Below are 143692 nucleotides of genomic sequence, written 5' to 3' on the forward strand. Positions count from 1 at the left end.
AGGAGTAAGAGGAAGGTATGCTTATAAACCATTTCAAAAAAATATTGTATGATGACTTCCTCATGGTATGACAGCTAAGAAGCTCTTCGGAAAGCCGGTTGCCAAGAAAGTACAATCTGGTATCTCCGCAGGGTGTCATCACTGTTAACATTAGAGACTAGTAAAATGATATAGGTGCTCAGAATCCGTACAGCATCAAAAGGTGTGAGAAGGGTGGCTGTACTCGGGCTTGAGACTTAAGAACTCTTGGACCAAATCTGGAGTTTGAATCGGAACTCAGCTCTCCCAAAGAAAAGGGCATTTGCCAGACACCAAGATGGCGGGAGCGACCACCAGGGAACTGTCGCGATAGGAGAGTCCGCGAGGCTCAAGTGACGAGAACTTGAGCCTGAGAGCGTTAGCCGCGATCGGAGGGCGGGGGCAGGAGCTCTGGTTGGGCGAGCCGGCGAGGCGGCAAAGGCAAACCGGCTGCCGAGACAGCTCGAGGAGCGCTGAGGACTTCGAGCTGGGACAGCGGTCATGGACCACATCACGGTGACGAAGGTAAGGAGAAGGGTTAGGCGAGGCCGGGAGCCCATAGTTACTTGTCGGTACTTAGCCCCGAGCGCGGGCACACCCCGTCAAGTCTCCTCAGGATGCTCTTTGACATCCCGTTCCCCGTCCGGTCCCGGACCCGCGTTCCCCCTTCTTACTTCACACCCCCTTTGAATATGTAATAATATTTAGTTAATATTTAGAAACTGAGTTCTTCCCTCAAGTTCCCCCCTCAGAACCCTTCTGCGGGCGGTGGCAGCGTGGAGCTCAGGTGGTGTGCGCCAACCGTTCCCTCACGCGCCGCGACCCTCGCTAGCGACACGCCCCAGCCATTACCTCGCACACCCCCTTTTACACCCAGTCGCCGTGCTCGCAACCTCCTTTCTCGAATATCCTACACGGCATCGCCTCCGGAGAGTTACTTCTTTTACCCCGAGTTTCCCGAGCCCTCTCTGGACTCCCTGAGCCCCTAAACCTGCCTGGAGGCTTGTCCGGACCGCCACCACGGCCCCCCGCCCCAGCTCCCCGGAGCGTGTGGGTGCGTTTGGGGGGCGCGGGGGGCGACAGCGTCTCTTCAGCCCCACTCGAGCGGTGGGATGATGAGTTCTACCAGAACTGCTCAGCCGGGAGCAACAACCCAAAAAGTAGCATTCACTGCCAGGCTGGTGGGCGCCCATTGGCGGCCGACTCCCTGTTAGAGCCACTTCGACGCCTTTTTTCTCCTTTCCGAACCCTACTCTTGCCCTCCCCAACCTCGGCCACTTCCCAAATCCACCTCCTCCTAGGAGTTTTCTCTGTACCATCCGAGGCTGAGGATCAGAGAAGAGCTCGCAAGTGGGCTCTGCTTAAGTTTTGTTTTCTGTCGATCTTAGGAAAACGTTACCGAGGCTGTAACTGAAGTCCGCGTCAAAGTCAGTATGTGGTCATTGAAAGGGCACGGGTTTTGAAGCCACGAATGCTGCTCCCCCCAACTACTAGCTGATGACTTTGGACAAATTATCCATATTTTGCCATGTATAATGCCCACCCACGTTTCTGGCCCAAACTTTCAGGAAAAATGTTTTCCGTTTTAATAATTAATTAATTGATTCATTAATATTTAGAAACTAAACAGATGATCGTATTCCAGGGAATTGTTTTGCATTCAGATATCATTATTGCTTTCTGGAATTACACTTTTAACACATAAATATAAATAAAAATTAAAAACATGTATATAGATGCAGAATTAGTACTACCCATGTACAATGCACATCCTTATTTTTTCCTCAACAATTTGGGCAAAAAAGTGGGAATTATACAGGGAAAACTATGGTATTTAACCTATTTAAATCATTTCTCCGTTACCAAATGTGAAGTTTGCTTTGCTCACTTCAGATACTGGTTGGGAAGACTAGAGAAAATGGTGTCTATGTAAGCTTTTTTTTTTTTTTACCTAGAAAAGTGTTCTTTCCACTTGTTGACTCAAGATCAAGATGCTGTCTGATGGGCAAAACAGACACGCCAACTTTCAGACCTCCTCTTTCCTGACTTCTCCTTCTTTAAGCCCATTCTCCGATGAAGATAACCACATCCCCTGTTACTTCTATCCTTAACTTTTTCTTGGTTCTTTCCTTTTCAGGTCATGTCATCTGTACCCATTTCCCTGGCATGGTATAGGAAGGTGGCACCATCAAAGAAAGGGGCTTCTCCATCCTCTCCTCTCCACCCACCTAACCCTGGGCCACACTGCCCACTTCAAAATTAGCTGGTTTGAAATGCTCCCTTTGTTTTTCTTCCAACCTGGAGAAGAGGGGGAGGCAAAACTTTCTTCGTGCTTGAATGTTATAATATTAAAATATTTAAAATATTAAAATCTCCCTGATGGAGGATTAAAGCTATAAACTGGGCTAGCTGTATTATATGAGAAAAGATACCATTATTCTCCCCATGTAAAAATAATAATAGCAGCTAACATATTGAGTATTCAACTATGTGGTAGCAATTAACACAATTCAACTGTGTTAATTGCTTTACATGAAATAGGTATTGATCCTTAAAGCAACCTATAAGGGAGGTACTATTATAACTCCCATGTTACACATGAGGAAGCTGAGATCCATGGAGGTGAAATGACTTGCCTAATAAAGATAAAAGTGCTCAGTTTCAGACTGGTGGGGAGACAGAGTTAGTGTTCAAGAAAATTTTAATATGCATCATGACCAGACTTCACATTTACTGCGTGGATGGTATTATAAATCTTGGAATGCAAATTAAAACTCCAAATGAAAACTTAGTTCTTTAAATAAAATTGATATTATTTTTGGTGCCTGGAAGGGTTTTGAGTGCCCACAGGTGGTATGCTTCCACAGCTCTATTTTTTCTTTTATTATTATTATAAGTTGCTGGGAAGGATTAGGCTTGCAGTAATAGCTAGGGATGAAAATGGCCTCTCTTTTGTTAAATTACTATTTCCACAAAAGGGAGAGACTTCAGTTTTCTCCATCTGAGATCAAAGAGATAACCATGAGCTTGTCAGTTATTAGCTCTGCCTGTCAAATACAAAAGTGACTTTTATTTTTGGTTTTTGCTTGTATTTACTTCTATTCTTGCGAAGACTTTTAATAAAACTGTATTGAAGTGTAACATATATATAGAAAAGTTTATAGATTATAAGTTTATACTCTGTGAATGAATGTTCACAAACTGCACATACCCATGTAACCAACACCCAGATCAAGAAATAGAACCTTACCAGGAGTCTTCTCATTCCTCTTCTAGTCAATACCTCTCTCAAGGGTAACCACTATCCTCACTTCTAGCAGGATAGATTAGTTTGCCCTTTTTTGTACTTAGTATAAATGGATTCATATATACTTTTTTGTGTCTGGCTTATTTTGCTTGACATTATGTTTGAAAGCTTCATCCATATTATTCCTGAGAGTTATAGATAATTCTCATTGCTATATAGCATTCCATTTTGTTAACATGCCACCTGTGGTTTATAGTGATTTATCCAGTCTTCTATTGATGGGGAATTTCTAGTTCTGGCTGTTATAAATAGAATGTTTTCTTGATGGGTATACATATACATTTTTTGTTGGAATATACACAGGTATAAAATTTCTGGATCATAAGATATGCATATATTCAGATAGAGTAGATACTACCAATTTTTCACTCTCATCCCCTATGTGTGAAAGAGGAGCTGTCTTTTTAAGTTATAACCTTGGGATTTAACAACAATATTTGTATCACATCAGAGCTACCCAAAAGTTCAGTGACTGTCCTGTCTGAACCAGAATTTGTTCTTTGTACTTCCCCCCACCCTGTCACTCCTGTGTGTCAGTTAGCACCTACAATTCTTCTAGGTGTCAGTTGGCACTGAGAATTAATTACCTTTCTGTTCCAGAATGGAACTTTATTAATTAGGATTTTCAGTTAACATTGAGTTTCAGCTGGCTTAGAAATGTACTAGAGTGATTAAGAGTGTATGCTTGGAGCCAGACTGTCTGCATTCAAACCTCAACTCTTCTATTTCACTAAATTTGCGATCTTGGCAAATATGTACCTTCTCTATGCCTGAGTTTCTTCATCTGTAAAAAGGTGGTGGTAATAATAGTACCAATTGCACAGGGTTGTTATAAGGATTCAATGAGTTAATATTTGTAAAAGTACTTAGACCACTGCCTGGTACATCATAGGTGCTTAATTTAGCTATAAATTACTATCATAATTATTAGTTATTAGTTACAAAACCCCACAAAGGGAGTTGTTAGGGTATATAGCTGTCTTATAGCAACTGCCCTCTAGGATCTCTCAATCAAGTAAAGTGATAAGAGCAAGCATAAGATCCAAGAATGAAAGTGAGAACTTTCATGAGAAGGACAAATGAAATACTGTTGGAGTTTAAAGGCAAAAAAAGGTCCAGTTCTAGATGAAGTGTAAACAGTATGAAATGAAGAAAGCTTTGTGGAAGGAGTGGCATTTAAGCTCAGTCTGAATAATAAATAAGATTTTACTCTTCAGAGATTGGGGAGGTGAGAGGGATTCCCTGCCAAGAAAAGTGCAAGAGCGTAAGCTCAGGGGCAAGTAACTCATTGGAGCAAGGCAGTGAGAGAGATGTCTCAAGGAAGTTGGAGAGATACATTTTGTAGATTGTAGAAGACCTTGTTTGAATTTGGTTCTATAGGTAGCAGAGCTGCTAAAGCTTTGTAAGTCTACAAATGTAGAATATAAAAGTTAGAACGTTTTAAAAGATTATCTAAATGCAGATTGGAAATGCAGTTTCTTTTGGCATGATGGAAATGTTCTAAAATTATATTGTGGTGATGGTCGTACAACTCTGTAAATTTACTTTAAAAATCATTGGACTGGGCGCTCAAAACAAGTGCATTTTATGGTCTTGTGAGTTCAGTAAATCTGCAAATGAATGAATGAATGAATGAATGCATGAATAAGTAAATAAGATCATTTGGTCATAGCCCAAACCTCTCATTTCACGGATGTGAAAGCTGAGGCCCAGCGGGCTCAAGTTTCTTGCTAAGTCAAATGTTTAGCAAGTGGCAGAGCCAGCATTGTCTTTTTGTTGTTTAGTATGCATGATTGGTTCAGACTGATAAATGTGTGGAATTAGCATTGAAACAAGAGCCAAGATAGTTGAAAGGGCCAGGTGGGTATAGAATGCTATTCTGGATAATAGTAGTAATAAGTAATAATACTTTATAGTACTTTACAAAGTGCTTTTCAATCCACCCTACCTGCTCTCAAGATTACTATTTATGTGAAGCTTTCCTAAAAGCAGGCAATTTTTGGCTTGACTTCTAGGAAACTAAGAAACAAATTTAGTGTTCAATCATACTAACTACATTAGCCCTTGTACTTAGTATAATTGCTTCCTCTACCTTTTCATGGCTTTGATTTTCTGTTTTTATAACCTAATTATAAATCTGTCTTTTATTATAAACCACCTCAAATTAATTTAGGGAAGAGGCAGGCTCAGAATACATCAAGATAAAACTGGGTAAAGTGTTTTTTATTGTCAAGAAAATGTGATTTCCAGAGTTGAGGATAGTAGTCCCCTTACAGTTCTCAAAGTCCAAATTCACTTGGCTCTCCTTTGATTCTTTCAGTCAAGAAAACAGTGTAATATAGTGTGGGGAAAATATGAACAGACAGAGCTGGGTTTGAATTCCAGATGTATTATTTCTTAGCTCTGAGTTCTTGGCCAGATCACACAAATGCTCTGAATATCATTTTCCTCATTCGTGAAATGGGGATAATATTTACCTCTTGGGACTATGACGAAGATTAAGATAAGGTATGATGAGGGCCTGGCACATACTAAGTGCTCCATAATTGTGTGTTGCTTTCTGTTTTCATCTGGTCCAAATAGTGGTAGAGGCTGTAGTATACACTAGTCCTGGCAGGTCTCAAAGATCTGCCTGTCTCAAAAAGGGAGATTTTCCTGAGTATCCAGAGTGGCTCTTGGTACTACAGTGCAAAGACAGAGGTTACCCAGGAAGCCCTGATGGCAGTGGTCTGGCATTTTGGCCACTATTTTATAAGCTTTGGAATCGTATTTCTCACCACCAAAACCTCTTTGGACCTCACTTTGTATTTTGCTGTTATTTCTAGAAACCACTGGGATTTGTTTTAGGGTTGTGTGTTTTTAGATATTGTTTTGTGGTTTTGTGGTATAATACTTAAATACGTTAGAAGGATTTTTAAGAGTTAATAAATTAATTTTAATAATTATAAGTATAGACATAGAATTTTTAAAGGTCTTGTAACACTTCCAAATATTTTTTTGATCACTGCTAGGTGTTGTCTAGATCTCTTGGCTGTAAGAGTTAGAGAAGGAAAGGTAAACAAATGTAGGAACATATATAACCAAACAAATAGAATTAAATACCTTTGCTCTGGCTAGCATTGTTCAGAAAATGTCTATTTTGGAAGATCAATTTTTTTAGCATTTGGTAAGGTTTATTATAAATAAAAACTTTTTGCCCTGGCTGGCATAGCTCAGTGGATTGAGCGTGGACTGCGAACCAAAGTATCGCAGGTTCGGTTCCCAGTAAGGGCACATGCCTGGGTTGCAGGCCACGGCCCCCAGCAACTGCACATTGATGTTTCCCTCTCTCTATCTTTCTCCCTCCCTTCCCTCTCTAAAAATAAATAAATGAAATCTTTTAAAAAAAAGAAAAAGAAGACAATAAAAAATAAAAATAAATAAAAACTTTTCTTGATGGATTACTATATTTCACCCTATGTCTTTTATGTGTTAAATATTTAGTTTGGTTACTCCTAATTTTTTTAAAAGATTTTATTTCTTTATTTTTAGAGAGGGAAGGGAGGGAGAAAGAGAGAGAGAGAAACATCGATGTGCAGTTGCTGGGGGCCGTGGCCTGCAACTCAGGCTTGTTCCTTGACTGGGAATCGAACATGTGATGCTTTGGTTTGCAGCCCGCACTCAATCCAGTGAACTACGCCAACCAGGGCTACTCCTAAATTTTTTTTTTACTGTTGTTCAATTACAGAAAGATTTTTTGATGAGCTCTAAAGACATTTTCTTTATTTGAGAAATCTATTCTGGACAGGAAATCAGGAGACCTGGGTTCTAGTCCCAGCTCTGATACTGACATGCTGTGTGACCTTAGGTTTCATTTTTCTCACAAGTAAAACAATATCTACCCTTTATTGAGCAATTACACTGTGCCAGGCACTATTCTAAATGCTTTATGTCAGCATTACATATCTATATATACTCAGGTAACACAACAATGCCATTATTATCTTCATTTTAAATATGTAGAAATCAAGACCCAGAAAGCTTGAGCAGGTTGCTGAGAGCCAGAATATGAAGCAGACAGCCTGTGACGCAAAAGCCTGCACTGTACTGCTTCAATAAAGTGAGCAGGTTGGATTATACTATCATTTCCTAAACTTTGTTCCTGATGATTACTAGTCCCGCAAGATACGTTGTTTGAAAAAAATAAAAAGGATTTCAAGGTAAAATATGTTGATACCATAAACACTGTGGAGATCTGTAGTGAATTTTCACCATTAAAATCTCTGAGAAACCCTGTAATAAAGAATCCTGCTTATATTTGTTTAACCCAGTGTTTCCCTAACCGGACCACACTGTGTGTGTGTGTGTGTGTGTGTGTGTGTGTGTGTGTGTGTGTGTGTTTGCACCAGTTAACATCCTGTGGAACTAGGGTTCATAGAACCTAGTTTTAAATTTGCTTTGATTGGAGGAGTGCTGAAAAATAGAGCATGAGAAGGCATAAATTCAAGGCAAGTCTAGGTTGCATTTTTAACACTTGCTTCAAATGACTTTGTACATACACAGAAGACTTCATTTACCCTCTACCTTTTCCTTTCCTCCCTCCTGCCCCCTCACATATTTTCTTGGTTATTACTTTAAAGAAGAGACCTAAATCAGAGACGCTTGTTGTGAAAATAGGTGAAAGCCTTTTTAATATGTGCAGGGCAGCTGTTGTTTTCATGATGAACTCTCTCTGCTGTCCGAGGTGAGGCCACATGGGATAGCGGTTATGTTAGACATGTGTACTGCTGATGGATTTCATTACACTGTTGTTTTTCCTGGAGCCAGATGTCTCATTTGTATTTGTTTTTGTAGTGTATCCAAGTTATTACCAATAACTGTGGAAAATCAGGATAGTAAATGGATTCTGAGAGCTCTGAAGTGTACCTGATCTCTTCTTTTCCTTTCTTCTCTTCCTGGAAGGGAAATGAAAAAAACAAAACAAAACAGCCCAGTTATCCCTGGAGCAGTAATTTTCAACCAGTGTGCCGTGGCGCAGTGGTGCACTGCAAGAAGTTTTTTGGTTTTGTTTTTTAATTATTTGATTGTTGTTCAATTACAGTTGTCTGAGTTTACCCCCCACCAAGAGTCTTTAAAACATCCGATACCAGACTATTAGGTCAGGGGCACTGACCTCTTTTCCCTTAAATTGTCAAATACAAAATGACAACAGCCTAACACAACAATAGCTGCCCAGTGTGAATGAATCAAAATTATACCTATTTTTATCAGAATGGCAAAAAATATGTTTTTAATGTGCTGCAGAATTTTAGTTATTAGTTTATGTGTGCCATGAGATGAAAAAGGTTGAAAATCACTGTCCTAGAGCAAAGATTTTGTAAACGTCAGTGCTCTGTCTATAGCCAGAGAGTGCAAAACTAACAAAGCAGTTGGGTATCCTGCCTGGGAATTAGAGTCTGTATAGTATCTAGCAGGAGTCAATCTCCCCTCTCTCCCTCCCTTCTTTCCTTCCTTTCTTCCACTCCTCTTCCTTCTCCTCTTCTTTTCCTCCTTTCTTCCCTCCTTTTCTCCATCATCTCTTTCCTTTTTTCCTCATGTTCTTTCTCTTCCCTCCTTCCCTTTTCTCCACCCCCACCATCTCCTTCCCTCTTTTTCTCCCTTTCTCTCCTACCTCCCCTTTCCTTTCCTCCCTTTATGCCTCTTATGTCTCTACCCTTATCTCTCCCTCTTTTTCTTTCTCTCACACCACCCCTGCTCTACACACATACACACACATACATATTCTATGGGACCCAGGTTTCTGTGAGATAAAAGCAGGTCTCCTACAAGGTCTCACCTGTAAATGGACACATATTCCCTGCAGTGTGGAGCCCTAAGGAAGTACATAGCAACAGTTTCAGTATCAACAGTCCCCACTCCAAGACTTCCTCCAGTACTACCCTCCAACACGAACACAACACTCTTCATACATGGACATTGCAGCCTTTTGTTAGGCAGTGCCCTGGGCCTTAGTAGAGCTCCTTCCAAGTGGCCAGTGTTTATCATTGAGCATCTCCTGCCATTCAAGGCTGCCTGTCCTGGGACAGTGTCTCTTAGGAGAGAGCTAAGGATGTGTTATAGTTTAAATTTCTACTCCTCAACCTCTTGCCCATTCTTTTCCTGAATTGTGACTTTTCCTAACCATGAGACAGTAAGCCTCTATTGCAACTGGCACTGATTTCTCCTATTAACTTAATCACAGTTCCTCTGGCAGTAGCAAGCGTACTTTCCTTTAATTGTCGATTGGCTAATGAGATCACGTGCTTTTACCAAACTATTCTTATCAAGTTTATATAATCTTCTGCATTCAGATTAGCAAAGGCCTACCTGCAACTGCCCCATCAGGAAAGGAAATTGTATGCACTCGTGTTTCTCTTGCAGCATTACTTGTAGCTTTTCCCACATACATTTCTATGCCCCACCCCCACTCCTACTCTTCTACTTATTCTGTGGCTAAACATTATTGAGGATTCTTTTTCTCTCCTCCTCTTTCTTAATCCATTTGGGATGCTATAACAAAATACCACAGACTGGGTGGCTGATAAACAACAAATGTATTTCTTATAGTTCTAGAGGCTGGAAGTCCAAGATTAGGGTGGTTAGCATGGCTGGGTTCTGGTAAAGTCCCTTTCAAGGTTGCAAACTGTCAGCTACTCACTGTCCTCACATTGTGGAGACAAGGAATCTCTCTGGAGCCTCTTTTTTAAGGGTACTAATTCTACTAATCCTGTTTAGGTTATAATCTCCTCCCAAAGGTCCTACCTCCAAATACAGTAATATTAGGCATTAGGATTTTAACATATGACTTTTGAGGGGACACAAACATTCAGAGCATAGCAACTTTCTTCTCCATTTGGGGTTTGACCTTAAAATGTCTCCTGGGTTTTAGTAGTTTTTTTTTTCCTTTATCTTACATTGGACCTCCTGAGTCTCGCTTTTCGTTTATTCACTCTACTCCTGCTCTGGCCTTATCCTTCCACTTTACCTCCGTCCCTTCTGCAATTGCATACTTCTTGCTCCCTTCCTCCTTTTTCTCCAGCCACTGTGTAGCCTTCTGTATCTGTCCTTCTAGCAAGGGTTACTCTATGCTGGAAGTACATGCCTTCCTAGCCTGTACAGGAATATGCTAGTTTTGGGGGGGAGGGGATTGGAAATGAGTGTTTTTTATTGCAGTTAAAAATAACATTAGATTTACCCTCTTATTCATTTTTAAGTGTACTGTTCAGTAGTGTTAAATATATTCACATTATTGTGCAACATATCTCTAGAACATTTTCATCTTACAACACTGAAACTCTCTACTTACTAAACACTAATTTCCTCTTCCAGCACCCCTCCCCTTAGCAACCATCTTTCTACTTTCTGTTTATATAATTTTGACCACTTTAGATACTTCATATGAGTGGAATGATAAAGTATTTGTCCTCTTGTGACTGACTTATTTCACTTAGCATAATATCCATGTGGCAGGATGTCCTTTTTAAAGGCTGAAAAGTATTCCATTGTGTATAAATACCACATTTTTTTTATCCATTCATATGTGCAGGGACATTTGGGTTGCTTCCACCTTTTGGCTATTGTGAATAATGATGCAGTGAACAAGGGTGTGTGAACATCTTTTTTAAGATCCTGCTTTAAATTATTTAGATATATATTCATAAGTGGAATGCTTGGTATATTTGGTAATTCTTTAAAAAAATTTCCACCTTTGCTTTAGTTTCACTTACTTTTATTGCCTGTGCTTTTTGTGTCATTCACTTTTAAGAAATAATTACCAGATCCACTGTCTTGACTCTCTTCTCCTGACATTTATTGCAGGAATTATATAACTTTTGGAATTACTTTTAGGCCTTTAGTCCATTTTGAGTTAATTTTTGTACATTATATCAGGTAAGGGTCCAACTCCAGTACGGGTTTTTACAACCTTGTTAGGTTTATTCCTAGGCATTTTATTCCTTTTGTAGCAATTGTGAATGGGATTGTTTTCTTAATTTCCCTTTCTGTTGGTTTGTTATTGGCATATAAAAATGCAACTGATTTCTGGATATTAATTTTTTATCCTGCTACTTTGCTGAATTCATTTATCAGTTCTAATAGTTTCTTGGTGGAATCTTTGAGATTTTCTGTGTACAGTATCATGTCATCTGCAAATGAAGACAAGTTTACTCTTCCTTTTGAATATGGATGCTTTTGTTTCTTCTTGTCTGATTGCTATGGGTATGACTTCCAGTACTATGCTGAATAAGAGAGGTGAAAGCAGACATCCCTGTCTTGTTCCCAATATTAAGGGGAATGCTTGTAGTTTCTGCCTGTTGAGTATGACACTGGCAGTAGGTTTGTTATATTTGGTCTTTATTATGTTTAAGTTTGTTCCCTCTAATCCCACTTTGCTGAGAGTTTTTATCATAAATCGGTGCTGGATTTTATCAAATGCTTTTTATGCATCTGTTGATATGATCATGTGGTTATAATCCTTCATTTTGTTTATGTGGTGAATCACATTTATTGATTTGTAAATGTTGTACCAACCTTGTATTCCCAGAATAAATCCCACTTGATAATGGCGTATGATCTTTTTGATGCATTGCTGTATTTGGTTTGCTAATATTTTGTTGAGGATTTTAGTGTCTTACGTTCATCGGGGTATTGGCCTATGATTTTCTTTCCTTGTAGTGTCTTTATCTGGTTTTGGAATTAGGATTATGGTGGCCTCATAAAATGAGTTTGGGAGCCTTCCCTCCTGTTGAATTTTATGAAATAGTTTGAGAAGGGGAGGTGTTCAATGTTCTCAGAATGTTTGGTAAAATTCCCCTGGGAAGCCATCTGGTCCAGGGCTTTTGTTTGTTGGGAGTTTTTTGATTACTGCTTCAATTTAACTAGGTGTGATCTGTCTGTTCAGATTCTCTGATTCTTCCCAATTAAATTTTGGAAGATTGCATATTTCTAGGAATTTATCCATTTCATCCAGTTTGTCTGCATATAATTGTTTGTAATATTTTTTATAACCCATTGTATTTCTTTGGTGTCCATTGTTATTTCTCCTCTTTCATTTCTGATTGTATTTATTTGAGTCTTTTCTCTTTTTTTCTTGATGAGTCTGGTTAAATGTTTGTCAATCTTGTTTATCTTCTCAGAGAACTAGCTCTTGGAATCATTGATCTTTTGTATCTTTTTTTAGACTCTATTTTTTTTATTTCTGCTCTGATCTTTATTATTTCCTTCCTTCTACTCAATTTGGGCTTTGTTCTCTTTCAAGTTCCTTTAAGTGTGAAGTTAGATTGTTTTTTTGATCTTTTTCTTATTTTTTGAGATAGGCCTGTAATGTTATGAATTTCCTTCTGAGATTGCTTTTCCCGTGTCCCACAAATTTTGGATTGTTGTGTCCTCATTTTAATTTGTTTTAAGGTATCTTTTGATTTCTTCCTTGATCTCCTTGTTGACCCATTCATTGTTTAATAACATGTTATTTAGCTTCCATGTCTTTTGTATGTTTTTCTGTGTTCTTCTTGTGATTGATTTCTAGTTTCATAGCATTGTGGTCTGAGAAGATGCTTGATATGATTTCAGTCTTCCTAAATTTATTGAGACTTGTTTTGTGCCATAACATGTGGTTTCTCCTAGAAAATGTTCCATGTGCACTTGAAAAGTATGTATATTCTGCCCTGGCTGGCGTAGCTCAGTGGATTGAGCAAGGGCTGAGAACCAAAGCCTTGCAGGTTCAATTCCCAGTCAGGGCACATGCCTGGGTTGCAGGCCATGGCCCCAAGCAACCGCACATTGATGTTTCTCTCTCCCTCTCCCCCTTCCCTCTCTAAAAATAAATAAATAAAATCTTAAAAAAAGAGAAAAGTATGTATATTCTGCTGCTTGGGGATGAAATGTTATCTGAAGATATCAATTAAATCCATTTGATCTAGTGTGTCGTTTAAGGCCGCTGTCTCCTTATTGATTTTTTGTCTGGAAGATCTATCCAATAAAGTAAAGGGGTGTTAAAATCCCCGGCTGTGACTATGTTTCTGTCGATTTCTCTCTTTATGTCCGTCAAGATTTGCTTCACATATTTAGGTGCCCCTATGTTGGGTGTATAAATGTTGACTAGGGTTATATCCTCTTGTTGGATTGTTCCCTTTATCATTAGATAGTACCCTTCTTTGTCTCTTACTGTAGCATTGGTTTTAAAGTCTATTCTGTCAGATATAAGTACTGCTACCCCAGCTTTTTCCCCCTTTCCATTTGCATGAAATATCATTTTCCATCTCCTTGCTTTTAGTCTGTGTGTATCTTTGATCTGAAATGGGTCTCTTGGTGGCAGCATATATATGGGTCTTTTTTTCTTATCCATTCAGCTACCCCTATGTCTTTTGGTTGGAGCATTTAAGCCATTTATATTTAAGGTGATTATTGATAGATGTGTATGTAGTGCCATTTTATTGTTAGACTATTTTCTTCCTCAGTTTTCTTCAAGATTATAGGGGAAGGGAGGGAGAAAGAGAGGGAGAGAAACATCAATATGTGGTTGTCTCTCGTGTGCCCCCTAGTGTGAAATTTGCACACATGCATGCAGTAGCGGGAAGACAGGGTGAAGAGACATAGAAAGATGGCCATCCGCAAGTGAAAGAGAGAGCCTGGGACAGATTCTTCCCTCACACCCCCAGAAGGAACCAACCCTGATGACACCTTGATTTAGTACTTTATTCTCCAGAACTGTAAGGCAATACATTGCTGTTGTTTAAGCTACCTAGTTTGTGATACTTTGTTACAGCAGCCCTAGCAAACTAATAGACTAATTTTTTATTGATGATTTTGCCTCTGTCTTCATGAGAGATATTGGTCTGTACTTTCCCCCTTTTTATTATTATTATGTTATGAATATTTATCACAGTGCCTATTCTCTTAATAATTTTTAAAGCATACAATACAGTACTGATAATTATGGGTACAATGTCGTGCAGCAGAAATCTTTTCTGGTTTCTCTAGTAAGGTAATCCTGGCCTTACAGAATGAGTTAGGAAGTATTCCCTCTGCTTCTGTTTTCTAGAGGAGATAGTAGAGAATTGGGATAGTTTCTTTTTTAAGTGTTCAGTAGAATTCACCAGTGAACCCATCTGGACCTGGTACTATCTTTTTTGGAATATTATTAATTATTGATTCAATTTCTTTAATAAATATAAGCCTATTCAGATTATCTATTTGTCCTGTGTGAGTTTTTATAGAGGTATTGGTCCATTTTATCTAGGTTATCAAATTTGTAGTTGTACAATTATTTATAATATTTATTATCATTTTAATGTCTGATAGTGATGGCTTCTCTTTCATTTCTGATATTAGTAATTTGTGTTTTCTTTCTCTCTTTTTCTGTGTTGTTCATTGACCTGGCTAGATATATAACAATTTTTACTGATTTTCACCGAACTAACTAGCTTTTGGTTTCATTAATTTTTCTCTGTTGTTTTCCTATTTTTTTATTTGATTGATTTATGCCCTAACTTTTATTATTTCTTTTCTTCTTCTTAATTTGAATTTAATTTGCTCTTCTTTTCTAGTTTCCTAAGGTATAAGCTTAGATTATTGATTTTTAGACATTTCTTATGCATTCAATGTTGTAAATTTCCCTCTAAGCATTGTTTTCACAAAAAATTTTATCTTCACTTATTTCACAATATTTTTAAATTTTCTTTTTTTTAAAGATTTTATTCACTTATTTTTAGAGAGAGAGGAATGGAGAAGGGGAAAGAAACATTGTGTGGCTGCCTCTTGTGCACTCCCCACCAGGGATCCAGCTTGCAACCCAGGCATGTGCCCTGACTTGGAATCGAACCAGTGAGCCTTTGGTTCACAGGCTGGTGCTCAATAAACTGAGCCACATCAGCCAGGGCTAAAATTTCTTTTGAAAGCTTTTTTTTTTTTTTGACCCATGTGTTACTAAAAAGTATGTTGTTTCGTTTCCATGTGTTTTGAGATTTCCCAGCTATCTTTCTGTAGTTGATTTCTAGTTTGTCTATTGTATTCTGAAAGCATACTTTGTATGATTTCTATTCTTTTAAATATGTTAAGATGTATTATATGGCACAAAATATGGTGTGTCTTGGTGAGTGTTCCGTATGAGAACTTGAGAAAAATGTATTCAGGCTGTTATAGGATGAAGTATTCCATAGACATCAATTAGATGCAGTTGATTGATGGTATTGTTCAGTTCAACTATGTCCTTAACGATTTCTTGCCTGCTGGATCTGTCAATAGAGGGGTGTTGAAGTCTCCAGCTATAGCAGGGGATTCATTTATTTCTCTTTGCACTTCTATCCATTTTTACCTCATTAAAGCTTGTTGTATCATCTTAGAGAATTTTATGTGATACTTCTCTTTCTCCCTGATAATCTTACTTAATACAGCTACAACTTTTCGTGTTAGCATGGCATATCTGTCTCCATCCCTTTACTGTTTTTTAGAAGATTTTATTTATTTATTTTCAGAGAGAGGGGAAGGGAGGGAGAAAGAGAGGGAGAGAAACATCGATGTGTGAGAGAAACATTGACCGGTTGCCTCTCTCACACCCCCAACTGAGGACCTAGCTCACAACACAGGTATGTGCCCTGACTGGAAATTGATCTGGCAACCTTTCAGTTTGCAGGCTGGTGCTTAATCCACTGAGCCAGAGCACCCAGGGCTCCATCCCTTTACTTTTAATGCATATGTGTCTTGAAGTTTAAAGTAATTTTTTTACTTTATTTTTATATTTACACTGTTACAGATGTCCCCTTATCCCCTGCTTTGCCCACCTCCCCCACCCTTCTCCTTCTCCCCCTCCCAGCCATCACCACACTGTTATCTGTGTCTATGGGTTGGTTATGCATATCTGTTCTTTGGCTAATCCCTTCACCTTCTTTTATCCAGTCTGCCTTTCCCCCCATCCCTCTGGAACAGCAGTCAATCTGTTCCATGTATCTGAGCCTGTTTCTGTTTTGTTTTTCAGTTTTTGTTTATTAGATTCCATAAATAAGTGAGATCATATGGTATTTCTCCTTCACAGACTGGTTTATTTCACTTAGCATACTAATCTCCAGGTGCATCCATGCTGTTGCAAAGGGTAAGATTTTCTTTTTTATATAGCTGCATAGTATTCTATTGTGTAAATGTACTACAGCTTTTTTATCCATGCATCTACTGATAGACACTTAGGTTGCTTCCAAATCTTGCCTATTGTAAATAACACTGCTATGAACATGGGGGTGTGTAGGTTCTTTTGAGTTGGTGTTTCAGGGTTCTTAGGATATATTCCCAGAGGTGGGATATCTGGATCAAAAGTAAAATCCATTTTTTAATTTTGGGGGCATCTGCATACTGTTTTCCATAGACACTTCACTAATCTGCATTCCCACCAACAGTGTACTAGGGTTCCCTTTTCTCCACAACCCCACCAGCACTTGTTGTTTGTTGATTTGGTTATGATGGCCATTCTGACCAGTGTAAAGTGGTATCTCATTGTGGGTTTAATTTGCATCTCTCTGATGGCTGGTGATGCTGAGCAAATTTTCATATGTCTGTGGACCATCTGTATGTCCTCTTTGGAGAAATGTCTATTCAGATCCTTTGCACATATTTTAATTGGATTATTTGTCTTCCTAGTGTTGTTATTTAAGTTCTTTATAAATTTTGGATATTAACCCTTTATCAGATGCATCATTGGCAAATATATTCTCCCATACAGTGGGAGAATATATTTGCCCATTTTCATTTCGTTGATGGTTTCTTTTGCTGTGCAGTAGCTTTTTAATTTGATACAGTCCCATTTGTTTGTTTTTCCCTTTGTTTCCCCTGCCCTAGGAAATATATTGGCAAAAAATATTGCTTTAAGAGATGTCTGAGATTTTACTGCTTCTGCTTTCTTCTAGGATTTTTATGGTTTCACAGCTTACATTTAAGTCTTTTATCTATTTTGAATTCATTCTTGTATATGGTGTAATCAGAACAGCCTACTACTGGCATGGGAACAGGAATATAGATCAGTGGAACAGAACAGAGAGCCCAGAAATAAACCCACACCTCTACGGTAAATATTTGACAGAGGATGCAAGCGCATGCAGTGGAGTAAAAACAATCTCTTCAATAAATGCTGTGGGGGGCATTAAACAGGTACATGCAAAAAATGAAACTAGACCACAGTTTACACCACATACAGGAATACAGTGGGTTCTTATAGACAATGTCAGGTTGGGTCCTTTTTTTGACACACACTGACAATCTTTTTTCTTTGGTGTATTTAGACCATTGACATTTAAAGTGATTTTTTAAAAATTTTTATTTATTTATCTTTAGAAAGGGAGGGAGAAAGAGAGGGAGAGAAACATCAATGTGTGGTTGCCTCTTACATGCCCCACACTGGGGACCTGGCCCATAACCCAGGCATGTGCCCTGAATGGGAATCCAACCTGCAACCCTTTGGTTTGCAGGCCAGTACTCAATCCACTGAGCTACACCAGCCAGGGCATACGTCTCTTAATTTTAAATGTATCTCTTCTAGACTAAATATTGCTGAGTCTTTTGTTTCAGTCCAGTCTATAAGTCTGTCTTTTAATTGATAAGTTAATTCATGTACATTTGTTGTAATTACTCTTACATTGGGACTTATTTCTGGCATTTCATTTTATATTTTTCATTTATGGCACTCTTTTTTGTTTGTTTTTTCCTTTCCCACTTTCCATTGGATAGATCAAGCTTTCTCCTGCTTTATATAAAGTTATATATTATATTTTCTTGCCCTTTAACTTAAGATCTAAACTGATGTTATTTGTCCCTATTGATAAACACACACAGTAACTGCAACTTCTCTCCAATGAGATAAGTATCTCAACAGGCTCTGTGTCTTATCTTCCACCCACACCTACCCCATCATGGTAACATCATATAGAAGGTTAATCCTTCCTAGAAGCCATGTTTCCTCCTTTCTTTTATAGTTTCTCCAGGGCTGATTTTGGAAAAAGAAACATAGATCATATTAGTTTGACACCTTGGCAGGAACTAGAAGGCCTCAAAGAAGTTCTGTGGCAAATTAACAGCATTTGTCTGACTTTGAATTATCTCACTTTAAGCCATCAACTCAACACATGTAATTAATCAGTTTCTTCCCCCCCCACCCCCATAACAGGTAGAAAATGTGACATTATTGGATCATTTTGCGGGTAAGACACTATCTAATGGGATTCTTTACCTTACTGCAACTCACCTGATCTATGTGGAGGCTTCTGATGCAGCACAGCAAGAAACATGGGTAAGTTCATAAGAAGTTTCAAAGGGTCTTGAAGGGTTGGGTATATATGCTTTCTAATACAGTAGTTTCTTAAAATTTCAAGCAATAAATTGCTGTAAAACTTTTTCCTCAAAGGACCTATTCTAGGGGTCTTTTAATAGTTTGAATTATATGACTTTTCACCCCTCAAGTTATTAACTATAGTCATCTTAGTCATTTTCAACCGCTTGGGAGTTTTTCTCAATACTTTTAGGTAGAGAAGCCTCTGCTCCTTTTCTGAGTCTTGTCAATAAGCATCCCTATGAACTGCTACCCATAAAATGTGGTGCAATAACTAGCAGTATCTATTTCACCTGGAAGCTTATAACAATGCAGAATCTCAGGCCTAAGATTTTGAAATTTCTAGAAAGCTCTCAGGTGATGCTGGTGGCCCATGGTTTATACCTTGGGTATCAATGGTTTAGACCATCTCTCTGACCTAAGACAGGGTGTGTGTCATGTGTATGTTTCCTGTTACACTTTTCAACAATGTTTTCTAATTAGTTTAGTACCCCTAACATTGCTTTATGCCTTCCCCATCCTAAAGTAGCATCATTTAATCATAACTTACTCATTAGCCAGATTGATGCATAGAAGTCTTTATAAGAAGTACAGTATGCTTCAGGTGTATAGCATGGCATAGTGATTAAGACTACAGGCTGTAGAGGCAGTCTGTTCAGGGTGCAATCCCAAAATTAACATTTACTACCTTTATAATCTTGGGCAAATTTATTTAAGTTTTCTGTGTTTCACTTCCCTCATCTGTAAGATAAGGATACTGATAATAACCTTGTTATGAGAATAAAATTTTAATGTTTTAATGGCTTGAAACAGTGTCTAGCTCATGATAAATACTATTGAATAAGTATAAGTTAAACCGAATATGCTTATGAAATAAGTACAGTTGATGTTTGAACAGTGTTAGGGGGTAGCAACTCCTATGCAATTGAAAATATTCGTACAACTTTTGACTCCCCCAAAACTTAACTACAGTCATCCCTTCATATTAGAGGATGATTGGCTCCAGAATCCTCTACACATACCAAAATCTGTCAATGCATGCCACTTTATATAAAGGGCTTAAGCATACAGTTTGCTGTCTACACTCATGGATTTCCAACAATGGATTGAAAATATTGTTGTGGTTGAATCTGTGGATGCAAAACCTGTGGAAACACAGGGCCAACTGTTTGTTGAAAAAAATCCACACATAAAGGGACCCTACCCAGTTCAAATCCATTGTTCAAGACTCAACTGTATTTTAATACCTCCTTTTTTAAAACAACATGAGCTTTCCCCATTTGATATTGTACGTGCTCCCTTTGGTGTGATGAAAAGAATGCCAAAAGAGGAATCAGGAGACCTGGTTGTAGGTAGACTCAGCTATGCACTAACTGGCTATATGGCCTCAGGTAAGTGGCTCTTGCTCTCTGGGCTTCCATTTTCTCATCCCTAAAATGAGGTGGTTAGATTATATAATTATCAGGGGTTCTTCCATTTCTAACAGTTCAGGAGACATTTCTTTTTTTTTTTTAAGATTTATTTATTTCCAGAGAGGGAAGGGAGAGAGAAAGAGAGAGAGAGAGAGAGAGAGAGAGAAACATCAATGTGCGGTTGCTGGGGGCCATGGCCTGCAACCCAGGCATGTGCCCTGACTGGGAATCGAACCTGTGATGCTTTGGTTCGCCTGTGCTCAATCCACTCAGTGCTCAATCCACTGAGCTATGCCAGCCAGGGCTTGAGACATTCCTTAGTACTGTGCCATGAGCCTTTCCCCTTTCTACCTGCATTTATAGACAGCATTCATTTCCCTAATTATGTTCCTATTGGGTATTATTTGAAACCCAGGGGACTAGATCTGGATGGCAAAACTTATATTAATCATTTCTATATATCAAAGGAGGCTTATTTACCCAATTAGTATTATTACTGAAGTTCTTCTCAGCCTTCATCAGCTTCACTTTCCTCCTCTTCCCAATTCACCACTTTTTTGCCTGTTACCTGAGCTTGACGATCAATATTTTACTACTCAAACACACATTCATGTGTTGATCAACAGGGCTTTGATTTTCCTGAAATTTGATGTATTAATCCCTATTACATTATCAGTAGTTTTTTTGACCCCTCTACAACTGCCATGGCAGGAACTGAGTTTGACAAAGCAATTAAGACAGAAATTAAAATGGAAAATCCCTGCTAGGAATATATGAGTGGTCCCCATACCTACCCCATTCATAGAGGGTGGGTGCAATTGAAAGAGATCCAGGGAGAGATAGCTTTTCCAAATAAATTAGGGCTGGGGCATAGCATGTGCAGAATGAAGGAAAAGAAAAGACAGTGATGATCAGAAGGCCATTCCAGGCACAGGGCAGGGAATCCAAAGAATGAAAAGATTACATTCAAGTTCTAGTTGCAGGAAACATTACAGACACAGATAGGAGGAGAACATTAAAGGTTAAAATGTAAAACTATGATTCCACAGTTTTTTGAATCTATAAAGAAAAAAAATTGTATTATCTGGACACAATTCCTTTTTACCAGTTTACTTTTCACACATTTCCTTTTGCTGGCATCAGCATGGACAAGAATGATGCAACTAAAGATTTAATCATCCTTTAAAAAATCAGATTCCTTAACCTGTACTCCCATAGGACACAACTTTATTAACTACAGTATAGTGCTTATGTATAGTTCCTTTAGTAATTAGTCTTACAGTCTCTACTCATTTCCTAAGTTACATAGGTCAGCTTTTCCCCATTTAATTTTTGCTTTACTGTCACTAGAGTGTAAAATATGAGAGAGAAATTTTCTCCCCAATACTTCTAGTTAAATCCTAATTCCAGGACTAGAGTTTTTAGAATTCTTAGAGAAAGAACCCTGGACTTGGAGTTAGATTGCCATGATTCAAGTCCTGTTTGTGCACTTCTTGGTTGTGTGACCTCTGATGAGGAATTCACTTCGCAGATCTTTGGTTTCTTCATTCCTGAAATGAGATCATTATACCTCAAAGGGTTATTATGGGGATTAAATAGTTAGTGGTCATGGATAACCTCATGAGAAATAAAGCACAATACTAGCTATTAATTTTAATTAGTAATTTAGTAGAACAAAAGAAAGTCCTGTTTTTCTCTGTGACAATTATTCTACCATGATTGTAAATTTTACCATAGCATGCCAGAAGCCATCTGTACTGAGCCAATTTACAATTGCCCCAAACCTGGTAACTTTATATTCCAAAGGAGGGAGAAGTTTTATAACACTGCAATTTCCTGCTCATTACTTTAGCACTATTTACTTCTATTTGAGAGAAACCCAGTTGTGCCTTACAAAGGATGGTTGATGGCTATATATGTGATCACAACTCTGGTTATTCTGTTACCGTTACTGAGAGTCAAGGCCACTGATAATAATAGAACTTATGCATGACTGTGAATTTATTTTGGTTCTTTTCTGTTTTGCAGATTGCAGTGCATCACATTGCCACTGTGGAGAAGTTACCTTTAACTAGCGAAGGCTGTCCCCTGATTGTGCGCTGCAAGAACTTCCTGGTGGCCCACTTTATTTTAGACTCTGACACAATTTGCCAGGAGGTTTATATTTCACTGCTCAAGCTTTCTCAGACAGGTAGTTATGATAGTATTTTTTACCCAAAATCATTTTAGATTTTTCCCCCCAAAACTGCATACTGGAAAGATTATGGGCTATGAAGTTAAACAGGGCAGAGTTTGCATCTGGGTTCTGCTCCATGGTGTTTGGACAAGTTATATAGCCTCTGATTACAGCTTCCTTGTCTGTAAAAGCAGTAATAGTATAAGCTCCCCTCAGGGGTTGTTTTGAGGTTTAAATGCATTTGTGCATTTTACTCTGTACTTGCTATATAGAGTAGATATGTAATAGATGTTATCCCCTTCTCTTTTCCTCCCACTTTTTAAGTGTGATATTTACTTGTGGGCTTCAGTCACCTCAGCCTCCTCAGACACTGTCACCTTAGGCTTTGCCACCCCCACCTGGATCACCTGGTATCCACCATCTGTCCCATGGGCACACCATCTGGGCTATCTAAAAAGAGAGATTTTCACATGGTTCCTTGTAGGTGGGCTCCATGACAAAGTCAGCCCTCCCATAAATCACCAGTTCCAGTTCCATTTATGATGCTCTAACTTCCTATAGGTCTGAACATTTTTGTTTATGAATCTCCTCTGACTCTTAGAGCCACTTATGAGGGAAGGGCTCTCTTGAGGTAGACAAATCAGCTGGGCAACCCTATGAAGAAAGGTGGTTCCCATTTTAAAGGCGGTAAGTCTTGGCCTGGGAGAAGTTAGCAGGCCCAGCTGTAGGGTCTTGATATGCAAAATAACGACAGAGTAGGTGGATGCTACACTCACCTCCTCCCAGGACCAAACTGAAATTACAACTAAAGTATAGAACAATCATCCTGAATAACCACCTGAGGGCTAGGTGAAGAGAACCAGGGATTTACAGAAGAAGCCACATTGAAACTAGTCCAAACAGGTTGCTGAGGGACAGTCACAGGAAACACCAGAGTACCTCACAAGAGACCCAGAAACAACACACCAAGTGGCCAGCTTCAGACAACATCAGAGCAGGGTTTAATAAGCTTCGTAGGCAGCATATTCAAAGGGAGACCTTGGCAGGCACCAAACCCTGCTCAGGCAAACTCCGCTTAATGTGGTCAGCAACAGCACAGCAGCTTGCATGCCATGGTCTGGGTTGAGTCTTGCAGTCAGCCAGCCTGTGGGTTGATCCCACGCACAAATGGGCCAATAGCAATCAATACTCATTTACAACAGGAGGGCCCACATTACCTACACAAGGGGTGTTCCTGGAGCACCCAGCTCAAGCAGTTAGGAGACTGTACCACTGGACCCCACAGGACCCCTAGTACATAATACATGAGGCCACCCCAGGGAGACTGGGAGTCATAGCAGATGTACATAAGACATAGAAACAAACACAAACAAGGAGCCAACATGGAGAGAAAAATAAACAGCTCAAAATGAAAGAATAGGAGAAATATCCAGAAAAAGAGCTAAATGAAATAAAGGCTACCAATTTATCAGATATTGAATTCAAAGTAATGGTTATAAGAATGAACAACAGCATGAAAAAGGACATGGAAACCATAAAAGGGCCAGTCAGAAATGAAGAATACAATATCTAAAACAAAGAATGCACTGCAAGGAATAAACAGTAGGTTGAATGAAGCAGAGAGTTGAACTAGTGATTTGGAAGACAAGGTAGAAAAACACCGAATCAGAAAAAAGAAAAAAAGAATTAAAAAAATTAGGATAGTTTAAGGGACTTATGGGACAGAATCAACCATAACAATGTCCACATTATAGGGGTACCTGAAAGAGAACAAGGGATCAAGAAACTATTTGGAGAAATAATGACCAAAAACTTTTCCTAACCTGGTGAAGAAAAAGAGAGTCCCAAACAAGATGAAACCAAAGAGGCCCAAACCAAGACACATCATAATGAAAATGGAAAGGTTAAAGATAAAAACAGAATCCTAAATGCAGCAAATGAAAGACAGTTACCTACAGTGGAGCTCCCGTAAGACCGTCAGCTGATTTCTCAACAAAACATTTCAGGCCAGAAGGGACTGGCATGAAATATTCAAAGTGATGAAAAGCAAGGACTGACAATGAAGACTACTTTTTCTATCAAGGCTGTCATTTAAAATTGAAGGAGAAATAAAGAGCTTTCCAAATAAGAAAAAGCTAAGGGGGGTTGTTACCATGAAACCAATATTACAAGAAATGTTAAGGGGCCTACCTGAAGAAGAAGAAATAGGAGGAGGAGAGGAACATAGTTAAAATAATAAAATGGCAGTAAATATGTACCTATCAATAATCTTCCAAAACTGAACCAGGAAGAATTAAAAAATGGAATTGGCTGAATATAACTAATGAAATTGAAACAGTAATAAAAAAAGAAAAACTCTCAGCAAACAAACCTCCTGGACTGGATGGCTTCACAGGGAAATTTTGCAACACCAGCCAGGGCTGAAACCTACGTAATTTTCTTAACCAGTGTCATCCCAGTAAATTCAATAAATAGGAAAAGAATTTTTAAAAAGTTTTAACTTGTAAGCCCTGGCTGGTGTAGCTCAGTGGATTGAGTGCGGGCTGCGAACCAAAGTGTTGCAGGTTTGATTCCCAGTCAGGCCACATACCTGAGTTGCAGGCCACGGCCCCCAGCAACTGCACATTGATGTTTCTCTCTCTCTCTTTCTCTCTCCCTTCCCTCTCTAAAAATAAATAAATAAAATCTTTAAACAAAAGTTTTAACTTGTGAATGTTTTTCATTAGTTCAGGAAGGAATTCTGCTTTGGAGTAAAATCTGTTTCCTGTTGTCTCATAAGCTTTCTGTTTGGGCCACTATTCCCGCCCCGATCTTCAGTTCCAGCTAGAAGACTAGGGCTTTTTATTAGAGTCCTTAATAATGTAGTTATCTCTGTTTCCTCTAGTTTACCCTCTCATCCTGCAGCCCCACCTCTAGGCTGATCCATCAGCTTCATCTGATTTTAATCTGTGGGATTTTTATGCTCTTAATTTTCTCTCCAATTTTCTCTCACCCTTTACCCAGAATAATTTATGAGAATTTGCTGGTATTTTTTTTTTTGACAGAGGTTACCTGTCAGCTGGCCCAACACTTTATAAGGCCTTGGCAGATTCCATCCATATCTGGAAAAATTGTTGCCACATAAATTAGGCTGATGAGTTATTGGTTGCATGTTGCATCTTGTGAAGAGAGAAGTGGGGTTGACTGGAAGAGAAGAAATGACCATTTATCAGCCAGAAGTAGGAATTGGCTTGATAAACAGATTGGAAAACAGTGTTTTTTGTTTTGCAACATGTTACAACAAATAGTACTCTTAGGATATTGGAGCTCAGTTAAAAAAAAAAAAAAAAACTTTTGTAAGGACCACTTCCCCAACATGTGAATCCCTGAAGCTTCACCTCAGTGTATTATCCAGCAATTCACAGCAAGCCAGACAGAATGTTCCTGCTTTGTGTTGGTATCATAAAAATTCAAATTCATTTTTAAAAGAAAACTCAAAAACAGTTTTCTAGTTCTTATTCCTTACATCAAGGCAACCTTGTATACAAGCCATTGTCCTTTTCTGGGGCTGTTTGACAAACATTTCCTTTGGAAGAAAGGAAGTCTATCCTTTGTAAACATTATTTGGTGTAAAATTTCAATCATTATTTCTTGTTTTTGTGTTTATCTCCATTATCCAGCATTATTTGAAGATCTGTATGCTTTTTTTTATAATCCCAAATCTACAAAAGAGATGAGGGAAAATGGATGGAAGCTGATTGACCCAATATCAGATTTTGGGCGTATGGGAATACCCAACAGGTACTGGACCATAACAGATGCCAACAGAAACTATGAGGTAATTTTGTCATTGTTGTTTTCTTTTAGGTCCATTTAATTAAAACAGAAGAATGTTAGCAAACAAGGTTTTGAAAAAAGAAAAAATCATAATCTCTCCTTTTCATTCAACATGTAGTCATACAACAAACATTTCTTAAGTATCTATTGCACTCAAGACACTAAGTAAGCGTTCTCATAGTCTAAAGCAGAGAGTGCTGTGAGAGCATAGATGAAGGATATGGAGTTCAGACTGGGAAGCCAGAAACAGTCTGATGATTTGGGGAAAAGCACAGAGGAGGAAATCTGTCTTAATTTATACAGGGAGAGAAGGAAAGCAGTCAGGAAGTGAAGTGAGATCATGAAGGGCTTCATAGCCAAATTAAGGAATTTGAGCATTATCATCCTGCAGGCAGTTAGGAGTCAGTAGAGTATTTTAAGCTGGAAGGTAATGTGAATATATTTGTATTTTAGAAAGATAACTTTAGTAGTAACGTGGAGAGTTGGTTTGTTAAGAATGCGGAAGAATGATAGGACAACATGAACGAGGGCAATGAGTATGGATGGAAAGGAGGAGATGGTTTGAAGAGATACTCAACTGGTACAATCAAAAGAACCTGGTGACAGAGTAATGTGGCTGGAAGGAGAGAGAATTTTAGTATGCATCCCAGGTTTCCTGGTTTCTGGCTTAGGTGACCAGGTAGGTGATGGATATGTTAACAAAGATAAGGAGCATGAGAAGAGGGCAGTGTCTTCAGTTTTAGACTGAGTTCCAAGTGATTCAAAAGATGTCAAGTATATATTTAAGTCTGGATCTTAAGAGAGAGGCCTGGGAATGTGTTGGTGGTTCGCAGGACCAACCCTCAAGTTGAGCAATTCATTAGGAGGACTCACGGCACTCAGCATATAGTCATAGTTGTGGTTGTGATTTATTAAAGTGAAAAGATATAAGACAAAGTTAGCAAAAGGAAAAGGGGCAAAATCCAGAGAAAACCAGGCACAAGCTTCAGAGTTCTCTCCCAGTGGAGTCACATAGGACACGCTTAATTCCTCTAGTACAAACTGTGACAACATGTGGAAAATGTTGTCTATAGGGAAGCTTATTGGATAATCAGTGCCCAGCTGGTCACATAGGCACTCTCTGCCTAGTATATACCAAAGTTTCAGATGCCCAGAAGGAAAAAAAAAGTGCTTGGCACAAACCACATTGTACAAACAGTTTAGGCACAATTAGTCACTGTTATCAGTCAAGGGATGGTGGGAACCCTTCCAAAATTCAAGTTCCTGCGCACCAGCTGAGGGCCAGACTTGCAAGCAGGCCTTTCTAAGGATAGCAGTCCTTGACTGCTTGCTGTGAAAACCTTTCTGCACAGGGAGTAATTGGTGTTTAAGTGGTATCTCTGAATTGTTGGATCTTTACTTACAGTTTTTTACTGTCATTGAAAGAAAAATTGTAATGGCTTTCTGATAACCATTTTGAATATCTGCTAGCAGGGCCATTTGTGAGGTGGCTTGTTAAGGTCATACTTGACAGGAATGCGTAGAGGTAGGGTGAATTCTTTTTGGTTCCAACATGTGTCTAAGTCTCCCAGATGAACTCTGAAATGTCTGTGTTGGCACCTTGGATGCATGTGGCTCTCTGAGTTGAAAGGGAAGCTCCATTTATTTCTCTTTATATGACTCGCTCCTCCAAAATTTAAGTCCAGGTAAGAGGATGGTTATAGAACTTTTTCTCTGTCAGAGTTCTGCATTGTGAGGACATTGACTTTAATTAGTTACATAGAACATTGAATCTGATCTACCTCAAACTGTCCGCATGTTTATATTTTTATTTGATCCATTGTCAAATGTTTATGGGTGTTCTTTACTTAGAGTAGCGATTAGAGCTAACTTGGCAATGTCAAGTCTGTGCTATTATAATATTTTATCACTGTCTCTTTAGAAAGATATATTTGGTAACCACTAAAAGCTGGTGAACTTGAGAATATTTATCAGTCTTTTTGTAGAGCAAATGTCACACCTAAAACATCAACACTTCCACCCCCAGACTAGTCTGTTAAAGGCCCTCAAGATGTTTATACTAGGAGCCCAGTGTGCATTTTAAGAAAGAGTAAATCATGTTCTCTTCTTTTATACCTGTCTGCTTTATATTTGAGTATATTTGTTTTAATATACTTACTTACAATATACATTGTTTGCTTTGATAAACAAGTGTACAAATTCCAGGATAGGGTTATATGTGTGTTTCTACCCGTAATGTGCATTTCTACCTATATTGTTGGTATGTTTTGTTCTCATGTGACTTAATACCTTCCTTTCTAGAAAATAATGGCATACTTGGCAAAGCTATTACACCAAGGATATTTATATTCCTATTTCTAAGGAATGGATGATTCTGGATGATAAATAGCAGACAGCTAGTGTTTGAGTAATTGCTATTCCAACCTGCTGATAGCAAGTGAAAAATGTAAAAAATAAATATCTTGAGTTAAAAAAATTTGAGTTTTCTTTTAGATATGCAGTACTTACCCTCCTGAAATAGTGGTTCCTAAGTCTGTAACCTTGGGAACGTTGGTTGGAAGTTCGAAGTTCAGAAGTAAAGAACGGTTACCTGTGCTCTGCTACCTCTACAAAGAGAATAATGTGAGTTGAGCAAACTTCTCTCATGAGAACTAAACTTGGCTCTAGAAGACCTGGGTTTCAGTCCCACCACTGCCACTTCATGGCTGTGTGACCTCAAGCAGGTTACTTCCCTGAACTTTTAGTACTCTGAGGGTTTTTAAGTGGCTCACAAGAGGGAAAAATATATGTGTACTTTGTAAATTGTAAAGTGTTGTGCAAATGTTAAGTGGCATTTTTAGTGTGCTCACTTGTTTCTTTCCTCCTCTGTGGTCTCCAGCTTGAGGGGAAGTTGTTGAATGAAAGGATGTTTGAGGACTCTGGCCTTTTACTGGAACACAGATGTCCTTGATTCTTTCTCACTACTTTTAATATGATTTAAGGTAGTGGGAAAAAGCACTTAACTCCTTCATTTGAGTCCCCTTCCATAGGAAGGGATAATAGTTCTTGCCTCTTGTGGTCGTTCTGAGATCTAGAGTTAGAGAAATAGTCATTTTCTCAAGTAGGTAAACTATTCAGGTACTAAAAGAGTATAGTGAAATGAGTGGGTGTTTTTGTGTCAAACTATCAAAGTGAGTAGCCCCTTAAAAACCACACTACAGTGCAGTGCAGTCCATTAACTACTCATTACCAAGCATACTTGCTAAATCGCTGTTTTTATATTGACATGGCTTTAAGCAAACTAGCCCCTCTGATTTGACATTAATGCGTGAACCCTGCTCTCTTAAGACTAAATCCCTGCCCTATCTTGAAATCTGCTGCCACTTCAAGCCTCTGGTTTATATGAGTGATATGACTGGGACTCTAAAAGAGCAGGGCAGTTGCAGAAAAATACTAACCTAATACATATTGAGAATACAATTTTATTGAGGAAGCACTCAAGATGTGGTTTTCCTATAGTCTGGATTTGCTAAGACTAGGTTGAGAATCCTCACCGTGTAGAAGGGGAAAAAAGACTACAGTCGTCCCTTGCTATATCATGGTTCACTTATTGTGGCTTCACTGTATCGCGGTTTTTAAAACCCTCACTGGTGAGTAACCATATAGAATATTATATGTTGTTAAAATTATGTAGGTTTTAGAGTATAGAAAGTGTTTAAGAGTATATGAAGTGTTTATAAGAGTGTGGGAAAGGTTAATAAGAGAGTGGGAAGGGTTTATAGGAGTGTGGGAAGAGTTTATAAAGCCTTAAAATCGATATAAATAATAAAATAAATAGAATGCTGCTACTTTGCTGATTTTCACCTATCGCAGGGGTCTCTGGAATGTAACTCCTGCGATAGGTGAGGGATCGCTATTCTGAGCATCAGTTTGTGGTAACACAGCTCACATGCCTGGGGAAGGCAGGAGACTGAGCCCAATGTCAATGGAACAGCTGGGCTTCAAAGCTACATCTTTCTTTGCTTCACTGTCCTGAGTTGGTTCATCTTCTTTCTCTGCTCACCAAACCTGGGATCAAGGAGGCTTTTTGACCACCTGTGCATATGATCCCTCAAATGACACATTTTTTCCTTACAGGCTTCCATTTGCCGCTGTAGCCAGCCTCTGTGTGGGTTTTACACTCGCTGCGAAGATGACGAGCGCTTGCTAGAGGCTATTGGACAAACAAACCCAGGGAGCCAGTTTATGTATATTATAGACACAAGACCGAGGGTATTTATCAGTGACCTCTTTGATATTCTTACTTCACTCATTTTGTAATCCCCATCCCTACATGTTGAGCTTTGCGGTGTTATTGGGAAAGTTATATTTGTGTATGTGGGCTTATTGTGTCATACATTGTGTAAAATCATTTTCGCAAGCCATTGGGAGCCCATTTTTGTCGCCTGTCACTCACGGTCAAGCAAGACAGAGAGATCCTTGATGCTTTCAAGGGTACTTTGAACAACCTGGCCTTACCACCTCCTGAATTTGTGACATCTGAATTGAACGCCCAGAGGCTCTTTGATATTCCCTCCTCTTTATCACTAGATCTATTCATCAATTAGAATTTTCAGTATTTTCCTTCTGTGGTATAAATTTACCATCAGATAAAGCACCTCAACTTAACAATGGCAACCTTAATACCAACATATCTTTTTGTAAGTAATGTACTAAACCACAGTGGGTGAATGATATTTTGACATCTCCTTAAGGAATCGGGTTCATGAATGTCACTACTATATGATTAACAGAAATTCTTTAGTTTATGTGGTGGTAATTATTTTAGCACCCAGCACTATTCACTGATTAAGCATTTCCCAACTCAATGAAGTGAGGTTTAAATCTTGGTCCCAGAAAAAAAAAAGAAAAGAGCAAGAACATAAGGTTGCCATGGATTTTGGCAATGGACATGGCCCTAGTGAAATTGTTTGATCATTCCAAGGGCCAGATACTGTGTGGTCTGTTACAATGTGTTTTTCCAGGCTCTGTCCCTTTCGAATGTGAGTGTGACAGAAAGGAGGGTCCTCAGATCAACCTAAGTATCAGCCCAAACTCTTCTTAATTAATTCTTTGACCTTCCTCGTTTTGTCTAGCTCTGTAAGGGATTGTCGAAGAATTAATTGTGTCCCATGAGGCAAGTAAAGGACAGATTCCCTTTTCTTAAAGGATGTCCTTTATAGAGACAGCTCCAGAAAGAAATGTGTTTGTAATTTGATGTGCGGAGTGTGGCTGACTAGGAGGTTTCATTGTTCACTAGTGATTGCTAAGTCATTGATTCAGATATAAGCCTAAGCCAGGTGGTTGTGGCATCACAATTAAGCAACTGGCTGTGCATGAAATCAGATTGTGGCCTTAGACAGCTACCTGCCCCATTTTGGGGATCACTCACTGGCCATTCTCCAGAGCTACTACCTAGGGCTGACTGGGCTCAAGAGAAGAAATCTTTTCCCTTTCTGCTCAGGCACTATCTTTGAATTTCTCCTGAGTTTGCTGTCTTGCTTCAATCATAACTGCATCTGCCATTCCAGATTGGAAAAAGTTTAATCAAATCTGTATCTGTCAAGATTAAATCATCTTAAAACGGTAAAGGGAAACATACCATGCTTTTGAAAAACTGAAGGATTGGTGCTTTTTGTCCAAACCCAAGACCAAAAAGCCCCTTTAACAGGTCTCCTGGTCCTCTCAGAAGGCTTAGAAATATATAGCAGCCTTCCCCTTCAGGATGGCTAGATCTATTCTTTTAGTAGAAACTGTACTGTAGTTGTAAAATACTACATTTTAGGAGTCAGACAAACCTGGGGTCAGATCTTCCCTTCAGCCCGTATCCATATAATTCTGGTTGAAGTTGGTTCAGCTCTCTGAGATTGTTTTCTTATGGGAATAATAAAAATACCTATCTTGAAGGGTTGTAGATTAAATGAAATAATATAGGTAAAGGACCTAGTACAGGGTCTGGTACATGCTAGGAGCTCAATAAATAATATATTTCTTACCTACTTGAACATCAGCCTGCTAATATGGAGCTGGTACTCAAATCTGCCAGACATATTCCCAAAGATTGTATAGTAATACCATGTAGCTAGCTATCTGCAGTAGCTGGCCTTTTAGTGCTGCCCTGACCTGGAGAGGGGCTGCTTTAATTCTTGCTTTGTTTGCTTAAACATTCATCAGTCATAGCAAACTTCCTTGCTATGAGGTGGCTGTTGCTTGTACCTCCACAGGTGTACCTTTGACATTTGTCATTAATATCATGGAATCTCAGTGGCATTGTCTGTGTGATAAGTAATCAAAATTACCATTACATTTCTCCCTCTAAAAGTATCTGGCATTCTAAACAGAGTATGTTGACACAAAGACTATTCCCTGAATGTGTTAACATGAAAGGTTTCTGCTTCCAAGGGTTTAATGGCATTCTTTTCTATTAATACAAAAACGATACCCTGTCCACATATATGCTCCTCCTGTCTTTTAAAATGCATAATACTGGGAGATGAGAAAACAGGCCCAGACAACAAAACCATTTGATTAGTAAGATGGTTATCATCATAGAAGTTATTTTGGCCTTTTTTCCTAGTTATTGTATTAATATCTCCTGACTACATCTCATTTACTCTCTATCCTGCCCAATATTCTTCTTATGACCTAGAAATATTCCAATTACCACAAGCTAAACATAGCATTAAAAACAGGTCTGGGTATCTCCATTTCATTTTATCAGTGAGTGAAAGTCATTTAGCTTATGCATGTTTTAGATACTTTTTTAGAATAGCTATTTAAAATTATTTGTCCCTGAAGTTCTTAGACTTCTTTCTAGAACTTCTCAGTTGAAAAGATTTCTGAACTCTCACATGTTTCCCAGAGTAAAGCCATTTCAGCTGAGAAAACATTTGTTTGTGATAAAGCTCAAAATTATTTCAGTTCTTCAGACCAGCTATCCTCATAGTTGCCATATCCTTGAGTCTCTTAAGCAGAGTTTTAGTAATAAAACAAAAACACTAAATCTTCCTCTATACTACTCTGTTACTTAAGATAACCTTACATAAAAACCAGTGAAATTCTCTGCATTCCAGAATGTGCCCTGACTTAACTTCTTTTTCAATGGATAAGATTTAAAACTGTATAGAATAAGGCATTGAGATTGGTGAATCCTGTTATTTTATCACCTGCCCAATCTGCTCTATTATTCCTCAAATATTGCAGTTGAATGCCTTGGCCAACCGAATAGCTGGGAAGGGGTATGAAAACGAAGACTACTATGCCAACACTCGCTTCAGGTTCATGGGCATTGAGAACATCCATGTGATGCGGAGCAGCCTGCAGAAACTCGTGGAAGGTTAGAAGGATTTCACCTTGGATAGGCCAGAGCCCCTAGCTTTGCATACATATACATATATATGTACACACACACATACACACAACATGCTTGGTTTGGGGTAGACCATAAAAACAACTAAGTGAGCAGGATCAATAGGTGATAGGGTTTTTAAACTACAGTATGAACCCAGCTTGCATAGTACTGAATTATAGCAGTCTTGGTCTGGCAGAGGAACTAAGATGTTCAGTTTCACAACCCAGTTAAGTCCATTTGGGTTTAGTTGCTGTGGAAATCATGTCTCCCTATAGAATTACAGAGGCAGGTGTTTAGGGGTGGACATGTCAACATAAGTATAAATGAATTTGGAATTCATTGCATCATCCTCAAGGTAAGAAATCACCTACCTCATTTAATCTACTGTAAGGAGTCAGTAGGATTTTATCACTGTGCTGATAAAGGGGGTAAATTTAGACTTAAGAGGAATGAAGCTGATGTCAGACAATATGGGTCATCTGTCATCACTGCAAAATAATTGGGATCAGAGTAGGGGCAAAGTGAGATTGGGGCTTGACAGGACCCTTGATTCTCAAACATTTCTCTCAAAGCCACTACCCAGGATTCCATGATGCGGTATGACAACTCAGGAAGAGACGGTGAAAACCTGCCTTCTTTAGTGAACTCCCTGTTCCTCCCCTCTTTTCTTCAATTTTGTTCTCAGGTTATAGGCCAAGACCTCTCCCTTACATGGTCCTTATTTAATCCTGTTTCTGCAGTCTGCATCCTTTTTAGAGTATTAATTAGTGTTCCTCTTCCTTGGATCTCTTCTTCCTTTCTTTTTTGTCCCAGAATATTCTACAGCTGTAGAGGAGAACAGGACTTTTTACAGATTTTTGAGGCAAAAGATTGCCCTCTGCTGGATAACCAGTGCAAAGTACATGAAAATTAACTTTTTTTCCCCTAACCCTTTGAGACTGCACAGGAATGCAGGGAATAGGTGAGGATGTGGGAATACAGCCAGATATTAAGGGCCTGAAGAGTTAGGATGAGTGGGTAGAATTAGGATTAAATGTGTTTTTTAAAGAATTCTTAAAAAGACTTTATGTATTTTTAAAGAGAGAGGGGAAAGAAGGGAGAAAGAGAAAAACATTGATGTGTGAGAGAAACATTAATCAGTTGCCTCTCACATACCCCCAACTGGGAACCTGACCCACAACCCAGGCATGCACCCTGAATGGGAATCAAACTAGCAACCTTTCCATTCACAGGCTGGCACTCAGTCCACTGAGCCACACTAGCCAGGGCAAATGTGTTTTCTAATCAGAGGACATGTGAGTGTTTTCCTGTGGTTACTGACTCATTCTTCTGGCTCGTAAGAGATTTCTGTGGGCTTGGGGTGGGTTCTACAGCTCAAGAAAGAAGAGACCAGCGGTGGAAGATATGGTAGGCTCTAAGCCCTAATCCTGTCCCCTGACTCACTGTGTGGTTTCTAATTATTTAACCTTTCTGTGCCTCAGCTTTCATGTTTACAAAATTACGATCCACTTTTTCCTCTTTCTTGGCGAATAAACTGAGGTTATTGTGAATTTCAATATCTGCTTTCCTTTTTACCTTAGTTTGTGAATCGAAAACTCCAACAGTGACTGAATTTCTTAGCGGCCTGGACAGCTCAGGGTGGTTGACACACATTAAAGCTATTATGGATGTTGGAACTTTCATTGCAAAGGTAATAATTAGGGCTTTTAAGAACTTGCACTGACTTTAATTATGGGATCTCTTGAGGTAACAGTGTATCATGGTGGAAAAAATATTGAAAAAATATCTTAGTTTCTAGATTCCCCTTGGCTACTAATTCACTGTGTGCCCTTGGCAAATCTTATCCCCTTTCTGGGTGTCCGTTTCTTCATCTGTGGAACAAAGTGGCTGGGTTAGAATCTAATGAGATAAGGTTTGTGGGGTCCAGAGAACTATTTGGGAATAGTATTGACCCTCTCCTTCTGGAAAAATATACATATAGCTATGCATACAGAAAATGGGCCTTAATTTCAGAGGCTTCACTGACCCCTGACCTCAGGTTAAAAACTCCTAGATGATGTCTATTGGTCCTTGCAGCTCAGATATTCTTTGTTGTATTTTGGTGTTGATTTTAAGATATCAAGTATAAGTAAGAGTGAGTGTACAATAAATGTAGAGCTTGTATATCTATGGTATTCAGACCTTTGAGTATAAAGCAGACCTTTTATGACTTCTTTCTTTAGGTCTGCCTCCGAATGGAGTCCATACAGGCTTCATCACTCATTCATGCTGACATTTATTTTCTGACCCCTAGAACCTTAGCCTCTGTATCACTGGTTAAGTGATGTAAAAAAAAAGAAGAAGAGGAAGAAGAAGAAGAAGAAAATGGGAGTGTACATTTTCTCATTTTGTCTATATGTGTTCCTACATGAGAACTCTCCCTCTTGGCCGCACCTCCCCCCTCCCACGTGTTATTTGTAGAAGTAAAAGGAGAGAATGACTTTTCACCACTCTGCTGTCATTTTCTCAGTTGAAACTAATGAGATATATAGCCTCTGGCTTAAAATGTTTGAAGAGTATATGTCATTAATTGCCTTAACTATCTAGCCCTAATGCTGTTTTGCTTCCTAATCCTGTTGTCTACACTTTTTATTATAATATGCTACTAATGTTTACTATGTGACCCATTTCATTATTTGAAGCCCACAGTTAGAAGAACTGTTCTAACTGTTCTTCATACTGTTCCTTTTTCACATGCCCTATACCCATACATCTGTATTCCCTTTCTGAAGCTGACTTGATTAGGCCGAACAGAGTGAGGGTAGAAAAGAGGGATCAGTTTGGTAGACAGTACAACCTTATGAATATTGGTTGAATGTTTTTTATTCTTTTTTATTGTTGTTCAAGCACAGTTGTCTCCATTTTCTCGCCACCTCTTTGCCCCGCCCCACCCACCCTCACCTCCCACCCTCAATCCTTACCCCCTTTGGCTTTGTCCATGGGTCCTTTATACATGTTCCTTGATTACCTTGAGTGGGTGGAAAAGATAGGCTTGGGATTGCACGGTTATATTGTGCTCCCCATCTCCAGCACCACGTATACCTTATCACAAGTTTGAAAACTCAGTCAGCCTTGAATTCTCTCCCTTCCCGTGCATCTTGCAATTGCCTACTTCTATCACTGCTACCTCACAAGTGTTTCTCAAATCTATTCATTCTTCCCGGCCTCGAATGCTATTTTCCTAGTTAAGACACTGCTCATCCCTTGCTTACAGTAATAACTACACAACTTACTTACTTTTTTATTATTCGTCACATTTTTAATCTTTCTTTTAAAAAATATTTTATTTATTTCTTTTTAGAGAGAGGGGGAGGGAGGAAGAAAGACAGGGAGAGAAACATCGATGTGTGGTTGCCTCACACATGCCCCCCTACTGGGGACCTGGCCAGCAACCCAGGCATGCGCCGTGACTGGGAATCAAACCAGTGACTCTTTGGTTTGCAGGCCGGCACTCCACTGAGCCACACCAGCCTGGGCTGATCTTTGTTGTATTTTCGCCTCTTTGCTGCATTTGGCACTGTTAATCCCTTTCTCTTTGAACTATTTTTGTAGTTCTGGTTTTAATCCAACTACTCTTTCATGGTTTTCTTTCTACCTTTCAGGCTGCTTTTTCACAGGCTGACTCTCGTAATATCCCCCTTCCTCTACTTTCCCTTTAAAAGTCACTGCTTTTCCAGGTCTTTCCTTTTTTTACTTTGGTCTCTGCCTGGACAGCACCAGGCATGCCCACTGTTGCCACTACCATCTCTATTTACATAGTGAGTGGGCAGATCTGCACTCTGGACTTTAGAGTTTCCAGCCCCCTCTTGGACTTTAGACACATATATCCAATTATCCACTGGGCTCACCATTGGATGTCCCTTAACTACTTCAGACTTACCATAGCCCAAACTGAAATCTTCTTTTTTTGCTTTTTAAAATATATTTTATTAACTATGCTATTACAGCTGTCCCATTTTCCCTCCTTTATTCCCCTCTGCCCTGTACACCGACTCCCACCCACATTCCCAGTCCCCTTAGTTCATGTCCATGGGTCATACATATAAGTTCTTCGGCTTCTACATTTCCTATACTATTCTTAACCTCCCCCTGTCTATTTTGTACCTACCATTTATGCTTCTTATTCCCTGTACCTTTTCTCCCATTACCCCCCTCCTCACTAATAACCTTCCATGTGATCTCCATTTCTGTGACCCTATTCCTGTTCTAGTTGTTTGCTTAGTTTGTTTCTGCTTTTAGGTTTGGTTGTCTGTAGTTGTGAATTTGTTGTCATCTTACTGTTCATATTTTTTACCTTCTTTTCCTTAGATAAGTCCCTTTAACATTCCATATAATAAGGGCTTGGTGATGAGGAACTCCTTTAAGTTAACCTTATCTGGGAACCACTTTATCTGCCTTCCCATTCTAAATGATAGTTTTGCTGGAGAGAGTAATCTTGGATGTAGGTCCTTGCCTTTCATGACTTGGAATACTTCTTTCCAGCCCCTTCTTGCCTGTAAGATTTCTTTGGAGGAATCAGTTGATAGTCTGATGATTTATCCCACAGTATGGGTATTCTTTTTTTAAGATTTACATATTTATTTTTAGAGAGGGAAGGGAGGGAGAAAGAGAGAGAGAGAGAAACATCAATGTGCGGTTCCTGGGGGCCATGGCCTGCAACCCAGGCATGTGCCCTGGCTGGGAATTGAACCTGCAATACTTTGGTTCACAGCCCGCACTCAATCCACTGAGCTACGCCAGCCAGGGCCTCTTGCTGCTTTTAAGATTCTCTCCTTATCTTTAATCTTGGGTAATGTACTTATGATGTGCCTTGGCGTGTGCTTCCTTGGGTCCAGCTTCTTTGGGATTCTCTGAGCTTGCTGGACTTCCTGGAAGTCTGTTTCCTTTGCTAGATTGGGAAAGTTGTCTTTCATTATGTTTTCAAATAAGTTTTTAATTTCTTGCTCTTCCTTTTCTCCTTCTGGCACTTCTATGATTTGGATGTTGGGATGTTCATAGTTGTCCTGGAGGTTCCTAAGCCTCTCCTTATCTTTTTGAATTCTTGTTTCTTCATTCTGTTCCGGTTGAATGTTTCTTTCTTCCTCCTGGTCCAAACCATTGATTTGAATCCCAGTTTCCTTCCCATCAGTGTTGGTTCCCTGTACATTTTCCTTTATTTCACTTTTCACAGCCTTCACTTTTTCCTCTGTTTTGCAACCTTACTCAACCATTTCTGTGAGCATCCTGATTACCAGTGTTTTGAACTGTGCATCTGATAGGTTGGCTATCTCTTCATTGCTTAGTTGTATTTTTTCTGGAGCTTTGATCTGTTCTTTCATTTAGGCCTTTTTTTTTTTGGTCTCAGTGTGCCTGTTATATAGTAAGGGGTGGAGCCTTAGGTATTTGCCAGGGCAGGGCAACCCACATTGTTGTGTTGTGGTGCTGTATGTTGGGGAGGGGTCTGGGAGGGAACAGTGCTGCCTGCTGTGCTCTCTGCAGGCTTTCAGTCACTTCTTCTACCACCCACAAGCAAATTGGGCCTTTCTGGTGCTGTTTCCCAGGTGGGTGGGTTTGTGTATGTTCTAGGACCCTGTGGGTCTCTCTAATGAACTCTCCTGTGAGGCTGGGAGTTTCTTCCACTGCTGCCCAACACCCATAGGTTTTTTTCAGTCAGACGTTTTGAGGCTTTATTTCCCTGCTCTGGAACCTTGGGATGTGTGGTCTGTCTCACACCCTGGTTGTCCCTCCCGGTTCATCCTCATGCAAATGTGGGACTGCCCACTCTGCCAGTCGCCACCTTGCCTGGTCCTCCAGCCACCACTCTGCTGCCTGCCTCCACCTCTCCTACTGGTCTGGATGAAGGTTTCTTCTTTAACTCCTTCGTTGTTGGACTTTATACAGTTCAATTTTCTGGCAGTTCTGGTTGTTTTTTGTTTTCAAGTTTGTTGTTATCCTTCTTTTGGTTGTGCAAGGAGGCACAGGGTATCTACCTATGCCACCATCTTGGCCAAAAGCCCCCAAACTGATACCTTCTTATTTACTCTCCACACCAAGTAAAACTCGTCTCTTCTTCTGTGTTCACTGTTTATACATTTCAGAATCCTCCTTGACTCTTCTCCTTTGTCCCATATCCATTTTCATTCTTATCATCCATCTTCTCATTTTCAGCACCAATACTACTACCTTAGTTCAGGCCTTCTTTGCCTTTCACAATTTTAGTGGCTCTGTAACTGGTCTTCCTAAATCCAAACTCATGTCCACCCAATCTGTTCTCCTCATTGCCACCACAGTGAGCACCTCTTATCATGGTACTCCTCTGCTTTTAACACTTCAGTGGCTCTCTCTTGTCACCAGATGAAATGCACATTTGTCAGGCTAGCCCTTGCCCTTCCGGGCAGGCCTTTCTCTCATTCCTTCATTCCAAGCCTAGCTACAATCAAAGTATTTAAGAGTTCCTCACCTCATGTCATACCTCCTTGCCTTTCTACATGCTGTCATGTTTTGCCCCCTGCCTAGAATGTCCTTTTCTCACCAATCTGACAAATGCCTACTCATCTGACAAGCCCATTTAAACTGCCTCCCGTTCTTTGGTTATTTTGTGCCTTTGTTGTACCAGTATGGACTTTTATTTTAGTTATCATTGGTTTGTACTCATTCATGTGTTTGTCTCCTTTGTATCCCCATTACACACCGTAATGTTTCTTGAATACTCACTCAGTAATTATTGGCAAGGTGGGTAGATGAATGAATGAATTAATACATTAATTTCCTTCTCTTTTCTCCCTTGAGGAAATCCTACTCTTTCTTCAAGGCTCAAGCTTCCCGGGCTCCTACAAAAGGATATAGTTACTACACATTACTAGATAGCAGTAGTATTTTTCACTGTATTGTAATTATTTATGAAATATTTACCTTCAGTCTCCCTAGCTTGTGAGCTCCTTGAAAGTAGAACTGAGTCTCTTCTTTGTATCTCTAATATCTAGCACATGACTGGCACAGAAAGATACATAATTAACTATTTGAATGAAAAAGTGAATGCTGAATATCCATCATTGTCAAAATTGCCCAAGCTGGGTCACTACCCAGATCTTTACATCATTCTGATTGTACAGAAACTGACCTAAGACAGGTAAACCTCTCCATGTTAAGTTGGAAGAATTTGTTAGTGAGACTAAATGTCTGAAGATTCCAGAGGAAATTATTGTCAGATCTAGGACTGGAATGCAGAACTGTTCTGTATTTTGGGGGCATGGATTCTTCCTCTCGCCCACTCCTCTCTCTGATAGTTGATTCTTCAGAAGTTTTGTAAATTTAGAACTCCCTTATTTTTTTAATGCTGAATCATGTATTGGTTTTCATTTTCCTTTCCTGTTAGGTAAGTTCTCCTTTTTTTTTTTTTGCACTCCATTTTTTCATTCTCCATAAAGTATACCAATATTATGGTAAGAAATTAATGTAGTCTAGTAAGGGCAGGTTTTCTGTACTGTAGAGATGGCAATACTATTTATTCACCAAGCATACTATGTAAAAGTTGTTGATGCTGCTCTTTGCCTCTTATCTTCACAGGCTGTAAAGGTAGAAAAAGCCAGTGTCTTAGTCCACTGTTCTGATGGGTGGGACCGGACAGCACAAGTCTGCTCTTTGGCCAGCATCCTCCTAGATCCATTTTATAGGACATTCAATGGTCTCATGGTAAGAGAGCAAACAATTGTATTTTATTTTGCATGAATGAAAGACTGGATAAATCAAAAAGAACTTTCAACCAATTTGTTTTCTACAAGGAGTTCCAAATCTATAAAAAGACTTCTGTTTTTCAATTTAGCTTCTTTCTACTAAATTAGGCATTCATAGTCTATACAATTTGTATTGCACACTGAGCATAGTTTTTTACCTATCAGAAGGTAAGTTGAATGTAATAGACTGCTGTAAGGAGTAGGAGAGACTCAAAAGTGTGCAAAACTGAAGTGGATGACTATTCAATAGGCTATCAGATGGTTTCATCTTCAACATGTCAGCTGTTTGGGTATCACACTTATGATTGTTCTCTGGCAGTGAATCCAAAGTTTCTTAGTTGGCCTAGAAACAGAACTCACAAAGGAGTTTATCCTCATTTTTTAGAAATGCTTTTTAAAAAATCAAACAGGTGCAAATAGGGTTGTACCAAGATTTGTGCTTGGTACAAACCCAGGTACTAACTTTGAAGTCCTGTTTTTTCATAGGTTGAATTTAAGATTATGTTGATCAGGATTGCATTTAGTTATGTCTCAGTGGCTTGCCACACATAAAGGCCAAAAGAAGTATGACACTGGGTACATATCCAGAATAATTTCTCCTGAGAGCTTTTTAAATTTGAAGGAAGCCTGTATAGGTCCTTAAAGGATTCCCTACAAGTTACTTACTTAGTAATCATTTGGGAAATTAACTTTTTTATTATCAGTTCAACCCAAACTTGTACAAAGTCCATTTCAGCAAAGTGTTTGGATATTTTTATATATATGGTTAATTCATTTTATCATTTTTCCTAATGCAAACTTTTTTTTTTGTATAACAATGAAGATTCTGATTGAGAAGGAATGGATATCCATGGGCCACAAGTTCTCCCAAAGGTAAAAAGATCCTCATTTTAAAGGAGGAGGTTTCCCCTGGCTGGCGTAGCTCAGTGGATTGAGTGTGGGCTGTGAACCAAAGCATCGTGGGTTCGATTCCCAGCTAGGGCACATGCCTGTGTTGCAGGCCACGGCCCCCAGCAACCGCACATTGACGTCTCTCTCTCTCTCTCTCTCTCTTTCTCCCTCCCTTCCCTGTCTAAAAATAAATAAATAAATCTTTAAAAAAATTAAGGAGGAGGCTAAGGAGATGTTATTAGGGTAAGGTTTATCAAAACCCAATATGTTCTTGTATGAAGGAGCAGTAAGTTACACATGGCGGAAATCTCTTTTCATCAAGAAGTATTTCAGGCACTATGCTAGGGGACTAGGGCTACAAAGGTGACTAGAATATTATCTTTTCCTTAAAAGGGTGCAAATAATTTTATCAAATTTTTAAATATGTTAGGGAAGAACAAGGCATCACAGACCACAGAGGAAAAAAGTGCTTAACTCTGCCTGAAGAAGCCGGGATAGGCATCCAGGAATAGGCAGCATTTGAAGATGAATTTTGGGGGATGAATAAGAGTTTGCTAGACAGAACAGTGAGCTAAGGAGGGCATCCAGACAGAGGGAATATTGTGTAAGACAATGCACCTTTTAACATTTATAGAACAAAGAAAGGTGCAGATTTCCATTCTCTAGTAAGAAGTGGTGTAAGGGCTTACATATGTCTAGTGTCACTAGAAGGGAGATAGCCTCACTGAAAATTTACCTATGTTATCAGAACAATCAACAAATATTTACCAAATACCTAACAATGTGCTGTAAACTGTATTAGACACTGAGCTGGTTTCAAATGCACATAAAATGTTTTACCCTCAAGGGAATTAAAATTCAGGTCGCATTCTCCTCCGTTGGTGTGTATCCATATAATTTTATTTGTTACCAGGGGAAGTATTTTCAGGAACACCTATAAAGGACAAATGGACAAAACCAAGGGGGGTGGAAGCAGGGGAGGAAGGTGGGGATGGCTGGGGTTGGGGGAGAGTAGTGGGGGATAAATGCAGACAACTATACTTGAACAACAATAAAATAATTTTTAAAAATAATTTTTAAAATAATTTCATTTGATTACCATTCCTAGTCATTTAAACCCACCCATTCACTCTTCCTTCATCAGCAAACATTGGGGCAGGAAATATGCCAGGTTTTGAGGAGACTATGTTGAATCAAATATGGTGTTTGTCTCTTCTTTTACACAAAAGAAAATCGTTGATGACATTATAGTTTGATAAACGCTATGACAAAACATAAAAATAAATGAATATAAGAACCTAACCCATTCTGGGGCAAAGAAGTCTTTCTAAAATTGGTGGCATTTTAGAACATTCAAGAATATAAGGTTGAGGATTTGAAAGAGACAGTGGGTGTTTTGTAGAATAAGATTCCTAAAGAAACAAGAGGGAGTGAACACTTCCCTTCACATGAAAAGGTTAGTGAGCCCTGGCCAGTGTGGCTCTGTTGGTTGGGCATCATCTCACAACCAAAAGATTGTGGGTTCGATTCTTGGTCAGGGCACATGCCGAGTTTGCAGGTTTGGTCCCTGGTCAGGGCATGTAGAGAAAGGCATTCAGTCGATGTTTCTCTCTGACATTGATGTTTCTCTCCCTTTCTTTCTCCTTCCTTTCCCTTCTCTCTTGAAAATCAATAAGCATGTCCTCTGGTGAGGATAAAAAAAAAGATTAGTTAAAGCTATAACTAAGAACACCTATGGAGATTGGATAGAAGGACAGTCAGTGAAGGAACTAATTGTGTGAGTGTCAGAGACAAAAGTTAGATATTTTTTCTTGATGGCCTTGATTTTTTTCAGTGACACTGTAGACACCAATGTGAAATAGGTTAGGTGTTTGATAGGATAGCTTAAAATTTCCAAGAGCTGTAAGGTTGATGGGAAAACAGTGTTTTAAGAACATACATAAAGATTATTGGGGAGCAATTACATTGTAGCTGAGTATGGACACTTTATTTTAAATGGAATCAGTTTGCACGGTTTTATAATGTTCTCAAGCAGCATTCATCAGTCAGGGTTTGGAAGCAGAGAACATAGCTTTTTAGGTTCATCTATAGTTTGATTTTGAATGAGAATAATGTCAAGAAAGACCAGGAAGTTGAAGAAAATGGGGAGAGAATAGTTGATGGAGCAGAATGTAGAGCATAGGCTGGATAAGGAAGACAGGGAAGCCAGCAGGAATCTGGCAAGTTGAGAGGTCCAGAGATGAGGACTGGAGGAGGTAATATGAGTAACCTTTGGAAATATACTATATTTCCATATAGTATACATATATATACCATATTGGAAATATGGCGGTCAGAGTAGGATATTGAGATTAAAATTGCAAAGTGGACTGCGAACCTCTAGGTAACTTCAAGAACCAGCCTATGGCCACGGATATGGAGGGTTGATAGTGGGGTAGAGGAAGACTTTGGTGAAGATAATTGGATTTGAGTTAGTTAAGGAACCTGCTAAGTCAGTGTAGGTCATCTGCATGGACCCCAAAGATAAGACTTAAGACAGGAGTCAGGTTCTTCAGAAAACATGGGGGAGTGACCCAGAGATTGGTATAAGACAATAGTAAGGAAGGGGGAGGTGGTGTAAACTCAATAGCATGACCCATAATGGAAATGTTTTTTAGAGAGTGAAAACAATAGTAGAAAGCAATGGTAGAAGCAAGGAGAAAGTTGATCCCACTTCTGCCCTGTTTCAGGATTATGCTTTCTGAAAGGGGAATGATGAGCATTGTCCATTTGATTTGGGCCTCAGGAAGAGATGGTGTCCTTGGTGAGACATATTTAAGTTAAATAAGAAGGTGGAACATACAGTGTAAAATATGAGGATGCCATGTTTGTTTTCAGTGGATAGTAGAGTTGGTAAAGAGGGCATCACGGGAGAGGAAGCATTAAACAGTTCTAGGGTGGGGTTTGTTCATTCATATAACTGTTTATTAAATATCTATTTCATGCCAAGAACTGTACTAGAAACAACATAGTTATGGTCCTTGTTCACATGGAGCTAAATGTGGCTGTTTAAAATCAAATTAATTAAAATTAAATACTACAATAAAAATTTCAGTTCCTGCCATGGCTGGCATAGCTCAGTGGATTGAGCGCTGGCCTGTGAACCAAAGAGCCACTGGTTCAATTCCCAGTCAGGGCACATGCCTGGGTTGCAGACCAGATCCCCAAGTAGGGAGTGCACAAGAGGCAGCCACACATGGATGTTTCTCTCCCTTTCTTTCTCCCTCCCTTCCCCTCTCTCTAAAAATAAATAAATAAAATCTTTTTTTTTAAATTCTGTTCCTCAATCACACCAGCCACATTTCAATTGTTTAATGAGTTAGTGACTACCATCTTGGACAACACAGATATGGGACATTTCTATCATTGCAGAGAAGTTCATTTTTAAAGATGGTGTAAGAGGAAATTGAATAGATGACCAAAGGGCTTACAGTCGATGACAGTGAAGGAATGCCAGTAGTTAAGAGGTCTGTTGGGTTTAACAAGCTTTGAGATTCCACATGACATTTGGCCTGAGATGTTTCTTTCCCAATGGCAACAGAGACAAAAGGTGCCCTCGTTGTAGCCTATTCCAATAGTGTAATACCTGATGTTAACCACTGTCTTTTTTACCTTTATTTGCATCTCTCAGGTGTGGCCATCTGCATGGGGACTCTAAAGAAGTCTCCCCTGTTTTCACCCAGTTCCTAGACTGTATCTGGCAATTAATGGAACAATTTCCTTGTGCCTTTGAGTTTAATGAAATCTTTCTGCTAGAGATCCATGACCATGTTTTTTCCTGCCAGTTTGGGAACTTCCTTGGAAACTGCCAGAAGGATCGGGAAGATATGAGGTAAATTCAGTTTGTGAGAAAACACTGAATAGGGAGCTGGGGTGAGTACAAAAGGAATATGCCCACACCCTACATTTGAGACAGAAGTTCAGGAAAGGGGAGATAGCATGATAAAAAGAACTTTTGAAGCATAAAGCACTCAGTGTTTGCATGGGGATTCCTCAGAACCTCAGATTCCTCCTCTGTTAGAGATAATACCTACCTTTCAGAGAAATCACTTGTGTCAGAGATCATGTAATGGCAGCCCATTAGCCAATTCTAGCTCAATAGGTGTGTTTTGTTTAGTGTGTGGAGTATTTGTTAAACTGTGAATTAGTTGCCAACATTTAAATATCAGGATATTTCACATAAAAATCCAGTTAGTTTAGGATTTTGTCCTAACTAGAAAAGCCATTGTGCCAAGATATTCTTCTGCAACCAGACCTTTCTTAAACCCTCTCCCAAGATGCCTTTAGACACATTAGTTCTGTTTAGGCATTAAAACTCAAGATCTATTCCATATTCTTTTTTCCACCCTCTTAAAATGAAGATAATATATCCTAGACCCATTCCCCACACAAATGTGAATCTCCATGTAAAAGTATAGAAGTTGAACATTTTAACACATATTAAAATAGTGGTTACTTAAAACAGACAGAAGTATTATTCATTCATAAAAGGAAAAGCAAGGGCTCTAGAATCAGAGAGACCTGGGTTCATATTTTGTCTCTGTTAGCCTCTGCTATGTTAACTTTAACAAATTAATTTTTGGTCTCACTTTCTCATTACTAATTTGGAGATAAATATCACAAAAAATTAATGAGGGATTTTACATACAGTCCAAAACAGTATTTGACACATGGTAAATAATAAATATTAGCTACCTTACCTCTGCAAGATTTTTTTCTGTTTTTACCCAACAACAAATGAGAAAGAAAGATATACAGGGCCTTTGGCCTCCCTGGAATGGTCTGTAAAACTTACAAGACTACACTTTTAGGTCCTACCACCCCTACCACTCCTCTTTGTTCTTTTCCTTGAGATGATGTGTGCAAATGACCTTTGCATGCATGGTCATGCAGCAGCTCTCATGGGGAACCAGTGGATCCCATGCTTTCTCAGGTGTTAACTAAGGGGCTTCCTTGCTTGAAAAGCAAGGTCCCATGATCTCAACTAAGGTATAAGAGTTAGTCTTACAGTATAAATATCACAGTCTTTAGGTGCTCGCATAGGATAACTTACAACTATTTGCTAATATAAATTACCAACTGTCTTTCACCATTTTATACCTTCAGAGAGGAAGAGAAGCTGGCTTGAAATGAAATAAAATATAGAACCAGAAATTCACCCTCTAAGCTATCTGTTAACTTACCAGAATTTTAAAAATTATTCCAAGTTTTTTAAAACTGGAAAGGTGACCAGTTCATAGAGTCCTGGATTTAGAAGAGACCTGAGAGGTCACATTATGTGACTGAGAAGACAGGCCCAGAGAAAGCCAGGGTCATTCCTAAGATCGCATAGCTACTCCACAGCAGAGACTCTCCAATATAGAACTCTAACTTCTTGCTCATTTAAAAACGGGTAAATTGAAGTCCAGAAAGTTTATTATTCAATCAATGCTCATTAGCCCCTTACTACCATTTTCCTTCTGTCATATCTTATCCCTCTCCCTTGAGTTGGGCTACTTATTAGGAACACTTGGCTGATTATCTTGTTCGACAGGACTATTGAGCCTACCGACTTGCTGTTTTTAATTGTGGGGCTTTTTTTTTTACAGAGTCTATGAGAAAACACATTGTGTGTGGCCTTTCTTGGCTCAGAAGAAACCAGACTTCAAGAACCCTCTCTACAAAGGCTTAAATATGTATGAGATGCTCGATCCTAGCACTTTGCCCTGCAACATTCAGTAAGTTCCTGAGCTGTCCCCTCCTTTTTAACAGAGGACCTCAGAGTCTCAGCTTCTTTGACTCTCCTCGTGTAGCTGCCATCATCTTCACAAGTCTGGGTGTGGAGTAGACACTCTCGCCACAACACCCATTCCTTCCTGCCCTAAAACAAAGTTACCCTCCTTTTGGTTTTCAGGGTTTTACTCGTGTAGGGAAATAAATAAGAAATAATAGTTCATTTGTAGTAATACAACCAGTCAGGATGTTGATTCAATCCTTAGGCTTTCCTTGTATCTTCCTCTTCTTTCCCACCCTTTCCCTCAACATAGAGAAGGAAAAACAGAAATAGAAAGGGTTGGTATTGTTTCCAATACTTACCCAAAAGAGTATAAATACAGGCTGTTGTGTTCACTGACCACAACTGAATGGAGTATAAGAAAGAGCTGAATATGTTTATTACCTCTAATAGCTTATTTTCTGTATTCCTTAGAATTTTGTATATATAAGATTTTGTCATTCCTGAATAAATATTGTTTTACTTAGTCCTTTCCAATATGGATGCTTTTAATTGCCAAATTGTCTTTATTAGATCTTCTTGGAGTGTTTTGTTTTTTTAAGATTCCTACTATGGTTTCTTTGATCAATTGGTTATTTAAGAGTGTGTTACTTAATTTCCACATATTTGTGAGTTCTCCTACTTTCCTTTCGTAATTGTAATTTATTTCTAATTTTATTCTACTGTTGTCAGAGAACATACTTTGCATGATTTCAATCATTTTAAATTTATTAACTCTTGTTTTAAGACCTAACATAAGTTATATCCTGGAGAATATAAATAAAACCTATTTTTTAAATGATGTGTATTATTTGAGAAGAATGTGTATTCTTTTGTTGTTAGGTATACTGTTTTATTATGTATGTTAGTTCAAATTGATATATAATGTTGTTCAAGTCCTCTATTTTCTTACTGATCTTCCACCTCTTTTTTCTGTTCATTATGGAAAGTGGAATATTGAAGTCTCCAGCTATTACTATAAAACTGTATATTTTTCCCTTCAGTTCCATCAACTGTCTATTTCTCCCTTTGATTCCATCAATTTTTGTTTCATATATATTTTGGGATTTATTGTTAGGTGCATATGTGTTTGTAATTATATATTCTTGATGCATTGACTCTTTTATTAATATATAATATCTTTATTTTTCTCTTGTAACAATTTGACTTAAAGTCTACTTTATCTTCATTAACATAGCCACACCAGCTCTCTTTTCATTACTGTTGCATGGACTATCTTTTCCTGTTCATTAACCTTTTTCACTTTGAATCGAAAGTGAGTTTCTTGAAGGTAGCATGGAGTTAGATCATGCTTTAGATCATGTTTTTGTTAACCCATTTTGCAAGCTTTGCCTTTTAATTAGACAATTTAGTGTATTTATATTTAAAATAATTCCTGAGAAGAAGCAACTTCTGCCACTTAGTTTCTTATTTTCTATGTATTTTCTATCTTTTTAAAAAAGAGTTTATCTATTTATTTTTAGATAGAGGGGAAGGGAGGGAGAAAGGGAGAGAAACATCAATGTGAGGGAGAAATATCAATCAGTAGCCCCTCACATGCGTGCTGGCTTCTTGCATGCACCCTGACCTGGGACGGAATGCAACCCAGGTATGTGTGCTGACCAGGAATCAAACCAGCAACCTTTTGCTTTGTGGGACAATACCCTACCAGCTGAGCCACACCAGCCAGGGAATGTATCATTTCTTTTCTGTTCCTTAATTTTTCCATTACTATTGGAAAATCTATTAAATTAATATTTAAGTATATCATTATAATTCCCTTCTCTTTCCTTTTCTGTATATTTATTAGTTATTATTTGTCATCCCAGTAATTATAATTAACATCTTACATTCATAACTGTCTAGTTTCTATTAATACCAACTTTGCTTCAATTGTATGCAAAATCTTATATTCCCATACAGCTCCATTCCCCTATTTATACTATTGTTTTCACAAATTACATCTTATACATTGTATGTCTATTAACATATACCTATAATTACTGTTTTTGAAATTTTTTAAAGAGGAAAAGAGGAATTACAAATCAAAAATAAAATATTGCTGGCTTGTGTATTTATGTAATTAGTCATCTCTATTGGTAGTCTTTATTTTTTTTTTGTATGGCTTACAATTACTGTATAGTGTCTTTTAATTTCAGCCTAAAGATCATTTTTTCATTTTTTCTTGCAGAGCACGTGTACTAATGATTAGCTCCTTTGGTCCCTGTTTATTTGGCAATATCTTAATTTCTCCTTCATTATTGAAGGATAGTTCTGCCAGACATAATTCTTGGTTTACAGGTTGCTTTTTCTTTTAGTCCTTTAAATATGTGATCCCACTGCCTTCTGGCTACAGTGATTTCCAATGAGAAATCAGCTGTTAATCTGATTGAGGATCCCTCATGTGTGATGGGTAGATTCTCTCTTGTTGCTTTCAAGATCCTGTCTTTTGATGTTTGATTCATCCTACTTAGAGTTTCTTAAGGTTCTTAGATGTTTAGGTGCATATCTTTCATTAAATATTCACAGGCCATTATATCTTTGAATATTCTTTCCACCCCTTTCTATCTCTTCTATCCTTATGGGGCTACCATTATGTGTGTGTTGCTGTGCTTGATAGTTTCCCACAAGGTTCTCAGACTGTTCACTTTTCATCATTGTTTTTTCTTTCTACCCCTTAGAGTGGGCAATCTGAATAGACCTCTCTTCCACTTAATTCATTCTTCTGCCTGCTCAAATAGGTTGTTGAATCCCTCTAGTTAACTTTTTTTATTTCACTTATTGTACTTTTTATCTCCACAATTTATATTTGGTTTCTTTTAATAATTTCTCTCTTTATTGATACTTGTCACTTGGTAAAATATTATTTTCCTGGTTTTCTTTAGTTCTATGAGCATATTTAAGACAATTGGTTTAAAGCATTTGCCTAATAAGACTAATGCCTGGGCTTACTTATGAACAATTTCTGTTAATTTTTCCCCCCTATGAATGGGTCATATTTTCTTGTTTTCCTCCATGCCTCTTATTCTTTTCTATTCACAACTGGACAGTTGGAATATTATAATATGATATTCTGGAAATCAGACCCCCCCCCTTTAAGGTTTGTTGCTATCTGTAATGGGTTGTATAATAGTTATTTGATTAGTGACTTTTCAAAACTATTTCATCAAGACTGTATTCTTTGACATGTGTGGTGACTGAATTTTCCTTCCATTACCTAAGTGGTCAGCTAGTGATTTGACAGACGTATCTTTAAATGTCATAAAATAAAAGTAATTTTCAGCCTTTGCAGATTGGCTCTGTGTTGGTGTGCACCTTCAGTGCTTAGCCAGGCCATTTATAGCTCTCCCTTAGGCTTCACTTCCTGTGGTGCAGAGCCTAAAAGTCAGCAACAGGTGAAACCTTAGAGTCTTTTCTGGTCTTTTCTGAGCATGTGTCTAGCCCTAGGCATATACCTGGCCTTCTACATATACCTTGTTATATACAGGAGTATTTCAGTGCCCTTATTTTCCCATGTACAGGTATTGTCTTCCTAAACCTCTTTCTTCCAGGACTTTTCAATATGTCTGCTGCTTGCCCCATGTATGATCCCTTGCCTCAACTGACTTTTTTTTTAGTACATTTGCCTTTAAATTCTTTTGACCTTGTCTGGAAGGCCACCCCAGTCCTGATAAAGTTCTGAGTAGGGCAAAACAAGCTCCTGAGCCCATGCATTGGGGGGATACTACAGAAGTCAAAGTACACAACCACAATATTTTGATTAAAAGGTCTGTATTGTCCCCTCTGGCACCAGAAAGCCACATTGTTAATGTAAACTGCCATCCACAAAGCCACTACTGGGTTAGGGAGTGAAAGCCAGCAGGCAGGTGAGTCAAAATGTTGTAACACATTCTTATCGGAACGTATCAGCTTTAGTTTGCATTACACATTCTCCTGGTTGTTACAAAGTTTTAATTAGATTCTGAACTTTCAAGCAAGTTTTGATTATACTGTTTTAGCTTTTACTTCTAGGTATTTGGTGCATTCAGACTCAATATTTGTATATAGTGTAATGTAAGTGTCCAACTTCATTCTTTTGCATATGGATATCTCATTTTTCAATATCATTTGTTAAAAAGACTATCCTTACCCCTCTGAATGATCTTGGTATACTTATCAAGAATTATTTAACCATATATATGATTGTTTACTTCTAAGCTTCCTATTTCTATTTCATTGGTCAGTTAGTCTCTCTTTATGTTAGCATCTACACTGTTTTGATTATTGTGGTAAGTATTTTATTCTTTTTGATGGGATTATAATAGAAGCATTTTCTTAAATTCATTTTAGGTGGATAATTGTTAATACACAGAAACACAGATTTTTGTGTTGTTTTGAATACTGAAACTTTGCTGAATTTAAACTTTTTTGTGTTTGGACTCAGGGTTTTCCACACATAAGATCATGTTATACGCAGACAAAGATGATTTTACTTATCCCTTTCCAATTTGGAAGCCTTTATTTATTTTTTTTTTGCCTAATTGTTTTGGATAGGACCACCAGTCCTGTATAAAACAAGGTGGCAAAAATAAGTACCCTTGTCCTTTATCTTAAAAGAAATGCTTTCAGTCTTTTATCTTTCATATATGACCTTTATTACATTGATATACTCTCCCTCTATTCTAGTATATACATTGAGTATTTTTTATCATGAAAGGGTGTTGAATTTTGTCATGTTTTTTCTGATTATCATGTATTTTTCCCCAGTCATTGTTAATGCAGTATATTACATTGATTGGCTTTGCATATGTTAAATCATACCCGCATTCTAGGAATAAATCCCACCTGGGTATAGTTTATATTCTTTATTTTTCTTTTCTTTTTATTTATTTTTAAAAATTATATTTATTGATTTATGCTGTTACACTTGTCCTAATTTTTCCTTCTTGGGCCCCCTCCAGCCAGCATCCCCAACTTCCTCAGGCAATCCCCCGCTTTTGTTCATGTCCATGGGTCATGTGTATAAGTTCTTTGGCTCCTCCATTTCCTATACTGTGCTTTACATCCCCATGGCTATTCTGTAGCTACCAATTTATACTTCTTAACCCTCTTCCCCACCTCTTCACCTGTTCCCCCATATATTCCTCCCATCTGGCAACCATCAAAACACTCTGTATCCATGATTCTGTCTCTGTTCTTGTTTGCTTAGTTTGTTTGTTTAGATTCAATTGTTGATAAGCATGTATTTGTTGCCATTTTATTGTTCATAGTTTTGATCTTCATTTTCTTAAATAAGTCCCTTTAATATTTCATATAATAATGGTTTGGTGATGATGAATTCCTTTAGTTTTTTCTTGTCTGGGGAGCTCTTTATCTGCCCTTCAATTCTAAAGGATAGCTTTCCTAGGTAGAGCAATCTTGGCTGTAGGTCCCTGCTTTTCATGACTTTGAATATTTCTTGCCAATCCTTTCTAGACTGCAAAGTTTCTTTTGAGAAATCAGCTGACAGTTTTATGGTAACTCCCCTGTAGGTAGCTAATGCCTTTTCTCTTACTACTTTTAAGATTCTCCCTTTATCTTTAAACTTTGGCATTTTAATTATGGTGTGTCTTAGAGTGGGTCTCTTTGCATCCATCTTGTCTGGGACTCTCTGTGTTTCCTGAACTTGCATGTCTATTTCCTTCATCAAAATAGAGAAGTTTTCTTTCATTATTTTTTTCAAATAGATTTCTAATTTCTTGCTCTTTCTCTCTCATTCTGGCACCCCTATGATGTAAATGTTGGGATTCTTTCAACTTTAAAAACAAATTAGCTATTTTATTTATTTTTTAGAGAGGGGAAGGGAGAGGGAAAGAGAGGGAGAGAAAGATCAATGTGTGATTGCCTCTCGCACACCCCACTCTGGGGACCTGACCTGCAACCCCAGCATGTGCCCTAGATTGGGAATCAAACCTGTGACCTTTTGGTTTGCAGGCCACCATTCAATCCACTGAGCCACAAGAGCCAGGACCCTCATTTTTGGGGATTCTTTTTTGTTGTTGTTGTTCTAATTGGCTGTTTTTTGCTTCCTTACCTTTCAAATCATTGATTTGATTCTTAGCTTCATCCACTGTACTGTTGTTTCCCTATAAATTGTTTTGTATTCCAAGTATTGTATCCTTCATTTCTGACTGGATCGTTTTCATGCTGTTGATATCCTCACTAAGTTCCTTGAGCATCCTTATAACCAGTGTTTTGTGCTTCGCACCTGATAGATTACTTATCTCCATCTTATTTAGCTCTTTTTCTGGAGTTTTGATCTGTTCTTTCATTTGGGTCATATTTCTTTGTCTCCTCGTTTTGGTGGCCTCCCTATGTTTTTTCTGTGTATTAGGTGGAACTGCTATGACTCCATGTCTTGGTAGTGTGTCCTAATATAGTAGGTGTGTATTGCAGGGCCCAGTGGCACAGCCTCCCCTATCACCCAAGCTGGGTACTTGAGACGTGCCCTTTGTGTGGACTGAATACACCTTCCTCTTATAGTTGATCCTTGGTTGCTATTGGTAGATCAATGGGAGGGATTTACCCAGGCCAGTCAGAGGCAAGATTTGGCTGTGACCACTGACCACCAACCTCCAACCACCATGGAGAATCAGCTGTGCAGGGGCAAGGTGGTGGAGTTCCACCTGTGCTCTTCGTGGGTGTATCCTGCTTGAGTTTCAAAGCAATCTACAGATGACTGCTACTTTTTCTGGGCTTGGAGGTTCCCAGGCGATGTCAAGCTGTGAACCTAGGCTGGCTGCTGCTAGTACCGGGGCTGGGGCCATTTAGCAAGAGGGATGGGGGCTGGGGGTTCATTGAGGCCGGCTGTACCTTATTTGAGAGAATTTAGGAAGTTGTGAAGTATGAGCCAAGACCAGCCATTCATATGGAAAAACAACTGTTCACAACTTGGATGGACCCATAATTTGGGTAGGCTAGAGCTTCAGGGAATCTTCAGAGTGGGGCAAACAGTATTAGCCAGGTTGATGGAGCCTCAGATATGGCACCCACCTGCCAGCTCTGTGTCTCTGTGGGGAAAGGGTTTAGAAAAGGAACAATGGCCTCTGCCCACTTTTCTGTAGGGAGAAAGCTGTCCCTAGCTCGCATCTTGATGCCAGACATTTCAGTTCAGTTTCTCCGTGTATGCCACTGGTATCTTTCAAGCTGCTTCCCCAGTGATGGGGCTCAGAGGGAGTGAGCCTGAGTAAGTTCATGTGTGGGTTCTTTAAGAAGAGCTGCTTGGGACTCCAGAAGTTTTTCCACTGACTCAATCCCTGCTGGTTTTGGCAGACAAAAGTTGTGGGGACTCACCTTCCTGGCACTGGAACCCTGGGCTGTGGGGCCTGGTGTGGGGCTGGGACTCGTTGCTCCCAAGATATCCCTCCTGAATTTTTATCCAGTGCATGTGGGTGTGGGACCAGCCAGTTTTGCATTCTGCCCCTCTCACCAGTATGGATGGATGTGATTTGTTTACTTCCATAGTTGTTGGACTTCCATTCAACTCGTTTTCTGCTAGTTCTGAGTGATGGTTGTTCTATACATTAGTTGTAATTTTGATGTGGTTGTGCGAGGAGGCAAGCCATGTTTACCTATGCTGCCATCTTTCTGGAAGTCTCACTGTGAATCTTTTAAGGACTCTTTTGTATTTAAGGAGTCACTTTTCTTTTGCTACTGTCAAGATTCTCTCTTTGTCTTTGAGAAACTCTGTTTTATTTTAATGTGTTTTGGTGTGAATCTATTTGGATTTATCTTACTTGAAAATTGCTGAGCTTCCTATAGTCTATATTAATTTTTGTCCTCAAATTTGGGAAGTTTTCAGCCATTATTTCTTCAGATAACCCCTACACCCTTTCCCATTTCTCTTCCCCTTCTGAGACTCCTATTATGCCTGTATTGGTATAATTAATGTTCTTCCATGGTTCCCTTAGGTTCTGTTTATTTTTCTTCATTCTTTTTTCTTTTGGGTCCTCAAATTCATTAATTTCAAGTGACCTGTATTCACGTTTGCCGATTCTTTCCTCTGTCTAATTAAATTTGTGTTGGGCCTAGCTAGTGAATATTTCAATTTAGTGTTTTTGTTTTTCAACTCCCGAATTCCTGTTTGGTTCTTTTTTTCATGTATTTACTTCTTTAATGATATTCTTATTTTGATTCCAAATCATTTTCCTTATTTTGTTTATTTGCCTTCATCCTCTTTGAGCTCAATAAACCTATTTAAAGCAGTTTTAAATGTTTTGTCAAGTAAGCCAAAGGCCTGCTACTTTTTAAGGTTTCTGGATATTTATTTCATTCCTTTGAATGGACTATGTGTCTCTGTTTCTCTATATGATTCATCATCTTTTCTTGAAATTGGGGCATTTAAAAATTAGATACTTCTCCCAGTCTTTGAGAACTTGTCTCCATCCAAGGGAAGGTCTATACTAATCAACCCAGTTTAAAAGTTCAGGATCCATCCAAACCTTTTCTGGACATGTATCTTCCCTGGGCTTGTTGCATATGCTTTTATTCCCATTCCCCATATACTCAAGTACTTTTACATGTACTAGTTTTCTGAAGAGCTTCACCACTGCTTCTCATAAGCCTTGGGAGTTCTCTTATATTCCTCTGTCCATAATCTCTTGCCCCAAGGCACCAAGTGTCTGCAGAACCCCTGCACCTCTCACCTGCCACTGCTTTGACCATTCCAGTTAGTGTTTCATGGCAGGTGAGGCAGGAATTAATCCTCTGGGCAGCCCATAGACAAGCCAAAACATTGCAAGCCACTTTCAGTCTTTTCGTTCCATCCTGATGGAGGAAGTGGGAACTGAGCCCAGCCTTCCCATTTACACTGTGCTACACTGAGGAGATGGCAGGCAAGGATGAGCAAAAGCACTATGAATTTTTCTAAAATTCTAGGTACAGCCCTGGCTGGTGTGGCTCAGTGGATTGAATGCCTGTGGACCAAAGGGTCACTGGTTCGATTCCTAGTCTGGGCACATGCCTGGATTGCAAGCCGGGTCCCTGGTGGATGGGGACACATGAGAGGCAACCACACATTGATGTTTCTCTCCCTCTCTTTCTCCCTCCTGCCCCTCTCTCTAAAAATAAATAAATAAAATCTTTAAAAAATAAAATAAAATTCTCAATACAGTTTGTTTTGGTTAGGCATTCACTTGATTGCTCTAGCTTCTTACATTTTTTCTAGAGTTCTCACAAAGTTACTTTGGCCCATCTATTTTATTTTTATTTACTTATTGTTTCCAGGGGAGAACTAGGACCTGTAACTTCCAAATTTGTCATCTTACTCATATCATTCCCTATTAACTATTAAAACTGCATATGAATCTATATTTTTTTCAAAATAAAAAGTTTCCCTGCCCTAGCTGGTGTGGCTCAGTGGATTGAGTGCCTGCCTGCAAACCAAAGAGTCGCTAGTTCTATTTCCAGTCAGGACACATGCCTGCGTTGCAGGCCAGGTCCCCAGTAGGTGGTGCACGAGAGGCAACCACACACTGATGTTTCTCTCCCTCTCTTTCTCCTTCCCTTCCCCTCTCTAAAAATAGCATAAGTAAAATATTTTTTAAAGTTCCACTTAATTTTTAAAAAGAAGCTCAAAGTTGCTCACATCCAAAGTGTCTCTTTCAGCAGAGTTCTTTCTGCCTTGAACATTACTCTTCAGTTATGAGCATGTCCATTCTTTTTAATGTTATTAAATTTACCTTATTTTTGAGATCTGCCCACCTACCAGGGTTATATTTTCTTGACATAAGGAAAAATAGTAATCTATTTCTCCAGCTAAACTAATGCACTTTTTTCTTTTTATTTATTCAAGGTTCTGGTGTGGAATGTATAATCGCTTTGACAAAGCGCTACATCCCCAGCAAAGTATGATAGAGAGCCTCCTGGAAATTGAGAAGCAGAAAATGCTGCAGGTAGATGTCCACAAACTAGAAATGGTTCTGGAAAAAGCCTTAAAATGAGCCCCTCTTTCCCATTCTGTGTAGGCCCAGGCCACTTGGAGTTGAATTGGTACTTGTGAAAAGGTGCCTGGCTGGCTTGTTATACTTTCTGGCTTCCAGATGTCCTGGGTATACAGAGTCTGAGGCACAACTCTTTTTCTTACTTCCCATACAATGTGGTAGATATCACGCTTAGCTAGTTAAACAATGGATTGGTTCCCTTTTTAATTTGGATGTAATTACTAGGAGAAACAAGAAGGAACAACAGGGAAGTCATACTGTTGTTTATTATCTATCAAGAGAATAAATATAACATCTTGAATATACTGGTAAGAACAATGGAATTGTTCTATTTTAAATTAGGAAAATCTTATAAAAATTCTCATTTTCTCCCCACATAGATTGCAAATTGTTCATTGAGTGCTCATGCTATGTGTGTTCATTTTGCACTGTAATACCAGCAAAACCAAAATCAGACACTTGTTTTTAATTATGGATTAGACAAGTTAAGATTTTCTTTCAAAATATGAAAAATGTTGAGCTGCTTCTAGAATCTAGTGGTCCTTAACAGTGTGTTTGAAGGAGGGGGAGGAGTACTTCTTAGAAAAGAATTCTTAGAAAGGGTGTGCTATTTAGGAACTGGGAGTGAACCCACTTTAAGCCAGATTAAGGCATAGCTTTTCCTCTCCCTTAAGTAAACAAATACCTTTTATTGGAAAATAAATGTATTGTGATTACATCAGATCTCAAACTTTTGAATGTCCTCTTGGGAAGCAATAGTTAGTTACTTTTTTCCATTTTTTTTAAAATAGAGATACCCTGGCTGGGTGGCTCAATTGGTTGGAACATCATCCTGTATACCAAATGGTTGCAGGTTCAATCCCTGGTCAGGGTTCATACCTAGGCTGTGGGTTCAGTCTCCAGTCAGGGCATGTATAGGAGGAAACTGATCAATGTTTCTCTTTCTGTGTGTGTATCTATCTCTCCCTCTCTCTCTCCCTTCCTTTCTCACTAAAATCAATATATATGTCCTTGGGTGAGGATTTTTAAAACAAGAAGAGGAGGTCCTGGTCAGTTAGCTCGGTTAATTAGAGCATTGTCCTGATATGCCAAGGTTGCAGGTTCAATTCCCAGTCAGGGCACATATAAGAGTCAACAAGTGAATGCATAACTACGTGGAACAACAGATATCTATCTATCTCTATCTCTGTCTCTCTCTCCCCTCCTTTGTCTAAAATCACTAAATAAACTATAAAAATAAAAAATAAGGAAAATTGAAACATGCCTTAAAATTATAGGAAACAAGGGAAGCAAGCAAGTCCTGGGAAGACCAAGTCCTAGGCAGAACTGAGAAGTAGGAAAACTTTCCTAGGGTCTCCTGCCTTGTCTTTTAGCTGTTAGCAACAAGGCCTCCAGATCAGGTAGGTAATTTCTAGACTCAGCCATGTAACTTATTGCTACCTGATTCCTGAGAGAATCAGATTATTCATTCTAGATAGAATCAGATCATTCTCTGATTATAAAGTAAAAAATTAAGTAAGGCTTTAAAAAATATATACATAATTGTAAACATCATGTTTTAATGTACAGAAGAAAGAAGTGGCCCCTAATATTATTACCCAAATAAACCTGTCCAAATTTTATTTTTTAGTTTTTGAAAAATTTTATTCATTTTTAGAGAGAGGGAGGGAGGGAGAAACAGAGGGAGAGAAACATCAACATAAGAGAGAGACATCAGTCGGTTGCCTTTTGAAGGCACCCCGACCTGGGATTGAACCTGCAACCCAGGCATGTAACCCAACTGGGAATTAAACCAGTGACCTTTCATTTTGTAGGACAACACCCAGCCAAGTGAGCCACACTGGTCAGGGCAATTTTCCCTGTGGAAAATTTTTAAAGGTAATTAATGTGCAAAGTTAGAATATGCAGAATACAAAAGCATACAAAATGAAGAAATATTTTAAAAACTTCCCCAGCTATCTACCCTCCAGTGGTTACCACTGTGTGTGTGTGTGTGTGTGTGTGTGTGTGTGTGTGTGTGTGTGTGCATGTACAAGACAGGAGACAGAGACAGATTGATCGATTGACTGATTTCATGGTACCTGGAAAAAAATGAAAATGCCTGTTCTCCAAGGCAGGAGCTCTTAACTGGAGTCCATGAACCCACAAGTGTCCACAGATGCCTTTGGGGCATCTGTGACACCCCTGAAATTATATCTAAAATCTGTGTATGTATCTGTATATATTGCTGTCTCATGCTCACATATGTGCGTGCATGCAGTTTTCTGAGAAGAAGGTAGGTCCATTATTTTCTTCAGATTTTCAAAAGGGTCTATGACCGCCAGAAAGTTAAGTATCATTGAATCATTGTGTTGTCCCTGAAAGTGAAAATATCCATGGGAGGTAGCATGAAGTAGTTGACAGGTTATAGACAGATTATAGATTTTGGCATTAAAAAGGAAATAATAGTCACATCCCAGCCCTACCACTTCTTAAATGTGTGAATTTGGGTGACTAACTTGTATTTTCTGAGCTTCAGTTTTCTCATCTGTAACATACAGCTAATACCTAATTAGTAGGATTCTTATGAGTATAAAAGAAAATACTTTATGTAAAGTTTCCGGCACATAAAATCATTCAACAAATGTTAAGGAGCCTCCCCCTTGCCCTCTTGCTCCCGGTAATAAAATCGCACTTATTAGAAAAAAGTACTTTTATAAAGATATAAGACCCTTGAGGATCTTTTAATGGTTGGGCTTTTAAAGCGCTATGTCAAATGATGAAGAAAAATGATTAAGGGTAATGTGGGGGGACAGAAGGTCATTTGATAACATATAAGTAACAGTAGGCAGGACCCCTGCAGGTCTATGTGATATTTTCCTAGTTTTTCTCCTGTTTATAATTCTTTTCAACCATTCCTTGCTCCCATAACAGAAATTGAAAGCTCTCGATGAGCCACCAGAAGAACTCTTTACCAGCTGTCACTTTGGGGATTTATTATCTCAGCATCCGGAAAGTCCTTTGACCAATCCTCTTGATTTTATGGGAGACCTGCATGCTTTGTCCAGGGAAGGAGGCCTCCAAGCTCAGAAGGATCAAGCAAAATGCCAGTGTGGCGACTGCCCGTATGAACAATTTGAGATTATAAGCAGCTTTAGGGCCATAAGCATTTCTGAGAATGTGGGCTTCTCTGGAGACCCAGGCATTTCTGAGGCCATGGGTGCCTCTGAGGCCATAGGCATCTCCAAGGCTAGCAGCGAGGAGGCAGACTGCTCCCAGCAACAGTAAGCTACTTATCTGCTTCTGTGCTGGGTGCACCTGTAGCACCCACAATAATCCTTGTGCCAAAGAACGTTATGCTGCTTTTCTAATTGGTTTACATGGGCAGGGCCTGGGCACCCCTCCTCCCACTTAAGAATCTAGAAGGGGATTTAGGGTGTTTACTAATTCAGCAACCAGTATATATGCGTGTCAAGCTGGCCTGGAATGTAGGCAAGAGAGAATATGTTATTGTTCTAGAATGAGATTTAACTTTAGAGATGTTGCCTTTGAACTGAGATATTAGACTGATTCCATTATTCCATTTTTCCTTCCCTACTTTTCCCCCCTCACTGCTGTAGCATGAGAACCAAGTGGGAATGTTGTCATAGTGGTGAATTAAGATCCTGCTGAGGGAGGGGCTGGAGAGACAGTGTGTAACAGATAACTGAATTACAGAGTGGTTTAAAAGAAAATTTCACTTTTGTGTATGTTTACTCATAGGATGTAAGCTATTGTTATTGCCAATAAAGACCCTGACATTTGTCTGAGAAATAAATCAGAATGTTCCTTAACTGTTAACATGGGTGCATGAGTCCTTGATAGTTTAGAACATACAAGGAAATAGTTTTCTTAAATTACACTTGCTTTGTCCAACCCACACCCCAGCTGGGTTTTATAATATTCACTTAGCCAACTCCTCTTTTCGTATAGTCCATAGGTAAACTTGAATCTGCTACATTCTAAAATGATCGATTCCAAATTTGTGGGGCCTGAAGGAGTAACACAGATTATTAGCATTCTCAACATCAGTTCAGGAGACAATTCAGGAGTCTCCTCTTCAATTGTCTCTTTCAGGAGACAAGGAGTCAGTGCTTTAGATCCTAGCTTACACATGGCCTGTGTGCCCATCCGAGTTTTCCTGAAACAGGCCTGCTCTTAGGTTTTTCATAAAAACCAGTGGTTTTGCTTCTCTAGACATCACATCAAGTTTGTGGATTTTTAGATACAGTTGGCACAACTTTTATAATTTGGCCGGTATATCACTTTGTGCTAATGTGCACTTTTCAAAGAAGTCCATTCTTCTAGCAAGCCTAAGTACTCCTTGGGTACAGGATGTGTTTCTTTTTGTTTAAACTCCTGATTTTCCCCTTGGGATTGATGACACTCGCTGTGCATTTTCATAGTGGATATTCAGTCATGGTTTATCCACTTTCACATGCTGAAGGATGGTAGGCCTCTGGCAGTTTGGGTCATGCAGTGTCTATCGTCAGCATTTTCAGAATCCCGTTGCCAACAGAATCCGGGTTCTCGCCCAAGGTGTCTATTCAAATACCCTGTGGCTGGTTTACATTAAAAAAATGAGATGTCTTAGTGAAAGAGCCATCTCTGTACTTCCACATCCAGTTGTAAACACCTTTCTAAAGGCTCGCCTCATTAGTTACTTTTCTCTGTGCAAAAGAGGTGCCTTTTAACTTAACGGTCAGAAGTAGTGCAGAAGAGCCAGTATAGCTCCTTGATTTCATACCCAGACATAGCTAAACTGTGGACACAAAACAGTCTTCCTCTTTAGAGGAAAAACAGTAAATCATTTTGGCTGTCCTTTTTTTATATGTAAATATGTCCTTTTTACTTATTTCTTGTTAGTAACTTGTTAAATTCTGTATTTTTAAAGAACTAGCTTATTTTGAGTTTCTCCCATTTATAAGAAGGAACCATTTCTGTTTTCTTTTTTTTAAGATTTTATTTATTTATTTTTAGAGAGGGAAGGGAGAGAGAAATAGAGAGAGAAACATCAATGTGCGGTTGCTGGGGGCCATGGCCTGCAACCCAGGCATGTGCCCTGACTGGGAATCGAACCTGTGACACTTTGGTTCGCAGCCCATGCTCAATCCACTGAGCTACACCAGCCAGGCAGGAACCATTTCTTAATTTACCTTTTTTTTGACAGTTGCCTTATTCTTTTCATTTTAAAGCAGTAAAATGATTTTGCATTGTATCTTCTCTGATCCTTCTCTTTCCACAATTTGGTCCTTGGCTTATATAGCTTAAATCATCAGATGTTTTTAGTTATAATTTGACTTCTTACTTCTGGGAAAAAAGTGTCATTTGCACAAATCATTTTGATGTGGTTTGATGCCTTAGGTGTGAGAAGAGTGGGGAGGCTATGGGCATTTTCTTAAGGCTGAGCCTGGTGGGTGAGTGGACTCAGGAGGCCTTTATACGTGATCAGAAAACCTTGGTGGTACACATTCCAGTATGGAGGTCTCTGCTTCCCACTACCCTCCTCAGTCTTGGGAGTGGAGGCAGGGAGAGGAGAGGGGGCGATGTCTTGATGGACCTTCAAGAAAGGAAAAGGAAATCCAGAGAGGCTACGTTAGGGAGGAAAAAAAGAGGCCCCTGACCAAAGGAAGCTGTGGTCTAGAGGAAGGAAGCTCAGAGGTCTAGCTGTGTAGTCCATTTGAATGGTGGACAGGGGTACACAGGGACCCATTGGGAGCATGAGCCCTGACCTCACCAGGCACCTGTCTATTTGTCAGTCAGTCCTTCCAGGACTTCCCCATAGATGGCCCCCCTCCTCTGGCTGAGATCACTCCCAGAATGGCACTAGTAAGATAACACGGCCCTGGGAGGGGGGTGGAGGGCAACCTAAAATTAGCCCTATGGACCTATTCAGCCCAGGGGCTGACGCCTAGCCTTCAGGCAGTGCTAACAGTGGGAACTGAGAGTCTCTCCTGCCCCAGTGTTGGGGCAGCAGGGGCTCCCCAAGGACAAACCACCAGGGCCCAGTGCTTCACAGAGAGGTGGGAACAGTGGCAACCCTGGGCAGTGCAGCCTAAGGCAGAAGCCTGGTGAGTACCTGTAGCCTAGGACCCCACAACACTGCCATGGAGTAGTGAGCCTTCAGGCCCATGGGTTGTTCCCATTGCATCGGGTTTCTGGGGGCACTTGGGAGGTCTGTAGGTAAGTCTACCTACAGGGGGAAAGAGGGATACAATGACAGCTTCCTGCTGTGTCTACCTAGGCTTTGGGGTCCAAATGGACCTACTTCTTGAGATAAATGAACCTTATACAATTCAGAGTGTTGAGATTTGTCTTTATGTCCTTGTGGTGTGTGTGTGTGTGTGTGTGTGTGTGTGTGTGTGTGTGTGTGTCCAAAGCAGGGTGGTCTCAGGGCAGAAGGGCAGACAGAGCTCCTCAGGATGTGGGAAAGGCGAGTCTAAGAAATGGTCTACTAATGCCTGGGGACTCTCCTGGGGCCCACAGAAACCAGCCACTCTCCACTAGGAGCTCTTAACCTAGATTCATAGACCCTCAGGAGGGCTTTAGACAGACTTCCAAGGGTACAAAAATATAGATGGGACCTTTTATCCCCCTAATTTGTAACTAGAAATTCACCATTTTTTGCAAGGATGAATGCAGGCAGCAAGTGATGGCAGCATTACTAGTTTATGTAACTTGGTCACCAGAAGAAGTAACAGACATTTCATATCATATTATGGTCATGGCAGATTTCTGGAATTGCCATTTATGCTCATCATCAATGTGGAAATTACTAGATCTTGTTATGTAATGTGTTAATGAGGAACATTTGTTACTATATCATATAATCTTTTAAGTATTTAATAGCTGTCTCTCAATATAACTTATTTGCTTTAAACCTATGTATTCTACCTTATTTTATTTAATTTTATTTTATGTGTTAAAAACCATTCTCAACTGGGACCAAAGATTGCCACAGGGGCCAATGTCTCTCTTTTACACACACACACACACACACACACACACACACACACACACTTAAAACCCCAGCAGTTTGAGAATCAGGAAGGGGATCCTTGTATATACCATGGTCACATAATAACTATTGGTGAGTAAACCACAACAAGGTGAAGTTAGACAAGTAGAGTAGATTTTCTTATCTAATAAGGCACAATCCACTAAAGTGCCCAAGCCATCTGGGGACCAGGGCTTGATTTCCCTCTGGAGGCTCATTAGATGGACCCTGCTGTGGGGTATGATCTTGGTGAGACTTCTGGCATTTCCCTGCACATCCCCTGCTTTTATCTCCCTGGACACAACTTCTGCCCCCCACACAAAAAAATAGTAAGTAGGGAGTCCTTGCTTTCGGTCCGAAGAAATGATTTGTAAAGCAACCTTCCATGAATGAAGCCCATGGAATTCAGCATGGCCCTCACAGCTGAGGCTTCTGGGAGCTGCAATGTAAATCTAGAGACAAGGAGTGGGAAGGTTATGTGTTCATTTGTTCAGGTCGCAATAGAAAAACGGGATGGGGAGTAAACGTGGATAACATCACATTAAAAACAGTTACTGAGTACTCCAGGTGCCATTCTAAACACTTAATGTGTATTAATTCACTTAATCCTAACAATCACCCTCTGAGGCAGGTACTACTATCATCTTCTCTGTACAGATGAAAAAATGGGCACAGGGCGATTAAGCGATCTGCCCTAGGTCACACAGCTACTAAGTGGTCGATCTGGGATTGAAGCAGAATGCCAGAGCATGTTTTGCCACTACCTCATGGCCTTTTGTCTTCGCTGGAGCAAAACAGACCCATATAGAAGCACTTAATACAGTGCGATGACTCCTATAGTGCTAGAAAAGCACAGACCCCGAAGGAAGTAACCCCTCAGAAGAAAATGCATGAAGAAGGAGGTATATTCATGAAGGGTCATCATTTCTCTTATCGCCGAATGTTGGGGTGTAAGTACAGGATTAGTAGAAAGTAAGGTTGGAGATATTGGCCAAGATTTGCTCACGAAGGACCTCTGAGCCAGACTAAGGCATCGGGGCTATCCTCTGAAAGAAAGAGAAGCCATGAAGGGATTTAAGACGTGATTGGCATGGATAAGGTTTGTATTTTTAAATCATCATTTCAGGCACAATGTGGACAAAATATTGAAATGAGAAACTAGCTAGGAGACCACTATAGCAATTGAGGCAGAAGATGAGGGGGGCCGACATAAAGCACTGGCAATGGGATGGGCCTGAGGGTAGCAGCCTATTACAGAGATCTCTGGGGAGTAAAATCCACAGGACTTGACCAATTGGATGGGAGTATGATGATGAGATAAAAGGACTGAGAGATAAGTCTCGAGCTTTCGGTTTGGTTGACCAGGTGGAAGGTAAGAAACGGAGATACGGATCGAGTTTTGTGATACTGCTGCTGGTGGCGGTGTGATCTGCTGACTTTGAAGTGCCTGAAGAAACTCCGTGAATATATACTTTTTTGCTAAAGAGAGAACTGGTAAATATGAGAGCTACAGCCACGGGACTGGAAAGAAGAGGATCAAGGAGAGAACTAGGGGAATAACTTGCAAGGGAGAACAGAGGGGAGAAAAATCAGGAAAGCGTGTTGACCAGGAATCCAAGGGAGGACCATATCAGAGGAAGTGATCAATGGGAGCAGATGTTCCAGGAAAGTCTGAGAAGGAAAGTTCTGAGAAGCAGCCAGTAGATTTAACCACAAGGATGACTTTTTAAAAAAGGTATGTCAGTGTGTGATTGAGAATAAGTAACGTCAGGGGGGAGGAAGGAATGAGAGCTGGGGAAGTAGGCAGTAGGCAACTCTTTGGGTATGTTTTATAAAGAAGAAAGAGAAGAAGGAAAAGGTATCTAGAGGTGGGACAAAGGGCCATAGAAGTGTTTTGTTTCCTAAGATGGTTGAGGGGGAGGATCCAGTGAGGAGATTGAAGGTGCACAGAGAGGAAGCTCACCTTCAGGCAACAGATCTAATATATGGTGGCTCTCTTCCCCTTAACAGGCTCATGAGGCAAGGGGCTATTATTTCCATCTTGTAGATAAGGAAACTGAGTCCAAAGAAGGGACGAGTCCTGCCCAAGGTTACTCAGCTAGGCTCTGGGGTTGCTAAGTTGCCACCTTAGGTCTGCCTTATTTCTAAAATCCTCTTCTTATAATGGCACCCCAAAATAAGTAACATATTTTTGGACCATAAGACGCACCTAGGTTTTAGAGTAGGAAAAAAAATTGAAGCTAAAAATGTGGTAAAATATTTAATAACATAAATAACATAATATTTCACCAATGTAAATGTAAATAGAACTCAACAGCAGCATTAACAACCATTATTCCTCCCAAATTGGGCTGGGGGGAGTGCGTCTTATAGTCCAAAATATGGTAAATATTAACACCATATATGAAATTGATGCTTGCGGGTGGGGAGGGGTCTAAAGGTGAGGGAGACTCAGAAAGTTTTTGAGGTGTATGCTTGAGGTCCCAGGCTAACAAAGAGAGGGGTGGACAGTAAATAAAGGCGGTGTGTGGCTCTGAGGCCACAGTTGCAGGTAATGGGAGAGTGAGGAGAGTCGGGCTCTGGAAAATCTACCAGCTTACCCTGCTGACACTACAAACTGAGGTGAGCGACTGACTTCAAACACTAGAAACAGGACTGTTAAGGTCAGAATTACCTTGAGTGAGTCATTGTGCCATGGGTGATTTCACAGGGTCTGGGGATGGTGGGAAGAGGTGAGGTGAGGGTTCAGGCAAGGTTATAGGCCAGGTGGGGCAGAGAGGGTGGGAAAAGGCTTGACCCAGAGGGATGGGGAAGCCACGGGTTTCAAGGACGTGCCACTAATCAAACGGAGTCCTGGGTTGAAACAGTCTTGAGGCAGAATGCAGTTGTCTCCAGAGAAGAGGACTTGCCCCAGACACCTTCACTATTTCCTGCCTTCTCTTCGACTCCATTTTACTTGAAGTGGGTTCTCTGTAATGCCACCTCTTTATTTAATCAGTAAACGTCACTCCCATCCATTTCTGTTGCCTGAAGCATGAGGCATGAGTCTGAGGGGAGGTCACGTATGAGGGGCTGTGAAGAGGTTGCACTTCATCTCAAAGGCTAAGAGGTGGGGTCAGAATGCTCAGGGATGGGAGCTTAACATCACAAAGCACCATTCTGTTGGCCTAGAAACTGCCAGGCCAGGGCCCTCTCATTAGCTTACACATTCTGAACTAAGGAAGATGCATCTCCCAAATCCCCAGCCGTGATATAAGTCCTGCGGGGAGTGGAGGAATACAAGATGAATACGGGGGTCCTCATTATGGCTTTTACACAGTAATGAAGCACAGACCAGTGGAATTGTGGTGTGAAAGTTCATAGCTAAAGTCGACTTGTGATCTTCGGGAATCCCTGAGCAGGGGGAAGAGGAGATTAGGCAGGGCTTCCCAGATGTAGCAGTTTGCAGGGCAGACAGAACAGCGTATTCAAAGGCACCAAGCTGTGAAAAGGCCTGATCTGTTTTGGCAGCGGTCTCTGTGGCTTAAAATAACATGGAGTAGGAGTTACAAGCTGGAGACCCATGAGTGAAGAGCCTGATGGTGAAGGATGGGGGCAGGGAAGGGCAAGGGCTGGTAACCAAGCTTTTGATGTAGGACCCTCAGTCTCTCTCCCCTTCTTTTGTCATCCACAGACCTGGCATCTTCTCTTCCTCATGATGAGGATAGTTCTGCTCCCATAAGGCAACATGAACTTCATGGACATCAGCAAAATGTTCTCCCTCCTGCAGCCCAACAAGGAGGAGGATGACACCGACATGGAGCAGAAGCAGGCTCTCAGCGAAGCAGTGCACAGAAACGACTCCCACACCTTGGACCAGCTTTTGCGCCAGGAGCATTATAAACGTTCCATCAACAGGAAGAGTGGCTGGGGTGTTCCTGGGACACCCTTGCACTTGGCTGCTGCTTCTGGCCACCTGAGTTGTTTGCAGGTCCTCCTGGCACACGGCGCTGACGTCGACAGCTTGGACATCAAGGCACAGACACCACTTTTCACTGCCGTCAGCCATGGCCATCTGGATTGTGTGGGCACGCTTTTGGCAGCTGGCGCCTGTCCCAGTGGAAGCATCTACAACAACTGCTCTCCCGTGCTCACAGCCGCACGTGATGGTGCTGTTGCCATCCTGCAGGAGCTCCTAGGTCATGGTGCAGACCCAAATGTCAAGGTTAAACTACCAGTCTGGGTGTTGAACATGAGTTCATTTTCTGGCCCCCTGTTTTTGGCTGCAGTCTATGGGCACCTTGACTGTTTCCGCTTGCTTTTGCTCTACGGGGCAGACCCCGACTACAACTGCATTGACCAGTACCTACTAGCTCGTGTTCCACAGCCCCGCACCGTCCTCGAAACCTGCCTCCACCACCATTGCGATCCAGAGTACATCCAGCTCTTAATTGATTTTGGTGCTAACATCTACCTTCCATCTGTTCTCCTGGACCTGAACTGGAAAAATAATAAAGGCGCCCTGTTGTTGCTTCGAGCCCGAGGTGAGTGTCAAGTGGGCCAGTCCTATACACTTCCCGGTGTGAAGGTCTCAGGTCCCCGATCCCCAGATCATGCCCCCCAAGCCAGTCCTTCTGGGATGAATTGCAGAAAGCACCATCATCCTCCCACTACTGGAGGCCCCATGGAGAAGAGGTTACACATTCCTTATTAGGGACAAGATCACTAACACGAGGTAGAGGGGTAGCAGTAGCCCGATATCTTGTTCTGGCTCTGCCAGTGACTGCCTTATGGCCTTGAGCATGCGCTCTCTAGGCCCCAGTGTGTCCCTATTGGTACCATACATTGACATGGGGGGGAGGGCATTTCTTAGAAGGAAGAGGACATTTAGGGCTGCAGCAGTGAGGGCAGGGTGAATGTGGCCTTGGGTGGGAGAATTACCCTGATGATCTCTTCTCATAACCTGTTTCTCCTTGCCGCAGCCACTCCACGAACACTACTGTCACAGGCCCGCTTAGTTATCCGCAGAGCTCTGCACCAGGCCAGAAAGCTACAAGCCATTGACCACCTGGATATCCCCCCTGCTTTGATTAGCTACCTCCAACACAAATTGTAATCTTGCAGTGTACCCAAACATCCATGACACGCCCAAAAACCTCTTGGGGGCCCAGGTAGGTAGAGGGCACTAGAGCTCCCCCCACTCACTCGGAGCTGCTTTCTTGTATTATCCTCTACAATAAAATCATCAACAAAATAAACCCTGGTGGCTGCTGTGTCTGGTGTGGCTCGGGGGCTGGGTAGTGGTGTGGCTGGCCGTGAGGAAGGATGGTGTTGGCCTGGCATTTGACAGGAATGGGAGTTCTGGCCATTGAAAGAGAAAATAGGAAAACTAACTCAATGGTCCACACCTGCTTACCCAAACCCTCGAGAGCATTTTGAGCTGTGTTGTTCTAAAAGCAAGGTCTTAAAGAATTCAAGTGCGAGGAAGGATATCAGCAGCCGGCCCAGCCCTGTACCTCCCTCCATTTCTCTGGCTGCCGCCACGCACCTTTTCAGGGCCTGTCACCCAGTCCCCTATTATTTTGAGTCCAGTGACCAGCGAGCCTCCCATTCACTTACCTTCAATCACAGGCTGCATTCCCTTTAGTGATCAAGACCAAACTGGGAAAGCAAACTACCAAATATGTATGACCGAATTTAATGCAGAAAAGAAATTGGTTACATAGGTGATAGGCAGAGATTCTGAGCCGGACAGGAAGGTAACCAAGATGTGAGTGGTACTGGGAGTCCTACACTACCCCTGGCTAAAGGAGTGAGGGAGAAAGGATGTCCAGAGTGCAGGGACAGGGGTCACCTGATAGAAAGTGGGATCACAGGTCTGTCCACAGGTGCGGAACCATAGAAGAGAAATCCTGCCCAAACCAGAGGAAATGAAAAAAAAAATACCCTTACCTTTCCCTCGTTCTTTTTTTTAAAGATTTTATTTATTTATTTTTCAGAGAGAGGGGAAGAGATGGAGAGAAACATTGATATGTGAGGAAGTATCAGTTGATTGCTTCTCACACACCCCCTCCTGGGGACCTGGTCCGCAACCCAGGCATGTGCCCTGACTGAAAATCAAACCAGCGACCTTTTGGCTTGCAGGTCGGTGCTCAGTCCACTGGGCCACACCAGCCAGGGCTCCTTTCCCTCATTCTTGCCCTTCAATCTACCTCCAATGTCTCTCTCATTAGGGGAAACTGGAAGTGAACTAATTTGAGAGCCTGGGACACACAGCGTAAGGGCGGGGGTCAGTCCTCTTGAAATATAAGGCAGATCATGGGGAGGTGCGCAATGGAGGAACAGTGGGAGGACGCTGTGTGAACTGGGTCAGAAACTGGGATCACACAGCAGAATGGGAGGTGTAATAACAGTGGGAGCCATGAATATACACAGCAGACACCGCCAGAAGCACAAAAGGTGGAGGCGAAATACTCTGGCTTCTCCACGTTTCCTGCCCTCCCACCGGTGCCTCTCCCTGGTGGAACCCAGCCAGAAGATGACTGAGGAGGGATCCTAGAAATCACGACTTGCAGTGATCAGTCAGTGCCCTCTGCTGTGGAGAAAAGCGGGGGAAGGAAGAAAACAGGACCTGCAGAGCTAACTACACCAATTCAGAGCCAAGCACTTTCATTTTGCTAACTCTTGAACTTTCCACAATACCTTCTCATATTTCTCCCGCAAGACATCTGTGTGGGGATGTAGAAGTGCAGCGAAAGAGGCACAAGGTGAAGGAATGAGAGAGGAGAGCCCAGATAATCTGTACCTAGGAAGCACTATATCTTTCTGGGAGCTGCCTTGACAGCCCCCCTACAGCATAATCTATCACGAGGGAGGGGAGGCATGCAGTGGTGTCATGAACTGACTTGCCTCTCCTCCCTCTTCCCTCCTCCACTCACCCTACCTCCCACTGGCTGAACTGGACATCTAGCTCTGTGGCCTGCCCCTCTCAGCTTCCAGACTTTCATTCTGATGCATTTTAGAGAGCAGTGCAACTGTTTATCTGCAGGGAGCAAAGAGAACTGAAGGACTGGGCTGGAAGCACAGCCAGAGGGCTTCAGGGCAGGCAGCCCCATGTCTCCTTACAGGTGAGTTCTCCTGGCTCTTCCCCCCCACCCGACCCCCAGCCCTTTATTCAAGTCCCTTGGAGATTAGGACTCAACCCCATTTGCTATAGGCCCCCAGGAAAGTGTACTCTTTGAATGGGGCCTGGCCAGGGTGGCTCCCCACTGCGGCATCTGGGACACAGATTCTCTGGTTGGCCCATGAAAGCATGTGGCTACTCTGAGAATTTCAAAGGATGTGTGCTTGAGGAGGGTGTAGGAGCATATAAAATTCTAGACACAGAGGAAGGGCTGAAACTCTTAACTCCATTTCCCAGATGAGCGGAATAAAACCCCAAATTAAGCGCCCAGGTTATCGGCTATTCTATTTCCGGTGGCCTGTGTTGCTGGTGGGCAGAGACAACTTCAAGGCCTTGTGCCTTAGTCCCTTCCACTCCCCCGGCCTAACCATTCCCATCCAGACAACAGGCCAGGGGTTGGAAAGGATCCTCTCAAATTCTGATGATGAATCTTCTGAGGCAACCTTCCCTTAGGAGGCATGAGGATGAGGCAGAGGTGACATCGCTGTTCCTGGAGTGTAATCTCTCCCTCGGTCTTTACTCTCCTCTTGGCGTTGGTCCCAGATGATAACCTAGTCTCCCCCCAACCCCCAATACAGCCACCAGCTTCCGAGAAAGCCAAAGCTTAACCCTTGCAGGTAAGCTAGGGCCCCCCTGCTGTCCCTCCTTCTCTCGGTCTCCTCCTCACCTCCCATTCCTCCTCCTGACTTCCCTCCCTCCCTCCCTCCTTCCCTTAATCCCTTCCTTCCTGTCATTGCCTTCAGCCCGGAGCCAGCTCTGCTCTTCACATGCCACTGATCAGTCTGCATTCTTTCCTTTAAAGGAAAAATTATGTTCCTTTACTCAGAAAGGTGGCCCCCAAAGGCTGGAATGAAAGTGCAAAATGGTCTGTTGCATTTCAGAAACCAGAGGGCTCCCTTCAGCTGCTATCTTGAAGGAAAGTATGATGGAAAAGGTGGTATTTGATCTGGCGTGGAATGATGGAAAGGGTTTTAATTAGTACAGAGGAAAGAAAAAGTATTAGTGGAGGGAACTCGGAGAGCAAAGACATAGAAGTGGGGGCGGGGAAGCAGGGCAGTTTGGGTTACCAGTTAAGTTTGGTTTGAGTTCAATGTATCTGAACAAGAACTAGGCCAGGGACTCGCCTGGGGAAGGCCCCACATACTGTGGTCTTTTGGACTTGAAGATTTAAGTTCTTGCAATGAAGTATGCACAGTCATCAGAATGGCTTGCTGAATGTACGGAGAACATGTCCTTTGATTCCCCGGGGCAAATCTGCCAGCATTACATTTTTTTCTGATGACATATACTTGGCGTACAGCGTTATATCAGGTTTAGGTGTACAACATAACCACTTGAGATTTGTGTATATTGTTACATGATCACAATAAGTCTAGTTAGCATCTGTCACCATACATGGTTACGAACTTTTTCTGGGATGAAAACTTTTAAGATCTACACTTTTAGCAACTTTAAAATAGGCGGTACAGTATTAATTACAGTCACCACGCTGAAAATTGCATCCCTACGACTTACTCATTTGATAAAAGGACGTTTGTAACTTTTGACTCTCTTCACCGTTTCACCCACCCCCCTCACCGTGCCTCTGGCAACCACCAGTCTGTTCTCTGTACCTATGCAGTCGTTTGGTAAAATTGTAGATTCCACGTTAATGAGATTAGACCTCATTTTTCTTTCTCTGACTTACTTCACTTAGCCCAATGCCCTCAAGGTCCATCCATGTTGTTGCAAGTGGCAAGATTTCATTTTTTTTTTTTATGGTTGACTACACATACAGTATACAGACAGCACGTTTTCTTTATCCATCCATCCATAGATGGACACTTAGGTTGCTTCCATGTCTTGGTTACTATAAAGAACGCTTCCTTCACTGAAAGTGGGGGTGTATATATCTTTTCGAGTTAGCGTTTTCGTTTTCTTCAGGTGAGTACCTGGAAGTGGAATTGCTGTATCAGATGGCAGTTCTATTTTTAATTTTTCAAGGCATCTGCATACTATTTTCCCTACTGGCCACACCAGTGTGCATTCCCACCAGCAGTGAACGGGGTTTCCCCACGGGGATGTGGAATCCTCACCAGCACATGTTATTTCTTGTCTTTTTGATAATTGCCATTTTAACAGATGTGAGGTGATGTCTCCTTGTGCTTTTGACTTACATTTCCCTGATGATTAATGACATTGAACACCTTCTCATATACCTGTTAGCCATCTGTGGGGTTTTTTGGGGAAAAATGTCTATTCAGATCCTCTGCCCATTTTTTAAATCTTCACCCAAGGATACTTACTTATTGATATCTATTTATTGAATTGAGAGAGAGAGAGCAGGGAACACCAATGTGAGAGACAAACTTTGATCAGTTATCTCCCATACACACCCCAACAGGGGATTGAACTCACAAACTTTTTTAAAAGATTTTATTTATATATTTTGAGAGAGGGGAAAGGAGGGAGAAAGGAAGAGAAGCATTAGTGTGTTGTTTTAATTTTAATATATTAAAATTAAAATATTTTTAATTTTTAATTTTTGATTTTTTTATTTTTAGAAAGAGGGGAAAGGAAGGAGAAAGAGAGGAAGAGAAACATCATATGTGCTTGCTTCTGACATGGCCCCCCACTAGGGACCTGGCCTGCAACCCAGGCATGTGCCCTGACTGGGAATCAAACCGGCGACCCTTTGGTTTGCAGCCCGAGCTCAATCCACTGAGCCACACCAGCCAGGGCCCAACACTATTTATTAAAGAGATTTTCCTTCTCCCATTGTGGATCTTAGCTCCTCTGTCAGAGGTTAATAGGCCATACATGCATAGGTTTATTCTGGCAGCATTAATCTAACCACTCTCTTGCAAGCAGAGAGCATTTGACTGTTTACGAATTATTTGTGCATCCGTCATTTCATTGACTTATAGAACAACTTTATAAGGTAAATGGAACAGTTTGTGTGCTGATGTGGAAATGAGGGTCCAGAGAAGGAAAGGAATTTATCCAAGATCACACAGTAAGGCGATAGTAGAGGCAGGACTAGAACACACAGGGCTCCTTGTTGCTCAGACCTGGACTTTTCCCAGCATGCCATGTTCTGCCTCATGTATGAGTAGGAGCACTGGGGAAGGGGGAGGGGCAAGCCCCGACTTCTTTTCACAGGCCTGAGCAGTGCGTGGGCAGGGCTATCTCTCACTGAGAGAGGTGGTGTCCCATCAGCTGTCGGAGGCTGTAGCTCTGGCCCCCGTGGGAGAACTGACACTACTGAATGATATGGCAAGTCAGGTAGAGGCGGCAGTCCCAGGCATGGGCTAAAAAGGCTGGGGCTAGTGTAGAGTGAGGGGCAGGGCATGTGAGGTAGCTCTCCCTTTCCCTACCTTTTCTGGTTATTTCCAAAATCTACAGGGGCTTCGTTGTTTCTCTAGCCCCAGAGAGCTCTGTTCTTCCATCTGCTTGACCAAGACTCAGGTAAACAACCTTCCCCACTACCGCTCTGCTTCATCCTGTTACCTTCTGACCTCTGTCCACCCACAGCCACAGAAGACATTGGCTTCCAGACACTTGTCTACTTGCTGGCTCCTACTTTGCCTGCCTCTTCCCAGTAGAAAAGCAGAGCCCGGGCCCCCCCCACCCAGTACCTTCGCCACTAGTTCCTTCACCTCCTGACTCTCACAACACCATCTACCTTCCATTTGATCACCACTCCCTTGTCCCTGCCTAAAAATGCAGGTCCATCCCCCTTCCCAGCCAGAATTGCCTACTGCCTAGAAGTGCCATTCCTAGAACCCTGTAGTTTGACCCCGCAGGCTCTTCCACTCTTTCAGTCCACAGGTATTTGTTGAGGCCTGCTCCGTGCCATGCTCTGTGTTTTAGGTACCCCATGATTCTCTGCTTTCTATCCGTTTGCCCCCCTCCCCTGTCTTCACTTCCTTCCCTGTTCATTCAGTCTCTTCCATCCTTTACCCGGTAGCACAGTAACTTTGCACCAAGGTATCATCCTCTCCCAGACCTGGGCTAATGAACACCATAGACGAAATTGAAATAACTAATTATGATAGAAATCTGAAGAGTTAATGTGCATTGAACATTTACTACGGGCTAGGCATTGTGGGCAGTAATCACCAAGCAGGGGCTAACTCATTTCATTCAGTAGCCTTCTTTCACTCATGCATGATTTTGAGATGAAGAAAACGGAGTCACAGAGGTTATGTAACTTGCTCAAGGTCACATAGCTAGGAGTTAGGATCTCATGTAACCGAATAGGAATGCCGTACATTCCTGCGGAGGCACCCCAGCCAGGCCTTTATCAGCTTGCACATTCTGTGCAGTAACTATTTCAAATTGTGTCCAATATAAGCAAGCTTCGTCGAACCTCCCCCACTACCTCTCTGCCTCTCCTTTGGGGACTTTGCTGTCGACCTCCTAGAGCAGGCAGAGCTCTTCAGATAAAACATCTTTTAACTTCCCATAACCACAAACTCCAGAGCACCAATCCATCCTTCCCTCTTGTCTTGCTTGGTTCCTCCTACCAGCCAAGGCTAACTCATCTCTAGGGGCTCTGGATCCTGTCCCCCACACCTATCCAGGGCCTCCCACCCATCAGTTATCTCGCTTCCTGTATCTTCAACTTGATTGATTTTTCCCCCTTGGCACATAAACAAGCTCACATCCTTCCATCTTCTAAAAACAAACCTAAGCCCTGGCTGTTGTGTCTCAGAGGATTGAGTTCCAGCTTCGAACCCAGGGGTCACTGGTTCGATTCCCAGTCAGGGCATACTCCTGGGTTGTGGACTGGGTCCCCAGTACGGTGTGTGCAAGAGGCAACCACACATTGATGTTTCTCTCCCGTTCTTTCTCTTTCCCTTCCCCTCTCTCAAAATAAATAAATAAATAAAATCTTTTAATAAAGAAATAAAAACAAACCCAAACCCCAGGGCCAGGGCTACCTCTCACTACCATCTCTTTGTAGTCAAACTTCTGGAACAAGGAGGCTACTTATAGTCTCTTTTTTCTCACAGACCATTCTCTTGACCCGCCTACTGCCATCTGATGGACACCCTCAGCCACCCTCCTACTAGCCTTGGCCACATCCCCAGTGATTTCCCAGATCCATGTCCAGTGGAAACTTTTCTAGCTTGTTGGACTTCTGGGCAACATCTTTCATATATGCTCTTGGTAAAGCCGTCTTTCAGAAAACCCCATGTCTTCCACAGCTTTTGGTGGGGGCAGCTCCCCTGGCTCTAGTCTCGCTTTGCCAATCCCTCACTCTTATGCTTTTGTGGGCACCAGGTGTCATCAGCAATGAATCAATTCTATCTGTCAAATATATCCAGAATTCAACTGCTTATCACCACCTCCACTGCCTGCACCCTGGTCTGTGCTACCATCATCTGTTACCTGGATAACTATAGGAGCTTCCTTCCTGGTCTCACTTCTTCCTCCCTGACTGCTACAGCCCCCTCCAGGGATGTCCAACCTGCCACCTGTAGGCCGCATGTGGCCCAGGGTGGCTGTGAATGCAGCCTAGCACAAAATCATGAATTTACTTAAAACCTTTTTTGCTCCTCAGTGTTTGTTAGTGTTTGTGTATTTCATGTGTGGCCCAAGACAACTCTTCTTCCAGTGTGTCTCAGAGACACCGAAAGGTTGGACACCCCTGCGACATTTCACTAACAGCATGCCAGTTCTCAGCTCAAAATCCTGCAAATCTAAAGTCTTTAAAATTACTTACAAAGCCACACACCATCTGCCTCCCATGTCCTTTCTGACCTCCCTCTCCTACCACTTTCCCTCACGCTCATCCTGCCCGCCCTCCTACGTCCTATCACACGTACACAATTTTCTGAGACTGAAAACTTTCAGGACCAAGAAGACAGCCATCCAGTTGGGAGACCCCGTTAGTATGGCAAAGACCACTTTCATTTCCCCCAAAGCCCTATTGCTTTTGGGCCCAACCCAATGCCCAGTATCTGTTAGTCCAAAAGCTGACTGGTGTGACCGACTATTTGGCAGCTGAGCAGAGAACACAGAGGACTACTAGCTCCTGTGACAAGAGTGTGCAACAGCGCCCCCTCACCTCAGGGTTATTTCAGGCCCACCACTTGACTACTTGCCCACCTGCTCTCTTCCTGGCACTGTCAGGCACCTGTGTTTCCCTGGGCTCCAGATTTGGAAACCATCTTCCCCAAGTTGTAATGTTGGGTCTACTTCAGTGAATCAACTCTCCTGGGGGGGATGTGAATAGGTGGGAAGCAACCAGAGGCACGAGGCAGTGAGGAGGCCTACAGAGCAGGCACTGGAAAAAAAGACACCTCCAAACCAGGTGCAACAATTGAGAATCAGGACTTTGCAAAGCAAGAAACCACAGCTCCAGGGAAATAGTATAGCCCAGCCAATCAAATGGGGGAAACTGAGGCAAGGAAGGAGAATGTTCTTGCCCAACAAAGTCCTACAATGAGCTAGCCATCAGCAGCTCCTTTCTCCCTGCCATTTACGTAGAATAGAACAAGGACTAGAACAGGAGGTCTGCCATTCAAATTGCTGATTTTTGGAGATGTATAGAATGTCATGGAAGGTCATGGAACATCATGGATGTTATAGGAAGAATTGAGTTGAACTGTCAGAGCTGGAAGAGATCAAGGAGCTTGACCAGTCTTACCCCCTCCTTGTGGAGACGGAGTGAGGGACTGGCACAGGGAGGAAAATGAACTGGTCAAGGTCATACTTCAAGTCCAAGGCAGAACTGGGGCCAGATCCCAGACCTAGCAGCCATGTCAGTTCCTGTGCTCCCTCCATGCAAAGACAGCAGTCTTCCTCTTGCCAGTTTAGCAGCTGGATCTTTTCAAATCAGAAAGGACCTAGTGCAGCAGGGAATACTCCTCCTGCAACCAAAAAATAGCAGGCATTGTGCTCTAATCTCCCCTGCACCGCCCCCCCTCCCCCGCATCTCCCCTCAATCTTTGTTTTTAGACATTCACAGAGTTTTATGGCTGGGCTTTCTGGATATTCTTGAACTAGTTAGTGGTAGAACTAGATTCTTTGTTGCCTCAGCTCACCTGGCCCTGGCAGCCACGAATGCCACTTAATGCCCTCAGCCTAGTTAGAGACCCAAGTTCAGGCTGCCCCTGCCCCCATCCCAGACACTGCAGCTGGCAAGACTAATGCAGGCCTCCTGAGTCCGCCCTCAGCCTTGAAACCTCCAGTCTGGCCTCAGACAAGATATTTTTTCTCAGTATCTACTTTTCACAAAGCCTGGCTCACCATTAAAAGTTTGAGGGGGCCTCTGTAGACTTTCGGAATCCGTCGAATTCCGTGAAAGCTGGGAAATTTGGATGTGGGTCAAACTACGGAAACAAGTCTCTCCAGAGAAGAAAAGTGAAAGCCCTGGACCGGGAGCCCCGGGTTTGGAATTCCAAATCTGCCCCCTGTCGCTGGCAGGCTGGGTGACCTTGGGGATGCACCTCCCCTTCTCTAGGCAGCAGCAGACCCCTTGGTAACGGGTGGCGGTTGGCCTAGATGGTCCCTAAAGGCCCTGGTGTGCCCAAGAGACGGACGAAGCTGGGGCGCGAGCGCTGCAATTGGGCTTTCCTGGCAGGTGACTCCTTCCTCTGAGAGGCCTGGGGGAGCGCGCTGCGGGGCCTTTCCTACGCCTAAGACCGGGCCCGGCGAGGTTCCAAAGGGCTCTGCAGTCACCCCCGCTCCCCAACCACTCCGCCCCGCCTCTCTCCGCCTGTCTGGCGCTTTGGAATAAACTGCCAGGTGGCGGCCAGGGCGCCACAGCGCGATTGCAAGGCGACCACGGAAATGGGACGAATGCAAAACCGAAACCAGGGCTCCTGCGAGCCCCACCGGGGCGGGTCTGGCCCCGAAAGCTCGCAGAGTCCCCATACAGCCGCCCGCCCGGCTTGGGGGCGGGAGTAGGGAGTTCCTGCGAGGGGTTCGGCACCCTCTCCGCCCCCTGCCAACACCACTCTCAGGCTTATTTGCATTTAAAGAGATACACCCGGAGGAAAACAGAGGGCGGTTCGGGCACGCCTTCCCGCCGTGACGATTGGGCCACACGCCTGCCAATCAGGGCGCCGACGCCCCACCCTGTGGTTGTGGAGTTTTGAGGGGGGGGTTGCGGGGGTATGGGGGAGCTGCCCAGAGCCTGGGGAAGGGGAGCCAGTGCAGGAGGTGACTGGAGCCGCGGCGGCGGCGGAGGCAGCGGTGGCGGTTCCCTCAGCCACGGCAGCCGAGGCTCCAGCCTCGGCCAGGGCGGCGCAGCAGACAATAACTGGGCTGGAAAACGAACCGGGCCGGGTAAGCTTTGGGGGCAGCCTGGAGGCTCCGCCTGCCCGCGGTCCGGTGCAGCCCCGCGTGTTCAGCTCTGGCCGTCTGGAGAGGAGCTCTAGGGCTGGGCCGGTCGGGGTCCAGGCCGCTCTCCGCTCCCCTTTGGAACCTGCTTCGAGGACTGTCCGGTGAGGGCCAGAGCAGAGTCCTCTGGTCGCGGGCCACCGAGGCTGGGGGGTGGGGGAAGAGGGCGGGCAGGCGGGCGGGCGGGCTACCCTGGGCCATGCCTCCGGGCTCTCGGGGAGGCGGGGATGAGGCCCGCACGTGCTGCTGCGCGGTCCCAAGAGGGGAGCCGCCAGCCAGCACCCCCAGCGGTGCATTTGTAGGCCGGGAGCTCTGCAGCTTTGTTGTAGCACATTAGCTGGAACAGCTATGTTACGCGGGTATCGCTCACCCAGCGGCCCGGCAGCTGCCCCTCCCCTCCCCTCCCCTCCTCTGCGCATCTCCTGCCTCTCTCCTCTGCGGACGAAGCCAACGCAGTGGCCTAGGTCCGAGGGATTGGGGTATCTATCTACACTGTTTGCCCCCTTCCAGGGGGAGCACACTTGGGCCTGTAAGCTGCCCACTTCCCTTCAGAACCTCGGCCCTGCGGCTCCAACCAGCCGCGCCCCCTATTCCTGGGCCTCCCGGCTCATCTGGCTCCCGCCCCCGCGGACTGGCAGGGGTGTCTCTCTTGCTGGACCTTGGGCTTACAGCTGCAGCTCCAGCTAGTCTTTGGGTTTGAACTGCAAGGCCGCTTTCCCCCCCCCCCCACCCACCCTCGCCGCGCCTCTCCCCTGGTAGTGCACTGGCCGCGTTTTTCTCTCCAGCCTCCCGTTTAAAAATAGTGATAAGCACGACGCTAGGAGAGGGTTTCTGTGTCAGAAGCCGAGGGAGCAATTACTGTAGTAGGGGAAGCACCGTCTGAGTATTGTGAGAGAGCTAGAGAAGCAGACAAACCCTCCAAGTTCGCAGTTACTTAAAATACCCAGCCCGCCGGGCCGCTGTCATTGTCTGCTGCAGACATTTCTGACACTGGTGACCGCCCGACTTTGACTAGCCTCCCTGGCTGTGAGGGACTGTGCCCACCAGCCACGCCACAGCCCAGGCGCCCGGTAGGCACCTGGACTGGCCCCGCACAGTCGGCCTCCTTTTTGGCCAGGCTCTTCTTGGCCTGGGCCTCGAGGTCAAAGCCAGCTTTGTCCCGCACACAAATACCTCCCTCTGCGGCTCTGCCCTCCTGCTACCTCCGCGTGGGTATGGGCAGGGTGAAGGGCACTGCGTCGTAGGAATGCCCACCCCACACCTGGGGATTCCAGCAGAGCCCCCTCCCCCAGTGCAGCTCCCCTCATTCGGCCCCGCCCACCGCTCAGTTGCTGCACGGTGGTGTGCCTCTGGCAATGGACTCTAGGCCTTTCTGAGGATCAGGACAGAGGGAGTAACCCAGGAGCTTGGCAGGCCCTTCATGGACCTTTGACCAACCTCTGAGGGTGGAGAACCATTTGAGAGGAGACAGTGAGACCCAGTAAATCCCTCACTTGCCAGGAAGGCTAGCAGGGGACTTTTGTGACACCGGCAAGTACTGCAGGTCTCATACTACACTCACTGCCTCCCACCTTGACCCGTGCCAACGCAAACCCCCTAACTTGGCAGCTGGGCATCTCCAGCCCAGGGCTGGACCAGCCCTCTGCCCTGCCTCAGACCAACCGCCACCTAACATACCTACCCTATGTAACTCCCTTCCCCACACCCAAACCCACTCACCCTACATGTCCAGGTTCTCTTTCCTCTCTGGCCCCCTGCCCTGGGCTCTTCTCAATGCCTTTCCTGCCTGTCTCTTGCAACCCCTGATGACCTCTTGTTTCTCAGAACTCTTCCAGGCTGACCGAGTCCCTTGGGTATTTGGGGGCTTATAGTATAATAGGAGGCCAACTGTACTTAAGTTTCCCTGCCACATTGTCTCCCTGACATCACGGATGTCTGAGTTCTCTCAGAGCCCCTCAGAAGGGTAAACAAACCCTGGAACTCAGGCCCAACCCCCTCAAAGCAATGCATAGCAGTTAAGGAATGCTGCAGAAGGGCTGGCTTTCTTTGCAGAGCTTTCAAAAAGACCTTTACCTCTCCAACTTGCACTTGTCCGGATCCATGCGAAAGTGATTAGAGAAATGGTCCTCAAGGCCCCAGGTATTTATGGACAATGTCTAATGAGGATGGAGGGAGCGGGGTGGGTTGAAACTAGGAGAAAAAAAAATCAATCACGGTATCTCCCTTCAAAAGCAAGTTCAGTACCTGAACTGCCCAGGCCCCAGAATACACACACCTTTGGTTGCTGATTTGTGAGCCTAGAGGCAAACCAGAGAAATGGCAGATTTCTCTCTGCCAGGGGGGCTCGTCCTGGGAAGCTTTCAGAAAGTAGAGGGGTTTGGTAGGCAAAGAAAGGGCGAAGGTGGAAGCGAAATTAGGAATGGGAGGGAGTGGCAGGCAAGCTGGTTGAGTGAGGTGAATATTTTCTGGTTGAGACTGTGTGGCTCTGAGGTGGTGGGTGCCCAGTGGAGGGGGCCCCCGAATGCCAGGCTGTGGGATGCGGGTACGATCATAGGGAAGGGGCCTTCGAAGAATGGGAATGAGGAGGTTTTGATTTGTGTGCGTGCATGTGCATAAATACACCACAAGAACTTGGCGTTGTAAGCAAGGGTGTCAGAATGGAGTCTTAGGAGAGGGTTAGAAGCACGCTGTAAGTCCGGCTGGTAAGAAGCCACCTTTGGGCCTGGGAGTAGAACCGGGGTGTAGGCTATCTCTAGGGGGAAGCTGTACCATGTCAGCCTCCCTTCTGCCTTTGTCGGGGTTGGGGAGGGGGGAGGGAGAACGTGGAGCCTGCATACCGACGTGGTGCAAGCTACCTGCCCTCCAGGCCTCTGCTGATCCCCTTCCTCCCAGCTGCACAGACCTGCACGGAGCACCAGTTTGGACTTCCGTGCTTAGGGACAGGAATCCTGAGCCCTGGAAAGCAACAGGGACTTGCTTAAGGTCGCGCAGCATTTAGGAATAGGGGGACAGGCTGCTGCCTCCTGTGCAGTGGCTTTTTCCACTGTATCCCACTGGGTCCAATGGCCTTCATTGGACATGCATCTCATTAACCAACCCTTCATCTCACCTCACCCATTCCTCAAGAGTAAAGGGGTGCTGGGTGAATTTGTGCCCCCTGCAATCCGGGAGCCCCTCCTCCCCTAATATGACTCTTTTGTGCTTCTTGATCTTGGTCTGCAGCCTGTCAGGGGCTGCAAGTTTGAGGAGGAAGGGAGGTAGTTGGAACATGCTGATAGTCCAATGACTGTCTCCTAGCCTAGTGGAGCTGTGAAAAACTCCTCAAGAACTATTTCATTTACATTCTTGGAAAGTGTGGGGGTGGGGGTGGACAGGAACACAGTTCTGCTCCGCTCGTCCAGGGGAATGAGAGGAGTAGCAGCAAGCCTGGCAGGTCACAGACTTGCTTACGAAACCAAAGAGGAGGAAGGGGCCTCCAACCCCCTCACTTGCAGACAGGCTCCTCGGGGCTAGAGGAGGGCGTTCCCAGCATTATTCCGTAAGTTCCCCTGCTTCGAATCCTGTCCACGCAGATGAAATAGGTGATAAAGGTAAAGCTCCCAAAGGTGGCATTTCTTAGCCTTTCTGTATCACTTTCACCCACGTTGCTGCCAGGAAGTTCTTTCTCAGAGCTAATATGAGTCTCTCATGCTGTAGTTAAACTGTGTGTGTATGTGTATGTGTTAGGGGTGGAGTTGAGAGCAGCTGGCCGCCATTGCTCTTCTCCTTAACAACCCATTGGAGATTCCCTGAGTGTTAAACCACCTCTCTAACCTCCAGCTTCTGTCCTCTGCATTAAATAATCACAGAGCCTTTCCTCTCCTGCCCTCGGTCTTATTTTGCAAACCTGTGCATGTGTAAGTGTATCTCGGGCAAGGCAGGGAGGGAACCCGGAACCACTGCAGAGGTGCGGGTGCCAGCTCAACGAGGGGCTACCGCTCCCCGCACCTCCCATCTGGGGTTAGGAGACAACACGGACAATGGAGAAAGTGGCTCAAGGGGTCTTGGGAGAGTTAGAGGCAGCCTTGTTGGTGCTGTGGGGGTCTTTGCGACCATCTGATCTGCATTTCTTGTTGTAGAGTCTCCATTGCTTTCATCGCCTGCAGGGTTTTTCCCCCCTGCTTGCCTTCCAAGCAGATACTCACCCCCTTCTCCAGCTAGCACTCCTCGGGCTGCAGCTTTTCCGGGGGAAGGAGGGCTGCAGTGGGCCTGTTGTGGTACCCCTCTTCTCTGGTCAAAGAGAAGATACTCAAACAGGCTATGCTTAGGGCATTTTCAAAGAGTAAAATGTTGGGCAGAGTCTCGGGGTGCAGGTATGAGGAGTGAGGTCGGGCCGCAGTGCATCTCGGTTCTGCAGTGGTGGACCGGGCTCAACGAGCCAGGGATCCAGGCCTCCCAGAGAAGCCTAGAACCTCCCAAATCACATGCCCCCGCCGTGCCTCATGACTCAGCAGGCACTAGAAATGTGGGCACAGGACTACCCTTCCTGCAGCGTCTCACTAAACGTGCCACAAGTGGTCCCCCGGATACAATCTCTCATTTGTAGATAGGGAAACTGATGCTCAGAACAAAGGAGGGATTTGCCCAATTTACACAAAAGCATAAAGCTCCTGGCCCCCAATTCAAGGCTTCTTCATCTAAGCACACCAGTCCTGATCCCCTCCTAAGCCTCGGTTTCCTTAGCTGGCCCCTCCCATAGGTTATGGTTTGTATATGGGAGTCGATACATAGGAAAGCCAGGGATCTGCGTTGTTCACTTGGCGGATTTTTCCCTCTGCAGGCTTCCCTCGGCTGCCTCATCACATCTGTTTCTCTGAGGTTAACTGCCCTCTTGTTCTTCATCTGAGCTGGGGTGGGCGGTGGGGGGTAACGCCTGTCTCCTAGCGGCGATCTCGCCCTTGCTGTGTTAATACCGACAGACATACCGGAAGCCTTACTATACAGGCATGGCATCCATCTCAGATACATTCCTCTCTAAGGAGGCTCGGGAGCCTGAGAGGGGCGTGGCAAGTCAGTGGCCCTGAGAGTCCCTGTTGTTCCAGGCCAGCTGGGCAGGGAACCTCAGCAGCCTGAGGAGAAGGCTGGGGCACCCAGAAGAGTCCCCAGGGAAAGCCCATTTCTTGGGAGAGGTGGCTTGTGGATGACCACATTTTCGCAGACTGGAGAAGCCCCTGTGTACGGGGGGCCGGGGCTAAGGGAGGAGGAGTGAAGCTACCAGTCCTGGAGCGGGACCTGCAGGGAGAGCAAGTGCTGAAGGTGAGGCAAAGGGGATTGGCCCTCCCAACGTGGAATAATTTGGTAAGCGGGAGGGTGGTGCACTGAAATCAGGGTTGTGAGAAAATCTGGCAAGGGTATGCAGGATGGTTGAGATGGAAGGAGCTGGGCAGGGGGGTGGGATGTCAGCTTTGCAGCATGGTGAGGGGGGACTGGAGGGAGTTCAGCTAGGAGGTTTGTGTCATCTTTAGAGGACACGGCGTAGTAGCTGAGGAGCTGGGGTGGAGAAATGGATGCAAGAGGCCCCATCACAAGGGTCCTTTCCTGAACATCTGCTCTGGACCCAGTCAGCAAGTTGCCCTTTCCTTTTTTTAAAAGATTTTATTTATTTATTTTTAGAGAGAGGGCAAGGCAGGGAGAAAGTGAGGAAGAGAAAGATCAGTGTGTGGTTGCCTCTTGCACGCCCCACACTGGGGACCTGGCCCACAACCCAGGCTTGTGCCCTGACTGGGAATCAAACCCACAACCCTTTGGTCCACAGTCCAGCACTGAATCCACTGAGTCACACCAGCCAGGGCTCCCTTCATATTTATGATCTAGAATCCTTACCGAAATCCTACATGGCAGGTACCATTTTCTTCATTTTACAGAGAAGGCATTTGAGTGTCAGAGAGGTTAGGCCACCTTGTCAAACCCCACAGCCTGTGAGGGATAAATCTGGCATTTTAGTTCTGGCCTGACGAGCTTCAGCTGTTTTGGAATTCAGTGGAACCAACGTCATTTGAGCTCCTGTTCTGTGCTAGGTGTAGTGAGTGTAAGATAAAGGAGGGTCCATCCCAATGAGACGAATGGACAGAGACTGAGGCTTGTCAGAATGAATTACTGAAGGCTGAGTATGTCATCAACTCAATTGACAGGCATCGGGTAGGGGTGGGGGAGCAGGGGAGAGACGGCCCCGTGGGGGTCTCTGCTGCCTCTAGAGGTGGTAGGATGCCCTCCTGAGAGGAGGTGGCCCGCAACAGAAAGGATAAGAATTAGTGAGGGGTGGTTGCAGGGATAGCTTGCGACCACCAAAAGGTACCAAGCTGGGCCGCCCTTCCTTTAGGCCCTGAACAAATGGCTTTGAGAGCGGACCTTGCTGTGGGCTTCAGGAGTGGCTGGCTAAGTTTCTGGCATTGTCATGGGTCATTTTCTTGAAACAATAGCTCCAATTTTGCATCTTTGCCCAAGTTGGCAGGCTTCTGTTTGAACCTTTTCTTCTCTTTTTTTTTTTTTTGGCCCCTCCAACTTACCTCCCAAGGGAAATGAGAGGAGAGCAACACGTTCCATGCCTTGGGAGTGGGGGCGGGCGTTGCTGATGAGGACAGCAGCCACAGCCTAGGTTGGCAGCCCTTGGATTCTGGTCAGCAGGCTTTTTGGAATGTGCTAGATGGGGCCAAAACAGTGGCAGCCGATGACGACTGGAAGTACTTCAGAGAAGGTCCAGCTGGGCTAGGGCAGGGATGAGATGGGAGGGGGAGATGAAGGCCCGCGAGTGCCGGGCACCCGCGTGGTCCTGGCTCTCAGTTTTCCTCATGTGACTGGTGGCCGGCGCAGTGCAGCGGAATGCCATGCACTTGGGATTCAGGAAGCCTGGGGGCTGCTGTGGCTCTGTCACTATCCCACTGTGTGACATTATGCAGATCTTTTCCCAAGCCTCTGCAGTTTTCCTTCTCTGGGACCGGGAGTGACCATTCCCCCACCCGTGGCAATTTCTGAGAAGGGCAAATGGTGGGCGGGGGGGCGGGGAGCACTTTATAAAAAGTAAGTCCCCTGAGTTGGGTGAAGGATGTCTGTTGATTTTCACTTTCTTTGGATATTAGTCCTTCTGGTTGAGGTTGAATTGTTGACCTTTCTGGCCTGGGCTAGAGAATCTGGATGGTTGAAATTCCCAGATAATCCAGCGCTCTTAGCCAGTAGCTGACTCAAGGCAACTTCTTGGTCCCTGAATATCCAAGTTCAGCTAAAACAGAAACGAAGGCCTCCTGTGAGATACCTACACAGCTGCCCTCCTTTACCATTTGGGGAAACTGAGGTCCAAAGTGCTTTGATAACTTATCCACAGAGCCCCAGAAAGCACCCTACTCAACCCTGACTGAAGTACTTTCGCTGCTAGAAATTGTTCAACTATAGTTTGAATGAAATATTTAAAAAGTCGTTGGCTGTGTTTTTGAGCCTCTGCTATCTAATGCATTGTATTTGGTACTTTATGTGCATTGGTTTTGTTCTTTACAATAGGTTTAAGAGGTAGGCATCTCAATAGCGTCATTTTTCAGTTGAGCAAACTGAAAGAACTTGCTGATTTCCCTCAGGTGGGCAGAGCTGTTTGCAGTGCAGAGCTGGCGGACTCTCACGGTTGGTGGGCAGTGAGGGGGCTCCCTATCTTCACCATTCCTTCCTCAGTCCGCTCCATACACAACGGCAGGATGGACCCAGAGTCAGCTGCCCCCAGGAAAACTGCTTGGAGGAGATCTTAGGAGCTGTGGCTGATGGAGGCCATGCCTTTGGAGCTACCTCATAAATTCACACACTCCTTCCCTCAACTCAGCTTTCTCTACGTTGGCTGAGTTGGTCCCAGGAGGTTGGGCCATGCAAGGCTCAGGCTGTAGCTGTTTCGTTGTCTCCAAGAAGGGTCCCTGAGGCAGGTTCGTGGCTGGGCTCCTGCCTGTGTTTTGAGAGCTGGGGGAAGGGACGAGCTCTGTCCTATGTCCTAGTAGCCAGCATTCCACTGGTCCCAGAATGTATTGAAGCTGGCCCTGGGGGCAGGGATGGCCACAGCCCACATCCTGCCACGGTGGCTGCTGCACGCCGCCCTCGCCTGGGGCCGCAAACTGGCCCTAGAGCACAGGTGACAAACACCAGGCCTGCGGGTGGAATCCCACCCTCCACCCTGTTTTCTGGGCCAGGCACGGCTGAACTCCTTGCTCCCTAGTTAAGGAGTGGTTACATGTACACAGTCCTAAAGTTACATTCTGCCCTTTGAAGGCAACCTCGAGGCTGATGCGGCCCCCAGTGAAAATGAGTTTGATGACCCTGCTTAATGCATCAGGTCCACCTGACGCTTGGACAGCACCCAGGTTGAGACTCCAAAGGGCTGCAGGGCGCTGTGTTTGGCAGCACCGCTTTCTTGGCAGGAAGTGTGATGGGAGGCAGTCCCAAGCTGGGGGACCTCAAAGTCTCCCCCTTCTTATTCCCTTTGCCTTCTGCCACACTTGGCTCTCCTGGCCAGTGAACTCTGTGGCCTCAAGTAAAGGCGGCATAGCCCGTTGGGGAAGGGCAGCGCTGGGACCGGGAGGGGTAGCGAGGGAAGGAGACAAGGGGCCTGGGCCAACAGTGGCTCAGTGGGGTTGGCTGGGCTAGGGGCTACCAGGTACATGTCATCACTACCCCTTACTATGCTATTATCTTGGGGGAAAGCCCACAGAGATGCTGTGAATTGCTCTGGGGTGTGTACATGGTTCTGGGCAGAGCTAGGCAGGGAGGTGGGACAGGCACCCATTTCCTGGGTGGTTCTGACCAGCCAAGATGACCCGGCACCTCGTTAGGAAGAAAGCCTGAAGCTACAGGGAGAGAATTGCAGTCCCAGGACACAACTTCGGCCTCATTCACCCACTGCCCCCACACAATCAGAGGCTGATCTAAACCGCCCTCGGGAGAGGACTTTGTATAAATGCACACACGTGTCTTCAAAATCCCCTCACACCTGGCTCCTCCTCGGTGTGGGCCAAGACAGCTGGTCCCTCAGGCTCCCCACAGGAAGTGGCGCTTCCAAACGAGCGAGCGGCCTTGTACGCACGGCCTGCTACTTCCCAAGTAACTGGGACCTGCCCAGGAAGGCGGTAATAACAACAGGAAGGCCAATCTTTCTCATTTGCACCCTGCTCTGCAGTTTACAAAGTGCTTTGGTGTGCGTTATCCCATCGAAACTGCGCACCGCTGCAGTGGGCTGGGTAGACGGGGATAGATAAAACAGCTGTTTTGATCTCCGCAGAGGAGTGCTTTGCCAGTTCTGGGTCCCCTGCCATGGCCTGGACCCCTGTGTGTGGCCCGTGGCTCCTTCCACAACAGACTGCACATGCCTGTGGCAGGGAAGGGGACAATAGAGAGAACAGTGGGCAGGCTTCTACCCCAGGGGACCACAGAGGTAAGGGCACCAGAAGGCCCAAAGGGACCACCCCATAGCCCTAAGCCCAGCAGGGTGCAGCCTTCGATTCACGAGGAAATCTAAGCCCATAGGACTTTTCACTTCGCCCTCTGTTTTCCTTGATGCCAATGCATAGCTGCTAGTGTCACCCGTCCCTGTCCCTAAATCACTGCCATTGCTACTCACTGCTGTCTGACAAGAGTCAGATTGAATGCTTCCTTGTCAAGGTGGCTCTTCTGAGCCCGAGGGGATGTCTTTTGCCTTTTAGATTTTTCCCGGGATATGATAACAAGGTATGAAGAATGACGACCTTCCACCAAAGCTAAAGCAGTAATGGGGGGAGGGGCTTCTTTGAGGCGTGCATCACGTGCTTTCCGATTGTTACATATCTCTCCCACTTAGCCTCGGAGCTTCCCAAAAGCAAGGGCTGTAGGGGTTCTCTCTTCTTGTCCCTCCCTCACATCACTGTGCTCAGTGTCTGTCACTTACTAAACGTTAGGAGACGTTTGTCTCATGAATTCCACAGAGGGGAATGCAGTTTCACAAACAACGGCACTGCTGCCACCCCATCTCTGCCGTGTGCACACCGTGATGACAATACTGTCAGTAATTTCAGGGCTGAGACAGAGACATCTGTGCCTTGCAAAGTGGGGTGGGGGGATGTTCAAATACATGATAGGGCCTCTATTCCCATCAGACCCCGGGGGCAGGACTCAAAGTGGTGTGTGTGTGTGTGTGTGTATGATTGTGTATTTGTGGGGTGCGGGAGGCACTATTAATTGAGGCTAGCATTTGCAAGGCTAAGCTGGAACAAGGTCACGTAAAAACACGTCACACGGGGAAAATACCCTAACCTGAGCAGATGGCAATACAAATCTCTGCAGAGAAGGGATCAGATGAGGTTTGTTCCCCCCTTTTATTTTCTGAATCACCAGCCATTATCTGCTCCAAGTTGAATATTCAGTTCCACAGAGTGGTCCTGATGGAAGCCTGCACCACACTGATGCTTCAAATATCAAGCTAAGCAAGGCTCAATGCGCAAAATTAATGTTTGCCAAACAGCACCAGGGCTCCAGGAGGGTTCCTCTAATAAGGTCAGAGGCCAGAGTGTCGCTGACAGCCTCTCCCCACCCCCCTCGCTGCTCCATTGTCTGTCACTGGAGGTGAATGCATGACTTTTATTGTGGTGGCAAGCAATCCCAGGGCTGATGTGCTGGCCAGCTGCTGCCGGGACTACAGCGATCCTACCTCTCCGTCTCTGGCCCCCAGCAGCTGCTCTGCCTTCCCTCCCTTATCCTAGCTCCCTGCCTGCTAGTGGCTACTCTACAGGGAAAGGACATAGAGGTAGGGACTTGCCAGGGGCAGGTCACTAGGTTTTAGCAGGATGCGCACCGATCCAGCCACAGCCCAGCTATACTGACTGGAATAAATACATCAGCCCTGGGAGAGGGGAGGCCTGCACTGTAGCTAGGGGTGAGTGGTAGCTTTTTTTTCCTTGCTTTTTATTCCATGTCTGTGGCATTTGGATGTTTGAAGGATTGTGAGCCTGGACCAGAAGGGTGTGCCTCGCACCAGGTTTATTGATTTGAATACATGGCCAGAGCCTCACTCCCAGGCCAAGAACATGAATCATGATGAGATGTGCCTTCGAGGAGTTCCCTGTGTAGATGGGGAGCCAGATGGGGGCCAAAATAATGAGGGGAGTGGCGAAGAAACAGTCTGCCCCACAGTTCTGAAGTAGAACTTGGGGGTTCCAGTGGCCAAGGGTCACTTTCAGATCTCTTCCCAGCAGGGTACTCGAGAGTCTGACCTAAACGTCCCCCCGACATAACCACTGTGGGGGAGGCATTGCTAGGCCTCTTAGACGGAGGATATGAAACCCAGAGAGTTCCCTGCTGCAAGGCCATCACGCACTTGCAGCAGATCCTGGATTGCAGCTCTGGAATGTGGGTCTGTGAGGCCGCTACTCTGGGTTTCGGAAGGTCCTGCAGCATGGGCCTGCCAGCAGCTTAGGGAGCCTGTGGAGAGGAGGCCAAATTTTGGGTTTCTCTTTTGGGGAACTCTTTCCTTCCCCAGGCAAAGTGTCAGGGAGAGCCCAGCCTGAAGTGAACTCGAGGTCTGAATCCTGCAGAGCTGAGTGAGGACTCCAGGGGCTGTTTCGCTCGATGCTTTTGAAAACTTCTCTGTCGTCAGAGCTGACCTCCCTCCTGCCTTTTCTGCCTCTCCTGAACACCCCCCCTCCTCTGGTAACCCCTCCCACAGCCAATAGCACCACTGGGCCTTTCTCACATCTGCAGTTCGCCCTGCCCAGTGCACGGGGGTAGGGGTGATGGCCGCCTGTTGCTCAGTGTAAGGTTTCGCTGTTTTGGGGCCCAGAGGAGGCCGGCCCAGCAAGCCAAGCATATGGACTCCATTAAGGTTTTCCCTACATTTTCTCTTTCTCTCTGGTTCCACTGAAGCCTGAAACCACAGACACCTGTGAAAACAAACCCTGCCTGGCTGCTCGCTCACCAGTGCTCTCTCTCTGCCTCTCTCTCTCATCTCCTCCAGACCCACTGTGATGCTTCCTGACTGATGACGTCATAATAGTGCCCAGAAGCCAGAGCGCTGCATTTCCAGCTGAACACACCTGAGTTGTCCCCATCACCATGGAGACCCGAAAAGATGAAGCTGCTCAGGCCAAGGGAGCAGCAGCGTCTGTGGATACCCAGGACCAAGGGGCAGAGAAAGGAGCCCAGAGCAAGGCCGCTGAGACGACAGAAGGGCCAGCATCAGAGCCACCCTCGTCTGGCCCAGGTAGGCTGAAGAAAACTGCCATGAAACTCTTTGGTGGCAAGAAGGGCATCTGTACCCTGCCTAGTTTCTTTGGAGGGGGACGGAGCAAAGGTTCTGGGAAAGGCAGCTCCAAGAAGGGGCTTAGCAAGAGCAAGACCCACGATGGCCTGAGCGAAGCGGCCCGTAGCCCTGAAGACATTGTCAGTGAAGGACCCGGCCTCTCTTTACCTTTGCCCGAGTCGCCCTGCCAGCTTCCCAGTTCCCAGAGCGCCCACGGGGCTTTGGAGACAGGCTCCAAGCACAAGACGTCTGTGGTTGCAGCCGTAGACAAAGCTGGGGCCGAGAAGGTTTCCTCTGTGCCCAAGCCAAAGAAAGGCCTGAAAGGTTTTTTCAGCAGTATTCGCCGTCACCGGAAGAATAAGATTTCTGGTGCTGAGCAAAGGGAGCCAGGGCCCAAGGGGCCTGAGGAGGCCAGAGCCAGGCCTCATGAGCACGTGAGCTCTGTCCTCCCATCCCACGCTGAGGAAACCCTTCCAGACCCGAGAAAGGAAAATGCCAAACACCAAGATGCCCCTGGGCCAAATGTTTCTTCCGCCTCAGAGCCTTCTGGAGCAGCCGCTGAGAAGGCAGCCTGTCAAGATCCAGAAAAACCCGTGGGCGGCTGTGCCTCAGCACTCCTGCAGCCCAGTCCTGCCCCCGAAGCCGGTGGCCCAGAAGAGCCCCAGAGCCCAGAAACAGGGGAGAAGGTGGTGGCAGGAGAGGCAAATCCACCCAATGGCCCTGTGGGGGACCAACTGAGCCTCCTGTTTGGAGATGTCACCTCCCTGAAAAGTTTTGACTCACTGACAGGATGTGGTGACATCATAGCAGAGCAGGACATGGACAGTATGACAGACAGCATGGCCTCTGGAGGCCAGAGGGCCAACCGAGATGGGACCAAGCGAAGTTCCTGCATGGTCACCTACCAAGGAGGTGGGGAGGAGATGGCCTTGCCAGACGATGATGATGAGGAAGAGGAAGAAGAAGAGGACGAGGAGGTAGAATTAGAGGAGGAAGAAGAGGAAGCCAAGGTGGAAGAAGATGAGGACTTAGAATATCTGTGGGCAAGTGGTCAGATGTACCCAAGACCCAATGTGAACATGGGCTACCAGGCCACCACTTCGCCAGGCCACCAGGGCTATGTGCTCTTTGACCCAGTCCGGTCTTACCCTGGCCTGGCTCCTGGAGACCTTTTGACTCCTCAGAGTGACCAGCAGGAGTCTGCCCCCAACAGCGATGAGGGCTATTATGACTCAACCACACCTGGATTTGAGGATGATTCCGGGGAGGCCCTGGGGCTTGTCCGCAGGGATTGCCTGCCCCGAGACAGCTACAGTGGCGACGCCCTCTATGAATTCTATGAGCCAGATGACAGTCTTGAGGAGTCCCCACCGGGGGATGACTGCCTTTATGACCTCCACGGTCGCAGCTCTGAGATATTCGACCCTTTCTTGAACCTTCAGCCCTTTTCTTCCTCTCGGCCACCTGGGGCCATGGAGACAGAAGAAGAACGCCTGGTGACCATCCAGAAGCAGTTGTTGTATTGGGAACTTCGGCGGGAGCAGCTGGAGGCCCGGGAGGCCCGGGAGGCACGTGCCCGAGAGGCTCACACCAGGGAGGCCTATGCAAAAGAAGCTCACGCCAGGGAAGCTCACGCCCGAGAGGCTCACCCCCAGGAAGCTCACATCAGAGAGGCCCGAGGCCGAGAGGCCTATGCCAGGGAGGCTTGTGCCCGCGAGGCCTGTGCCAGGGAGGTCTGCACCCGAGAGGCCTGTGCCAGGGAGGCCCAGGCCAGAGAGGCTCGTGCTCGAGAGGCTCACATCCGAGAGGCCCAGGCGTGGCCGGAGAAGCCCATCATAGAGTATCAGAGGAGACCCTTAGGCCCATCGGTGATGGGCCTGGTGACAGGAAAATCAGGGAGCTCTCAGACTTCACACCGAGGAACCACGTCAGCTTTCCCTGCCACAGCGGGCAGTGAGCCAGACTGGAGGGACTTCCGTCCTCTGGAGAAGCGTTTTGAGGGAACCTGCTCCAAGAAAGATCAAAGCACCTGCTTGATGCAGCTCTTCCAGAGCGATGCTATGTTTGAGCCAGACATGCAAGAAGCCAATTTTGGAGGGTCTCCCAGGAGGGCCTACCCTACTTACTCACCCCCTGAAGAGCCGGAGGAAGAGGAGGTTGAGAAGGAAGGCAATGCCACCGTGAGCTTCTCGCAAGCCCTTGTGGAGTTCACCAGCAATGGCAACCTCTTCTCCAGCATGTCCTGTAGCTCCGACTCCGACTCCTCCTTCACTCAAAACCTCCCTGAGCTGCCCCCCATGGTGACCTTCGACATTGCTGATGTGGAACGGGATGGGGAAGGCAAATGTGAAGAGAATCCGGAATTCCACAATGATGAGGACCTCGCGGCCTCCTTGGAAGCTTTTGAGCTAGGCTACTACCAGAAACACGCCTTGAACAACTACCGCAGCCGATTCTACCAAGGCCTGCCCTGGGGGGTGAGCAGTCTTCCTCGATACTTGGGACTGCCTGGCATGCACCCACGGCCTCCACCTGCCGCCATGGCCCTCAACAGGAGGAGCCGCTCCCTTGACACGGCAGAGACCCTGGACCTGGAGATGTCCGATTCCCACCTGGCCCCAGGCTACATGGAGTCTGATGAGCTTCAGCCTCAGCAGGAAGATTCGGATGAAGAAGAAGAGGAAGAATGGGGCCGAGACAGTCCCTTGTCCCTCTATACTGAACCTCCAGGGGCCTATGACTGGCCTGCCTGGGCTCCCTGTCCTTTCCCAGTGGGGACAGGCCCTGCCTGGATAAATAGCAGCCAGCCGGATGGGCCTTCTAGCCAGTCTCCCTACGGGCAGGCAGCCTGCTGCGTACCTCCTGCAGCTATGTCAGTATTGCTGTCAGGACCAGGGCCAGAGCCAAGGGCACCTGGGGAATCCGGGCCTCAGCTAGTTCGGCCTTCGCACCTACCCCTTCCCATAGGCCCTTGTTATAACCTTCAGCCTCAGGCCTCCCAGAGTGCGAGGGCCAGGCCTCGAGATGTGCTGCTGCCTGCCGATGAGCCCAGTTGCTCCTCCAGTTCTGGAGGCTTCAGCCCCAGTCCTCTTCCCCAGGCCAAGCCTGTGGGCATCACCCACGGCATCCCTCAGCTGCCCAGGGTCCGGCCTGAGCTCCCACAGCCTCAGCCCATTCACTACGGGGCTTCCAGCCTCGACCTGGCGAAGGAGAGGGCTGGGCAAGGTGCCTGTCTCCCCAGCAGCTACTCCTCCACTGCCGTGAAAGGGAATCTAGCTGAGTAGTCGTCACCAATGCTGGAGCCGGGGGCATGGGGCCTGAGCATGTGAATGGGGATCCGGGGTTGGGCAGAGGGATTGGGGGGTGGGGGTTGCTGTTTCACTTGAAAATCTTTTGGGCCAAGGAAAGCTCGTATGAGTTTTCGCCTTTGCTTTCCCACTTCCGTCTTTTGCCATCTGTGGCCACGTTCAGCTCAAGTACATCTGCCCCGGGAGGCTGCTGCTGCTGCTGCTGCTGCTGCTGCTGCTGTGCTCCAGTTTTTGCTTTCGGGGTTTCTTCTTGTGACCCGTGCAGGGTTCGGGATGCTGTAATTTTGTGCCTATTCCAGTTGCCAAGTTAGTGAATATATAGAGAGCATGCATCCTTGACACAGGCTGAACCCTTAGCACCCCCTGCCACCTCACCACCCAGTGAATGATGAACCCCCAATGAACAGCCAGGTCTGCACTGCCTCCCCCGTGGGGGCAGGGGGCCTGCTTGCTGTTAGCAATGTGAAATTATGGTACAATGCTCCCCACCCCCACTCCATTCCGTCTTGGCATAGCTGCCACCATTACATCAGATGACTATAATCTATTTGTCCCAGCTAGCTGTCCTTAGAGAGGATCAAGTAGCATGTATCTCACCGCCTACTGCTGTGGACTTTGGCATCGTAACCAGATGGGGGCCTTTTAACCTGGCCCGCCATAGCTTGGGTTGAAGACAAAAATGCTAATCCCCTTAATGGAGTGATCAAATTAATCCAGTTGCAGTTGCAAACGGAAGACAAAATAGGCTTCTCTCACAGACATTGCCATAAGTCTTGAGCTCTGGAATGATAGGATTTTCGTTTCTCCCTTTTCCTCTCTTAAGCTTGTGACTTCCGGAGTTACAGGTGCTTTTGAATGTCGGTTCTTTTTTTTTTCTTCCTCCAAAGGAAATGGACATAATCTCATCACAAAGAATACATTCTTTTCATTGAGATACAAGAAGAGAAGCAGCCTAAATTAGGCTTGGCTCTAGAGGTTGGGGTTTTTGCAGGTTCCCAGGGGGAAGGATGGGAAACGGAGGGCCGTTTGTCTGAGGCAACAGGAGAGAAGATTTCAGAGTTTGCCGAGCCTGAGGCAACCCAGCTTCTGAGAGGGGAAAAGAGCTTCCCCCCCTTAAAAGTAATTCCTTATACCTTGTGCACCCCTTCGTTTGGATGCTGTCAAGAAGCTCCAGGCCAGCACTCCCAAGAGACAGTATACCAAAGGCACCTAGGCTGCTGTTCAGGACTCTAAAGAACTTCCATCATTTTGCAATTAGCTGAGCCCTTAGCATCATCAAAAGACCAGGCTTCTTGAGAGGGAAGACTGTGACCTGCCCTCACACTGCCAAGCTTCAGGATGCCGATTCACATGGCAGTTGTAGCCTTTATGGAATGAACGGCACCCTCCTTTGTCCTGTATCCATCCGCACAGTTCTAACGGTAAACTAGCTTGGAAATACTGGTGGGGAGAATTTGCTGTCGGGAAGACATTGCACCAGGCTAATCTTCCCCCCAGGCTTGGCCTCTCATTAATCAGCAATACGAGAGGGTTTCTTTTAAATTTCTTGATTGGAAATAGCCAATGGGATATTTTTTACCAGGATGTGTTGACCCAGACAAATGATGACTGTTGCCCACCCGCCCCCCACAGCCGCTCCTGTCCTTGGCCCCCCCCCCCCACCCATCTTCTTGCCTGTTAAGAGGCCAACAGGGCTCCTGCCATTCCTGAGATACTGCGGATTGGCTTGGGAATGGATGCCGTTGGCCTCCCAAGTTCACAGAGGTGACTTTGTGGGCAAAGTGCCCCTTGACTGGGGATATGTTTGTACTGGGGTTTGTCACCCTTTCTCAGATTGGGGCTGGCCCAGGGCCCTTCCCCCGCAACATCAGGCTCAGCTGGCAGAAGCTGTGACCCTGGGAACATCACATCAATTTGCATGGCACCGACACCACCACTCAAGGGACTCAGACCAGCTCCCCAGGCTGACATTGTCTGTATCATGAAGAGATGCGTTAGCCCTGGCGCTGGAGAATGAAATAGGGTGAGGAAGGCCCTCCTCACACCAAGCACAGCATTCCAGGAGGGAAGTGCCCTAATGCCAACCTTCTGTCCTCTCACCAAAGTTGCCCCGGGAGGGTGGGGCTGACCATTGGCCTGGCTGTTTGGCAGGAAGTAAACACTCACCAAATGCCTTTACCACGGGAAAACCCACTACTTGCCTCCTCTGTCTCTGCTTGTCCTTTAGGGCAGCTCAAGCTCCTGTCTGGATGTGGACTGTGGCAGCCACAGCAGGTAATAGAGCCATCACCAGCCTCCAGAGCTCACTGGGCCACTGGCCTATCTGGGAAGAGAAAAAAAGTAGGTGGTCAGCCTTTGGCCAAGGGCTGAGAGCTGCCCTCCATGACAGGAGGGCAGCAGGAGGCGCTGCCTCTGAAGGGAGAAGTCATAGCCCTGACGGAGTTTGCTGGCCTCCGGGAAGGCTGCGCACCACAGCGTAGGGCCTAGGACCGATGAGCAGCGTATGGTTTGGACGACGCTGCTGCCTGCAAGTCCTTTCACTGTCCCTGGCCAGCCCAGGGACAGGATCCTCACCACCACAAGCGGGGCAGTCAGGGTGCATGGCTGCAGAAGGAGACTCCTTTAGAGTCTCTCTCGGGATCCAAGCAGCTGCTGGCCGAATCCCAGCTACAGCCTAGAAGAGGAAGAAAGACCTGTCTAGGGACATGTGGTGATACAGGGTCACGCTGGAACAGCCAGCCAAGTTCTGGGCCTCTTCCCAAACGTGGACCAGTGCTTGCATGGCTGATGCCAAGTATGCCCTGGAGAAAGGTGTTGACGTCAAGTCCATACCTCCGAGGCTGTGACCAGGTGAACACTATGTCTGCATTGCAAGGTCTTGGGATACTGCCTTTGGACGTGACTTCAAGGCAAGATGTGACTTGAGACGAGGTGGCTGCCCTCATCTCTCTACCCAGCAGGCTTATCTAGTGCCAGACAGCTCTGATCCCAAGAATTTCCAAATGAGACTGGTCCTTGGGGGCCCAGTGACTGGATAGAACAGGCCACCTGGGAGACCTCTCTCCCAGGGTTGCCAGTTTCTCGGTGCTTTAGCGCCTCCGAGGAAGCCCCACCTTGGGGCCCAGATAGGGCCTGCTCTGCCCATTTGGACTCAGCCTGGGCACGAGTTCATGAGCCCCCTGGGCCAAAGGCCTCAGTCGACACTAGACTCCCTCCTCTGTGCTGTACCAAGGAGGGAAGTAGCTTCTCAAACCCAGGGTGCATTTCCCTTATCCTGCTGCCAGTGACTTTCCCACCCTTGCCAGGGCCACCATCCTACCTGCCCTTGGCCCCCGGGCCCAATTGCTAGAGGGAGGCATGGGGGGTTAGCAGGGAGACTTCAAGTTTACCCATGTGTATGTTGCATCCAAGTTGTTTTTAATATATATATATATATATATATCAAAAGTCAATTATCTATTTTTGTATTGTTTGCATTTTATATTCATGGAAAACAATGTTTATCAATTGTTCTTTTCTGATATATTTTATTTTTAAGCGGTGCTGTTTACAGTTTTAAACAAAACAAAGATGACACAAAAATTGCTGCTGCTTGTGCAGAGGGCTGGCATCTCAGCTGCCCAGGGCCCTCACTCTTGCCCCTTTCCCCAGCCCTGATGTGTCGCCCTGTCCATCCCCCGCTCCATGCTAGGGACAGCAGAAGGTGCCCAGGTACTTAGACAAATGCCAGGTGACTCAGGCTTGTGGAACCTGGTAGACAGCGTGTTGTGTTATGGCTTTATTTTGTTTCTTCTGGACCCTTCCCTGTTTGTAGACCTCTGGAAGTTTCTCTCTCTCTCTCCCTCTCTCTCTCCTTTATGTTCTGTGCTTTTGTTTTGAAACCAGAGTGCCCATATTGTGCTACTTGTTGTGTCAAGTTTCTCCAAAGGAACATTGTGGGGACAGGGACGTTCTCCACCCATCGAGGACGGCAGAGGGTTTCAACCATGCCCTGTCTCCCCACGAAGTTGGGGGAGACAGATGGCAGGGATGCTTGAACCATCAGGAATGAGCCATCTTACCGAGGAAACCCTTGCATGGGACTTAACCAGAAGCTCAGTTGACTGGGACATTCACCCAGAAGAGATACTGGGGACCTCCTTGCCCCCTCATGCTGCTTTGGGGGAATCTCTCCCCCCTACTACCATTCCCACTCCCCGGCCCTGCTCCAGCTCACACATGGATGGTACTTTGGGAAATGGTGACTGTTGGGGCCATGGCTTACCGGCCTGATCCCCACGCTTTCATCCTGTAGTCACTCCAAAGAAGAAAATCCACATGGCGTGTATATGTATAAGGGTTGGGCTTACCGAGAGGCAGGACTTTAATTATTATTCCTGTTTACTATTGGTGCTTATTTTCCCTGCTGTATACGGGGTTCTGGGGTGGGAGGGAAGAAACCAGGAATGTATATTTAGGTCCTATTCAATAAAATGGCTGGGGGACAGAGGGAAGAAATTAGGAACTGCAATACATCCCAACCCCAGGTATAAAAAGTTCTTTCTCTCCCAGTACAGAGAGGGGAGCATGGCCCCTGGATGCACCCTCACTTCCCCTTCTCTGTTCCTGAGACGTCACGGAGTCGCCCGGATCGTGACCTCTCTGATCCCAATTCTCACTGACATCTGGATATCTTGATGCACTTCCTGTTTGTAACAACCTATGTTTCTTTTGCTGAATGCTAATAAACCGGGTTCAAGAGGGACCCCCAGTCACTAAAGTGCATTCTTGTGGTTTGTTCTATGGCAGCGTGCCTGTGAGCCAGAGTTTCTGGGTTTGCCCTTAAAGGGAAATGGAGACGGCAAGGAGGTGGACCCCATCCTGATGGCTCCATCAAAAGGATGTGTCTAATGGTGGGACTCTCGGGCCAAGCTGCAGGAATGGCATCCTCCTCCCAGGCCTGTGGGCAGAGATGACATGCTGTCCAGGCAGCTGCCAGCATCACCCATTCAGCCATGGGGCTGAGTGGGGAGCATATGGCTTCGCCCCTTATTGTGCATTTCATCTGCTAGGCACTGGAGGTGTACCGCAGTAATGACCCAGTCACCTTGGGGGCATGTCCTGATTTCCCGGCTAATCCTAGCCTAGGCGGCAATCACTTCCCCTTCCTGTTGTCCACACGAAGTCCTCCCTGTGCCACCAACAAGGAAAAGGTGATGGTGCAGAGGGGAGAGGAGAGGGAATTTCAGGGGAGAATTGGAAGGGTTTACAGGAACAAATTTAAAGGACACATGGACAAAAACTAGGGGGAGGGTGGTAATGGGAGGGAAGTGGGGAGGGATGGTGAGTGGGCCGGGATGGGAGTAAAAGGCAGAAAACTGTACTTGAACAATGATTTTAAAAAAAGGTGATGGTGCTAATGGCTTTGGTTTCTCTAATGCAGACTCTTAACCTCAGCCCCTGATGAGCAAGGGGGTCTGACACCAGATAGGGGGCTTCCTTGAGTTCTATCCAATTGTCATGTCCAAGCTGGGAGACCTGAAAGAACAGCTGCTTGAAAGCGCGGTCTCCCCACAAAATGACAGTGCCACTGCAGACAAAACGGGAGGGCTGCCTGGACCCCCTTCCCAGACTAGCAAAGGATCTCTGTGGCCCCCAGGACCTCCTGAGTCAAGCAAAGCCAGAATAAAGTAAATGAGCAAGAGAGGAAAGAGGGAATCTCTCGGAGGGGTGTTGATACTGTACAGGAAGTGAATTCTCTGCCCCAGGCTGCGACTCATGGGAAGAAGAGGGTCAGGTTTGCTCCAGGAGGTTTGGGAGCAACACCATTTGGGAGGTCTTACTACATCCATTGGAAATTCACAGGGGTTGTGGAGTCTGGGAGGTGTGAGTTAATGTCCTAATTGTTGCCCCTCATTAATCAGTTGGGACTTGGACAAATCCATTCTTCTTCTTAGTCTCAGTTTCTCCATCCATAATATATGGGTGGCATTCATTAGACCCGTTTACATAAGCTAGTAGGGAAATGGGCTTCCTCGGACCCAGGGAACTTTTCCAGCTACTTCAGTCCAGCACTCCCCACTCTCATTCAAACTCCCTTGGCCTGGGGTGGAGCTCTTTCCTACAGTGCCTCACACGACTGGGCCAGGTGGCAAGGTGAGGGGTAAGAGCCCCTCCTGTGGTGCTGTGACTGATGGCTACCCTTGCTGGGGTCGCCTGGGGAGTCCTCTGCCTCTTGGAAGGGGGCCTTGGTGGAGGGAAGCTCTTCAGACCTTGCCCCATCTGAGAGACAACAGTCACCAGCGGGCCCCACTGCTGGTTCACCTGGGGCTGGGGTTGCGCCCAGCAAGTGGGCTGCCTTGGCTCCCGGTGTCTGTTAGAGCAGATGGAAAGCCGCCAGATAAGAGACCTCTGTGCAAGCCTTTTGGGAGGTGCAGTGGGCAAGCTGCTGGCTCCCATTGCCCACATCCTGACTGGGCCCAGGACCCTACTGACTGCGTTCTCTTCTCCCTGAAGAATTCCTGATAGGGGACTCAAGAGTTGGAAAATTTTACTTTAAGGTAAAAAGTTATAAGCCTAGCAAGTCATGTCTGTTAAAGCTTTTGTTTCAGAGACTACAGATAGATAAGGCCCATCCTGGCTCCTGGGAAAACAGCCGACCTCCTGGGACACAGCTAGAGATTACCGCCTGGGGACAAGGGGAGGCATCCAGTCCATTGTGTTCCAGGGAGGGGCAAACCACCTGCCCCTGGGAACAGCTAACCGCCCAGGACAGGAATGTTGCAGTTTCTTCTACCTGACCCTCCCTGAATTTCAAAACCCCTCACCACACCTTGTTTATTCCCTGCTGCAAAAACCTTGGCCTGGAAAGAAAAGACAAGATGGTCTGTTAGGGTATGAACCTGCCATCATCTCAGATCACCGGCCATCTGAATAAAGTGCCCATAAAGATTCAATCGCTGCCATTGCTTACTGGGTTTGGGAGTAACTGGCAGCCTGAGTGCCGTTGTCATTTTCCCGTTTCGTTCCTACGCTTAGGCGGAGCCGCATGGCTTCTGCAACCAAGACCTAGTCAATACGAGCAAGTGACCTGAGGGCGTCACTTTCAAGTCGACAGTCTCCACTGTCATCTAAAAGGCCCCTGCAACAGGGGAACGAAGCCGATAGTTTCATCCCCACTGTAGGAAGGAGGAAACAAGGCATGGAGCAGTAAAATGACCTGCTTGCGGTAATGGACAACATTGGCTGCAAGTCTGAGTGAGAGAGAGAGGGTGGACAGGCTGGGGTGGAAGATGTGGTGGGAGACAAAGCTTACTGCTAATAATTCTCCAAGTGCAGAATGAATAATGTCATTGGTATGTGCCAGACCCTAGATGCTTTATCTACATTAGCTTCTGCCATTCTTAACTCTGTGAGGCTCACATAGCTGTTACCTGCACTTGCAGACATGAAAACTGAGCCTCGGTTAGATGAAGACCCTTGCCAAAGTTCACAGCCAGATCACTGGGCTCCAAACCTTCTGCTTTTCCCATTGCACTTGAGTGAGGCTGCTGGTTAGCCGTAATTAGCGGTGCTCAGGTTGGAATCCCAGCAATGCCCTCAGCAGCAGGCCCAAAGCCAAGCATCTTAAAGCTCTGCCTCCTTTTCCTACTGCGCCCAGCCGAACCTCCCAGCTCCAGGGCCTTTGTGAGCGCAGGGAGGAACTGCTGTTACCCACTTCCACTTCCAGCCTTGGATCTCGGTGCATTGTTCCCAGCCAGGTGGGCCCTACCCTTCTCCCACTTATACCTGCTAATAAGTGGCCTGGGAAAGATGATGAATAGCAGAATGAGTCAATAGACATGAGCACTTAAATGCCTGGAGAACAGGTCTCCTGCCACTCGGACCTTCACCGTCAATTGGAGCACCGCCTCATGAAGAGTTACTTAATTGTAAATCACTTAATGGCCACAGTGGGAAACGGTCTCATTCTCTTGGAGAATAATTGCTGTCTGATGGGCTCTTGAAGGCTGCTCTCCTCTGGTCCTTCAGTTTCCCTCTTGCTTTCCCATTTCTCCCCTTTGGATGCTGGAGTGCATTTTTCTATGTGGTTCTCCCAACCCGTGGAGCACCGCGTGAGGCTCCCTAAGGGATCCCGTGCAGCAGCCATCCCCAACTGGCCACACAGGCTGTGATTATAAGTAATGCCACGTCCTTCATGGAGCCGAACATGGCATGGGCATCAGATATAGAGGGGGTGCAAGAAGTAGTCCTTGTTTGTTTGCTTTCAAGCGACTGACTTCTGACTCCGAGTTCCTCATCCTAACAGGAAAGCAGAGAAGTCCATGTTAGTCATGACTGGCGCCCCACCGCCCCAGGACTGGCACTGGAATCCAGGAGGTGCTTGTGCTCCCCAGAAATTATGGCAAGGACAACTAATCTCTAATCTATTACAGTCACCGCTGACTTCCTCATTTTCTGTGCCCGCAATGTGGGAGGAGAAGTGGCAGTCCATGGGCACTTAGGTTCTGCCTCCACCAGACCAAGCGGTCTGCTCCCCACGCGGGAAGCACAGCGGTAAGTGGTATTTGAATTCCTTCTGCCCCAGACTCAGGAGCTCTCCCTTTCCAGGGGAGGCTGGGAGGGTTGGGAATCTCCCTACTTTTTTCCTCTCTGGCTTTTCCAGAGGTTCATTCTTTTCCTTTCTGACAAAATGTTCTCAGTGGAGATTTCAGGCTTATGTAAAAGAGTGATAGATTCGGTGGCTTCAGCCTGCTTCTGGTTTCTATACTGTGAAATCCCTCTCGCCAGAGGTCTGTCAAGGCTCTGGCTACCTCCATGGAGCCAGAGAATGGCGGGGGTGGGGGTGGGGGTGTGGCATAGACAGACAACAGATGCAAACACACATAAATATTTCCAGAAATCCCACCTCCATAAAAAGACTGCCTATTAGAAAAAAAAAATGAGCCCTGGCTGGTATAGCTCAGTGGATTGGGCACTAGTCTGAGAACCAAAAGGTCACAGGTTCAATTCCTGATCACGCACATGCCTGGGTTGCAGGCGAGGTCCCCGGTTGTGAATGTGCAAGAGGCAGCCAGTCAATCAATGTTTCTCTTGCACATTGATGTTTCTCTCCCTCCCTTCTCTAAAAATAAGTAATTAAAATCTTTAAAATTGGCATAGAAACTGATTTCACTGTTCTAGATTTCAGGATCCCAAGATCTTGCCCCTGCTTTGCCTGCAAGTGATGGAAACTCAGGTAATTTTTCAGAGCCTCAGTGTCTTCACCTGCAAATGAGGCATTGGAGAACATAGAATGTCAGGCTTAAGTCCTTTCTGGACTCTTCCCCTTTGATGCTTACTCTACTCCTACGCCATCCATCCTGTTCCTGCTCACCTCCACTGGCACAGATTCTTGGAGCAGTTTTTTTTTTTTTTTAAGATTTTATTTATTTCTAGAGGGGACAAGGGAGGGAGATAGAGAGGGAGAGAAACATCAGTGTATGGTTGTCTCTCCCACGTCTCCCACTAGGGACCTGGCCCGCAACCCAGGCATGTGCCCTGACTGAGAATCGAACCAGTGACCCCTTAGTTCTCAGGTCAGCACTCAATCCACTGAGCCATACCCGCCAGGGCTCTTGGAGCAGTTGTAATGCCTATGATGTTCCTTCTTATACTGAACTGGAATTGGCCTAGCTTAGTCCCTGGGAGCCTGTACACAGATCTCATCGGCTGTCTACACTCTTTGCCCTATAACAGTCCTTTCACATCAGAAGGCAGAGATGTTCTTTGGTTCAATAAATACAAAATACATTTGTATTCTGGGTTCTGTTCTAGGTGCTGAGGGGGCAGCAGTGAACCAGAGAGAGAAAAACCCCTGTCTTCATCAGGCTTACTTTTTATAATAACCCAAATAAATAAATAAAAGATATAGAACATCAGATAGTGATAGTACAATGAGGAAAAATAAAGTAGGGAAAAAGAGACAGAAGTTTGCAATTTAAAATAAAGTGGTCAAGCCCTGGCTGGCATAGCTCAATGGATTGAGCTCGGGCCTTAAAAACCAAAGGGCTGCCTGCTGGTTCGAGTCCCAGTCAGGGCACAAGCCTGGGTTGTGGGCCAGGTTCCCCAGTGGGGGGCGCGCAAGAGGTAACCACACATTGATGTTTCTCTCCCTCTCTTTCTCCCTCCCTTCCCCTCTCTCTAAAAATAAATAAATAAAACTTTAAAAAATAAAATAAAACAAAGTGGCCAAGAAAGGGCTTACTGAGCAGGTCCCGTTTGAGAGAGGAGCTCAAGCCCTGAGGCAAGAACAGATGACATGTACCAGCAAAAATCAGGAGTCCAGTGTGGCTAAAGTGGGCTGAGTAAGGGGACAGGGGGCAGTAATAGGAGATGAGGTCACAGAAGCATTGTTGAGGTGGGGGACATTGGAAGGGGTCTTATAGCCCATTGTAAAGACCTTGGCTCTTTTCCTCAGTTAGATGAGAGCAGAGAATGATGTGATCTGACTCCCATTAGCCGGGGTTGTCCCTTTTCTGGGCTATAAACAGCTCCGGGCCCTTCCAATGTTTCCTCATATGTCCTTGGTCTCATCCCCTTGCCCAACCTTCTCCCTCCCTCCTGGACACACTGTCGTGTTTGTGGCCTAGAACCTAGGCAGAGGGGTGTGGGGCCACTGCTTTACTTGATGTCTTCTAATATCCTTTTAACATCGGTATGTTTAGGGATAAAATAATGAACAAAGTTCAAAACGTCAGCACCACAGAGCAAGTAGTTCCATTCATTTGAATATGCTAGATAGAATACTTTGGACAAATTTACCTAGGCCCTTTGTCATTACTCCTGGAAACCTGTAAGAGGTTTACTGATATTATGAGTTTTATTTTTATTTTTATGTTTTTTATATTTTATTCATTTATTTATTTTTAGAGAGGGAAGGGAGGGAGATAGATAGATAGATAGATAGAGAGAGAGAGAGAGAGAGAGAGAGAGAGAGAGAGAGAGAGAGACATCAATGTGCGGTTGCTGGGGGCCGTGGCCTGCAACCCAGGAATGTACCCTGGCTGGGAATCGAACCTGCGACGCTTTGGTTCGCAGCCTGCGCTCAATCCACTGAGCTATGCCAGCCAGGGGCTGAGTTTTATTTTTTATTTATTTTGGTTGATTGATTGAATCTTTATTGTACTTTTTCCAATAACATTTTGACCCCTTATACCCCTCCCCCAAGCAATTACCACACTGCCGTCCATGTGCATGAGTCCTTTTTCCTTTTTGCTTCAGCCCTCCACCCCTTCCCCTTCCCCCACAGCTGTCAGCCTGCTCTCCATGTATGAATCTGTCCCCATTTTGCTTGTTAGTTCAGTTTGTTCATTAGATTCCACATATGAGTGAGATCATATGGTATTTGTCTTTCTCTGAGTGGCTTATTTCACTCAGCATAATGTTCTCCAGGTCCATCCATACTGTGGCAAAGGGTAAAATTTCCTTCTTTTGTATAGCTGAGCAGTATTCCATTGTGTAACTGTCCCATAGTTGTTTTACCCACTCATCTACTGAAGGACACTTGCGCTGCTTCCAGATCTCGGTGATTGTAAATAATGCTGCAGTGATTATGAGTTTTAGAGTCAAACAGACCTGGATCTTATTCTTGGCGTCACAAGCTACCAGCTGTGTGAACTTGAATAAATGAGACCTTTTCTTAAGCCTCAACCTCTTTATCTGTGAAATGGGAGATATAATCTGCAACGTGTGGGGGTTAGCAATGATGTGTATAAAGTTTCTCTGTCAAGTGCCTGGCCTGGGTAGTACCTGCCCGGGTACTACACAATCTTAGCGGTTATAGTGGCTTGCTTCGCTGGCACACAGGCAGCCTCGCTTTGGATCCTTGGTAGCTGTGGACACTGTCATGGGAGATAATTCAGTCAGCCTACTCACCCTCTGTGGAGGCCTCAGCAGTTCGGCAAGTAAAAACATGTGCCCCTCATGCCTCTTCCACTGAGCACTTCAAGTGAAAGTGCTGACTGGACCTGAGAGTCCCAGAAAGGCAAGTGCTGTCAGCATCCAGGCTCAAGGTCGGATGTCCCAGCCTAGTGGAAGGCAGAGATGGATACTTGAAGGATAATGGGTTTCTTTTACCAGAAATTGGAAGTTCCTGGAACCAGGAGACCCTGAGCCAGCTGTACCTGGAAGAGCAGGCTAGGGTCTGAGCTCCATTGTCAAGATTAAAACCATCAACCAGATAGTCTACAGTGGGCAGGAGAAGCCCAGGTGCAAAGGGAGGAGGAAAATGAGGAACAGTGGGACCAAAGAGAAGAGTGGGAAGGAAATAACAGTGTCTGGTACTTGGTGCTTTTATCAGTTCACAACAGCTTTTTGTGCTGGCGAGTGAGCTGGGTCTGCATGCAGGGTGCAAACAAAGGACTCACCAAAATGCTTTCTTCTCCATCCCTACCTTGAGGGCTACTTTCAAAGCAGCCCAGCCTTAAAGCCAGGCATTTGAAGAGTATTTATAATGCTACCTCCGGGGCTGGGCTTAGTGGTAGGCCAGTCTGAAGAGAGACTCTACTTAACTGGAAGTTTAAAAAAAATGGCTTGGGTCGAGGACTACAACTGTTTCTCTGGGTATTAACGGAATTTCTATAGTTCTCGTAGTTCATGCAATTATACATTTTATGACTATATTTTTTTGAAAAATATTATTTGAGCACTTTTATGTATACCATATTTTGCTATCAAAGGCAAAGGTATTTTTTTATTAATGTTTGAATACAGTTGTCTTCATTTTCCCACCACCACTTTCCTCGCCCTACTCACCCCCACCTCCCACCCTCGATCCTAACCCCCCTTTGGCATTTGTCCATGGGTCCTTTATACATGTTCATTGATGACCCTTCCCCTTCCCCCCCACGTTATTTCCCTCCATCCTCCTGTCTGCTTACTGTCAGTTTGTTCTTAATTTCAATGTCAAAGACAAAGTTATTATCTTAAAAGAGCTGTAGGTAAACATTTTAAATAGCTAGGGGAAGGCCTGTGCTGGCAGCTGCCCGAGTGTAAACCAGGCAAGTCCTTGAGAGCCTAATAGATCTGTCCCAGGCCTAAGCATGCTTTGTCCCCTGCTAAATGGAGCCAGTGATGCCCACTCAGCTTCCCTCTAAGCAATCCTATGCTCCAGCACAGACCATCAGACCGTTAAGTGAAATACATGAGAGATGTCAAAGTACTTTTTCAAAATACTAAAAGCCTATAGAAATGCAAGGCCAAATGCTTCCCCTCAGGGATGTCTGTCCGTGTGAGATCCTCTCAGTCACAAGGTCAGGGCCCTGTGAAAAGCCATTGGCTCCTGCTGATAGGGGACTCAAGAGTTGGAAAATTTTACTCTAAGGTAAATAGTTATAATCCCAGTAAGTAATGCATATGTTAAAGCTTTTGTTTCAGAAACTACAGATAAGCCCCACCCTGGCTCCTAGGAGAAACAGCCAACCTCCTGGGGCACCACTAAAGATCACCGCCTGGGGAGGAGTGGAGACATCTGGGCCATTGTGTTCCAGGGAGAGACAGATGACCACCTGCCCCTGGGAATAGCTAACTGCCTAGGATAAGAATGCTGCAGTCTCTTTATCTAATTCTCCCTGAATTTCAAAACCCTTCACCGCACTTTGTTCTCCATTCTAAAACCCCTGGCTTGGAAAGAAAATGTAACATGGTCTGTTAGGGTGTGAACCTGCCATCTTCTCTGATCGGATCACCGGCCATCTGAATAAAGCGCCGATAAAGATTCAATCTGTCTCTGCTTATTGGGTTTGGTAGTGACAGGCAGCCCGAACACCGGTGTCTTTTCTAGTTTCACTGTCAGCAGTCAGATCCTACACTGCGACAGTTCAGTCATTAGACACAGTGACTTTAGAGTTTTATTGTTTTAGTCAATTAATTAATTATTTATTTTTAGAGCGGGGAAGAGAGGGAGAGAAACATCAGAGTGTGGTTGCCTCTTGCCTGCCCTGCACTGGGGACCTGGCCCTCAACCCAGGCATATGCCCTGACTGGGAATCGAACTGGCAACATTTTGGTTGGCAGGCCCGTGCTCAATCTACTGAGCCATGCCAGCCAGGGCCCCCTCCTTTCTTCATAACCCCAATTCCTCAGTCTGAATTTCTCTGTCTCAGTCTCTCAATTATTCTCTCTCTCTCTCGCTCTCTCTCTCATTTTTAATACCAAAGTTGAACATGTTCCTGGCTTGAGCAGAGAAACAGACAAAGTACAACTGGCCTCATGTGGCCTCCTCCACAGCTGGTTATGTTCACGGCAGCCACTATTTGGGGTAATTGTGGGCAGCTGGTAGAGACAGTCTCCAGCATCCCAGCTCCTGTCCCATGAATCAGGGCAATATCTTCTCCACAACCCAAGATGGAGCCGAGCTCCAGTGCATAGAGTTCAACAGCAAGAAGAGTGTCTGCTTGCTCTGGGAATGATTATATCAGAGACCTGCCTGGTTGTGGCTTGCCCATGACCCTGTGACCTTGAGCACTCCCCTCATTTATCTGGGCCCCAGCTTCCTTGTCCATGAGGTAAGAATATAAAATCCTACTCTGTCTCCCTCTTGTGAGATGGATATAAAAAAGTATTTGGAAAACTGTAAACCAGGGTGCCAAAATAGTTGTCATTATTTCTGGCATTGTCTGTGCAGCTTGGATTCTTCATGAGGAGGCTCGAGCTTCAAGTTGGCAAACAGCTACCTGCCATCAGGCTAAGTCTGGGATCATGTGCTAAGTGCCATAGGGCATGCGCAGTAGCAGTGTACTACAGCCAGCTTGTACCAGCTCATAAAGACCCAACTGTACTCATGTCTTCCCAGCTCCACAGTCCGTGTGACATCACATGGGTAACTGGCAATGGTTGAAAGTCATTTCTGCCATGGAAATCAGCAAGCACAGCAAAGCCAGGCCTCTTTGTTTTTCAGAGATCCAGCTCTGTTTCAGCCAGAAAGGAGCTGCCAGTCTAGCAGTGCTGTGTTGTGTGCATGTGCACATATACATTTATTCTCTGGGAAAGTGGTATGGCAGGTGAACAGGCACATAACTACAATAGATGAAAGTACTAAGCTGAACCACATGATATTGCTGTTTGTGCCAGTTGAAATTAGCTGAGTATTGGCAATTTCATATGGTTCAATATAATAGAATGTCATCGATAGCAGAGGAGAGTACGTGGAATGAAAGAAGCTTTCCCAAAGCCCCTCAGGTGACCTGAGGCTGAGCTGGAGTTAAGCCCCAGAGCAGCCACTGGGGTTCCTTGCTGCTTAACCCTGAAGGCTTCATCACCTCTTTATTTTTTATTGTTTTATTTATTTATTTTTAGAGAGGGGTGAGGGAGAAGAAGAAGGAGAGAAGCATCAATGTGCAAGGGATGACCTGAAACCCAGGCATGTGCCCTGACTGGGAATCATACCAGTGACCCTTAAGTCTGCAGGCTGGTGCTCAATCCACTGAGCCACACCGGCCAGGACTTCATCATCTCTTTATTGTCCTCTGATTCCTTGTCAACATGGACGAGTCTCTGATGGGAGAACCTCCGTACTAATGGGGTAAGCTAACCACAGGTGTTTTGTGTCATTGTGTCCTTTAAGTTCAAAGTCGGAATTCAGGCCATATCCTTACACCACAGCCTCTTTGGCCCAACACGCACTTTCTGTCTCCCTCCCTCTCCCCCTCCTCTCTACCCTGCTCTCACCACTCTGCCTGCATCTTGCATTTTAAGAGTGCCGGAAATTAAAGCACATTCAGAGGGGAGCAAAAGAAAATGATTATAACAGTTGGAAATAGGATCTATGAGGAAAGGTAAAAGGAATTTTGCCTTGAGAAAAAAAAATTTTGCCTGTCAACAGAATAATAGTCTTCAAGTCTCAAAAGGCTAATGTACATACAGATGATGCTATACTAGTTCTTTCCATTTTCTGAAGCCAGAAGAAGTCAACATTTCACTTAATGGCATTAGCAGCCAACTAGACTCCTAGATGTCTTTAACCGTTGGCATTTTAAATATGATGTATCTTAGCGTGGGCCTCCTTGGGTTCATCTTGTTTGGGATGCTCTGCACTTCCTGTGCATGCATGTCTGTTTCCTTCACCAGGGTAAGGGAATTTTCTTTCAGTATTTTTCAAAGAGGTTTTCAATGCCTTACTCTCTCTCTTCTCCTTCTGGCACCCTCATGAGACGAGTGTTGGTATGCGTGAAGTTGTCCCAGAGGCTCCTTACAGTATCCTGACCGTTTTGGATTCTTTTATCTTTACACTGTTCTGATTGGGTGTTCTCTGCTTCCGTATCTTTAAAATTGCTGATTGGAGTCTCTGCTTCATGTACTCTGTTGTTGGTTCCACGTAATGTAGTCCTTATTTCAGTTATTGTGTTATTTCTGACTGGTTCATTTCTATGTTTTTTGTCCCTATTTTTATGTTTTTCTCTTTTTGTTGAAGTTCTCACTGAGTTTATGTACTCTTCCCTTACCTTAATTGAGCATCCTTATAACCAGTATTTTGAATTCTACATCTAATAGCTTGCTTGTCTCCATTTTGTTTACTTTTATATATATTATAAATATATTAATATATATTTTATATATTATTTTTCTATATATTCAATATATTATTTATATATATTTTATATATTTATATTTTATATATATTATAAATATAATATATATTTAAAGATTTTATTTTTAGAGAGAGGGGAAGGGAAGGAGAAAGAGAGGGAGAGAAACATCAATGTGTGGTTGTCTCTCATGTGCCCCCACTGGGGATCTGGCCCGCAACCCAGGCATGTTCCCTGACTGGGAATTGAACCAGCGGCCCTTCAGTTCACAGGCCAGTGCTCAATCCACTGAGCCACACCAGACAGGGCCATTTTGTTTAGCTCTTTTTCTGGACTGCTGTTCTATTCTTTCATTTGGGCCATGTTTCTTTGTCTCCTCCTTTTGGCAGCCTCCCTGTGTTTGTTTCTATGCATTAGGTAGAGCTGATTTGACTCCATGTCTTGGTAGTGTGAACTAATGTAGTAGGTGTCCTATAAGGTCCAGTGGCACAGCCTCACCTATCACCTGAGCTGGGTACTCCAGGTGTGCCCTTCAAGTGGTCTGTGTGCACCCTCCTCTTGTAGTTGAGCCTTGATCATTGACCTGAATAACACTGCAAAGCACTTTGAAAACATTAGAGTCATGGCCTACAGAAGCAGGTTAGAATTTATGGCCTTAACCTAATGCTGTAGATTGCCTCATACAATTTTTAAAAATTAGAATTTACTAGCCATGGCTGGCATAGCTCAGTGGATTGAGCGCAGGCTGCGAACCAAAGTGTCACAGGTTCGATTCCCAGTCAGGGCACATGCCTGGGTTGCAGGCCATGGCCCCCAGCAACCACACATTGATGTTTCTCTCTCTCTCTCTATCTCCCTCCCTTCCCTCTCTAAAAATAAATAAATAAAATCTTTGAAAAAAAATAGAATTTACTATACAAGTTAACCAAGACACACACTATCATATGATAATATTGAAAATGTTCAGGTATAATCCAAAATTACCTGACATAAGAAACAAGTAAACCTCACAAGTCACTAAAAAAAGAAAGTCAAGAGATTCCAGTACTCAGATGACATGGATGTTGGAATTATCAAGACATTTGAAACAATGGTCTTGCCAGTGTGGCTCAGTTGCTTGGGCATTGTTGCACAAAGTGAAAGGTCACCAGCTCGATTTCCAGTCATGGCACATGCCTACCCATGAATACATGCGTGTTCAGTACCCAGTCGGGGCATGTATGAGGGGCAACCGATCGATGTTTCTCCCCCTCTTTCTCCCTCCCTTCCCTTCTCTCTAGTAAAAAATAAAATATTTTTTTAAAAAGTTTGAAACAACTATTACAACTAGACTGTAAGAAATAAGGACAAACATTCCTAAAATCACTGGAAAGATTAAACATTTTCAGCAGGAAAATACACAATATGAAAACCAATCAAATAGAAGTTTTACTGCTTCCATGTGCAGCGCCTGTCTATCCCCCTGCACCTGGTTAAGTTTCATCCTTCAGCACTTGGCTGAGCCAACACTTCCTGTAGAATGCCTCACGAACGCTGTTCTAGTTTACTTGACTGCACCTCCTTTGTGCTTCCCCAGCAACTGTGTTCACGTCTATAACTCCACTGTACATCAGCTACTCTGGGGTCTCTTTTCCCCCAAAGACAGCAGCATTCTCTACATACAGGGAACTACGTGGAGACCCTTAAACAAGCAGATGTTTCTGCTGTCAGCTGTGACCCTCTCTCTCCCCCTTGCACTCCTTGGCTCCTGGCTTTCAGCCACATGTGCATGGTGGGTTTGAGAGTCAGGGTTTTCAGACCCAAATCCCTGATGTACAGAGAGGTGGTAAAAGATGGATGGGAGAATTTGAAAATCACAGCATTATTTGCATTTATTCTGAGGGGAAAGGCTCCTGATAACCCTTCCCCCCCGCCCTCATGGCCAAGCAGCTGGACAGCAAACTCTAGGGCTCTGAGAGGTATGGAAAGAGTTTTCCAGCTGTTCCTTAATGTGATGCAGGGCTTTCTGTTTTGCATTCCTGGGTGTTTGGTTGCTGTGGATTTTCCAGTGTTGCTTTTCTCACGAGGCCTATGCATCCGCTGCAGTGTATATTTTTATGTGCACATGTTCCTGCTACATTGATGATAGTAAGGTGCCAGATATCAGTCAGCATGCAATGTTCACGGGCATTCCTTGGCTCAGCAGGGAAGATGGAATTGCTGCACGTCACTCACCAAGGGCAGGAGATCAGCGTTTTGGTGAAAGACAAGTGAAATTCGTACACTCTCTGTCTCTCCCTCTCTCTCTCCCCCTTCCCACCCCCATATACACACATACACATATACATGCACATGCATGCACATGCTAGCACCCCCCCCCCCCAGAAAAAAGGGTTGACGAATTCATGAGATTACAGACTATGGTCCTAGCTTCGTAATTTACTAACTTCTGGAATTCTCTCTTATTTTTTTTTTCAGGAGAGGAAGCATCCCCATCTGAATTATGGAAGGGTTGAGACAAGGTGGTTTCTAAGGCCCTTGTGAAACTTAGAGACTGCTTCTCCTTAAAATAATGAGTGAGGAGGTGGCATGCAGTGGGAATGATCAAGGGAAATATTCAGGCACGTGTATGTGGCGGAGCTGTATATCTGTATTTTTTTTTCTTCTTCTTCCAGGTGTTTCTTTCTCATGAATTGACCATTACATTTCCTAAGTTCTGAAATGGCCAACAGGCCATAGAGAGACATTGCTTTAGGCTCCTGCTTGAAACCAGCAGCTTCAGCAAATTGCTGGCCTTGACTCAGGGCCAATATATCTGTATTTTAAAAGGTCCCACAAATAATTGGATGCAGCTGGCTGATGTGAAATCAGTCCATGCCGGGGTAAAATTTCCCTTCCTCCCTTCCTTTCTTTTGAGCAAACCCCTCTTTGCCCAATCCCTCATCTTCAGCACAGTCCTATGCACCTAAAAAATGTAAGGGATAGGGAAAAAACTTAGACCATGAGAAAATAGGAACCTAGCTAGCTAGAGCCAGGAGATTACTAGGTTACTGAACAAACATCCTGCCTTCCCGCCTTATACAAGAATGCTTGGTTTGAAATTCCCGCGCGGTCTTTGTAAGCGAATTGCTAACTGCCACGTCTGCTTCTGTATAACGCTTGCTTGCCCGCCCCTATATAAGGACGTAGTTGTAAGTGCTCGGCGCGACTCTCGTTTGCAGCCCCTTGTGGGTACCGTGTCTCCGGACACTCTGAGAGTTCGCCCCTGCGCAGGTTAAACTTGGCCAATAAAGTAACATCCTTGATACCCTGAAAGTCTCCGACATTTGTTCTCGCGTTTGCTGGATGCAACAAAAAACTCCCTGGGCCTATGATCCAATGGAGGGTCCGGGAACAGTCATTTGGATTTCTCTCCCTCCTGGGAAAGTGCCAGCAAGATCACTCTTTTCTGTGTGCCTTCTCCCTAGATATCCACGTCTCCTAAACCTTGAACCTAAACTTGCTTTCTCCAGTCCCCTCAAGCTTATGACGTGTCCAAAAGACTACTCGCCTGGCTTCCCACAGATCCTGTAACTTAACATCTAAAATGGAATGCATTAGTCTTCCCATCAGCACCCCCACATCCCAAATAGACCAACCCTTCCTCTCCTACACGGCACCATCATTACCCCAGAATTACTGCTTTGGTTTTCATCCACAATTGAGAGATTTCATGTCCAAATCGGATTTCCCCCATTCCTATGTGAGTGACATTTATTGACCGGAACTGAGCAGCAGGCACTGTTTTTTTTTTTTTGGCAAAACTTACATCTTGGTTGTCACAGTTCTTCACCAGTCTGTTTTCTTGCACCTGACCCGTTTCATTTATGTATGCCATCTGCCTGGCCCCCACAGGCATCTGGACTCACAACGATAGGTTAGTAGTATATTGTGAAACCTTAATCTCTGCTGCTGCTATCACCCAAATCCGTTCTCAGATTGAATCTATGGTGTGCTTGGACTTTTGTTTTCCTGCTTTTAAACTATATATAACTTATAGTGTGCCTTGAGCAGCAGATAAAGTCTATTCACTTTTTCATGACCAAGGAGGGTTGCTCCACTTCTGCTTCTTTGACCTTATTTTCATTTTCTCTCTATAGACATTCTCCTAGCCACACCAACCTCTTTTTTATCTACATCTCTAGGAAAACAGTGTTCATTGTAACTATTACACGTTGTTCTCTTCTCTGAAGCTCTTCAGATTCTCCATCTATGGAACCCCTTCTTGGTTGTTAAGGCCAGCTCATATGCTGCTTTCGTGAAGTGTTCCTTGAGAAGCGGCAGCTAACTTGCCTTCTTCTATACCGCATCTCAGGTATTGCATTAATCTCCCTACATTACAGCAACCACTTTATGTTTCTTTTTTTAAAGAATTTATTTATTTATTTATTTATTTATTTATTTATTTATTTATTTATTTATTGAAAGGGGAAGGGAGGGAGGGATGGAAAAAAACATCAGTGTGTGGCTGTCTCTCACTCACCCCCCCGCCCCCCCCCCACTGGGGATGAGGCCCGCAACCCAGGCATGTGCCCTGACTGGGAATCGAATCGGCGACCCTTTGGTTTGCAAGCCAGCACTCAATCCACTGAGCCACAGCAGCCAGGGCCACTTTATGTTTCTTTTTCTCTCACTAAATTGGCAACTCTTTGTGGGCAGAGCCCTGCTTAATCCAATGCTCAAGGAATGTTTCATTGAGTGAATCTCCTCGCTGATTCCTCTGCGAAGATGTCTTTTATCTTAAAATTGCAAGGTGGGTGCCCGGTATGAGAAAATTAATGGTGGCCTTGGACATGTCCCTTTATTTCCAGAAAAGGCTGGTATGTGGAAGAGGGAGGAGACACGTTTGTCTCACTTCCAGAGAGCAGACCTCAGGACAAGTGATACAGAGGAAAATTTCAGCTTCATCTAATGAGCATTTGTGTACCAAGGCAAGCTGTCTAACAAAGGACCAGCAGTCAAGCTGGGGTGAATAAAACCTTGTCTGTACCCCATGAGGGGCTGAATGATCACTTGTCAGAGATGCTGTGGAGGGAATGCTGAATGCCTATTGTGGAGCAAGAGGTTGTGTCAATAGCTGCGGGGTGAGGTGAAGGAAAGGCATTGTTTGTGACAGAGTTAGAAGTTGCATGAGATAACCTCCAAAATCCCTTCTGACTCTACGTGTCTCCAGGTCTCAATTTCCTCACCTTTGCCCTCTCAGGATGTGTCAATAGCTGTGGGGTGAGGTGGAGGAAGAGCATTGTTTGAGACAGGTTTAGAGGCTGCACGAGATAACCTCCAAAAACCCTTCTGACTCTACCCGGCTCTAGGTCTCAAATCTCCACCTTTGTCCTGAATAGTCAAATTCCTGTCCCTCCCCAGCTCACGGTTGCTACGAGAACAGATAGCTACAAAATTCCTTAGATTCACTTGGATGAAACTTGTCAGTTAGTTTGTTAATCACCTTTGGTAAATGTTAAGTATTATTCACATGTGATATTTCCTCAGTTACACTATCAGCTTTCTGTGGGCAGAAACCACAACTTAAAAAAAATTCATTTGAATCTCACTCATGCATTCAAAATACTTGTTGGGCACCCACTATGTTCTTGGTATGACACACACAAAAGTCCCTGCTCCCCCAGAGTTTTCAAATCAGGCGTCTGCTGAGACCCATGGTGCTTAGCACAGGGTGTGGCCACACAGAACTGCTGGGGTGCATGGCTGGGTATTGCATTGATCTCTGGCTCCAGATCCCACGTATTGCCTTGCGTGCGGTGATTGTTTAATGAGCCTGCTAAGTAAAGGGACCTTACAAAGCCAATACACATCACACTGTAGGAACTAAGATGAACTTGTAGTAAAACTAATATGAATTGTGGAATTTGGCGGAACCAATATTATGTGATGTTAGTAAGTGCAACAACCTAAATGATCTCCGACCACAGTGTGGACCTGCCTTAATGATTAAGGACTCTTTTTTGCACATTAAGTACATGCAAATAGATGCAGATCTGATAGATAGAAAACTCAAGGCCACTGCTGTGTTTTTTCTTATGTGAGTTACCAGTTTCCTTGCAATTCAGCCTTGAGAGTTCACCTGCTGAACAAACACGTTGCTCACACACTCTGAAAGTCCATTTATGTTGACACTCAGTTAAGGATTCCTCACTCGACACGCGAGCCCAGTGTGGAGAGACTACACAAGTTAGGAGGTTAAGAGCATGGCTGAGCTCTCCACACTGCTAGGTGTGCCACCTTGGACAAGTCACTGAACCTCTCTGTGTCTCAGTTTCCTCATGGGCACGGGGAGATAGTGACGGTGATGATGATAGCCCGTACTTCCTGGGTTATTATGAGGATTGAATGAATTCATGTATGTGGAGTACTTAGTGCAGTGCCTGGCACAGAATAAGTTCCAGGTAAGTAAGTTTGTTTGTTTTTAAAGGTTTTATTTATTCATTTATTTTTAGAGAGAAAGAAAGGGAAGGAGAAAGAGAGGGAGAGAAACATCAATGTGTGGTTGCCTCTCATGTGCCCCCTACTGGGAACCTGGCCCGTAGCCCAGGCATGTGCCCTGACTGGGAATTGAACCGGTGACCATTTGGTTCACAGGCCAGAGCTCAAACCACTGAGCCATACCAGCCAGGACTATTTATTTATTTATGTATTTGTTGTTGTTGTTGTTATATATGATTGCTATAGATGAGTCATCTGTTGGAGGGCCACAGGTAGGTTGTCATTATCACTCTAGGAGAAAGGCAATAGTAAAATGGTTCTTGGAAAATGCCAGCTCCTAGCACATGCAGGAACTGGATACCCTCTGAGTTGATGGGATGAAATTTACTGCAGATACTTTCCAGGTTCCAGTCCTTATGCTACCTTTTCTCTTTCATCCTTCCTGATGTTGTCACTCCTCTGCACTTAGATGCAGAGTTTGTGAAGAACAGCTTGGCCAGGGAGTTCCATGGCTTGCAGCACCTGCCTGAAAGGAATAATTGATGGGGATGAGTGGGAGGTTACTACACAGGCCTCTGCTCTGTCTTAAGGGCACAGTATCCCCTGGGCTTGATCTAGGCCAAGGGGGAATGTGGGTCTGGGCTGGGGACTGGGCCAGGCACCTTACGCTTACTGAACAACAGTGTTTCATGGGGTTTCCAGTCAGAAGTGCTAAGGTAAACGGTTCCAAGCTGAGTTATCAAGTAAGAACAGGTCAAAGGGGAAAAGAGAGGCAAGAGGCTGAGGTCTGAGAAGAGCAGTGGAAGTTAGTTAGTTTCAGAGAATGTGATTGGAATGGAAAGCATTCTAGGTCCCTAGGGCCTGAGCAGGGGCACACCCTCAATGCTACAAGGCGTAACCTGTCTAGGAAACTTCCGGTTTCTCTACCTGCCTCTGAGTATCAATATTATGTGCCTGAGAGTGCTATAAAATAATCAAGATCTCTGGAAAAGATCATTATGAAGCATTTATCTCTTACTAGGAATTCATTTATCAAATCATAGAGCTAGGCAACAGAGCCGTGTGTGGAAGGAACACAAGCTAGGCCAGATCTGAAGAGGCGTGGAGAACAGATAAGGGCGCTGGTAGCACAGGGGGTTTTCCCAAGAAGCCAGACTTGTGTGGGATACCACAGTGACATGGGTTTTTTGGACCCAGGAGCGGCTGCGCGGGGTGGGGGGGGGATGCCATGATAAGGGCAGAGGTCACAGAAAAAGCATGTTAGAAAGCATTGAATCTCAGTAACAAAAATAGCTAAGACTCCCTGACTGCTTCACCATGTCCTTACTTCCATGAAGTAAGGATTCTTAGTCTTTCCACTTTATGGATGAAAATGGAGGCTTAGGAAGGCAAAGCAAGTTGCCCAAGGACGGACGCAATAGCTAGTGAGCTGTAGAATCCAGATTGGAACCCAAAACTGAATGATTTCAGGGCCCAAGCTCGTCGCCCCTGTTGTATGACCTGCTCCCTCCTCTTAAATTCTATCTCATCTTCACGTGCACCTGTGAGAGTCTACCGTCTCTTTGAAGAAATCTAGCCAGCTCCACCTCTGATACCCTTTTCTTGTTTCTTCTGTCAGTCCTATAACACTCCTAGGCTGGTTTTTCTGGTACCTCCAGTAGTTACAAGCTGCTGTCGTGTTTTGCTTGATGTGTTTGTTAATGCATTGTATGTTTGTGTGTGAGAGTGGGGGGTGGTGAGAAACAGAGACAGAGACAGAGAAACAGAGCAAACCAGGGGAAGCTTGAGGACAAGAAGCTGTGTGTTTGCCCTCTGCCTGTGATACGGCTCCGTCTGAGCCGGGCACTGAGTGCCAACCCACAAATGGAACCCTACTCTTTCAGACAACACGGCCAGGGAAGGCCTTTCTGAGGAGAGAATGTGTGCACTGAGGTTTAAATGAACTGCAAGAATGAGCCGCGTGCATGGTCTTATGCAAAATGTTGCTCCCAATAGACAAGTCTATGAATGTGTACTTGAGCTGAAAGGTCACCTTTTCGCTCGATCTTGTCCCCAGGCTTAGGGCTTTGGAACTCTTTGAGTCTGGTGGAGCTTATGCAGAGGCCCTGCAGGATCTCCATGCCCGCTTCATCCAGGGCAGGTCTGTTCTGGATTGCTCTATGTGTTTATGCTCTGAGCCTGGCTCCACTTGCCTGGGCCTCTACCAGCTCTCCGTCTACTCAGACCCTCCCTGTATCTTTAGCCCCTTCTTCCCCTGCTTCCACTCCACATTCTAGATCCCATGCCTCAAACACCCATCCTCAAGAAACAGCCTGACTTCGTCCTTACCTTTCTAAAAACACAATTCCATACTTCCGCCCCTCTCGGCAGGGTAAAAGCCAGTGGGGCTCATGAGGCCCGTTCTGGTCTGACCTATCACTCTGGCCTGGGCCTGGCTCATCAGCCATACTGACTGAGCTGTAATTTTCCAAATGGTCCACATCTTTTAGGGCTTCTGCACACTCTTTCAGCTCTGTGCTGTAAAACCAGCCATTGTTCTCTGCCCTTTAAGACCCAGCTGCAGCCCTGGCTGGTGAGGCTCAGTGCATTGAACGCCGGCCTGCGAACCAAAGGGTTGCCAGTTCAATTCCCAGTCAGAGCACGTGCTGGGTTGTGGGCCAGGTCCCCAGTGGGGGCATATGAGAGGCAACCACACATGGATGTTTCTCTCCCTCTCTTTCTCCCTCCCTTCCCCCCTCTAGAAATAAATAAAATCTTTCCAAAAAAGACCCAGCTGCAGTGTTGTCTTCTCTGTTAGGCATTCGTCAACCCTAGTCTCCGAAATCTTGGCTTCTCACTTATCTTGCCATGACCATACCTTGCAAAAATGTATATAACGATAATTTTCACACTGAATTATAATTTATTTACTTATTTCTGTATCTTTCTTCTTCTTCAATACACAGAACTCTGGAAGGCCAGGGGACTTGCCTTATGCACTTTGAATCCCCAAAGCCTAGAAAGTGCCTGGAACCTTGTGGGTATGCAGCTATAAGAGCCAGCATGTACTTGCAGGTGCTTATTATACGTCAGGCACCATTCCAAATGGTTTAAATAGACTGACATGTTTACTTTTCCAGTCATCCATATGAGGTAAATACTATTAGCTCTAATTTCCAGATGAGAAAACCAAGGCATAGACAGATTAAGTAACCAGCCTAACATTACACAGCCAGAAAGTAAGAAAACTAGGAATCAAACCCAGGAAGTTCAGCTCCAAAGTTCGTTTTTAACCCATGAACCTATCCTAGATGAGCAGCAGGTAGGCATACAGGTAGACAGATTGATATACACAGATGGGGAGGTAACCAGAAGGAGGATTAGTGGACAGGTAAATGGGTGGATAGACAGAGTCTCAAAGGGATAGTTGAGGTAACTAACTGAGGCGTTAGAAAGGATAAATAAACTGTTCATGCCACATGGTTTAATATAGGCTCTGCCTAGAATCACTAATTAGATCTTACTACTATCGACAGAGGTCCTCAACGTTTTTTCTGATGAGTAAGAAAAAAAATTGTTTTTAATAATCCTATGATGGCCCCCTTGTGGAAGAGTTGGAGGCAAGCTGTTGAGCAGGGGGGTCAAACTCATTTTCACTAGGGCCACATCAGCCTCGTGGTTGCCTTCAAAGGGCCGATGTAACTTTAGGACTGTGTAAATATAAGTACTCCTGAGCAGTTAAGCGAGAGCTCAGCACTGCCGCCAGGTAGACACAAGGTGCCGGGCCGGATAAAGCAAGGTGGAGGGCTAGATTCGGCCGTGGGCCTTGTGCTTGCCACCTGTGCCCTAGATCCCCAAAGCATTGATAGAGAATACAGGCTGTGGTAGCAGCAATCAGCTAGGGAGATTTGTAGAATCTTGAGGTGTGTTCTGTTAGACTGATTAAGGACCCACTACCACCTTTGTCCAGGCTGGGGAGGACTGACAAAGAAACATGGAGGAGTGGCAAGTTTACATAGAACCCTTTCCCCCCTCCTCCTCCTCAGAGAATAATGCCCTATTTATTGAAGATGAGTGTTATGAGAAAGAGGTCACTGTCCAGGCATCAGTTTAAAAATTGACGTTAAGGAGAACTAAAACAAAAATTCTAGGATGAGAGTGATGCAAGAGTTTCTGATGAAGGAAGCCGACGGTGGGGTGGAAACCGTGCCACGCTGAGTGACGAGCTGTCTAGGAATCCAGCTGGGGCTTGGCCATTTAAAGAGCACGTGACACTGGGGCAATCATTTCCCAACTCTGGGCCTCAGTTTCCCTGTCTGTATAATGTGAGGTGCCAATCCTCATTTCTCTACGGAGATTTTCAGCTCTGACATGCGGTGACTTGGCTTGAACAGGACAAGAGAAGTAACCGACCTGTCACCAGGGTTTGGTGACTCAAATCCTCCTGTTTAGAATTAGGCTAATTCCCTTCTGCTCCTGTCAGCCATACAGCTATTCTATGAAGGTCCCCATTCCTCCAGGAAGAGGTAAGGATAGGATGGGGGTTTCCATGGATACGGAGGAGGAAGGTGGCATCTAAGAGGCTTGATGTTAGGGATCTGCCTTCAGGTAGAAAGTAAAGATGGCCTTTGTACACCAAACCTGTAGAAAGAGAGCAATGCGAACCTGCCTTGTCATTTTCTCGCAGCTGCTCTGCAAATCCAAGTGCCTTTAGCCACATCCTTGAGTCGGTTGGTAAGTCAAAACAAACATGTATGAAGTACAAGTACTTTCTATGTGCTGGGCCCTGGGCTAGATGCTGATCGTGCCCTCTCACACACGTGGAGGCACATCCAATATTCGTCAAAAGCTCACAGCCTAGGAGGTCAATAAGACATAGGCACAAGGAATGAGAATACAAGACAGGAAGCCATGGCAAGGAAATTCAGTAGAGGGAGAAAGAGGTCCGCATTGGAAGGATCGGGTAGCTCTCAAATGGAGGAGGCATTTGCATCTTGAGTTCCTGTGCAGGACACTGTCATGATTAAGCTCCCAGATCCTGGCTTCCGCCAAACTTGGGCTCCAAAGCCGGCACATACACTCCTTAGCTATGTGCCCTTACACAAGTTATTCAATCATGCGAAACCTCAGTTCCCTCATCTATAGAATGGGGATACCCCAACCTACCCTGCAGGGTGAATGTGGGGATAAAATGAGAGATTGTGGGCAGGCATTTAGCACAGAGTAAACACTTACACTGCATCTGTATAGCCTGTTGCAGTTTGGACTGTTGTTATCAGCACTTTCATTTTTCCCTCTCCACCATCTGCCTCGAATGGAGGGCCTGTTAGAGCAGGGTATGGTGTTCCCCCTGAGGCTGGGAGATTTATTTCTGACTTGCCTAGTAAATTCCTGAGGGTTTGTTCTTCCAAACATCCTCTCTTCTTTCCAGATCCTTGGGGACGGGACTAGCCCTGGGAAGGGTCTGACTTGTACCGAAAGGAATCTTTTGCTGTCAGACCTGGATCTCAGTCCTTGACCTTAGACCTGATTTATTTTCTAACCTCAGGTGTCCCCTGTCTGTGCCTCAGTTTCCCTAGCCATAACATGAGCATATTTCTAAAGGATATCTTAGGGCAGTTTTAGTGACAAAATCCGAGAATTTGCAGTTCAGTCTGGGAGCTGTTAAAAAATACCTCCAGCTAACTTGTAGCAAACAGTGCCTTCTCCTACGAGCTTCATAAAGTCAGAAGGAAAAAACCAACAAAGGTGAACTGGTGCACTTATTTGACTTGGAACAGAATTTAATTCAGGACTGACCTTATGTCCAGCAAACGGAACCTAATCAGCCCAGTAAAAATGGTTGTTTCTGACATGTATACAGCACTTTACGTTTTTCAGGCAGCTGGATACGTGAATGTTCCCGCCCCGCCCTTGCTCCTCGGTCCCAGCAAGGAGAAACTGCCCTCAGATGGCCGGAGCCCTGGCCATTGGAGGATGCACCCTCGGCCCGTGAAGACCTGGTGATTTTAGGTAAGTGGAGTTGAATCATTTTCAGTCTGAAAATCTCTGAATCCCCTATCTCACTGTCTCCAACAGCGCACCACCAGAAAATCTCTCCTGGGTGGAAAATCCTTGTCTTCTTTCCTCCTGGTTCCGTGGTCCTGCTTCCACAGCCTGAATGTGGATGCGTGTGTGCACATGCATGCGTGAGTTGGGGGAGGCTCAAAATGAGGCTACAGTGGCCGGTTTGGACTCCATCAGTGAGACTGCGTGTTTGCCCCCTTCCCCTGCTTTATTCCTGCGGTGCTGGGCACAAACTCTCAAATGGTCCTGAGCTCTGTGCTAGCACTGGAATCCCCTTCTATAAAACTGCAGCAGGGGCAGCAAGCGGCAAAGCCTTCCTGCCCATGCGTCAGCCTGTGATTTAGGTTTGTAATAGTTAAGTCACTCAGAGTGAACCGTTTATTCCCCCATCTCTATTAGGACCTAGGGCTCTACTGTTTGGGGCTCTACTGTTCTTTCAAACCTAACTTCCCGGAACAAACCAAACTCAGGAGCTGACTGGGATGAAATTCAAATTGGTCTCTAAACCAGCTGGTAAAATCATCAGGTGTTTGGTTTCTCCAACTACACGTTTTTCCTACATTCGCTCTTGAGATGTAATAAATGCCTTTGGCAGTCCATGACTTCATCCTACTTGGAACCACACCTCCTCTGAGGGGCAGTCTCTGCCTCATCGCAGCCCAGTTCTGCAGATGGAGAAAATCTGGCCCGAGAAGATCACATGGAGTTTCTCAGGCGCCATTCCATGAGTAGGGACTCCTGAAGAAAGAAACCTTCACTTTTCTGAGTATCCATGTAAACTGAACACTCTGATTGGCTACATTATAGTTTAGATTCACCAAGAATCAGAGTATGATTACCCTTGGTTTACAGATGATGAAAGTGGAGCTTAGAGTAATTAGGTAAGTTCCTTGGGGGTCACTCAACAGAAATGGATGAGCTAAGATTCTTGCTGAGAGCTTTCTGAAGCCCAGGCCTACAAGTGACCTTGCAAAACACCACAAACAACCCTAGATTCATATAGTAGGATCCAGAATCTTGTAGCTCGGTGCACTCACTACTGTGCTTAGGGAGGGTTCTTGTCAGAACCAGGAATGGGTTGCAGGGATAAACTGGAGGGAGGTCTGACTTTCCAGCCTACAGACTGGATCTCATCACTGCCTCAAGAATGCCGAATCTGTCAGTAGTAATACCCCTTTAAAAGTTGTATGCCCTTCTCAAGTTCTCTTCTTTCCTTTGCATCCCTCAAATGGCTCTCAGGAAAAGCTCAGCTAACAGTCTTTCACATTCCAGAAGAGGTTTAACACCGGCCTGGACCCACTGAGACTCTCTCCTTTTCAATGTGGGGAAACAGGCCCAGAGAGATAACGATCTTCTTTACTGAGATTTATGTTCAGCTGGAATCTGGTCTGAGAAAAATAAATAAAACAGGACACCAGGCCTGGAGAGGGATGCCGAAGAGACAGCTCCTTTTCCCTATGCCTTTCAGAGCTTTTATTTTGTAAGGGGAGGAGGGCACTGGGCGTGGAGCCACACCAGCTAGTGTATGGGGCTGAGTTCCTAATTAAACCCAGAGGTGCTAAGGTTTTGTTTCACAGAAATTGGTAAGAGGCAGAAGGCAGAAGGCTTTTTATCAGTAATTGGCTCATTTGAGTGCCTGGGGTGTCTGTAGCAGGAAAGGGGCCTGCTCTGTCCTGGAGTGAGTAAGGAAACTAGAGCCTTCTACAAAGAAACCAGACTCTAGCCCTGGCTGGTGTGGCTGAGGGGACTGAGTGCCAGCCTGCCAACCAAAGGGTCTCTGGTTCAATTCCCAGTCAGGGCACATGCCTGGGTTGTGGGCCAGGTCCCCGGTGGGGGTGCTCAACAAGCAACCACACATTGATGTTTCTCTCCCTCTCTTTCTCTTTCTCCCTCCCTTCCCCACTCTCTAAAAATTAATAAATCTTTTTAAAAAAGAAACCAGACTTTTGCAAACACTCAATGTGCATGTGTCTGAGTAATGCTTAAGACCTCTGTGTGATTTGGCCTCATTTTGACCCTATTAGCTGGGGTCTCCTTCCAGAAGGTTCCAAAGTCACTTTGCCTAGTTCAGGAGCTAGTAATCTTTTGAATATCTGTATGTCCTCTCTCTTAAGCTATTGGCATTCCCCTTCGTGCCCTCACCTCCAAATCTCATTAGGAAGTGAACACCTTCGTCTGTACCTCCCCCAAGGATCACCCCTAGCAGGGTCTCTGAAATCCTAGCATATGACCCTGGAGCACAGCTGGAAAGCTATGGGGAAGCTATGATGTCACAACCGCAGTGCCAGCTCATGTGTCCATTGGGAATATGATTATAGCTAGCTGTGAGTCACATGCTGATCAATGAGGACTCTCTCCACCCCAAGTTGTATTCTGGGACAGCTCCAACCTACCTAGACCTGCATTCCCCAGTGAGACCTTCTTTTTAACAACTGTCCACTCTGTTTATTCTTACTCTCACAGCTCTGAGAATCTTTCTTCATGTTCTTTGTGTATTTTGAGCGCCCTCTAGCGACAACATTTCACCAATACAGCCCCCATCAGGGCAGGGCTTTATAAGAAATGATAGTTTTTCCATGTGGTCATGCTTTCCCCAGGTATTTTAATTAATCTCGCCCCAGCCTTAAAGTAGTAGGTGCAGAATCCCCGGAGCGTATTTCACATTGAAATATGGAGTTTGACAGGACTTTGTGTATCAGCTAATGTTTCTCTATTTTATAGATGGGACCTGAGAGATAGTTACTGAATCAGGCCCCACAAGTCCTAGCCTGGTGGACTTGTCACAGACAACTGTGCTTAACCAATTGTCTAAGCATTGGGCAGAGTGAGCGGTACAGGAAATAGGAACAATGCTTTTCATCAGTAAAACTAGAAATAGTACCTCACGTATATGAGTGCTTCATATGTGCTGAACATTGTTCTCTACCTGCAGCGTCTTATTTAATCCTCACAGAAATCCTCTGAGGTAGGTACTATTATCACTCCCTGAGGCACAGGGAGATTAAGTGATTTAACCATGTTTGCATAGCTAATAAGTAGCAGTCACAAATGTCACCTAGGCAGTCTGATGCCTGAACCTAGGTTCATCTTTTGTCTCTTTGGGTTTTTTTCTCTATCTTCTATTTCACATATGATCAGTCACTAAGTTCATCATATTCTTTTTTTTTAAATCCTCACCTGAGGATACGTTTATTGATTTGAGAGAGCCAAGTACTGGAAACAGCCTAAGTGCCCATCAGTAGATGAATGGATAAAAAAGCTATCTGGTGTGGCTCAGTGGATTGAGTGCCAGCCTGTGAACTGAAGGGTTGCCAGTTCGATTCCCAGTCAGGGCACATGCCTGAGTTGCAGGCCAGGTATCCAATAGGGGGCACATGAGAGGCAACCACACACTGATGTTTCTCTCCCTCTCTTTCTCCTTCCCTTCCGTGCTCTCTAAAGGTCAATAAACAAAATCTTTTAAAAAATAAAATAAAAGCTGCTATCAAAACACATTCAGTGACTAAATAAATAAAACAAGTAGGTCCCTTGTAGATATGTGCTATCTACAAGACATCTATTTCACATTGAAAGGCACACATAGACTGAAAGTAAAGGGATAAAAAAGATATTTCATGAAAATGGAAATTAAAAAGCTGGGTAGCAATACTTACATCAGACAAAATAGACTTCAAAACAAAGCTATAGCAAGAGACAAAAAAGGACCTAGCAATTCCACTTCTGTATATGTTTCTGAAGAAACCAAAAACACTTAATTAAAAATACATTGTTTTTTTCCAGTATTATTTCCAATAGCTAAAACATGGAAGAAACCTAAGTGTCCATCAAGAGATGAATGGGTGAAGAAGCACTGAATACATACAATGGAATGTGGCTCAGCCAGAAAAAAGTATGAGATCTTACCATCTGCACAACATACGTGGACCTGCAGGGTATTATGTTGAGTGAAATAAGTCAGACAGAGAAAGACAAATGCCATATGCTTTTACTTATGTGTGGAATCTAAAATACAAAATAAATAAGCAGAACAGAAATAGACTCATATATACAAAGAATATTTTTTAAAGATTTTATTTATTTACTTTTAGACAGAGAGGAAGGCAGGGAGAAAGAGAGGGAAAGAAACATCACTGTGTGGTTGCCACTCACACACCCCTACCGGGGACCTGGCCCACAACCCAGGCATGTGCCCTGACTGGGAATCAAACCAGAGACCTTTTGGTTCACAAGCTGGTGCTCAATCCACTGAGCCACACCAGCCAGGGCTATACAAAGAACATTTTGATAGTTGTTAGATGGGGGATTGGGGAGATGGGTGAAAATGGTGAAGAAATGAAGTATGTATTAGTACTTACAGAATAGTCATGTGGATGTAAAATATAGCAGATGGAATATAGTCAATAATATTATAGTAACTATATGTGCTGCCAGATGGGTGCTAGATTTATTGGGGTAATTGCTTTGTAAGTTAGATAAAAATGCCTAATCACTGGGTTATACACCTGAAATGAATATAATATTGTACATCAACTGTAATTGGAAAACAATTACTTTTAAGAATAGGTGGAGGACCTGAATAGGCACTTCTCCAAAGAGGACATACAGATGGCCAATAGACTTATGAAAAGATGCTCAACATCACTAATCATCAGAAAGCAGCAAGTTAAAACCACACTGAGATATCACCTCCCTCCTGTCAGAGTGGCTACCATCAATAAATCAGCAAACAACAAGTGCTGGTGAGGATGTCAAGAAAAGGGAGCCCTGGCGCACTGTTCGTGGGAATACAGACTGGTGCAGCCACTGTGGAAAACAGTATAAAGTTTTCTAAAAAAATTAAAAATGGAACTGTTTTATGACCCAGTGATTCTACTTCTGGGTATACATCTGAAGAAACACAAAACACTGATTCAAAAGAATATATGCATCTCTATGTTCATTGTAGTATCAGTTACAATAGCCAACATAGGGACATAGCCCAAGAGCCCATCAATAAACAAGTGGATAAAAATGTCACGGTGCATACATACAATGGAATATTACTCATCCTCAAAAAGAATGAAATCTTACCATTTGCCACAGCATGGATGGACCTACAGGATATTATGCTAAGTGAACTAAGTCGGAGGAAGACAAATACCATATGATTTTACTTATATGTGGAATCAAAGAACAAGATAAACAAACAAAATTGAAACAGACTCACAGACAAAGAGAACAGACGAATGCTTGCCAGAGGGGACAGGAGTTGGAGAACTGGTTGGAAAAGATAAAAGGATTAACAAGTACAAATTGGTAGTTACAAAATAGTAATGAGGATGTAAAGTACAGCATAGGGAATAGTCAATAATATTGTAATAACTATAAGTGGGTACTGGAAAATATCAGACGGAATACTTTGTAAAGTATATCCTTATCTAACAACTATGCTGTACATTAAAACTAATCAAGTAATTTTGAATGTAAACTATAATAGAATAATAAAAATTAAAAAATTAATTAATTATCCCTAGCTGGTTCGATTCCCAGTCAGGACACATGCCAGTGTTGTGGGCCAGGTCGCCAGTAAGGGGCGTGCAAGTGTAACTACATATGGATGTTTCTGTCTCTCTCTTTCTCCCCGCTTCACCTTTCTCTAAAAATGCATTTAAAAAATCTTTTTAAAAATTAATTAATCATAATTAAAAATTAGAATTAAAACAAAACCTCTGAGAAGTCCTGCAGCAACGTGCTCACCTTTGTTCACTCACCTTTTTCTAAACTTATCTGACTACACAACTTTTTAAAAAGGATAATAGCATTCCATGGAAGGAATTTTGCCCAGAATAGACTTTAGAAAAATGTGCTGTAATCTGTTCTCAATTGTTTATTCCTTAGCTGAAGAAACATTTGATGAGACATTTGAAGAAAAAGTATGCCAGTGAGGCGGAATCAGCCACCTGCTGTTTATGATATTGTCTAGTGTGATTCTTGATGGAAGAGAGTTATTTCTCTTTATAATATCTAAATCTGTTTATGCACTTATCTCCACTTTCCACCCATTTTCTGTATTCCTCCTTTCTCTCTCTTTTCCCCTTCCTAGTGTAACTGAACCCAGGTCTGGCTGCCTGTCACAACAACAGCCAAACTCGTAAGACGGGAGCTGGTGAAAAGAAAAGAGGTTTAGTCAGGTGCTGGGTATCTGAGAAGATGGGGGACTCTCATCCCAAAGCCCATCTGGACATCTCAGTGCAAGCAGAGAGTTTTATAAGGAGGGAGAGGGAAAGCAGAACAAAGAGATCCGGGGAAGGGCTGTGGGCATGCAAGCAGTGTCCTTGCTGATGCTGATATGAATTTTCATGGGCAGCGTCCTTGCATCGGCCATCTGGTTTCTCCCCAGCTGCGTTCCTGTGTCTGGGCAGCCAGCGTTAGCCGGGGCTTGAGGTCAGGCTGCTCCTTGGGTCCACACAGTAACTGAAACTGCTGAGCTGTGAAGTGTACTAAAGAAAACTTTTAGCATGCAGGCTGTAGTTCCAAGAGAAAAATCAGGTTAGACGAACAAGCTGTGTCTAATATTTACTAAGATTAATATGAGTAGCTTTATATAAGTTCAATGTATTTATTCCCCATCACACTAACAATTTCAAATCAAAAAATACAGGGTGGGGCAAAAGTAGGTCTACAGTTTTGAGTACATGAAACACAGAGTTTGCTCTTATATTATTATGAATTATTTATTGTATTATTTTCCATACGAACAACTCTAAGCCTACTTTTGTGCAGCCTTGTATAAATCTTTTTTTTAGTTTTATTGAGATATAATTCACATACACCACTGTGGAAAAGCTGTATAGCACAGTGATTTGACTTATGGACTTATATTGTAAAATGTTTAGTTTAGTTAGCATCCATCATCTCATATAGATACAAAAAGAAGAAAGCAAAAAAAAAAAAGGAAAGACAAAAATTGTTCTTTCATCATGATGAGGACTGTTAGGATTTACTCCTAACAATTTCCATAGACATCATACAGCAGTGTCAACTATATCATCATACTGTGCCATTGTATGATTTATCTTATAACTTGAAGCTTGCACCTTTTGACCAGCTTTCTAGTGTTTCCTCTCCTCCTCCTTACTGCATCTGTTAACCACAATTCCGATAGCTTTTTCTATGACATTGTTTTTTATTTGTTTGTTTTTCATGTTCCACATATAAGTGAAATCATATGGCATTTGAATTTCTGTCTGACTTATTTCACTTCGCATAATGCCCGCAGGGCCCATTTGTGTCACAAATGGCAGGATCTTCTTATTCTTAGGGCTGAATAATATTTCATTGTGGGTGTGTGGGGGGTTGGGAGGGTGTAGCAAAACATTATCAATTTATCTGTTTGAAGGACACTTAGGTTGCGTCCACATCTTGGTTATTATAAATAATGCTGCTCTGAACATAGAGGTGCAGATATCTTTTTGAGTCAGGGCTTTCCTTTGAGTATATTCTTAGAAGTGGGATTGCTGAATCATATGGTAGTTCTAGTTCTAATTTTTGAGTATCCTCTGTACTTTTTTAAAATAGAAGCTACATCAGTCTATCATCCCACCAAAAGTGTAATTGGGTTCCCTTTTCTCTACATCCTTACTAGCATTAGTCATCTCGTCTTTTTGATGGTGGCCATTCTAAGAGGTACAAGATGACAACTCATTGTGGTTTTCATGCATCTGTTGGCCTTTTATATATCTTCTTTGGAAAACTATATATTCAGGTATTTTGCTGATTTCTAGTTGGATTACTTGAAGTTTCTCTCATTATTGAGTTACATGAATTCTATATATTTTTCATGTTAACCTGTTTTCAGGTCTATGGTTTACAAATATTTTCCACATTCTGTAGGGTACTTTTTCACTTTGTTGATTATTTCTTTTGCTGTGCAGAAGATTTTTAGTTTGATGTAGTTCCACTGGTTTATTTTTTATTTCATAGCTTGTGCTTTATTTGTCATATTGCCAAGACCCATGTCAAGGAAGTTTTTTTTTTTTAATGTTTTCTTCTAAAAGTTTTATGGTTTCATGTCTTACATTTAACTCTTTAATTTGAGTTAATTTTTATGAGTGATGTAAAATAAGGGTCAAGTTCTGTTCTTTACATGTGAATATCCAACTTCTGCCAAGCCATTTATTAAACAGACTGTCTTTTCTCCATTGCATATTCTTTGACTCTCTTGTCAGGTATTGGGTGACCATATATGCTTGTGTTTATTTCTGTGCTCTCAATTTTATTCCATTGATGTATTGGTCTGTTTTTGTGCCAGTACCATACTGTTTTGACTACAAAAGCTTTGTAGTATAGCTTGAAATCAGAAAGTGTATTACCTCCTGCTTTGTTATTCTTTCCCAGGATTGCTTTCACTATTAGGGATCTTTTGTAGTTACACACAAATTTTAGAATTGTTTTTTTTTCTACATCTCTAAAAGGGGACATTGTAATCTTGATAGGAATTGAATTAAATCTATATATGGCTTTTGAAAGTATGGACATTTTAACAATATTAGTTCTTTCAATCCATGAACATGAATACCTCTCCATTTATTTGTGTCTTCTCTTTCTTTCATAAATGTCTTATAGTTTTCAGAGTAGAGAACTTTTACCTCGTTGGTTAAATTTATTCCAACCGTATATATAAAATTATGTCATCTGCAAATAGAGACAATTGTATATTTTTATTTCCAAGTCTGATACCTTTTATTCTTTTTTTGACTGATTGTTTTGACAAGGATTTCCAGTATTATGGTGAATAGTAGTGATGAGAGGGGGCACCTTTGTGTTGTTCCTGATCTTGGGGGAAACGCTTTTAACCTTTCACCATTAAATATGATATTAAGTATGAGCTTATAAAATATTGACTTTTTTATGTTGAGGTATGCTTTTTCTGCATAATTTGTTAAGAGTTTTTACCATGAATGAATGCTGAATTTCATTACATGCTTCTCCGGCATGCATTAAGATGATCATATTTTTTTTTATTCCATTAGTATGATTGTATCACATTGATTGATTTGTGTACGTGAAATCATCCCCACATTCTAGTTATAAATAGCACTTGATCATGGTGAACAGTCCTTTTATTAATGGCTTGTTGGATTTGGTTTGCTAATGTTTTATTGATAATTTTTGCATCAGATGAAAACCATCATCTCATGTGGGGACTTGAAGGACTAAAGGCAAGATGTGCGTGGTATGTGTGGAAAGGAGAGAGAGAGAGAGAGAGAAAGAGAGAGGAAAGAAAGGAAGGTTATACCACCCTCATCTAGAATAGGTGATATATACACTTATTATCTCACACAATTTCTGTGGGGCAGGAATTTCGGAGTGACTTAACTGGGTGGTTCTGTTTTGGGGACGGTGCGGAGGCTGCAGTCAAGATGGTGGCCAGGGCTGCAGTCATCCGAATCTTGACTAAAGTTGGAGGATCTGAGTTCAAGATGGTTCCCCTCACATAACCAGCAAATTAATGTTACTTGCAAATTAATGGCAGATTTTCATCCTGCCAACCTATGTTTGTGCTACTTGAGTGTCCTCATGCCACGACGCCTGGATTTTCACAGAGCAAGTGACCCAGGAGATAGCTATGGTAGAAACTGCAGTGTATTTTATGACCTAGCTTCAGAAGTCGCACTTTCCACAATATTCTGTTTGTTAAGTAGGGAACTGCAGAAGCATAAATGCCGAGTGGTAAGAATCATCAGGGGTTGCCTTGGATCCTGGCTACCATGCATACCTTGATGAGTTCATGAATATTTGCGTCTTCCTGGTTCTTCCCGTCTGCCCTTTGATCCAGAGTGATAACGCATAGCTGTGCATGTTGAGCGCGGAACTGGGGCATCTGGCCAAGTGGGAAAGGAGGTGCTGAAATAAAGCCCGAGCTTCACTTACCAAGTCTTACACTTGCAGAATTGCATTCACCCAAAGGATATGCCTTTTTGGAATTCTCATTGGGACAGTATCTGAGATCCGAGGGCCAAATATCACTCCTATTTGCCTGCCTCATTCTGTCAAAGCCCTTCCTTGCTTTGACACCCTGGCTGCAGCACATCTTGTCCTCACCCGGCACCTCTCACCTCAGACTGCCCAGACCTGCCATTTTCTTCTCTCTCAACTTTCCCATTATTGGCCTTTCCTCCAGTGACTTCTCTTATCTACAGTCCAGTGCTTCTCAAGCTGTTATTTGTGGAAGACTCCCTGGGGAATCTTGTTAAAGGAAAATTTCGGACCAGCAATGGACATTACTTGGGCGCTCATGAGAAATGCAGCACTAGCTGATTCGTGCATCATATTTTGAGTAGAAAGAGGCTGAAACTTGCTTCTGACTTTCTGCAGTTCTGCCCACTTTGGGGCAGAGAATAAAAATCACCACAGTAGTGAGGAAATAATAATAGCAGCTAATTTTTTAAAAAGATTTTTATGTATTTATTTTCAGAGAGGGAAGGGAGGGAGATAGAGAGAGAGAGAGAAACATCAATGTGCAGTTGCTGGGGGCCGTGGCCTGCAACCCAGGCATGTGCCCTGACTGGGAATCGAACCTGCGATGCTTTGGTTCCCAGCCCGCGCTCAATCCACTGAGCTATGCCAGCCAGGGCAATAGCAGCTAATTTTTAATCATAGTTTGCCACATGTCAGAAGTTTTTCTGAACATGTTACAAAGACTAACTCATTTAAATCTGAGGAAAACCTTGTGAGGTATGTCTATTTTTATCACTTCCACTTTATACAGGAGGAAACTAAAGCATATAAAGGTGAAGCCCTCTTGTGGGAAAATAAACAGTGCCTCGTCCAAGGGCAGAGCCATGATTCTGACCCAAGTAGTCCTTGTTCCTGACTGCACTGTTACACAATCTCTCACTTAAACAGAGGTCTTCTGGTCCCCTTTCTCTTTTTTAAAAAAGATTTTATCTATTTATTTTTAGAGAGGTGAAGGGAGGGAGAAAGAAAGGAAGAGAAACATGAATGTGTGGTTGCCTCTTGTGTACCCCCCACTGGGGACCTGGCCTGCAACCCAGGCATGTGCCCCGACTGGGATTCGAACCAGTGACCCTTTGGTTTGCAGGTGGGCACTCAGTCCGCTAAGCTACACCAGCCAGGGCCACAATCTCTCATTTAATCACCCGTCATTTGCCTAGCGCTCTATGAAGGGCTATCTACATTAGTCTCTCACTTAATCACTATGGACTAAGTAGTACTGCTCTCATTTTATAAATGAGGCACAGAAATCTTAAGTAATGTACCCAAGATCAAATAGCCAGCACAGTTGCTACAAGAATCAAATTCATAGTTGTCTGACTCCAAAAGTCATGCACCAATTTATTCCAGTACATCTCCCTTGCCTACTTGTCAAGGTGCCAGAAATATGAGGATTTTTAGTCACTCAAGGTCCCTTATTCACAGTGATCCTTCCCATGGGAGGACAAACAGCTTTTGCTCTCAACTGGATGCGCATGCATCAGGCAGCTTAAAGAGGCCGGTGCTTTCTAAGAGTAAGGGGAAGGGCCTAAGGCTCCAGGGCCCAGGCCACCGCATACAGCAGTGGGACAAGCGGTCTGCAAGAGAGCTGTGGCTCGGGTTCAGTGGCAGGCTATGAGTTCTTTCCAGTTTTTCCCAGTCTCTCTGTCGCTTGGAGCTCCTGGGAGGGTATGGGGTTGTGGACGGAGTGAAGTGCCGTCTGGGCTTCTTGGAGACGCATTGTTGTTCGGGGGAAGTGAGTCAGAGCCCTGCCAGGCAATGTTTTCCTAGCCTGGGCCAGGAAGGTGAGCTGACATCCTGTGGTGGGGACGAAAGGGACGAAAGCCCAGGGGCACTCCCTGAGCCTCTCAGCAGGCCTTTCATCTTGGGATATGCTGACATACCCTGCAGGCTCCTTCTACCTATTGTCCCCCCAGACTAATACCGGGAGCTTCAGTCCTCGGCATCTCCTTAACCCAGACCTGGAAGAGCTCTTGATTTTCTGCCTGCCCCAGCTCTGAAAGGTCCATCTCCCTCATATGCATCCCCTTCCCCATTGGGCCGAATTCATGCCACTCCTCCTGACTCTTTCTGTCCATTCGCTTGTGAACTAAGGTCTGCAGATGCTTCGTCAGGGGGCTAGGTCTTCATTTCACATAAAAGAGTCAGATCAAGAGCCCTGGGCCCTCTGAGTGAGAGAACGTGAAGACTATGATTTCCTTCCATTCTTACCAGGTAGGAAGCAGAAAGCCTGGGAGTTATTTGTTGGTTTGCCCACGACTAAGCTGAGTGAGTTCAGGTGTACCCCTTCTCCTCTCTGGGCCTCAGTTTCCCCATCCGAAACCTGAAAGGATGGGGCCAGATGGTGTCTTGGAGACCATACTTTGCATTCCCTAGGGGAGGTCAGTCACTGAGGAAAATAACAGCACCAATAAAAATAACTAACATTCATTAAGCACTTACTCTGTGCTAAGCACTCTTACAAATGTTTTCAGTATATGTCTATCCATCCATTGAATCCTTACTTATGAGGATTAGTAATAGAGCGTCTATGAGGCAGATATTATTATTATCACCATTTTACAGATATAAAAACTAAGGCACAAAGAAGTTAATAATCAAGGGAATATGGCTTGTGAAAGGCATAAATCCTAGCATAATAATTGTATTGAAGGCTCACAAAGAAAAGACCCAGGAAGAGACTCTGCCTCCTTTCTTCACATGCTTTGTTTAGTGTCAGTCTCTCTCTCTCTCTTTCTCCCCCCTGCCCCCTCCCCACCCTCTTTCATCACTATGCTTGGATCTACCTCAGGTCCCAACAGCCCCAAAGCAGAACTAAGTCTCTTCTCTACATTTAGGAGTCCAGTAAACCACAAAAGACTTGGGGGAAGGGAATTGAGTGACATGAGGTAGTTGCTCTCACCTATCACACTGCATCACGGTCTTCGCCTGCAGTGGAGGAGCCAGGTATTAAATCATGGGGGTCTGGGAGCAAAAGGCGGGGAAGAGGGATATGCATATGTTGATGTTCTGGTATTTGCCCTTAATCACAGAAGGAGGATGGTGGCTATAATTTGTTAGCTTTGAAGAACATATGACTGTTAGAATGTACTGGGACATGGAGGACCTAAGCCACCGCCTATGCTGGAACAAACAAGGTATATGTCACCGGTTAAACACCTGACCTCGAGATTCCCTATTGTCAGAAGCAACTGAGACTTAGCAGTGGGCATCCTGCTGGACACCAGTGGAATCCTCACTGTCGCTCCCCTCTCCCTCAAGCTTTTCCCAGAGGCAAGGCCCATAAATCCCCTGGACTTTCTGTCCCCAAATCAGCCATCTCTCATCAGAGGACCTTGTGTTGCAAACACCTGTACCCAGGACACCTGGGAAAGATCAGCAGAGTGACCTACCTTCCCCTGGAGTCTGCTATCGGCCCTTAAAAATCCCTCTATCCTTTCCCTTGTGGCTGTAGTCTGTTCAGCCTCAACCTACCTGATTGCACTTCATTGGACTTCTTTGGCTCCTGGTCCTTTCTTAGCTACCTTGGCTGCCTAACTATGACCATTTCCTCCAGGGGCCATTTCCTATATACTTACCTGAGCCTCAGTTTGGCTGCCTTTACTCTTGAAGGTGGCATAAAATCCAGACAAGGAAGAAAATACTTAGGGAAGGCCAGTGCCCCACATCATAGATTAAGAAAAATGCAAAGTCTAAAGAATGCAATCCTTCCAGCCCTATCTCTGTCCCAGGCTGGAAGACTTCCAGGAGCTGGGTCGATTGAGGCTACTGTAGCGAATATCTGTGTTAACCCTATGGATGCGGACCACTGAGTCTGTTTAGGCTGCTATAACAGAATACGTAGACTTGGTAAACCATCGATAATACACATTTATTTCTCACAGTCCTGGAGCCAGGAAGTTCAAGATCAAGGCACTAGCAGGTTTGGTGTCTGGTGAGAACCCACTTTTGCCCACTTCTTGGTTCATATATGGCCATCTTCTCTGGCCGTCCTCACATGGAAGAAGGGAACAGGGAGCTTCTGGGTATCTTTTTTGTAAAAAAAAAATACATATATATATTTAAAGAGAGGGGAAGGGAGGGAGAAAGAGATGGAAAGAAATATCAATGTGTGCTTGCCTCTCACACGCCCCCTACTGGAGACCTGGGCTGCAGCCCAAGCATGCACCCTGACTGGGAACTGAACCAGCGAAACTTTGGTTCACAGGCCAGTGCTCAGTCCATTGAGCCACACCAGCCAGGGCTCTGGGTATCCTTTATAAGGGAAACAATTCCATTCATGTGGGTGTCACCCTCAAGTCCTAATCACCTACCAAAGGCCCCACCTCTAAATGCCATCACATTGGTGATTACATTTTAACAGAGGAATTTTGGGGAACAGAAGCAGGATCTAATTCTGTCTGTGAAAAAAAAAAAGATGTTTTCCGAGCATCTGCTCTGTGACAAACTTTGGGCTTCAGAAATGTGGATGGCACAGTCTTTGCCCTTCAGCAACTCAGTATACACTTCAACGGTAAAATAATAAAACACAGTGATGCGTCGTTCTACAAAAGGGGAGCCAAGTGCTCTGATATCCCTGAAAAAAATAGACATTGATCCAGAAATCCCTAGTAAGGTGGCTTCTCCTAGGAGGGGTTGTTTGAGAGAAATCCTAAAAGATGAGTAGTATTCGATGGGACACACAGTAGAGATGGGGGCAGGCAGGGAGTGTATTGGTAGAAAGACAGCATGAAGCGGGCCCTACGTATGTGAAGGCACACAGGTATTTGGAGACTAGAGTTATGCAGAATGGTTAGGCTCTCTGATGAAAGCCTGGGCAAGGGACTGAGAAAAGACGTGATTGTGGAAGTCGATAAGGGCCACATCACAAAGATCCTTGGGTGAGGATTTTTTGAATGTGGAGACATTTTAAATCTAGTTTGGGGCACTTGAGGCTGAAGGAAAGTTTTAAGCAAGAAAATGAATGGATAATAATAATAAGTATTTCTTGAGCAATTACTATATGTCAGTGGTTGTGCTATTTTATATATATATCTGTTATTATCCCATTTCATCTCTACGAGTACCCACTGAGGTGGGTAGAATGAAATACTAGCTCCATTTTGCAGACTCGCATCTGAAACACACAGCAGTTAGGTATTGCACAAGCCAAGACGTGTTCCATTTTGGAGCCTCCTGTATATTCCCCACCCTTAAGTGCAGCCCGAGGCCAGTAGCAGCAAACACAGAAACTTCACTTATCTCTGCGCATCCACTGAGAAAGAGTCTGATAGGGTCAGGATCGTGCTGGGATCAGATATAGAGGGGCCCCTGCCTGGTCCAGCTGAAACCTCCGTGCTTGCTCCAGGCTTGAGTGCAAACACCTGGCTGTCGTGAACGCCTCCCCTGTGGGTCAGAGAGCATGCTCTGTAGTCCCACTTCTGCCACTCAGGCACACATCCTCACTCTCCAGGCCTCGCCCCCCACACTTGTCACCTAAAAGAGGAGGTATTCATTCTTTTAAGAAGTGTCTACCACCCTGGCTCGTGTGGCTGAATGGATGGAGCGCAAGCCTACAAACCTAAAGATCCCCGGTTTGATTCCCAGCCAGGGCACATTCCTGGGTTGTAGAGCCGGTCCCCAGCTGGGGGCCTGCGAGAGATGGACATTTCTCTCTCACACACATCAAACCTCTCTCTGTCTCCTTCCCTTCCCCTCTAAGGATAAATAATATTTTTAAAGAAGTATTTACAGAGCACCAACTATGCCCTACAGGCTGTTCTGGGTGCTGCAGCTATGTATAATGGTGAACAAGAGAGCTAAATCCCTGCAGTCGTGGGGCTAACATTCTAGTGGTAAGAGCCGATAAAGAAATGGTGATCTTAGATGATGATGAGAACCATAAAGAAAGCAAAATAGGGTGATGTAATACAGAGTAACTGGGCAAAGGATGCACTATTAGTAGAGTGATCAGGGAGGGCTTCTATGAAGAGGCAGCATTTCAGCTAAGACCTGAAAGACGAGAAAATCCACTAGCACAGAGTAAGGAAGAGATTTCCTAAGCAGTGAAAATAGGAAATGCACAGGCCCTAGTCTTGACTGTGTAAAGGTTAGGAGGGAGCCCTGGCTGGTACAGCTCAGTGGATTGAGTGCCAGCCTGCAAATCAAAAGGTCACTGGTTTGATTCCCAGTCCTGGCAATGTCTGGGTTGTGGGCCAGGTCCCCAGTTGCGGGTGTACGAGAGGCGACCACACATGGATGTTTCTCTCCCTCTTTCTCCCTCTCTTCCCCATTCTCTAAAAATAAATAAAATCCTTTAAAAAGTGAAAAATAAAGGACAGGAAGAAGGCCCGTGGGGCTGGTATGTAGCTAAGTATGTAGGAAGTGACTGTAACGTGGACTCAAAGGGGGCAGGGGACAAGGGCCAGACCACATGTGGCTTTGGAAGCCACAGAAAGGAATTTCGATTAATTCTAAATGAGATAGGAAAAGCTTAGAGGATTTTAAGTAAAAGCATGACATAATCCGATGCAGGGCTTTAAACATAATTCCTCCGGTTGTAGTGTGGCGAACGCTTGTAACTGAGCATGAGACCAGTGATAAGGCTATTGCAGTAATCCATGCAGTAATCCCTGTGAGCTGTAATTGGCATATCAGTGGAGAGGAGCCACATGGTTGGACTGGGGATGTGTTCTGGAGGTAGAGTCCCCAGGATTCATTCATGGCTTAGAAGTGGAGGAAGAGCTAAGAGAAAGAGATAAAACAAGGGATTAAACAAAGAAACAAACCAAAAGAGCCTCATAGAGACAGCAACATGGTGATGACCAGCAGGAAAGGGGGTGGGAGAGGTAGGAGAGGGTAAATGGGGACAAATGGTGATGGAAGGAGACTTGACTTGGAGCGGTGAACACACAAGGCAACAGACAGATGATGTGTTATAGAACTGTACACCTAAAACCTCTATAATTTTAGTACCCAATGTTGCCCCAATACATTCAATACAAATATTTTTAAAAGAATTACTCCTGGGTTTGGGATTTTTGTATAATAAGACTGATATTTGTGTCACTTCCGGAGATGAGGTAAACTAGGTAAGGGAGCAGTATAACCCTAGTGTTTAAGAGATGGACTCCCGGGCCAGTCCGCCTGGCTTCAAATATTAGTGCTGTAGCTTGTAGACTTGGGCAAGTTACCTAACCTGTCTGGGCCACTGTTTCCCCATGGATGCAATGGGGAGGGCGCAGGGATAATAACATACCTATATAATAGAGTTGTTATGATGGTTGCGTAAATTAATAGACCTACAGCACTTGGAACAACGCCTGTGAGAGAGTAAATGCTCTATGTCACTTGCTGCAGTTATTTCCAGTGTACGCATTTGCACCTTGTTAAGTGTCAGCCATCTCTGGGTGTTCTCGACCTCACTTCATACTTGCTATTTCATCTTCTTCTTGCCTCTGACTTTGTCTTCCCGCCAGCGGGATTCAGGAGATAAGCAGAAGAGGCTCCATAGCAAAGCTCAGGCTGCGGTGGGTGGGCCACCTGGTGCGACTCAGGCAAGAAGGGAGACTGCACACATCTATCAGCAGTCACGGTATCCTGAGCTTTCGGGATGAGGAAAGGCTTTGGCAAACTGCTGATGCTTCATGAAATCAGACTCTGGGATGCCTTTATCTTCTCCGTGAACTGTTTGTCCTATTCTCTGACTTTTCCTTCAGAAGATACCGGGAAGCCGCTCTTTTTATCCCTTGATCAGTACATTCCCTTCAAATTCATGTCCCGCTAAATGTTAACAGTTTTTTTTGAGGGGGCGATGTGTCCTGTGATGAAATTCCTTGATAAAAGAAATGAAACATTGTAGAAGCCTCTATTCTGCTAAACTGCGTTGTAAATCTCCAGAAGAGAAGACAAAGTTACAGTATTTCTTAACCTTACTTCAACATGGAGCCTACCCTTTCACACAAGTATGTCACATTTTGGAAAATGCTATCATAGACAAAAATCCCACTCAGGAATATGCTGGTGTCTGAGTTTGCACTCTCTCAGGTCAGTCCTTCAGTGAGGAAAGGAAAACATGTCAGGTTTTGGAGACTGCAGGACCCGGTTCAAATTCTCACCGGCCCCTTAGAACTGCATGCCTCGAGCAAGTTCCTTGGAGTCTCTCTGGGCTTTAGTCTCCTTATTTGTGTCATGGGAAAATGTGATAATACCTGCCCTTTAGGAGTATCATTCGAGTCGGGATACTGGATTGGAGGGCAATGGTTACACTAACTGTGGGCCACAGGCTGGAGAAGTTGCTTTCCGACATCAGAAAGCAGGTGGGGCATATAAGTCTTTCTGTTGTTTAAGACATGATGGCATTACAAAGTAAATGACTGGCAGAAGAACACAGGATGCTGGGAGCATGAGAAATAAAACTGAATAGTCTTGGAACGCAGGTCTGTAATACAAGGCTATCACCAGTAGAGGGCAAGGATTTAAAAAGATAGAGGGTGGGCAGCGTAGGGGACAGCAAAGGAGGGGCATTAGGACACAGCTAGAATAAAACAACAATTAATTTTTTTTTCTGATTAAAACCCTACTACAATGTCCATTGTAGAAATTCTGAAAAATACAGAAAAATTAACAAATAAAAAATTTAAATCTCTCATGATTCCACCTCCTAGATACATTGTTAATTAATATTTTATTTTCCTCCAGAATTATATGCAATATGTATGTTTCTAGAGTTTATACCATGTTATATATATATACAGTTTTGGTTTTC

The 143692-nt window shown here is 44.1% G+C and overlaps 3 protein-coding genes and 1 non-coding gene across 6 annotated transcripts; 3 read left to right on the top strand and 1 right to left on the bottom strand.

The window, feature by feature from the left end:
* Positions 1 to 519: 519 nt before the first annotated feature.
* On the top strand, positions 520 to 61079 carry MTMR8 (myotubularin related protein 8). Its single transcript, XM_045847380.1, has 15 exons — positions 520 to 543; positions 896 to 1072; positions 18486 to 18608; positions 22088 to 22250; positions 25895 to 26052; positions 28545 to 28673; positions 30168 to 30302; positions 33273 to 33405; positions 35001 to 35110; positions 41005 to 41130; positions 41995 to 42044; positions 45733 to 45933; positions 47690 to 47818; positions 57665 to 57788; positions 60726 to 61079. The coding sequence occupies exons 1-15, from the start codon at positions 520 to 522 to the stop codon at positions 61077 to 61079; spliced, it is 2136 nt and encodes a 711-aa protein (XP_045703336.1).
* Positions 61080 to 63740: 2661 nt separating this feature from the next.
* ASB12 (ankyrin repeat and SOCS box containing 12) lies at positions 63741 to 70064 on the top strand. Of its 2 annotated transcripts, XM_045847459.1 has the most exons (4): positions 63741 to 63901; positions 66193 to 66562; positions 68501 to 69350; positions 69789 to 70064. In XM_045847459.1, exons 3-4 carry the CDS (start codon positions 68555 to 68557, stop codon positions 69920 to 69922), a joined length of 930 nt encoding a protein of 309 aa, XP_045703415.1. In that variant the 5' UTR covers positions 63741 to 63901; positions 66193 to 66562; positions 68501 to 68554; the 3' UTR covers positions 69923 to 70064. The 2 variants fall into 2 exon arrangements, with proteins under 2 accessions (XP_045703415.1, XP_045703414.1); XM_045847458.1 differs by lacking the exon at positions 66193 to 66562.
* Positions 70065 to 80105: 10041 nt separating this feature from the next.
* On the top strand, positions 80106 to 97540 carry AMER1 (APC membrane recruitment protein 1). Of its 2 annotated transcripts, none has more exons than XM_045847517.1 (2): positions 80106 to 80269; positions 92310 to 97540. In XM_045847517.1, the coding sequence occupies exon 2, from the start codon at positions 92408 to 92410 to the stop codon at positions 95876 to 95878; it is 3471 nt and encodes a 1156-aa protein (XP_045703473.1). In that variant the 5' UTR covers positions 80106 to 80269; positions 92310 to 92407; the 3' UTR covers positions 95879 to 97540. The 2 variants fall into 2 exon arrangements, with proteins under 2 accessions (XP_045703473.1, XP_045703474.1); XM_045847518.1 differs by lacking the exon at positions 80106 to 80269 and adding an exon at positions 80283 to 80427.
* A 17558-nt stretch (positions 97541 to 115098) lies between these two features.
* On the bottom strand, positions 115099 to 115235 carry LOC123824415. Its single transcript, XR_006786694.1, has one exon. It is a non-coding gene; the product is annotated as a small nucleolar RNA SNORA2/SNORA34 family (small nucleolar RNA).
* Between the last annotated feature and the right edge of the window lie 28457 nt (positions 115236 to 143692).

Source organism: Phyllostomus hastatus, unplaced genomic scaffold, assembly GCF_019186645.2.
Source record: "Phyllostomus hastatus isolate PE091 unplaced genomic scaffold, TTU_PhHast_1.1 phas_contig_551, whole genome shotgun sequence".
Taxonomy (NCBI): domain Eukaryota; kingdom Metazoa; phylum Chordata; class Mammalia; order Chiroptera; family Phyllostomidae; genus Phyllostomus; species Phyllostomus hastatus.

What these genes read in the sequence shown, in the direction of transcription:
- AMER1 (XM_045847517.1), top strand. Translation starts at nt 92,408, where the DNA reads ATGGAGACCCGAAAAGATGAAGCTGCTCAGGCCAAGGGAGCAGCAGCG.
- MTMR8 (XM_045847380.1), top strand. Translation starts at nt 520, where the DNA reads ATGGACCACATCACGGTGACGAAG. An exon ending in ATGCCAACAGAAACTATGAG is followed by an intron (nt 26,053 to 28,544) that starts GTAATTTTGTCA and finishes GTTTTCTTTTAG; the next exon opens with ATATGCAGTACTTACCCTCC. An exon ending in GGCCACAAGTTCTCCCAAAG is followed by an intron (nt 42,045 to 45,732) that starts GTAAAAAGATCC and finishes TGCATCTCTCAG; the next exon opens with GTGTGGCCATCTGCATGGGG.
- ASB12 (XM_045847459.1), top strand. Translation starts at nt 68,555, where the DNA reads ATGAACTTCATGGACATCAGCAAAATGTTCTCCCTCCTGCAGCCCAAC. An exon ending in GTTGTTGCTTCGAGCCCGAG is followed by an intron (nt 69,351 to 69,788) that starts GTGAGTGTCAAG and finishes TCCTTGCCGCAG; the next exon opens with CCACTCCACGAACACTACTG.